General features: G+C 44.7%; 3 protein-coding genes across 6 annotated transcripts; 2 read left to right on the plus strand and 1 right to left on the minus strand.

Annotated features, from left to right (window-relative positions):
- The first annotated feature begins 14,561 nt into the window (after window positions 1-14,561).
- Window positions 14,562-37,292, plus strand: ISYNA1 (inositol-3-phosphate synthase 1). Its single transcript, XM_081959172.1, has 12 exons — window positions 14,562-14,653; window positions 16,233-16,353; window positions 19,338-19,499; window positions 20,583-20,712; window positions 21,575-21,768; window positions 23,994-24,143; window positions 27,360-27,575; window positions 30,211-30,375; window positions 30,532-30,645; window positions 30,898-31,112; window positions 32,659-36,587; window positions 37,026-37,292. Exons 2-11 carry the CDS (start codon window positions 16,240-16,242, stop codon window positions 32,876-32,878), a joined length of 1,680 nt encoding a protein of 559 aa, XP_081815298.1. The 5' UTR covers window positions 14,562-14,653; window positions 16,233-16,239; the 3' UTR covers window positions 32,879-36,587; window positions 37,026-37,292.
- A 475-nt stretch (window positions 37,293-37,767) lies between these two features.
- SSBP4 (single stranded DNA binding protein 4) lies at window positions 37,768-94,801 on the minus strand. Of its 4 annotated transcripts, none has more exons than XM_081959766.1 (18): window positions 94,425-94,801; window positions 77,547-77,619; window positions 72,734-72,795; window positions 62,284-62,368; window positions 55,482-55,571; window positions 53,431-53,514; window positions 50,002-50,061; window positions 48,625-48,691; window positions 48,093-48,160; window positions 46,392-46,459; window positions 46,196-46,241; window positions 44,759-44,794; window positions 44,515-44,560; window positions 42,213-42,280; window positions 41,622-41,700; window positions 39,786-39,814; window positions 38,756-38,863; window positions 37,768-38,524 (listed from the first exon to the last, which is right to left on the minus strand). In XM_081959766.1, exons 1-18 carry the CDS (start codon window positions 94,478-94,480, stop codon window positions 38,495-38,497), a joined length of 1,155 nt encoding a protein of 384 aa, XP_081815892.1. In that variant the 5' UTR covers window positions 94,481-94,801; the 3' UTR covers window positions 37,768-38,494. The 4 variants fall into 4 exon arrangements, with proteins under 4 accessions (XP_081815892.1, XP_081815891.1, XP_081815890.1 ...); XM_081959765.1 differs by having other exon boundaries at window positions 48,093-48,163; window positions 94,425-94,796; XM_081959764.1 differs by lacking the exon at window positions 94,425-94,801 and adding an exon at window positions 84,042-84,171.
- Window positions 94,802-118,171: 23,370 nt separating this feature from the next.
- LRRC25 (leucine rich repeat containing 25) lies at window positions 118,172-137,591 on the plus strand. Its single transcript, XM_081960010.1, has 4 exons — window positions 118,172-118,264; window positions 122,029-122,865; window positions 135,838-137,199; window positions 137,343-137,591. Exons 2-3 carry the CDS (start codon window positions 122,030-122,032, stop codon window positions 135,977-135,979), a joined length of 978 nt encoding a protein of 325 aa, XP_081816136.1. The 5' UTR covers window positions 118,172-118,264; window position 122,029; the 3' UTR covers window positions 135,980-137,199; window positions 137,343-137,591.
- Window positions 137,592-144,179: the final 6,588 nt, after the last annotated feature.

Here is a 144,179-nt window from a genome sequence, read left to right on the forward strand (position 1 = left end):
AACCAGCCTCTCTGCGCCCTGCTCAGAGTCGGAACCCTGTCCAGGGTCCTCCACATCCTCCTGAGCCGACTCAGAGGGACCCTCGCTGTCGGAGTCTGGTGGCAACTCCAACGGCTCCTGCTGGGCCACAACAGCTCCCTATAAAAGGGCTGCTGTCAGACTGAACCTTCGCTGGATTGTACATAGTTGACTTGTGCTAATAAAGAACTGTTTGTTACTCTGAAGCCTGAGTGTACCTTCGTTCACTTGATCTAACACTGGCGACGAAGATGGGATTGGAAGGCAACTAGGCAGACAAAAAGAGCACGACAATCCAGCAAGTCAATCCAGCCTGGAGCACGGCGCGGCATCGAGCAGCCATCTTTGAGCAGCAAATTCAAACGCACTCAGGAACACAAGATGACACCGCATGCCCCACCGACTCCGTACAACCCAGCTACCGAACACTGGGAATCCTACATGATGAGGTTCGATTGCTTCCTCGAAGCCAACAACCTCATGAACCTTTCTGAAGGCCAGAAAAAGAATATGTTCGAGACAGCGAAGGATTTGTCCGAGCCAACACCACTCCAATTGGTCGCTTGGTAGGTTCTACAACAGACACTGAGGACACACTACGCTCCCAGACCATCTAAATACATCTGGAGGCACGAATTCAACATCCGTAACCAAAAAGAAGGGGAATCCATCAACGAATACGTTGCAGCACTCAGAAAGGCCGCAGCGTACTGCAAGTTTAGAGATCTTGATGAACTACTACTTGACCGCATCATATACGGTATTAGGGACATTGGCCCGCACAGGAGGTTATTAGCAAAAACTAATCTTACTCTCCAATTGCCCTAGACGAAGCCAGAGCTCTTCAATTAAATCAACGGAAACCCTGCAGCGCCAAAATAGTCCAAAGAGCGCGTGGAAAAGCGCAGGCATGCACCGGTCTAGGTAAGTATAATATCTTTTAACTTGGACCCCAATATAGCCCCCATCAGGCTAAAATCCAGGAGAGTACCTTTCGCTCTCCGCCCTAAAATTGATTTGGAACTAGACAAATTGATTGGCCAGGGAATCCTAGAGCCGGTAGATCATGCACAATGGGAGACCCTTATAGTGACACCTGTCAAGCCTGATGGGTCTGTCCGCATCTGCATGGATTACAAGTGCACGATAAACAAAGCTTTGCAGAAAAGCACTTATCCTGTACCCATTGTACAGCATTTACTGCACTCATTAGGCCCCAGAAAAGTTTTTGCAAAATTAGATATGGTGCAGGCATACCAGCAGTTGCCTGTAGATGGCACCACAGTGGGGGCTCAACCATCATGACGCACAGGGGTGCATTCAAATGTACCTGCCTTCAATTCGGAGTTAGTATCACCCCTGGACTGTTCCAAAGTGTCATGGAACGGCTTTTGCAGGGGATTCCAGGAGTTTGTCCCCTATTTTGACAACATACTGGTATCGGCTGCAAATAAGGCGCAATTATTTAAAAGATTGGGAACTGTTCTGGCCAGAATCAGAGACAAATGCCTCCGCCTCAAAAAAGAAAAATGCCAAATTAACGTGCCAAGGGTTGAATTCCTAGGGTACCTCATCGACGGCTCTGTGATTCACTTGACCAACAAAAAAATTAAGGCAATCCAGGACGCCCCTACACCTCGCAATCAGACTGAACTGCTGGCATTCCTCAGGCTCCTTAACTTCTACAGTGTTTTTCTTAAGCAGAAAGCCATGGTTGCTGAGCCTTTGCATCTGCTTCTCAGCAAACATGCCAAGTGGTCCTGGGGCAGAGCTGAAGCAGCCGTATTTGCTGCAGTGAAGAAACTGCTGTCAGCGGACACGTTTTTGGTCCAATATAGCCAGACCCTGCCACTTGTCCTAACATGCGACACTTCCCCGTTTAGCGTAGGAACCGTCCTCAGCCACCGCATGTCCAATGGAACCGAGGCGCCCATTGACTACTACTCACTAACATTGTCTGCTGCCAAGCGGAACTACAGCCAACTGAACCGTGAGGCTCTGGCTGCAGTCGCCGCCGTGAAATGATTCCATGAGTACAACTATGGCCATGACTTTGAACTTATCACGGACCACAAACCATTGCTGGGATTGCTGGCTGGGGACCAGCTTCTTTGTCGCTGCGAATGACCAGATGGACAATCTTCCTCGCAGCCTATAGTTATCGGCTCGTCCATCAACCTGGTTCAACCTTGGGGCATGCCGACGCACTGCCTGAACTGCTTGCAGACCCTACCCCTGAGATGCCAGTCCTCCTCATTGACTGTCTTGAGGGTGGTCCTGTCTCATCTTGTGATGTCACCTGCCACTCAGCAAAATACTCTACATTCTGACAGGTTTTGAACTGGGTGTGGAGGGGGTGGCCCAAGGGGCCTGTGGGGTCTGAATTTAAAATGTTTAACGTGATGAACTGTCAGTAATAAATGGTTGTTTACTGTGGGGGGACCAGGTCCTTGTTCCACCCAAACTGTGCATTGCAATATTAGAGGCCTTGCACGTAGGGCATCCTGGAATTGTCAGGATGAAATCTTTGGCCAGGAGTTACGTGTGGTGGCATAACATGGACAGGGAGATAGAAGAATGGGTGGCTACCTGCACACCGTGCCAGGAGTCCAGACCAGCTCCCCCAGAGGTACCCGCTAAGGAGTGGGAGCAACCTCAAGCATGATGGTCTAGGGTGCACATAGATTTTGCTGGCCCTGTTCATGGCCAGACCTTTATGGTAGTTGTGGACGCCTACTCGAAATGCTAGAAGTAGTCCTCATGACCTCTACCAAGGCAGAAGCGGTCATCAAGTCACCACAGAAACTTTTCTCCACTGAAGGCCTGCCCAATGTTTTGGTCTCTGACAATGGGCCCCAATTTATAGCCATACAATTTGAGACCTATTTAGCAGCACAGGGAATCAGACATGCCCTGGTCGCTCCATTCCATCCAGCTTCCAATAGTCAGGCGGAGAGAATGGTGAGATCTGCAAAAGAAGCCCTATCCAGGATGGGCCCGGGAGATTGGCAAACACGGGTTGATCAATTCCTCCTCATACAGCACATCATGCCAAGTGCTACCACTGGTAGAAGCCCTTCTGAGCTTCTAATGGGTCGCCGGCTAAGGTCCCACTTAGACTGGCTACACCCAAACTACTCTGCCGTGTAGCCCCCAGATTCGACCGGCAAAATAAGAAACTTTAGTGTAGGGGATCAAGTTTACGCCCACAACTACGCTGGGGGAATTCATAGATCATGCCCTGAATTCAAATCAACCTAAAGGTAATGGTTCCCTGCACATACACGCTAGTCGTTCCTGACTCTAGGGAGCAGTGTTCATCTCTGTTTCAAAGCTGAAAATCCAGCACTGTCCGAAAATGTCTCCATGGTCATGTGGCTGGCATGACTAAACAGTGAAGGTGCACGGAACGCTGTTACCTTCCCACCAAAGTGGTCCCTATTTTTCTATTTGCATTTTTTATGTGCTTTCAAACTGCTAGGTTGGCAGAAGCTGGGACAAGTACCGGGAGCTCACTCGGTTACGCAGTGCTAGGGATTCGAACCGGCGAACTTTCTGATCGACAAGCTCAGCATCTTAGCCACTGAGCCATCGCTCAGTGATAATGTTTGATAATTTTTGATAATTGATAACTTTATCAATTAGCCTTGTGCTAAACCGATGTGGTGTAATTGGCATCCAACCGCATACAGCTGATAACCAAACGCTTTTCTCCCGCCATTAGACAGTTTGGGAGGCTTTAATCACATCTCTCTTTATTCTCCCCTATAATAAAAGACTGAAACATAGGAAAATGTAACATCCTCGGGACCTGGTTATTATTATTTATTTAATTAATGCATATGGCCTTCCATCTCATATACCAGCATACATATCTGTTGTGGCCCAGCAGGAGCCGTTGGAGCTGCCACCAGACTCCGACAGCGAGGGTCCCTATGAGTCGGCTCTGGAGGATGTGGATGACCCTGGACAGGGTTCTGACTCCGAGCAGGGATCAGAGAGGCTGGTTGGCCACCAGGAGGCGCCTGAGGCATGGAGCAGTGGTGAAAGCCAAAGGGAGGGTGCTCCTGATGTCATGCCTTGGAGCAGTGGGGAGACGACAAGGGACAGTGAGTCAGACATCAGCAGTGAGTTGTTGGATGCTCGTTACCGGCATGCTAATAGGCGTCAGGAGCAATTGCGCAGTTACAAGAGGTAATTGCTCTCAGCTTATGATAATTAGACTCCTCTCCAGACTATAAAAGGACTGCTTGTGCACACGCCCTTTTGCAGAAGTAGTCTTGGGAGTACAGTCTTGTGAGCGTGGCAGGTTGGATGGCTGCTATTGCTTATCAGTGCCGGATTGTTATGAAGGCTTATTTGTGTTGGATTGCTGCCAAGGACATGTCTGTCTGTAAATAAATCTGGCGAAGTATCTTTGGCTCGGAATGTGTGTGTGTTGGCGGGGGAAGAGGGGGGTCAGAACACATATCAGATTGGTCTACTTCAGTGATGGCATCGAGTGCCCAAACTGGAACATGTGTGTGCACCGGAGCACCGAAAACCCAAAGGCCATCTGTCTGGTGTGCATGTCTTCGTGTTCGCTGGAATACCAGAAACCCAAAGACCAGCTGGCTGGAATGCATGCATGCGCCGGAAACCAGAAGAGCAACTGGCGACAATGCGCATGCCCACAGAGAGGGCTCTGTGTACCACCCCTGGCACGCATGCCATAGGTTCGCCATCACGGTTTTAGTAAGTTAAGGATCAGGCTAGAAAGCAGAAGACCATGAATTCAGGTCCTGCCTTGGCCATGAAAGCCAGCTGGGTGATTTGGGGCCAATCATTTTCTCTCAATCCAACCCACCTCTCAGGATTATTGTTGTGAGGCAAAACAGAGGAGGAAAATGTGATGGATATATTCACCACTTTGAGTTATTTATAAAAATAATAAAGACAAGATTCAAACAAAGGAATAAGTCTCTGGCCGACGGATCATCAAAACCAAATCAAAACATCCAACATTTAAAAATCACACCCATAACATAAAAATAGTTGATCAGAACATTCATAACATCCCACGTTCAAATCAGTGTTATGATACATGGACTCCCCCCATGCTGCCAGGGCCCCAGGCTAGATGGCAGTTGAGATTTTAAGGTCCTGTTCCAGGCTCTAAAATATTTTAAAACCTCCTTTTCTGCAATTATTCATGATGGAATCCAGGTCCAATAGGATCTTGAAATCCAATTCCATAACAGAATAACAGAGTTGGAAGGTACCTTGGAGGTCTTCTAGTCCAACCCCCTGCTCGGGCAGGAAACCCTATATTCATTTCAGACAGATTGGTGGTAGTCCAATCTCTTCTTAAAAATCTCCAGTATTGGAGCACTCACAACTTCTGGAGACACATCTTTAAACTTAGAGAAAGATATTGTGATGTGGGTTTTTTTTTTGTTATCAATCCTTTTGCTCACTTTTTGCGGTCACCTATTTCGAAGAAGAGAACGTATAGGTCAGACCCTTACAAAATATTTTTCTTCTGTCTTCTATTAAAGATAATACTAAAGGTAAAGGTTCCCCTCGAGCATGCGTGCTAGTCGTTTCCGACTCTAGGGGGCAGTGCTCATCTCCGTTTCAAAGTCGAAGAGCCAGCACTGTCCAAAGATGTCTCCGTGGTCATGTGGCCGGCATGACTAAATGCCGAAAGCGCACGGAATGCTGTTACCTTCCCACCAAAGGTGGTCCCTATTTTTCTACTTGCATTTTTTAAGTGCTTTCAAACTGCTAGGTTGGCAGAAGCTGCGACAAATAACAGGAGCTCACTCCATTACCCGGCACTAGGGATTCAAACCGCCGAACTGCCGACCTTTCTGATCGACAAGCTAAGCGTCTTAGCCACTGAGCCAACCTTGGGATTAAAACCCAGGTTTCCCTTCTTTGCAGCTGTGTCTACAGAGAAATCTGCTTGACATTGCTTCCAAGCATGATATCACGTAAGCAAAGCTCTACCCTGGCTTTGGCCTGATTATTACTTGCATTATTTGGTATTTTTTTTGGAACTTGGTTTATTTGGGCATAAATGCTATGCAAATAAACATTCACTAGTAAAATAACAATAATGCAGAGTATAATTTGCTTTTTTCTTATTAGCAGCTGCTGCTGCACACGAGATCCATTTCCATCTTTTGCAAAATCAGCTTCCCACTTCACCCCTGCCCCAATCCTGCAGGAATTGCTTCCCTTTTGAACAGCACTTTTTAGAGAGGTTAGATGTCCTTTTCCCAAGATATGATACCTACCAATCAATTTTGCTTGGTTCAGTGGTTAGCACCTGTTAGTGTAAACCACATTAAATAACAAGGCTGTCTCAACATTTCTGGAAGAATCCAAACTGCAGAAACTTCATCGGCATCACATAACAAAAAGAAGCTTTTAAGAAATTGGATCCAAACACTGCTCCATCCAGGGATCTGAATTAAAGCATTCCTGAAATGAATTACTAGAATAGTGTTTCCCCAACATGGTGACTTTAAGATGTGTGGACATCAACTCCCAGAATTCCCCAAGACTCCTTCAGAAGAGATCTGTTTTCAGCTGCTTCTGAAAGGCAGTGAAAGCTAACTAATCTGATTTCTAACAAAAGACTACTTCCCAGAATTCCTCAGAAATCCCCAGGCAGCAAAGAATTCTGGGAGTTGAAGTCCACACATCTTAAAGTTGCCAACTTTGAGAAACCCTGTGCTAGATTCCACTTGGACATATCCAGAGAAGAATTCCTTCCTTCATGAGGTAACTGATTCCATCGTCCACCTATTCTTGAGGTTGGGCCCTTTTTTCCTAACATTCCTTCCCCTTAATTATTCTGCATTCTTCTCCTTTGGATGCCGGAGAACAAGCCTTGATCTTCCTCTTGATGATATCTTTTCATGAACTCTGGAGTTTTAGCATTCCTCTCTCAGGCTTCTTTTTGAAGTCTAAATATCCTCGGAATTCCTTTCTTTCATAATAAGTCAAAGAGCTGAGAACAGGACTTGGAGATATCTCAGTGAGCGTGTTGTGGCCCGCCAGCAGAGCTGGCAGCAGATTCGGACAGTGAGGAGGTTGGGGAGGAAGATGGGCCAGTCCTGGAGCCTAGGGAAGGCTCTGATGAGGGCTCTGTGTCGGAGGCAGAGAGGGGGCCCGAGCCGTATGCCAGTTATCAGCTGCCTTCAGAGTCAGACATCAGTGAGGCAGACGAACAGCTGGAGCCTGTTCCCAGAGTGTGCATGCGCAGAGTTGCCAGACGAAGGGAACAGTTAAAGAACAGGGGTCAACTTGGGAGTAAGGCCACTTGGGAGTAAGGACGATGAATGGCCTCTCCCACAGGAAATAAAAGAGGAGCGAAAGGGGAGTGGAGTTTGCAGGAGACCATTAGTTCGCTTAATTGGTTCGTGACTCTCCGAGACTCCTTGCCAAGTTTTGCAGAGATCGGCCTGTCAGCTCTCCAAGCCAGATAAGGTCTGTGACTATAAATCCTCCCTTGAAAGACTTTGCTGGATGTGAATGAGCAGAATTCACTGTAAATTAATGAAAGAGTTTTTTGACGGAACAAGGAGTTTGCTTCATAGTCTTGGGAAGCTTCGGTCGGAAAAGAGTGTGCCTACAGAACAACACAGAGGGTGCTGTGTTCAGCTCCTACCTACCATACTAGGAGTTTAAAGAGGGGTTTTCCAGCTGTACCATTGGGCAAAGTAAGCATTGGCAAGCTTTCTGGTGGTGGTGGTGGTATTGTGTGTGAAAGGGCCCTTAAAAAAGCAACCCTAACCGGTTCTCACACTTACCACTGTCCTTGTGGTCATGTGATCAAAACAGAGGCGCTTGGCAACTGACATGTACTTAAGACAGTTGAAGCATCCCAGGGTCATGTGATCACCATTGGTGACCTTCCCGGATGGCTTCAAACAAGCAAAGTCCATGGGGGAAGCTTAATGACTGCATCGTTAGCTTAATGACCGTAGCGATTTGCTTAAGAACCGTGGCAAACTACATAACTAGGGTAGACTAGCGAAGATAAGGGAATAAGAAATGATACTAAATTATATTTGGGTTTGCGGAAATACCATCCCAAGGAAACATAAACTGAGTTTTGAAATATACACCAACAATAATAGAAAAAGAAAGGGAGAGAGGAGGAGAGAATAAAAGGAAGACAGGGGAAAGAAGAAAGAGGTAAGGAAAGGAGGATGGAAGGGGGAGAAAGAGAAGGAGAGAGGGTAGGAAGGGGAAGAGGAAGAGCAGGAGTAGGAGAAAGGGAAGGGAAGAAGGGAGGAGAAGGAGAGGAGGAAGGAAGAAAGTAGAGAAGGGAGGGAGGGAGAAAAGAAAGGGAAAACAAGGTGATGTTACAACAGGAGGAAGGGATGGTAAATAAAGCAACCCAAACTGTATATTATAACCTATTAAATGAAATAATAAATGCATAAGAATGATAAATGTAAAGAAGAATAACAATTATGTGAATGTATACTTAAAACGGTATGTATGAGAATAAAAAAATAAAAAATTCTTTGAAAAAAAGAGAAAGAACCGTGGCAAAAAAGATAATAAAATCAACCGTGGAACCCATTTAACTGCCTCGCTTAGCAACATGAATTCTGGTCCTAGCTGTGGATGTATTTTGAGGACTACTTGTAGTTGGAAACAACCTTTGACAGGATTCAGGGGCCAAACTCCCAATTTGCAGAGAGGCTCGTATGAGGTTCTGGGGGCTCAGAATCTTCTCTTGATTGTCATTTGAGGAGTCTCACAGGTGCTCAGCAAGATGGCTCAGTATTTTCCCTTTCACCTTGCACATGCCTGCTAGTTATTCCCGACTCCAGGGGGTGATGCCGTTTCTAAGATGAAGAGCCAGCACTGTCCGATGTCTCCGTGGTCATGTGGCCGGCATGAATAAACACCGAAGGTGCACAGAACGCTGTTACCTTCCCACCAAAGGTGGTTCCTATTTTTCTACTTGCATTTTTACATACTTTCGAACTGCTCGGTTGGCAGAAGCTGGGACAAGTAAAGGAAGCTCACTCCATTACGCGGCACTAGGGATTTGAACCACCGAACTGCCAACCTTTCTGATTGACAAGATCAGCGTCTTAGCCACTGCGTTCCAGATTTTCCCTTAGAGAATGAGAAAGAACATAGTTTGCTAAGGAAAACATTATCACACCTGTGCTGCAAAAATCCAGAGAACCACCAGAGGGCGACAAGGAGGATTTTCCTCACCCCTTGGAGCCATCTGGAAGTTTTGCAGTCCAGTTCAAGTTGCCTTAGCTAAGACTCCATAAGGAAATCATGGCACTTACGAAACCATTAGTTCCAAAGCTGTAGTTTGGCTCTTTCCTATAGTGAGGAAATATACTACATGGATAAAGAGCCCAAAGATCCGACATGGGTATGCTCTTGTTTTTCTACAAATGAATTATTGGTCGAGATGCTGGTTTGGGTGGACTTGGGGCTGACATCCTCTGCCTTCTTCCTCATGACTTCAATTATTTAAAGTTTTGGTCCTTTTTTCCAGAGGAAAAATATGGGATGGCACTTGAAGCCTTTTCAAGAATGACTCAAGACATGGGATCCAGAGAAACGTCTTGTCCCAAGGTTAATTCTGGGTCAACTTTTCTCTTCAAATCAAATGTTAATGTATTCATTTAAGTAAAATATTTATTCAAGGATGTCAGAGTTTGCGGTAGAAATCACATCCAGAAAGCACACTCAGATAACTGATTCAGCAGGATTCATCAACTTCTTTATATACATAATAACACATGAATAAATGTACAAGACCAACAGCAGATTCTTCCAACGTGGTAGAGAGAAGATACTCAGATTTCAGAGCAGACAGACTAGTTTCCAGCACAGAGATTCATACAGACAAGGAGAACCTCCTCTAAACAGGGCAGTTAAGCTAAGCCTAAGCCACACCCAGGCACCTAGCTGCCTCCAGCAAATACTGTTTCAGTTTCTAAACAGCCCTCATTGGCTGACTTAGTTGCTAAGCCTATTCATTGGCTGACCTTGTTGCCATGCCCTATTCCAGTCAGTCCCCAATGGCTGACCTATATCCTTTGCTATATCCTATTCCAGTTCATGAATATTCTGACAAAGGAAGTGTATGGGGTGGGGATTAAAAAATATCAAGACAGTGGCTATCCTTGCACATACAAAGCCTGATTTAAAAAAAAAGGGGGGGGGGCAGGACATTGATAGCACTGGCATAATCTTGACCTTTTTACACCAGCCCCACCCTTTGCAAATACCCCTAGACTTATACACAGTTCCAGGCGATGCTGACTCTGATCAGCTTACATAACCTATTTCTATAAACAGGGTCGGCAAATTAACTAACCTTGTTTACAGAAATAAATACTGCACTGTTTACAGAAGTAATGGCTGCGCTGATAAGACCACATTTGAAATGCTGCATCCGGTACTGGTCACCAAAGTACAAAAAAGAAGATGTTGAGACTCTAGAAAGAGTGCAGAGAAGAGCAACGAAGAAGAAAAGGGTTCTGGAGGATAAACTGTACGATGAACAATTTAGGGAAATTAGGTGTGTCCAGTCTAACGAAGAGGAGTCCTAGGAGTGATATGATAGCAGTGTTCCAGTATTTAAGGGCTGCCCCAAAGAAGAGAGGGTTGATCTATTCTCCAAAGTAGCTGAGGACACGACAAGAAGTAACAGGTGGAAAAGCATTAAAAAGAGATCCAGAATGGAGAAATTTCCTGACGGTGAGAACAATTAATCAATGGAGTAGTTTGCCTCCAAGAGTTGTAGATCCTCCATTGCAGGAGATTTTAAAGAAGAGACTGGAGCACCATTTCTTTGGAATGGTATAGGAACTCTTGACTGAGCAGGGAGTTAGACTCGAAAACCCCCAAGATCCCTTCCAACCCTATTATTCTATGTTCTAAATACTCAAACGCTAGTAACAGGGTAGTATTATAACTTAATGCCAGAGATTGCTAAAAATGTCCATTTCAAACAAAAAGTAAACTTAAAGGTTTCCCCTGTCCAGTTGTATCGCATTCTAGGGGTCACTTTCAATTTCTTAGCCAAGGAAGCCACTGTTGTCCAAAGACATTTCCATGGTCATGTGGCTAGCATGACTATACACTGAGGTGCACAGAATGCTGTTACCTTCCCACTGAAGTGGTACCTATTTATCTACTTACATTTGCATGCTTTGGAATTGCAAGGTGGGCAGGAGCTGGGGCAAGGAACGGGACTCACCTTTGGGTCCCGAACCTGAGCTGTCAGCTTTCCAACTGACAGGTTTAGTGTCTGTCATGGCCCCGTCGGAGCCTGAGTCCGCGGAGGAGGATGAGCCAGACCTAGGGCCGATGGCCATCGAGGCGATGGCTTTGTAGGCTTCAGAGAAACACTGGGAGAAGCAGGATAAGGCAGCCCCGGGTCCCTCAGACTTGGGACAGCTTGCTAGCAGGGAAGAATAGGAGCGGGACAACCAAGAGGAGGGGGAAGAGAGGGCAAGCAGTGGAGATGAGGAGCAATGAAGTTCAGGGGAAGAGCAAGGACCGCCTCCTCTTGATCCCCGAGCAAGGAGAGTGGAGAGGAGGTAGGAACAGCACAGGCCGACCTGATGACTTAGGAGGAGAGCACCCCACCCCTCTTCACAAGGCACAATTGGGGACTGAGACTTAGAGAGACAAACCCCCATTAAAGAGTTCATAGAATTTCTGCCTTGCTTTAAAAAAAAAACCTCAGATTTTAATGGCCGTTCTACAACTCATGAAAGTGCTGGATATATGGATCTTCAGTGGAGAGGCAGATGCTGTTCTATAGGATAGTAGTTATAAAGGCCACCTCTGGGGCCCCCACCAGTAGTGGGTTCCGGATCCTGTCGTAACCGGTACACTGCGATGGGGCAGTCGGGCATGCGCGCATGCACACGCCACCACCCAGCGGCACTCAGCTGCCCGGCAGAGGTCGTGCAGACGCCACATGTTGTGGGCGCATGTGCAATTGGCCCGTTTGCATCAAAAAGCAGTAATGAACACGGGTGGGCAGAAGGGCCAAACGAGCCACCGTTCCGGTACGGTGGCCGCTACTCCCAGCTACCACCAGTACGCCTGTACCGGGCCGTACCGCCTGGAACCCACCACTGCCCCCCACTGATTGTGGGGGTTAAGGGGCCTGGAGAAGACCTCTTCTTCCAACAGCCAATATTGTGTGGTCAAGTGATGATTTCTTGAGGACAGGATGCACCACTATCTCCTTCAAGGCAAAAAGGAACCCTCCACCCCTTGCTGAACGATGCTCTCTCCATTTCCTTGACTCAATTACCTGACACCTGTTTGGAGGTTTTGAGCAATCATGCTGGCTGGGGAATTCTGGGAGTTGAAGTCCACACATCTTTGCTGAAGTTGAAAAACACAAGCCTTAGAGATCGTCTTGCTGAATTTTGGGTTATATGGTTGTCTTCCAAAGCTTTGGATTACAACTGTTGTCCATTTCTAAACTTTTGTAACCTTGTTCTGTAGAATCTGAAAGCTCACAAAATCTTTTTTGTTTTTTCTTTTGTCCGATACACGTATTGGCCAACTATGTTTTTTTGGATGAAAGAAAAGAACAATGGGCAGTATAGTCTCTCTCTGCGGGTCCTTTCAGAACAAAAACAAGGGTAAGTACAAATTGTTATGAATGTAATAGTGATGGGGGAGCGGGTGGATTAGAAGAGGGGACATTCCAGGACTACAGTACTGTGGTTTTGTGCCAGTTCTCCCTAAGGAATGGGGTCAAATGACAGAGGATTTTAAAAGCAGATGACCTTTGCAAATCTTCCCTTTTTTTGAGGAACAGAGAGCTAAAACTAGTTTAATGCAATGGATTTTAAGAGCAGCTAGGGAAGACCAGACCTAGAATGTCTAAGATAATAATAAAAAAACACTGTCTAAAAACCACTTCTTATCTGGGATTAAAGGCCTCCCTTTCAGAAATGTCCACAAACTCCATTACAGTATTAAATTCCGTATTCAGTATTCCAGGACTGCACCTTGGAAGGAAGCTGGAATCAAAAGGAAACTTAGAATAGTTCTAGGTTATGGTTCACACAAACATATATATAACATCTTAATTCTTCTGTGGCCCCAATCTCAGCAAAAACTGTTGTCTAGGGCAGGGAATCAACCCCACCTTCTGTTCTGGTGGGTAAAGCTTTCTCCTAGTTGAGCGCTTTCATAGATGCATGCACAGGAGAAGGGTGTCTATTGCAATAACTCAAAAGAGGCTTGTTTGTTTGTTTATTTATTTGACTTCTATCCTGCCTTTATTGCTTTATATGTAACTAAAGGCTGCAAACATGCCAAATACTCCTCCTTCCTATTTTCCACACAACAACAATCTTGTGAGGCAAGATGGGCTGAGAAAGAATGACTAGTCAAGTCACCTTTCAGGCCAAAAACAGGACTAGAACTCAAGAGTCTCCTGGTGATTGGCCAAAGTCACCCAGCCAGTTTTTCATGCCTAAAGAGGTATTGGGTCTCTTGGACTTCCGGGATAACGTCACGGTGGTGCGGTACAAGAGAACAAGACTCCGTTCTCCCTGTTTGAATGTTTGTGTCTGGAGGCTGGCAATGGCAGAGCTGGTCCTTGGAGGGGACAGCGATAGAAATGGGTAGGCAAGCAACTTTACAACTACACCAAGGGTGTCTAATCTTGGCAACTTTTAAGATTTATGGAGTCTAGAAAGAGTGCAGAGAAGAGCAACAAAGATGATTAGGGGACTGGAGGCTAAAACATATCGAGAACGGTTGCAGGAACTGGCTATGTCTAGTTCAATGAAAAGAAGGACTAGGGGTGACATGATAGCAGTTTTCCAATATCTCAGGGGTTGCCACAAAGAAGAGGGAGTCAAACTATTCTCCAAGGCACCTGAGGGCAGGACAAGAAGCAATGGGTGGAAACTAATCAAGGAGAGAAGCAACCTAGAACTGAGGATAATTTCCTGACAGTTAGAACAATTAATCAATGGAACAGCTTGCCTCCAGAAGTTGTGAATGTTCCAACACTGGAAGTTTTTAAGAAGAGATTTGTCTGAAGTGGTGTAGGGTTTCCTACCTAAGCAGAAGGTTGGGCTAGAAGACCTCCAAGGTCCCTTCCAACGTTGTTATTCTGTTCTATTCTATTCTATTCTATTCTATTCCATTCCATTCCATTCCATTCCCTTTCAGTCCATCCCCAGAATTCCAGTCAGCCTGGTTGGGAAATTCTGGGAGTTGAAGTTGCCAAGGGTTGCCTAGAGTGGATCCCTTTGCACTGTCTTCTTCCAGCATGGCAGCCTAAGTTCCCAACTCAGGATTTTCTAGAGGTCTCCCGTTCGTTTGCTAAGCAAGACTGAGCTGAGCTTGACTTATCCGGAGACACCCCCAATTCAGAAATCCCACCGAGCCTTCGCCAAGAAGGGGCGCGCAACCCCGGAGCCAAAGCGCAAAGGAGCCAAAGCGCACGTGGGCCGGGCGAGAGGGGCGTGATCAGGAAAAAAAAAAGAGAGGCAGTTTTTTTTCCTGAAGAGGCGGAGCCTCAGCGGAGGGGGCGGGTCCTGAGAGTTGATTAAACCCCCGGCGTCCTGGAACTGGCGAGTAGGACAGCCGACCGTTGAAGCTGAAGGTGGGTCGCTGCGGGTCTTCTTGCGCTAAGCTGCAGCCGCTCGGGGTGCCTTGCCTGGGGTGGGGTGGGGAAGGAGGACGGGCACCTGGCCCTTCAGGTAGAGGAGCGGCGCCGGCGCCTCCTTTTCCGCTCAGCCTTTTGTCCTCCTGCTTTAAATGGCCCGAGGCAAGCGGGCAACTGGAGCAGGAGCCCGAAAAAGAGCCGATTCGGGTCGGGAGGAGTCGACAGTGGGCGGGCGGCGTTTCCCCGGCGTCTCCCTCCAGCCTTTGGCGTTACCTGGCCGCTTGAAAGACAGGGAAGGCGGAGTGGGTGGGTGGGGGGCGTCTGGTGACTGTGGGAAGGAGGAAGGACCCGCCAAGGAAAGCGAGGATCTCGGTGCAGGAACCCCGTTGCTGTTCTGCATGTCTCCCTTAGGGACTCCGCCGGCCGCCACCTGCGGGAGACACTCCCCCTTCCCAAAGACGCCCCCTCCCCTCCCCAAGTGTCCCTTGTCATGCCTCCCTTTAACTTTCCCCCACTTTATTCTGGGAATCCAGAAGGGATTTCTCTGAAGAAGAGAGGAGAGAGGGAAGCGGAGGTGAGGAAAAGAGAAGGAGAAGGGGAAGGGGAAGTAGAGAAGAGGAAGGAGAGGAGGGATGAAGAAAGTAGTGAGGAAAAGAAGGAGGTAGGGAGGGGGAGAGGAGGGAGGGTTGTTGCAGAACTAGGTATAATATGGTGTATGGCAGGGGTGTCCAAACTTGGGAACTTTAAGACTTGTGGACTTCAACTCCCAGAATTCCCCAGCCAGCATGGCTGGCTGGGGAATTCTGGGAGTTGAAGTCCACAAGTCTTAAAGTTCCCAAGTTTGGACACCCCTGGTGTATGGAAATCAGAAGAGCAAATGAGAGTGGTGGTTGGTAGATGGTGAGAGGAACTGACATAATATTGGATAATATATAATAGTGTTAAGATGTAATGGTAGACTTGTGGATATTTATAGGAATAAATAAATAAAAAACTCAAAAAAATCAGAAGGGATTTCTCTCACCTGTATAGGCTGCATTTCCTGTCGTTATAGTAAAACTATAGTTTTTCAAACCTAGGATTCCCATAGAGAAGAGTTGCTTGTGGGGTTTCTGTATAGCAGCAGCTCTTAGCCTTATGTACCGCTTCACAGTGCTTTACATCCCTCTCTAAGCGGTTTCCAGAGTCAGCCTATTGCCCCCCCACCAACAATCTAGGTTCTCATTTTACCCACCTAAGAAAGAAGGAAGGCTGAGTCAACTTTCAGCCTGGTGAGATTTGAACTGCCAAATTGCAGGCAGCCGGCAGAAGTAGCCTGCAGTACTCCACTCTGACCACTGCGCCACCGCAGTATAGGTTGCTGGGAAGGCCTTAAGCAGCCTAGTCTGAGATGGACTCCTTGTTTAGCCCTTTAGTCCTTGTCGGCAAAAGAACTGTGCAAGCTGCTTGCCCCCCAGAGAGACATCTTGTCTTTCCAGCTGAACAGAATAGTAACTCAAAATCTGTGTCCAATTTTAACTCAAGGGGAGAGTTAAAACTCTGACTAACTTGATTATTCCCATCCTTCCTGATCCAGCACAAACATGGCAACATCATTTCTAGTGGACAGCCCAGATGTGAAGTACACTCAAGAGTTCATTGAGGCTAAGTACACCTATGACACAGTACAGGTCTTCCAGGAGAATGGTGTTACCAAGGTAAGATGGGGGTGCACTGGCTTTTCTTTGTTGGAAAAAAATCAAGGCAGTTTGTGTTTTAAATAAGAAAATACACAATTAAAGTCAGTTAAAGCAGTCAAATTCAGCTTTGCCGGTGCTGGGTGGGGGATTATGAGAGATCCACTCCTGGAAGGTACTGGTGGGGGGAACTAATAGCCAAATCATTTGATGTTGAGGAAGAGGATGGTAGCAATAAATTCTCTTGAGTTGTTATATATCCAACCAGCACTGTTGTTAGAAGGGAATACTGACAAGCTCTGCTGAACTTCACATTTTGCTGAAATGTGAAAGAATTTTTAGGGGGGAAATCACCAATGTGACATGAGGGGCTAATGAAGATGGAGCAGGTAACTGTAAACCAGTGGTAATATGGCTGGAAAAGTAGAAAGAAGATGGCAGAGAATATTCTGGAAAAAAGAGAGTAGAACAGAATTCTTTATTGGCCAAGTGTGATTGGACACACAAGGAATTTGTCTTCGGTGCATAAGCGCTGAGTGTACATAAAGGTTATAAGTGGTAAATCATGATCATAGTCATCATAAATGCATTCCTCATAAATCATAATATACAACACTTAGTGATAGTCATAGGGTACTAAATAAGCAATCAACATAAATCATAATAGGAAAGTAAATAAATAATATAAATCATAAAGGTACAAGCAACAAAGTTATGGTCATAAGTAGAAAAGGAAATAGGTAATAGGAAAGATGAGAAGAAGAATAGTAATTCAGTCTTAGTAAATTGGTGGCAGATAGGAATTGTGAACAAGAATTCAGATTGCAACAGTCGATTGCCTATCTTAGATGCCTGAATATAAATAAAATATAGAATCAAACAGGAAAATCCCTCCAGGAGCTTTTAAAGCTTTAAAATGGATCTTATGCTATATTAAGACCCAAAGGAATCATAGATACCACCCGTTCTTCATCAATGGGTGAAGAGGAAGACAATATTTTTTTTTCAAGTGGAGTGCCCCTTGTAGACTCCATAAAATTTGTAATGAAAGTCTTAGGGGTGGGTGGAGAGGATTTGCCAGAACCACCAATATTCCGAATAGATTTATGATCCAGCTTGTAGGGAAGAAACTGAAAACAGCCTGGGATGATAGGTTTACAAGATCCCTGGTTCCAAACTTCCCGATAAGAAGGCAAAGCAGGGAAAAGATCTTGAAAACTGGAAAGCAGAGGTAAGGGGAACAGAAAGAAAACATACGCACAAGGAACTGTAAAGACCAGACATCTGGCTGAGAAATAAGAATAAGAGGCTAGTATAAAGGGCAGAGATGAAAGAAGAGGCCTGAATGTCATCCTTCCCTGTTTTCTTTCGCCTACTGGCTTTGGGCCTCTTATGTTGCCCACTGTTTATAAAGGCTAAGCCAAGTCAGAAAGCTTCCAGACATTCCACTTGCTTGGGAAATAAACTCCTGGAATGCTTGTAAGTTGGCTTCTTTGATAAAATAGAGAGGCTGGCGGTCCCTATTTTGTTGAAACTGGAGGGGTGGATGTTATAGTGACCCTGAGGACAGGAGATTGTTTCTTGGAGCAAATACAGAATTAGGGAAGGGATTTCGAAGGTAATTAGGGAACCCTAAAGTCCTTAGCAAAGCAGCAACAAAGGTCATCTGGGAATGCATTCTGCCTTCCTATTGGTGCCTCAGTTAACCTGACTGCAATAAAATCTGCACGTATCATTTCTGAATGGAAGCAGACAGCTTAGTCAGATGAATTAAGCACCTTCTGCACAGTCTCAAGCATTGCTCAAGTGTAGGAGTTTTGTTAGCAAGGAGAAGAGAATGTGGGTGACAGAGGGAATCTACTGTCAAGATTAAATGTGAAGTAATCTATGACCCATTGGAATTTTGAGCTGTTACTCTACCCGTTCACCTAAATTAGTGTTTCTCAACTTGAGCAACCTTAAGTCTGTGGACTTCAATTCCCAGAATCCCTCAGCCAGAATGCCAGTTGGAATTCTGGGAATTGAAGTCCACACACTTTAATGTCACCAAGGTTAAGGATCACTGGTTTAAATAATGGCAAATGGTGTAGGCGTGGAAATAAGAATGATTTTCACCTAACGCCACATACATTCAATCGAATAGATGGTAAATATACAAATATTTGTTGGAGGTGCAAGAAAGAGGTTGGGACATATAGACATATGTGGTGGGATTGTGATAGTGCACAAAAAATATGGGACATGGTGTTTAGAGTAATTAGAGCACTGTTGAATGTAAATCTAGTGATGTCACTGAGGATTGCATTATTGTTGCCGGTGGAAAAATGGGATATAGATGAAACAAAAAAGGAATTGATTGTAAATTTGATGGGGACGAAATTGGGATATTCAAAGAAATGAGTGGTATAATGAAATTTGGAGTATGGCAACAAATGATAAATTAACAACAGAAATTAAACTTAAAAAATGGGATGATTAAAGTAAATAATTATAATGAAATATGGGAGGGATTTTTTAAAAAAATGGTGTTGGTGGAAGGCAAAGGGAATGAACCTACTCAAGAATACATGTTGTTTTGGAGAGTATAAGGCAGGGCTGTCCAAACTTGGGTACTTTAAGACTTGTGGACTTCAACTCCCAGAATTCCCCAGCCAGCCATGCATGGCTGGCTGGGGAATTCTGGGAGTTGAAGTCCACAAGTCTTAAAGTTCCCAAGTTTGGACACCCCTGGTATAAGGGCACAATTGGAATATATTGTATATCTAAGAAATATAAGGGGAAGGAAAAAGAAAAGGTTTCCAGGGTTTTTTTCCCCTTTTTCTTTTGTCTTTCTTTTTTTGTCTTCAGTTGTATATGTACTGTTTGTATTATTTGTGTTTAAAAAAAATACGGTTCAAAAAAAAAGGAATGATTTTCTGTTTTGGAGTTAGCATATCTTGCTAAGTCCTTCCATCGTCCCTGAGCTTCTGATCTCACAAGGTTCCTATGGTGGGTTGTTTCCACAGGTCAAACCAACTTCTACTGATCTCACTTTCCGCACAGGCCTGCGGGTTCCCAAGCTGGGTGTGATGCTTGTTGGCTGGGGAGGAAACAATGGCACCACAGTAACTGCTGCTGTTTTGGCCAATAGGTTGGGTCTCTCTTGGATGACCAAGAGGGGTCAACAGGTAAGTGAGCCACTCGGATTCTTGGTTTCTATGTATCATGTTTTCTGAGAGGGACTTAAATTGTGAGCAGGAAAACTAGTTTATAATCTCCAAAGTCTAATGAATATTTAGCATCATCTTTCTCCTAGTGCAGGGGTGTCCAAACTTGGGAACTTTAAGACTTGTGGACTTCAACTCCCAGAATTCTGGGAGTTGAAGTCCACAAGTCTTAAAATTCCCAAGTTTGGACACCCCTGTCCTAGTGAGAGGTTTCTCCAGACCACACATAAACATTATGGAATATTCTACCAGGTTTCATAAACAGCAATTAATGGGTTCGGCAAAATATCCTACCCTAGCATTTGGGGTGACAATGTTGCTCAATTTTAGTGAGAGATTTTTTTAAAAGAAAATATTTACAGTTTTTATACCCCATAGCCTTGCCAAGAAGGGGTAGTCCAGGCAATCGCCGGGACTCAATGCTGATTTGAAGGCACCCCCAAACGGTGTGTAACCTGGTGGGCTATCTAGGGATGCTTTAATTTGGATTCTGGCTCTCAGGAGCAAGCTGGAGTCAATGGCAGCCCCTTCCAACTCTAGGCTTCCAAAATTTAATATAGAAAGCAAGTGGTCCATGCTGGATAAGGTCACTAGGTGGTTCTATTGAAGGCTTCACCCTCTTTGCCCCATACTGATGTCTGGTCTGTCAGGGGAAAAATGCCCTGGGGAAATCTGAGATCAATGGACCGTGGCTGATTCCCTTCCGCATATCTTTTGAGATATTGAGAAAAATAAAAGTCTTTAAAAGTATTCTAATTAATAAACAAACTTTAATAATAAAATAAAAAGTAAATGAAACAGAAATAACTAATGGTTACATTTTGATAATGAAAGCTACGTCTGCCAAGCTGGCAGCCAAACAAAGAAGAAAGGAATTTTTGGAATGTGTAACGCGTGCGCAATAAATCACTTTCAGATAACATTTTGTTTTATGACCTGCGCAATAAAGCTTTCTTAGTTTAACTCTTGAATGTCAGTTTAGGCAGTTCAGGCCTAGCAAACCTTTTAACATCGTGACATGGTCTCCCCCCTTCTACCCCTCAGCATGCCAACTACTATGGCTCTCTTTTACAAGCATCCACAGTATGTCTCGGGACCGGTCCCTCTGGAGATGTCCATATTCCTTTCCGCGATATGCTTCCCATGGTACATCCCAATGATGTTGTTTTTGACGGTAAGTGCTGGTTTGGAGGAAAAGAAATGTCAAGGGAAGGGGGTCTGCTTGCCTTCTTTTTAAAGTTGCATACCACATTTTTCGGACTATAAGACACACCTTAGTTTTGGGGGAGGAAAATAAGAAAAAGAAAATTCTGCCTCTGCCTACCGGCATCCATAGTATTCATCTGGATAGCGTCCTGTCAGCGTGTGAGAGAGTTGAGGGCTGTTTGGAAGCAAACAGTATTTGCTGTGTGAGCAACAAGGAAGGAGATAGCAAGGAGCCTGGGCGTGGCTTGTTCTGTACTAAAGCTGCAGGCTGTGCTGATATCTGAAACTAAAACTGAAAGTGAAACTTCTCTGTGAACTACTTGGAAAACCTGCTTTTGGTATTGTATGTGTACAATATACACATTATATGTTACATATAAAGAGAAGTTATTGGATCCTGCTGAATCCATAACTTGTGTGTGGTTTCTGAATGTGATCGCTGCTGCAAACTTTGACATGTCCTTGCAGCAAATAGTGAGCCGCCAGGTCAGCTTCAGCACATTAATGCAGCATGATGCAGCATGAGCAATGGATCGGCCTCCCAGAATACCCCCCAATCAGCTGTTCCAGGCTGCAGGGATTGCCACAGACCATCGCCTCCTTTGTGCTTCATGTTTTCGGCTACATTCGGTCTATAAGACGCACCAAAATTTGCACCCTCTTTTAGGGGGGAAAAAGTGCATCTTATACTCTGAAAAATACGGTACTTTGATGGGGAGAACAGTCAAAGGAAGGTAGTCATAATTAAGGTATGGGCCTGACAATTAATGCCCAAAATTACCCTGTGGGTAAGATGGGCATCCAATACATTTTGAATTCCATCCTGCTAGGCTGGGACATTTCCTCCATGAATTTGGCCGATGCCATGCGCAGGGCTGAGGTCTTGGACTGGCCCCTTCAAGAACAGCTGCGGCCTCACATGGTAGGCTTGAAGCCTCGGCCTTCCATCTACATCCCAGAGTTCATCGCTGCCAATCAGGGAGAAAGAGCTGACAATGTTCTGACTGGAAGCAGGGCTGAGCAGGTGAGTAGAAGGCGTAAAGTTGCTCAGGGCCTGGTCCTTGACCCATTTAGCACAATATTCATTTGCGCAGCAGGTAACAGAAGTCTGTTTTAAAAGGAACCCCTCTAACCTAAGAGGCGAGATCCATTTTTTGTTTTTTGTTGCCTTCCCCCTTAGTGCCGCTCTTCAAATAGGTAGGACTAGGCTTAAAGACGACCTCAGTCAAGACTGGATTAGAGTTCAAACTGAATTAAATAGTTAAGAATATTTCTGCAGTAAAAAAATACCATTTGGTTATTTTGAATAGCGATTTTGGGAAGTGTGCTTGGGGCACTTCCTTCAAGGCTTTGGGAGAGTTATTTGTGGTTCAGCTTTTGCATTCCTGTGCAGCCTGCAGGTGCTTCCTATTGAGTCTCAAATCCTGGCAACAGGATGGACAGGTCCAAGCAGGTTTTTGGGGGAGACTTTTTATAGGGTTAAGGGAGTGACCAGGTCAAAGTCACCCTCCTGGCTCCCATGTCCAATGCAGGGATAGAATTTAGATTTCCTTGCTCTGTCTAGTGCCATAACCATTAAAACCAGTGGTAGCGAGCTTTTCGAACCCAGCATGCCCAAAATAAAATAAAAATAAAAAAGCCTAGATGGATTTCACTGGCATGTCACACCTTCCACCCCCTCCCAAACAACAGAAAAGCCATCTCCCTCCCACCTAGGCCACCCTAAGCAACAGCACCTATTAATGCCCAGGCCCCAACTTCAATTCTAGGACCACCTCTGCCATTTTAAAAGGCCGCCTTGCACCATTCCTCAAGGAGCACAAAGCTTGGGGAACGGTGCAGTTGCCCCCCTGGCCCAGAGCTCCCCAGGATTGCCCCATGCACCACTTTCCTTCAGGCAGTGTTTCCTCCTGTTGACAGGCCCGAGGCCCTCGTTCTTGATGTGGTTTTGGAGAATGCTTTCCCGCAGCCTCTGAAAACCATGTGAAAGTGTGCTCCATTCTCGCATGAATTTTAAAGACTTTCGAGATGCACAAGAGCACACTCCATTCTTGTGCAGCCTCCATGTCCTCTGAAAATCATATGAGAATGGATGTGCTTTCATGAATAGTTGTCGTCAGGTGTTGGTGAATGGTGGCATGCCACCTTTGACATACATGTCACAGGTTCGCGACCACTGCAAAGTGACTTCCCAGCCTACATAAGAGATGATTTTTGAAGGGGTGCCTTCAAGTCAATTTTTGACTCATGACAAATGCCTGGATTAATTCCATTTTCTTGGCAAGGTTTTTCGGAAGTAGTTAACGATTGCCTCCTTCCTAGGACAGAGAGAATCTGACTGGCCCAGGGTTACCCAGCTGGCTTTGTGCCTAAGAAAGGACTAGAATTCAGAAACTCCCAGTTTTTAGCCTCAGGCCTTAATTCCTACACCAAAATGGCTCTCCTAGTTATGCACGATTTCAGTGAGCTTGCAAAGCAGATCAAGAACCAAGGGGTCATTTTTCACCTTAAAGATACTTTTATCTAAAGCTTTTGGAGATTAAACTTGGCATATCTGCCACTCTTCACTAATATGTTCTAGGAGTACAACATAGCTGTCTAATCCCCCCCCCCCCCATTAAACTAGGAAGCTGCCTTAGGCCATCTAGCCTAATATCCTCTCCAACAGTTTGCAGGCAGTCTCTGTGGTCCCATTTCAGTAAAAGGCCTTCCCCATCAGTTGCTGCTGGAAATTACTTCCTTGGAAATTGCTGGGATTGTTAGGCATGAACAGAAATTAAAAAAATGAGGATGCAACTGTTACAGTAGTACTGTATAGGACTTAAATTGCCTAGATTAGTTAAATCCCAATTTATTTACTTTTATCCAGGGCTTTCCCCAAGTGGGCAGTATATAGCGCATATTATCTTACTCAGCTTGAATGTTACCTTCTTATTTCAGATGGGGAGAAAGTGGTTTTTTTCTCATATTAGATCCTGCTTATTTGCACCCAAATTTATAGGTAGTTTTATTTATTTCTTCAGCAAATTTATATCGCCACCCTTTCAGTGACTCTAGGTGACTTACAAACAGTAATAGTTGTTTGTGATGCATCCAGGATATTTTTATAAAGGCTGGCTTAAGTATCTTGATTAGGAATCTGGTATGTCTTTCTGGAATGAGTTCTTTGTGAGAAGCAGCAATGCAACTGCTCATTTGTTGTTTATAGAAAAGATCTGACATTTTGCTTTCATATTTTTTCCTCCAAAGATGGCTCGGATTCGCCATGATATCCAGGACTTCAAGAAATCCAGTGGGGTGGAGAAGGTGATTGTCCTCTGGACGGCCAACACTGAACGCGTCTGTGAAATCCATCCTGGAGTGAATGATACAGCTAGCAATTTACTCCAAGCAATTGAGGTGAGATATGGGTGCATTTGTTTCCTTGCTTCTTTTATCCAGTATTGGCTCTTCTTGTTCCTTTAAATCAGGGGTGTCAAACTGGCGGCCCACGGGCCGGATGCCACGCCCACCCTGGCTCCGCAAAGACAAAAAGGTCACGGTACGTCACGTGACACGATTGAGTTTGACACCCCTGCTTTAAATGTATATTTCTTTTCTTTAACTTGAACTTTAGTTTTTAGAGATGTTGCATTGAGATTAGGCACCTAAGTGTTACACATCTAAGCCAGTTTAAAACTTCTTCTTATTGTTGGTTAGCCCTCTCCTCTCCACTCCCATCCCATATGACATATGAGCCAGGCATTTAATGAAAGCATATTTATTTGTATGTTTTCTCAGCTACTTGACTATGCTAGGAAAGTTAATGCTTTGAAAAACCAACTTATAATTGTGGTGTAAAGTATGTCCCAGATATCACCTACTTTACCTTTTTAGCTGTGGCACCATAATTAAGATAAAGACATTTCAGAAAGAACAAGCAATAGCCTAAATTTTAAAGGGACACATTTGTGGCAAAGGCTGAGGGAGAGAAATATTCAGCTTTAATTAACTGTGATTACCTTGTGTAGCCTTGTCCAATCCAGTCCCCCCCCCCCCCCCAATGTACGGGTATTACAATTTCCAGTATCCTCAGACAACCTGAGAATTTGCAATTATATTACAACTTTTTCATTTCATAAAAAAAGAATTGTATTATCCACTTTTCCTTAAACATATTTGTGTTTTGGTTTAAGTGAGATACGTGAACCTAGCCACTGTAATAATACAATAGTAGAGTTGGAAGGGACCTTGGAGGTCTTCTAGTCCAACCCCCTGCCTAGGCAGGAAACCTTATACTGTTTCAGACAAATTGCTATCCAACATCTTCTTAAAGACTTCCAGTGTTGGGGCATTCACAACTTCTGGAGGCAAGCTGTTCCACTGATTAATTGTTCTGTCAGGAAATTTCTCCTTAGTTCTAAGTTGCTTCTCTCCTTGATTAGTTTCCACCCATTGCTTCTTGTTCTACTCTGCCTTGGAGAATAGTTTGACTCCCTCTTCTTTGTGGCAACCCCTGAGATATTGGAACACTGCTATCATGTCTCCCCTAGTCCTTCTTTCTCTTAAGCTAAACATACCCAGTTCCTGCAACCGTTCTTCATATGTTTTAGTCTCCAGTCCCCTAATCATCTTTGTTGCTCTTCTCTGCACTCTTTCTAGAGTCTCCACATCTTTTTTACATCGTGGCGACCAAAACTGAATGCCGTATTCCAAGTGTGGCCTTACCAAGGCATTATAAAGTGGTATTAACACTTCACGTGATCTTGATTCTATCCCTCTGTTGATGCAGCCTAGAACTGGGTTGGCTTTTTTGGCAGCTGCTGCAAACTGCTGGCTCATATTTAAATGGCTGTCCACTAGGACTCCATACAACATAAATCTTTCTTTCTCTCTTAGTCTCTCTCATCAAATTTTAGTTCAGCTCAACCAAGGCTTGATTCAGAGGCAGATGGACATAGAAGCTATTTGGCTACACACACACACGATGAGCTTGCTTTGCTGCCCTAAATGGTTTTACATGAAGCCACGATTTGCTTAATCGCAGTTGCTGAATATATAAATGATTTCAGTTCATCAATCATGTTATGCCACAGAGAGGGATCAACCATAACAATGAGTCGATGTCTACTAATTCAGAAACGGAGAACGTTTTCTGGTATTGAGGTGACAGGCTATGCGTTTCAATGTGTTTTAAGCATGTGTGCTTAAAAGATAAAATGGCCAGAATATTGTGAGGCTTGCTCCAAATCTTGTAAGATTACATACAAAGGCTTTTTTGGTCCTTTCAGACTCAATCTCTAGGGATATAAAAACTTGATCACATGACCATGGGATGCTGCAATGGTCGTTAAGTGTGCAAAATGGTCATAAGTTACATTTTTTCAATGCCAGTGTGAGTTTGAACAGTCACTAAATGAATAAAAAAAAATTATTTGTAACTTTTTGGAACCACTTGAACCTCATATTGATCGTGCAGGAAGGAGATCTGATATGGCTTGGCTATCAGCAAGAACAATCATTCATTAGATTTATACCCCACTGTGTCCAGGAGTTGAAGGCAAGGCATCTATGGATCTGCCTTCCTTGTTATCTTCAAAAACCGATGTAAAACTTCACGTGATCTTGATTCAAACCCTCTGTTTATGCAGCCTAGAACTGTGTTGGCTTTTTTGGCAGCTGCTGCACACTTTAGTTAATAATCGCTCATGGTTGACCTTATGAATGAACCAGCCAGTTCTAGTTGGTATCTTGGCTTAGTACAATGTGTGAACCAACTATTCTGTCATCCAGATTGTATCTCAGTCTTCCATGGCTCAGGCCCTAGTTACCTGCGGGATCGTATTCTGCCCCATACATCCCTACGACCCATCCGTTCGCACAGAGAGGGACTTCTCCAGGTGCCGTCTACCAGACAGTGCCATGGGGCGGCGCCTAGGAGCAGAGCCTTCTCTGTGGCGGGCCCAGCCCTGTGGAATGACCTCCCCCCGGATATTAGGACTACTACTGACCTCCGCTCCTTCCGTGTCAAGCTCAAGACCCACCTTTTCCAAATAGCTGGCCTGGCTCGACCATAACTTAGTAACGCTCCTGATGGGTTTTTTAATTTGGTAATTTTATTAGGGGATTTTAAATTGTATTTTTAACTGTCTTTCACTTAAGTCCATCCTCCTCCATGCACATATGTATATGTCTCTGTTCTTTTGTATATATGTTTGTCTTATGTGTATTTTTTATCTGTTTGATTGTACGCCGCCCCGAGTCCTTCAGGAGAGGGTTGCGGCTAATCAAATAAAATTATTATTATTATTATTTATTATTCCTTCCTCCATTGCCTTGTTCTGTGTTTTCTCTAATTTATAGACATTTCCAACATCTGCGAAGTTCAATAGTTCATTGAAGATGTGGGTCTCTGTGAGCTGAAGGGCAGACGGGAAGGTCTAATCCAGGGGTGTCCAAACTTGAGAACTTTAAGATTTGTGGACTTCAACTCCCAGAATTCCCCAGCCAGCATGGCTGGCTGGGGAATTCTGGGAGTTGAAGTCCACAAGTCTTAAAGTTCCCAAGTTTGCACACCCCTGGTCTAATCTTTCAGGCCTCCTGACCAACTGTTGACCTCTTGATGTTTTTCCCCAGGCTGGCCTGGAGGTTTCTCCTTCTACACTCTTCGCTGTGGCAAGTATCCTGGAAGGTTGTACCTACATCAATGGCTCCCCCCAAAACACCTTTGTGCCAGGAGTTATCGAGCTTGCTGTTCAGCAGGGAGTCTTTATAGCCGGAGACGATTTCAAATCTGGTCAGACAAAGCTCAAGTCAGTTCTGGTGGACTTCCTCATCAGCTCTGGCATTAAGGTGAGTGACAATGGGATAGGGATGTGCTGGTTATTCTGTAAGATTGGATAATACGTGGCCTCCCACAAGTGGTGGAATTCCCGCTTCCAATAACCCCAGACCTCCCAGCTATATGAAGGATTCTGGGAACAGTAGTTTACAAACACAGGGGGGGGTGGCATAGATTTTTCCACCTTTGCTGTAACTTTAATACAGGTAATTTTCGCCCTACAATCACGGCAACTATGGAACAGGTATCTTAATGGCCTTTATAACACCCCTCCAGCTGTCATAAATAGATGCACCCCCCCCCCTTTCCAGTCATGGGTGCATGTCAGATGCTTGGCAACCGAACATTTTTATGACTGGTCATGGCATTCTGCAGTCATGTGGCTGCAATGCTTTTTGATGGTTTCCAGCAAAAGCTGTCATTTGAATCAATGGATTTGCTTAATGGCTGCCACGTTCGTTTTAAGGATTGCTGTGTTTTCTTAAGAACTTGTGGAAAATGTTGGAAAAACACTTCCAGTCATGTGGGTGCCTCAGCTTGTGACCGAAACCACTTATAACTAGATTTCGGATCTCACTTGCAGTCATACCGTGTTTCCCCGAAAATACTACATGGTCTTATTTTCTTTTTACTTACCAAATATGGCCTTGGCCTTATTATAAGGGGAGGGCTTATTGTTTTGGGGTTGCCGGGTGGCTGCTCCCTTTCGAACTGGCTCCCAAAGAGCTGGGCACAGCCTCAGGGGCGAAGCAGCCATGAGGTGACCAAGCTCACGAGCAACCGCCCGGCAAACCCCCTCTCCAGCTGGGCCCAGCTCTCCCTGCAGCCGCCGCGGCGCTCTGAGCATAACGCCTTCTCCGGTTACAAACTCCAAAACCCGGCTGTCGAGTCAGCCAGCCCACAACCATAAGGCACACTCCTAGAGCGGCCACTGCTGGAAGACTCGGCAGCTGAGTTTTGGAGTTTGGAACCGGAGAAGATGTTATGCTCAGAGTGCGGCGGTGGCGGCGGCAGCTGCAGGGAGAACTGGGCCCGGACATGTTGAGGCTAGGAGGCATGCCTGCTGGGGGCGGAACAGGTGCTCGCGCAACCCCCTTCTCCAGCCAGGCAGAGCTCCATGCACTGACCTAGGGGGTATCCCAAATGTGCCAAGCTGGGGAACAGGCAGAGCGTCACATGGCTTGGCGCCTTAGGGATACCCCCTAGGTCAGTGAATGGTGCTCTGCCCGGCTGGAGAGGGCGTTTGCCGGATGGTTGCTCATGAGCTTGGTCACCTCATGGCTGCTTCGCCCCTGAGGCTGTGCCTGGCTCTTCGGGAGCCAGTTCGCAAGGGAGCAGCCGTCCGGCAACTCCCCCCTCCGTCCAGGCAGAACGCCACTCCCCAACCTAGCGGTATCCTGAAGGCACCAAGCAATTTGAGCGCCTTTCTCCCCCCCTCCCGGCTCCTGCGGCTTGGTGCCTTCAGGATACCGTTATGTCGGTGAGCGGTGCTCTGCCTGTCCGGAGCGGGGGGTTGTCCAGGGGGTTTATTTTCAGGGGTGGGCTTATATTTTTGTCCACGTGAAAAATGTGGCAAGGCTTTAGTTTCTGGATAGGTCATATTTTTGGGGAAACACGGTAGATCGAAGACTACCTTACCTGTATGATCTCTACTGGAACCACTTTACACATTTTCATAATCAAGCAACAATTCACTGGCTCTGGATAAAAAAAAATAGAAAGCTCCCATGATCATTAGATGAATATGTTCTTCATAATGCCAATTGCTGCTCCTGTAATATTTTGTAATTGTGTGTGAACTTCAATACCTCCAGAAAGTTCTTAAATTTATACCAATTTCAAATAGAACAAATCCAGAGTGTGGCGGCTTATGAATCTCTGGTTGACCATGAACAGTTTTTTTCCATGCTAATATCTGGGGTGGCATAGTGCAGTAGTAAGAATGAAGAATTGCAGGCTAACTCTGCCAACTGCCAGCAGTTCAGTTCTTACTGGCTCAAGGTTGACTCAACCTTCCATCCTTCCGAGGTGGGTAAAATGAGGACCCAGATTGTTGGGGGCCATAGGCTGACTCTGCAAACCGTTTAGAGAGGGCTGTAAAGTATTGTGAAGCACTATATACTCTAAGTGCTACTGCTACCCTCCTGAGGCATTGGATTACCTACCGTTCCCATCTTCTGCAGTTACATTGCCCTTTGGCTCAATTTGGGGTGAGGGATGTGATAGGCCAACACATATGGAAGGGGTTGTTTCAAGGCGGACGACTTCCCATCTGAGATGGAAACCTTTCCCTTTTAGTAAGTGAAATTCAGGAATGGTAGAAAAGCTGGAGAAGGATTAACAAAAGTCTACAAATGACCACGGGAGATCTCTGGCCTCAGGTATCCCTTCCCTTAAAATCTGTGTGCAAAAGTAAGGGGGCTCTGTAACTTGATCTCAAAGGGGATGCAAATGCCATTCCTCCAAAGATGAACAAAAGGATCTAATCCCCCGCAAACTGAATAAGCATGAAAGTGAGCAGTCATTGCTTTGAAACATGTGCATGGTTGGAGTAGCACCCCTTCCTCTCATTTAGCCCCCCCCCCAAAAAAAAGCTAAGGACTAGAAACCTTGCATTTGCAACAACTGCTCTTTTCTTCCTTACAGCCAGTCTCCATTGTTAGCTACAACCACCTGGGCAACAACGATGGAAGGAACCTGTCCGCACCAGCTCAGTTCCGCGCCAAGGAAATTTCCAAGAGCAGCGTGGTGGACGACATGGTGAAGTCGAACCCCATCCTATACGGACCAGGGGAGCATCCTGATCACTGCGTGAGTGGGAGGCAGTGGTGTGGTTTGGGGCACAACCGTGTGCCAATCCAGTTGTGGTGTGCGCGGTGCGCATATTGGGGGCGTTAAATCTCTTGGCTGCAAGGGATTATTTACTTGTTGCTTGCTCATAGACACCCCTGCACACTCCCCAGACAGGTGGTGATCAAGTACGTTCCCTACGTCGGTGACAGCAAGCGGGCATTAGATGAATATACATCGGAGATCGCTTTGGGGGGGACCAACACCATCATCATTCACAATATGTGCGAGGTGGGTACAAAGCTCTTAGGATTCCACGTGAGGCAAACAGGTTCTTCAGTGGAGAGGAGGTTACGGATTATTTTAACCCTGTTCAGGAGATCGGAAGGGAGGAGCTTGGAAGGAGGTATTCCATTTCTTGCTTAGCTCACAGGCAAGGCTTAGCGGCCAATTCCGAATGTAGGAAATTGGTGCGTCTTCCTACACTTGGGGGGGTGAAGGAATGATTTACTTTCAGGGTTGCATTTCTGATGTGTTCTGCAGGATTCCTTACTGGCTGCTCCCATAATTTTGGACTTGATCATTCTGGCTGAACTCTGCCAACGGATCCAGGTGGGCATAGGAGATGCCAAGCCGGAGCGCCTTCACAGCGTCTTGTCCCTCTTGAGCTTCCTCTGCAAGGCTCCCCTTGTTCCTAACGGAGCTCCCGTGGTCAACGCACTCTTCCGTCAACGGGCTGCCATTGAGAACCTATTCAGGTAACGCCACTACCTTCTTGGATAAGATCCTGCACCTGGATTGTGTGTCACAGTGGAAATCTGTACTTTCTCTGCATACTACTCCCCTTTATTTACCAAATTCAGGTACTCACTACCATCTCACTCTCAGAGTGATTCTGGGTGGTGTACGGCTAAAAAACACAACTGGTTTTAAGCTAGTTGAGAAGAAGTGTGGAAGATGCATCAGGACTCTGGTTACATAGGTTCAGTCCTAACTGCCCTTTGTTACCAAAAGGAGCTTTTTCTTTTCTTTTTTTTATTCACAATTTTGAACCTCCTATCTCCCGCAAAGAGTTGTGAAGGTAACCATAGCAACTCCTGGATTTGTTTGACTGGGCCTGCTGAGAAATGTGTTCACGTCACCATGGTAACCCTGCACATTTCTTCTCTGTAGGTCTCTAGTTTCTCTCTTTTCAGGCCCTCCATTAGCCCCTAAACCCATTAACTTTAACTAAAAATGTAGCACTCTGTTCCCACGTGTTTGTCTCAGACAAACAGCCCTCTTGTTTTCCCCAAGGACCTGATACCTGGAGGTAGCCCCCTCCAGACAGATTTGTGTTTAGTTGTCATGGTTACTAGTTGCTGCTACACCTACTTTTGTGAACTTACCCAATTTGTGTAAAGCCAGAAAGCTCTGTTTTATGGCGGAGTTCCTTAAAGTCTGTGTTACTCCTCAGCCATAGATTTCCCAGCCAAGAGTTTTAATTCATGGTCCTCCCTTGAGTTGTGTATGCAGGGGAAACCCCCCCCCCCCACTTTCTTTCCTGCATAGTATCAGCCTGTCTCCTTGTGACTGAAGATTTAAAACCTGTGTGTCTGTGTGTGTTTGGGGGAGGGGGTAAATGATTGCTTGCAAGGAAGGCAAAAAAAAAAAAAAGCTTGCAAAAAAGCCAACACAGTTATAGGCTGCATCAATAGAGGGATAGAATCAAGATCACGTGAAGTGTTAATACCACTTTATAATGCCTTGGTAAGGCCACACTTGGAATACTGCATTCAGTTTTGATTGCCACGATGTAGAAAAGATATGGAGACTCTAGAAAGAGTGCAGAGAAGAGCAACAAAGAGGATTAGGGGACGAGACTAAAGCATATGAAGAACGGTTGCAGGAACTCTGGGTATGTCTAGTTTAATGAAAAGAAGGACTAGGGGAGACATGATAGCAGTGTTCCAATATCTCAGGGATTGCCAGAAAGAAGAGGGAGTCAAACTATTCTCCAAGGCACCTGACGATAGAACAAGAAGCAATGGGTGGAAACTAATCAAGGAGAGAAGCAACTTAGAACTGAGGAGAAACTTCCTGACAGTTAGAACAATTAATCAGTGGAAGAACTTGCCCCCAGAAGTTGTGAATGCCCCAACATTGGAAGTCTTTAAGAAGAGATTGGATAGCCATTTGTCTGAAATGGTATAGGGTTCCTGCCTAGGCAGGGGGTTGGACTAGAAGACCTGCAAGGTCCCTTCCAACTCTGCTATTGTGTTGTATTGTATTAATCTGATGGCTTTTTTCCCCTTTCTTCCACAGGGCTTGCGTGGGGCTCCCACCTCAAAACCACATGCAGCTGGAATACAAGACCCAGAGACTGTGGGGCTGTGCAAAGCATGGCCCTTCCCCTGTGCCCCCAGCTTGGGTAGCCACTCCTAGAAAGGCAGCCCCCCACATGAATGGTTTTGTGGATCCCATTGAAAGCAATGGCCTCCCAGACTGCAGTGCCCACAGGCGCTTAACTGATCTGCAAAATTAGAAGCCCACAGCATGCTCCGCTACTAGTCAACACTGTATGGTAACCAGACCAGATTTACAACTTGGACTGTCTGCCTCTTTGACACACACACACACACACACACCGCCCCAAAATCCCTCCTTTTTTGTATTTGGTTACTTATATTTTTATGTAGTAGTGACAAAGCTGTATGTTCAGGATAGGTAAAATACCTTCTTTTACTGTGTCCTTACCTGTTGTGAATGAAATTCAATTTGAACGCTTGAATGTCTGAAATAAGATGTAACTATAGTTGTATCTTTCATCTAGCTCAGAAATTTAGATTTATTTGGCTATCCTTTTTTTAATGGTGACATTGGAATAAACACATTGAAAGACGAGAGGACCTGCTTACTTTGTGGTATCAACCTTGAACATTGTCAGCTAAGAAGGCTACCTCAACCCCTTCTGGCCTATACATCTCCCTGGTTTTTACAATCTGTGGAAAAGTAATACATCCTGTAAATGGCAACTAGGAAAAAAAAACATCTGGTGAAGGTTTTTGTTGTTGCTAGGACCTGACAGCAACATGCTAGCACATTTTTAAAAAAGGAATCTTGATGGAACCAAGCTGATTGATCTTAGGATGGCTAAATACAGCTTCAGTATTAAGAAATAGTGGATGATTAGAACAGGAAGGAAGGAAGGGATTCTTGGCTATCCAGGGGGATCTGGCTGGATCTTTGCTGCAGTAGAAAGAGATTGTATTCAATTTATTCTTGCTCTGCCCTACCAGTGCCTCTGTACTCCAACTGAAAACGAGTTGCTAGGATTCAAACAAGAAAAACATGTGATCTTCCTGTAGGAGGCTTGCTGCTGGCATCTGGCCACCAGATGTTGGCTTAGTTGAATCTTGGATTTTATCTTAGCAGTATAAGGGTTTTGTCCCCCGAGGGAAGATAATAGATTGTTCTGGTTGCTGAATGGGGAAAAACAAACCACTTGTAGACATTTTTTTTTCTTAAAAAAATCCAAATTACATTTATTGATGCAAGTTTTCTCATTGGAAACCTTAAAAATTCAATGACTTCCTCCAAAAATGGTATTTTATTTACACAGAATAACAAATGAAAAAAAAGCCCAAGCTGAATGCTGTAATTCCTTTGGATCTGGATTGAGGCAGCAAATTTTGCTTTCTTTCCCGTTCTTTGAATTTGTGCAGAAGCTGACCCCCCAAACCCAGAAAAAAAGGGAGCAGAGTCAAACATTTCTTCTCCCCAATATACTTTTTACAACCGCACAAAAGCTGTGAAACCCCAACACTTCAAAAGTGTTAAGATGTTATGAATATGAATTTGATTCCTCATTTTTCCCGGCCACAAATTAATTTGCTTCTGTTTCTACATGACTCGTAACTTTAAAACTATGACATTTTAGATATAAAATTTTGCCCTAGCTTTTTGCATATTGTTTTTCCTTGCCTACTTTTTTTGTTGCTTTTCCTTTCAGTTTGGGTGGAAAAAAAAGCTATATTACAACATTTTGAGATGCAGAAATATCCCCCCCCCCCCCGCAAACAATTTCGACTTGTTGAGACTTGTGAATTTGATAAGATACCGATTGAGGACATTTATTCCCCAGCCCACAGATCTAGGTTAAGTTGGAAGAGGAAGCTTTGTACCAAACGGGAATATACAATCCAAATCCTCAAATCTTTACATAGAAATCATTTGCTATTAAAAGATCACACACATCCCAGAGTTGTGGGAGTGCTAGGTGTAAACATGGTTTTGGAAGTAACAGAGTGACCAGGCGGAAATGAGAACGTGATGCGAAGAGCCCTCCCCGCTTTCTTGCTAAAATTCCTAGGGAGGAAAGGATAGGATAACAAGAGCCTGTTTTTATATAAATGGGTGGGTGGGGGATAGATTTCTGCCTTTTTGCATTGCTACTATGGAATGTACCTGTTTCTCTTCAGGATGGCAACAGAAATGGCACTGACATGAGTTCTTAAGTTTTTGAAATGATGGTGGTGGGTGGGTGAGTGAGTCAGTATCCTATTCCAGTTACGCTGGAAAGAAGACTGCAAGCTGCATCTAAGGAGAGCTGGGAAGGACGCGATCAGCTAGAAATTGCTCTTACATTTATAGATTGCTTCTTTGTGCCCACCTAAATTCAGCTGCTGGAAACTATAGGCTTGTGGGAAGAGGGGATCTTCCTGAAATAGTAATGGCCTCAGAGAGGTAAACCCATTCTAAATCTAGCTCTCTCATACTTGCATCTCTGTGGCCAGAGCTTTTCTCACATAAATGAAGCGAGCTTAGTGCCTGGGTTTTTTCCTTTTATTATAGTGTATAGCACTAGCCCATGTAAGAGGAACAAGGGCTGATGGGCTATACAAAAAGCAGATGGTGAAGAATGGCATTTGAATGAGCTCATGGAGGGGGGAGGGGGGGAGAATCCAAAACTAGCGTTTTCTTTTCAGAAAATCTAGAACTAGCAGATCTAAAGCAGGGAATGCATAATCGGCAACCACTCAACGCCCCTGTAAAAGCTGTCCCTTCCTTTTAATTTTTAATATGCCTGGAGAGGGTAGTTATCAGGGACATGGAAAGCCTATACATATCGTCTTCAGTTCGTTTGAATCAAAGATAAATTAAGCTGAAATAGCTTTGGTTCCCACTTTTGTATGTGACCTCTTCAAGCATGTCTCTCAGACTTCAAATCTAATTCAAGATTACGCTGATTATTTCAGGGGATAATAACACAGGCATCCATGCCTAATCACAATACCAAAATATATAGGAACATGAAAGACTAAAAGGGTGAAGTTTGGGTCACGAGAGTACTGTACAACTACGTTCTTCATTTTCTCCCTTTGAATGCCTATGAATTGTAATGATCACTCATATCTAACCCAGCAAAACAGAATGACTCAGTTCTCTTTTGGCTGATCTCAAAGCCGAGATCTCAAATCCCAGTATTTTCTGGGAAAGTTAGGCCCTCGGGCATCTCAGCTTGCAGACTTGATGGGGATGATGACAATAATAAAGATGATGTCATTGTTCAGTCTGGTTCTGGATGCCACCTTTTAAGAAACGAACTGGAATGAGTTCAAAGAAAGTAGGGGAAAGGTAGGCCCATTGGGTCAGGAACTGTAGGGACAACGGAGATGATCTTGAAGAAGACACTGAGTAGCCCACAAAACAACCACAAATGCTGAAGCATGCATTAAGCCCAGGCAGGTGGGAAAGTATTAGAAAAAGATTCAGACTGGCTCCTCCTGGTATTGGAAGGATGGAAGGGAAAACATGGGCAGACTTGCAAAATTCTGTTAACTGTAGCCTGATCAATAAAGTATAGTTTTAGTCTTCCTCTTTCTCGATCTTGCCTGCTGCTCAGAGGCTTGATAGGAATTTTAGTCCTATGAGACAGAAGGAGTTGGGTGTGATAAGCCTTGAGGGGGAAAAGCAAAGAAGGAAAGGGAAAATATGATGGCACTCTTAAAGTACCACTAAAAGTCAAGACCTCTGTAGTTTGAATGAATTTAAGACCCAAGAAGACAAACTGGTTACATATTTGAGTAACCGTTCTGCTGGAAGAGTCCTCTGATAATGAAGGAGAAAGTGGGCTCCCCCTTGGCTTGAGCTCAAAAGCTGCCCAGCTATGATGGTGGTTGCCTATATCAAACAAGCAAATCGCCCATGCTTGGGCTGTGATTGGTACAGCTGGTTCTTAGGAAAAAAGGTAAGTAGGTTAGGCCCACTTAGCGCATGGATGTGAGACCTTCAGGACATTCCAGAACTATAGACTAGACTGGGAAGTCAACCCTCCCAGATGGCAAAGGCCAATCACTTTCACATTGTTGCCACCTTCACAATATAAACCTCAAAAGGATAGCCCTGTTCAGTCTTTCTCAAGGGCAAAAAGTCATCTCCATCTATCCCGGAGGATACACAAAGGTGGTGTTCCTTTGATAACAGGTGTAAGAACAGGCCAAACGATCAGATCTCTTCCAAAGTAGTGTATTCACTGACACATCCTTGAGTTGATGACTTTCTTCACAGCTCCCACCACCCAAAGTTGCCGGCTATGGATGGCAGGAATTGTAATAGGAAGTATCTGAAAGCTGACAGGTGGAGGACTGACTTGAAGAAACAGTCAAAGGTGTATTTTTATATTCTTTTAGTGTTGGGAAGAGATGGAGGTGTAGCCTTTTTTTACAAGTCGTTCACAGTATTTCCCCTTTACCTTCTTAGCTGAAAGGGATGGAAGACAGAACAGGGGAAATCTCTAATGTCCACCTCTGCCATAAAGTTCTCTTACAGCCAAGTTTCTTTTTCAGATGCTGCTGGCAGAGGTGACAGAAAAGGCATGCCAGAGGTGTTCAAAACACCCTATGTGAGAGAGAGAAATGAAAAAAGGCTAAAAACATGATGCAGGGAAAAACACTAACTGCTATCCTAAATTTGTGTCTTTGCATAGCAACTAGTAGATCAGCTGGTGGCAGCATCTGGCTGACCTTGCCTAAGTTTGGAAGCTGTGCAGATTTTAGTCTGGTTAATACCAGAATGGGAGACCACTAGGAAATCCCAAGGCTGTAGGAAGCTGAAAATACATCCCAGAAGAATGCAATGGCAAAATACTTCCATGCTATTGCCAAGAAAACAACATGGAAATTTTTGTGAAGTCATCAGGAACCAAGCTCAAATTCACCTTGAGTTCAATATTAGGTATCTCTCCCCCCCCCCCCCCTCCAAATAGCATCTGGTACTACACAGTCTCTGTCAACTGATATGGGCAGAATCAAGAATACTTCCATGGAAGTCTCTGCAATTAGGAAACAATTTTGCCATATATATATATATATATATATATATATATATATATATATATATATATATATATATATATATATATATATATTTCTAGCCCAATGAAGATAGGCAGGAAACCAAAGCTGGCTGCAGACATGAGAGAAGAGAGTCTGCCCATTCCTCAAAAACTTTTGCATTGGCAGTCGAGTCCACACACCTCCAAATTAATTCAATCAGCTCGTGGCGGCCAATTTTCACCCACCACGTCTTCCCCATTTACCTCCCAAGCTCACCAAAAGGGGCTTTGTGTCTTCCTCTAGCCCTCCCGCTGAACTTCAAGACTCCGGAAGAGTCTTAGCCATGTTTCCTGATGCCCATGCTTTCCCCCCCAGCTAATACCACCAGGTTTTAAGAACAGAGACCAAAATGAAGCTTTCCAAACTCTTCCTGCTACAATGCAGAATGTAAAAGTCCAAAGACGCACAGTAGACGATAGTCCCAATGTCCAATGGATCATCAAAAAACCCCTCGGGGTAAGGGATGCTGCAGTCCAGCAGGAGAGGATGCATCTCCCTGCCTTTCGTAACTGTCCGTTTTGTGCAGCATATCAAACCTTCGGCTGTCCCACTTGATTAAGTGACCATTCTCACGTCACTAGAGTTTATTGAGTACCAGTTAAGAGGGCAGGTGATGACCTGGGCGGGGATCAAAAGTCCAGACTGGGGGCAGGGGAGCTGAGACTAGCAATCAAGGGAAGCTGTTATTAAATACAGGGGGATTAAGACCCCTGGGAGGGGGGGGGATCAGTCTGGCTCCTCTGGGACTGGGCATCCGGGCCGGGTCACACGCTCATAGTCATGCTGGGCGAATACTGGGGAGACAGATGGGAGACACCACAGCATTAGAGGAAGGGTCCGTCACGGAGGGGGGGGCACCGGCCCCCTCTTCACACCTCTGACAGCTGCTGCTTCCAGCATGAGATGGCACTGTTAGCTGTTGGTACTGACAGCCCAGTCCGACCCTGCCACACGGTGCCCCGCCCGCCGCGTGCCCCCCGAGATCCCCGCCCCCTCCGCGGCCGCCGCTCCACGCAGGCCCTTACGCTCTCGCTTTGGAAGGGGTTTATGAAGCTGCTGCCCATCTCACTGCTGCTGTCGTCACGCGGGGTGCCCGGTGGGTTAGCTATGCTGGCCATGCTACCCGGGGAATTCTTGGTAAGCAGAAATAAAAGAGAGAGAGAGAGAGAGAGAGAGAGAGAGAAAACCAGGCAATTCACATCTGAGCCATGATTCGAACACATTCTCAGAGCTCTAGATCGCATTGTTCAAAAGGCATGTGGAAAAGGTTGGCCTTTTTTGCTTTTTAAAAAGCCAGTTTAATTACAGGTAGTCCTCAACTTACGAACGTAAGAGAGCCTGCCCAGGATGACTGAATGTCACAATGGTTGCAAAACAGGTTGATCACATGACCAAGCCAATTTTACAACCTTTTGGGGAGGCAGTCAATAAACAAATCCTCGGTGGTTAAGCGGGTCAATGGTTTGCTATGAGAGCAGTTTTGGGTAAAATTAGAAGCGGCAGTCTGGGGTAAAACCGTCATAAAATAGTCATGTGACATTAGGATGCTGCAAATGGCCGTACATACAACCGTTTGCAATATTGCTAAGTGCCCCAAATTAAATCATGTTCAGGGAGATCCAATTACCAGAACTTCCAGAGTCACTCAAAGGATAATGGGTCGTCTCTAAATGTAATCAATAAATAAACTTTGAATTTGGATCCTAAGTCCCCTTTTTTTTGGCTCGGTCATAACTTCAAACAGTCGCTAAGTGACTGGTTGTAAGTCAAGGACTACTTTTGATTCCGATAAGAGTTAGCTCCAGAAAGACCCTGGTTCTCTCCCAAATACCAGTCCTTCAATGTTAGGCAAACGAATTACTGGGTAGGTCAATTGACCCTCTTTCTTCCGAAAGATAAAGATTCTACATCGAGAGAGGTCCAACCGAGTAGATCTCATGCTCCCCTTTAAAGCCATATCATCGTTCCTGATCCCCTTCTAATCCCTTGGCTCCCCAGGGCCTGTGGAAGTCCAGCTCGCTCTCTGGAAGAGGACACCATGATGCAAACCCTTACCTTGGGCATCCCATCTATTTCACCTGGACCTGCAATGAGAATGACAGCAGTTAAACCCTGCCCCTTAGGTGATTTCTACCAGGTTGGAAGACTTTTGTGGAAAGTATAGATTTATTGGCCGCCAAAGTCTTAGGAGCCTCCACTTAATCCACAGAAATTCTTACCAATAAAAATTTTCTACTAATGGACTTTATAGAGCAGTGATGGCTAACCTTTTTGTCATTGCATGCTGAAAGTGTGCATGCCCACACCCACAATGCAATGTGGGCCCCCAGTGGCCCGTTTTGGGCGTAGCAGGCCTCCCTGCAGCATCCTGGGACCAAAAACAGGGCGCGGAGGGATGCACTGTGCCCCCAGTGCCCTACACATGAGTGTATGACCCCCCCCCCCATGCACATGCATCTCCCCCTCATGCTCAGCAGAAACCTGAAAATCAGCTGGCCAGCAGGAGGCATGTGTGCATACGCGGTGGAACTGAGCCAGGGTGACGACTTGCGTGCCCCCAGAGAGGGCTCCACATGCCACAGGTCGCCATAATGGCTATAGGGCAGTGGTGGGTTACAGACGGTACGCTCTGGTACAGGCGTACCAGAGCCAACCCGGAGCACCGGCTACCGTTCCGGTACAGTGCTCTGGAAGGCCGACCCGCCCGCCTGAGCTGCTTACCGGTCTTGCACGTCTTCTGTGCTTCCAAGCCCGCAGCACCTGTGTGACGCTCCACTGAGCAGCTGCAGTGTCGCAGAGGCTCGCAGAGGCGCTAAGGCGCATTCGTGCGCTGTTAACCCACCACTGTTATAGGAGTGTAGAATATCCGCTGTCTTCACTATCAGCTTTTAAGAAATAAAATCTTTCCTCAAGGCCTCCTCTGAATGGGATGTTAATGTTCAGTTCTTGATTCTGGCTATATAGTCCCTTTCACACAATCATTTACTTCCACAAACCCCCAAGAATAACCTGATCCTCTGCAATCATGCCATTTCACAGAGCTTTCACCGAAACGACTAAACTCTGTCAAAAAGTCAGCCTTTCTCGGGATGACTTTGAATCAGGGAAGCTATTACTCCTGAATTCAGATGACGTGTCCAACATACACTGTATTGCCAAAAGTATTCGCTCACCCATCCACATAATCAGATTCAGTTGTGAGCGAATACTTTTGACAATACAGTGTATTTCTAGTCCTATCTAGAGCAGTTAACATTGTTATGTAGGTTTCATCTAAGCAACCAAGCTGTGCACCACTCATTTAGTGGCATTGTTAGCTTTGAATGGTCGTTGAATGGAATGATTGTAAGTGAAGGACATCTGTATGTGATTTCAAGCTCGGGAATCTCATTTGTATAATATCCCTGCTAGGTAACCAACAGATAAGTGGACATATGTGTAGGAACACCAATTCCCCGATACTGCAGCATGGAAGTTGTTCCTCATCATTTTCTGCCAAAATTAAAGCTAGAGGATACTCAAGAGTTAGCGTTCTGGCGTCCCAATGCGCTCCTGCTCCAGTCAGAACCTAGCTGATCTTGGCAGAACTTAAAAAGCTAAGCAAGCTTGGAGCTGGTCAGGACTTGGATAGACCATCAGAAGATTTCACATCTAGAGATTAGACTGGGAAGTTAAAAAACATCTTGGAGGAAACCAATGACAAAACATTTCTGAATAGACGTAAGTAATGTAAGAATTTTATGGATGTGCCTTAAAATCACTGGAAATCACACTCCCCTGGACTTGACCTCTTATAGCATGCAAGGGGACATTGAGAATGTATTGGATTGTATTTATTTATGGATTTTTTTTATTGTCCATGGCCTGCCCTGCAGGAAAGTCCATACTTACCTAAGGATCCATTCATATGATGGGGCTCCATGGCACTCATTCCAGCCATTGGACCTTCTGGACTTGGCCCCATGGAGAACTAAACATTATGCACAGAGAATATGAAAAGAAGAGAAATACAGAAATAATGAGGAAGGGCCGATTCCAGGCGGAGAAGCATGACAGTTTTCTCCTATATGTTTGCACGTATGTATGTATGTATGTATGTATGTATGTATGTATGTGAGGTGGGTTGCTGCCCGTTCGGCCTGGATCGCCCGAACCAGTAGTAGTAGCGGTGGCACATGCGCAGAAGTGTTGCATACGCATGTGGGAGCACGCCCGAACCGGTAGTAAAAAAATTAGCAACCCACCTCTGGTATGCATGCATGTATGTATGTATGTACACTATATTGCCAAAAGTATTCGCTCACCCATCCAACATAATCAGATTCAGTTGTGAGTGAATACTTTTGGCAATACAGTGTATGTATGTATGTATGTATTTATTTAGAAAATGTACGTGGCTGCCCAACTCACTCGTGGTGAAATAAGAACTTTGTCATAGAATATCACCCAGCAACAAGGAGTGAGGAGGAAGAAGGCACTTACCCCAGGCCGGCTTGGTGGAGGGCCAACAGAGTTCATCATGTACATATTTTCACTAGAGTTGGTGGAGTCTGAAAGAAGGAGAGGACATTGCAAGAAAAAGTTACCAAGGTGGTCTTCTTTTCATACAGTGAACATCTAGAAATCTCAAGGAAGTCCCATCAGCAGGACATGAAGTTGGGTGGTATTCGTAGATAAATTGCCTCAAGTACATGGAGGCTTCATCCTTAGGGTTTAATATCTGGCTGATTGAGGTCAAAAGTCTGTCTAGTCCAGAGCTCCATTCCAAAATTTAGCCAGAAATGATGCCTCTTCAATCTACAATAGGCTAAACTATATTATGCATTGGAGGAGGGCCTAAGCTTGATATGTAGGTTAATCTGTAGATTGGTTATAGTCTTTCTTTCTTTCTTTCTTTCTTTCTTTCTTTCTTTCTTTCTTTTTTCTTTCTTTCTTTCCTTTTCCTTCCTTCCTTCCTACCTACCTACCTACCTACCTACCTATAAATAACTCAAGGTGGCAAACATATCTAATACACCTCCTATTTTCCTCACAACAACCTTGTAAGGTGGATTGGACTGAGAGATAGTGACTGGCCTCACAGGGTCTGGATTTCTAGCCTGGTGCTTTAACCACTAGACACCAAGACAGCATAAGCAAAGCAATGGGTGGGCCCTGGAGAGTGTAGGCAGATGGGCTGGTATCCTGGGTAAATAGGGAGAGGCTCAGCCAATCTCATTGTACACATGTTGTACTCTGACAATAAAGGTTTGGATTTGGATTTGAATAGGGGTGAATGCGGGTGAATGCACACTACTGTATGGAATGTGGAGGAGGGGTACCATGGGCCGAGAGGCAGGGGATGCTAGATGGATATCTGGAGTCTCATACTCCACAGGAGAATAAGCTGTGGGACCTACTTATAAAATAGACCTGTGGATTACAACACAATACAATAGCAGAGTTGGAAAGGACCTTGGAGGTCTTCTAGTCCAACCCCCTGCCTAGGCAGGAAACCCTATACCGTTTCAGACAAATGGCTATCCAACATCTTTTTAAAGACTTCCAGTGTTGGGGCATTCACAACTTCTGGAGGCAAGCTGTTGCACTGATTAATTGTTCTAACTGTCAGGAAATTTCTCCTCAGTTCTAAGTTGCTTCTCTCCTTGATTAGTTTCCACCCATTGCTTCTTGTTCTACCCTCAGGTGCCTTGGAGAATAGTTTGACTCCCTCTTCTTTGTGGCAACCCCTGAGATATTGGAACATTGCTATCATGTCTCCCCAGGTCCTTCTTTCTCTTAAGCTGAACATACCCAGTTCCTGCAACCATTCTTCATATGTTTTAGCCTCCAGTCCCCTAATCATCTTTGTTGCTCTTCTCTGCACTCTTTCCAGAGTCTCCACATCTTTTTTACATCATGGTGACCAGAACTGAATGCAGTATTCCAAGTGTGGCCTTACCAAGGCATTATAAAGTGGTATTAACACTTCACGTGATCTTGATTCTATCCCTCTGTTGATGCAGCCTAGAACTGTGTTGGCTTTTTTGGCAGCTGCTGCACACTGCTGGCTCATATTTAAATGGTTCTCCACTAGGACTCCAAGATCCCTCTCACAATTACTGTGAGCAAGCCTGCCAGCTTTCCTCTTGATTTTGCTTGTGGGAAGCCAACAAGGAAGGTTGCAAATGGTGATGATGCGATTGTGGCTCATTACGACATTATAACGATGCCTGGATTGTGAACACATCATTGTGACCATCCTGGGGAAATGATTGTAAGTTCCCCTCATTCACAACCTTTCCAATTTTGAAGAGTCACTGAACGAGTGGTTGTAAATCAAGTACTACCTGTATTGCCTTGTTTCCCCTTTTTTTTGGTTATTCTTTTCTTTTTTTCCTCTCTCTGTTCTCATTCAAATAATAAAGCAAAAAGAAAAAGTTGCCTAGCGACTATACGTGTTGAAACTCAAACATTTGAAAGACACCAGGACAGGGGAAGACTTTTCTGAGGCATTGTGACAGAAAAGTGGGGCATTCAGAAATAAATTCCTTCCAAAGTAGAATCTAGGATACTTACAAGGATCCCAATTCAAGTCAGTCACTGGGATCAAAGGTTTATTCTTCCAAGCTTTCGGGCTCATGCTGGAACTCAACATCACAGAACTTCTTTCTCTGATGATGAACTCCAGCACGCGCCCAAAATCTTGGAAGAATAAACCTTTGGTCTCGCTGACTGACTCAGATTGGATCCTCCAACATTATCCCGGGACGTGTATATTTACCTTCATTCACAGGATACTTACCTCCAGGGCTTGGCATGAGAGGGGTACCAGGAGGGCCTCCACCTCCCTGTGAGGAGAGAGAGAGAGAGACAGAGAGAAATAATGATCCCGGGGTTTGCCTTGTGAAGGAGTCATTCTCATCAACATTATCAACTATGTCTTGCAAACAGATTTATTAGATTCATCTGCCCTGTATCAAAACTGGAGTTCAAAATTTGCTTAGGAAGCCCACGCCACATCTTTTCACACCTCTTCAGCCACTTACCCCATAGCTGCCAGGAGAAGAGGAGGAATAGGATATCTAAAGAGGATAGAAAGGAGAGGGGGGGAAATCACTGGCTGGGGACCAGATTTATTTATTTAGTATACGGCATATCATACAGGGACTAGCAATATAGATTAACATTTCATCTAGATCAGTGGTTCTCAACCTTCCCAATGCCGTGACCCTTTAATACAGTTCCTCATGTTGTGGTGACCCCCCCAACCATAAAATTGGTATCTCGGTTCCTAAGACCATCGAAACTATGTGTTTTCCGATGGTCTTAGGCGACCCCTGTGAAAGGGTCGTTCGACCCCCAAAGGGGATCCTGACCCACAGGTTGAGAACCACTGATCTAGATTAAACGTAAAGGTTCCCCTCGCACATATGTGCTAGTTGTGTCAGGGGAAAAAACACCCTGTTGGAGATCAATGGACCGTGGCTGTTTCCCTTCCGCATATCTTTTGAGATATTGAGAAAAATAAGTCTTTAAAGTATTCTAATTAATAAACAAACTTTAATAATAAAATAATAAAAGTAAATGAAAAACAAAAGTAACTAATTGGTTACATTTTGATAATGAAAGCTACGTTTGCCAAAGTTGGCTGCCGAACAAAGAAGAGAGGAATTTTGGAATGTGTAACGCGTGCGCAATAAATCACTTTCAGATAAGAACCTTTTTTGTTTTATGACCTGCGCAATAAAGCTTTCTTAGTTTAACTCTTGAGTGTCAGTTTAGGCAGTTCAGGCTTAGCAAACTTTTTAACATCGTGACAAGTTGTTCCCGACTCTAGGGGGCGGTGCTCATCTCCGTTTCAAAGCCGTAGAGCCAGCGCTGTCCAAAGACGTCTCCGTGGTCATGTGGCCGGCATGACTAAACGCCGAAGGCACACGGAATGCTGTTATTTTCCCACCAAAGCTGGTTCCTATTTTTCTACTTGCAATTTTACATGCTTTCGAACTGCTAGGTTGGCAGAAGCTGGGACAAGTAACGGAAGCTCACTCCGTTACGCGGCACTAGGGATTCGAACCGCCGAACCGCCGACCTTTCTGATCGACAAGCTCAGTGTCTTAGCCACTGAGCCACCCTTAATCTAGCTTAGTAGAACACAATAAAACATAAATGTTAATCTTATCTGGGAAGCAGAATATATCAGGCATTGGCTGCATTTGGCAGAACTGCTTAACCTGGTTGCCTAATTAACCCATTTGGGGAGACTCTGCATAATTTCCTGAATTACAAAGTAGATAAAACTGGTTGGGTGTGTACCACAAACCGAGACACAAAAACTCTGACCAAACGTAAACGACGTGTTGGGTTAAGTGCAGCCACAAAGTTTTTCGCCTGCTCGGTGAAGTCTGTTGTGTGAATGCAGCCACTGTGACTTTCTGAATTGTAGATACAACTTTTATTTAAATAAAAATTAAAAGCAGACATACCGAGTTTGTGTTTATGTTTGGCCAGGATCCTCGAACACCCGGAGCTCTGCGGAGAAAAATGTACAAGGCTGACCTCTCAAACATTTGGAAGGGTTCCTGGGAAGGGGTGATGATGCTCCTGTTCTGTTGAAAAGACACACTCTCCCTTATTTCCTTTGGCTACCCCTTCCCAAGAGAAACTCATGCAGACACTTACATGTTCATTGTAGGCATACCAGGGCAAACCAGGGACCCTGGAGCAGGTCTTATGCCACCACCGTAATTCTGGACGAAGAAAAAGCAGGAAGGGATTAGGGGAAGGAAGAGAAACCAAGCAAGACTATTTGATTCCCATCCCAGTCATTCTTCTATTTACTACAGAGCTCAGGAACTTTCTATTATTACCATTATGGCTACCAAAGATAAGAAACACCACGTCACTATTAAGGGCAAAGTATTTTGTTCCTCTAGCTCAAACAATAACTAGCTGTCAACTAGATATAAAGGTAGTCCTTGATTTATGACCACAACTGGGACCAGAATTTCCATTACTAAGAAAGATGGGTTGTTAAGCGAGTGGCATCTGAATTTTTTGCTGTGATTCTTTAAGCAAAACACTGCCGTTGTTAAGTGAACCAGGCAGATGTTAAGTGAATCTGGCTTCCCTTATTGACTCTGCTGGTTGGAAGCCAGCTGGGAAGGTTGCAAATGGCGATCGTATGACCCTGGGACAGGCGGGACACTGCAATTGTTGTAAATACGTGCCAACTGCCATGTGAATTTTGATCACGGGGACGTTGCGATGGTTAGCGTGAGGACTGGTTGTTGTAACCTTGAATGGTTGCTAAATGAATGGTTGTAAGTCCTTGTATTTCGGTTACTGTTTCACATGGATTTTTACGAACCCGCTTTCACATTTTCTTCATATTTTATACTACTTAATCCACTGCCTGGAAGTCTGTTCACTTACAGTGAGTCACCATGCAAATTTTCATAGGAAGCGGCATACAGGTTTAATATAAAGAATTGAAAGGGGAAATGGCAGATTAGAAATATTTAACACTAGCTTTATTCTTTATTTACCGTATTTACCATATTTTTCGGAGTATAAGACGCACCGGAGTATAAGACGTGCCAAGATTTTGAAGAAAAAAAGTTTTTGCACTCTGCAAACCTTATGAAAACAGGCCCATTTTTTGTCAAAAAAGCGGATGCATGGCCTTTAGGAGGCTTGTAGAGTGATCCTGGGGACTGCGGGGGGGGGGGGGGGGCAAAAACAAGCAAAAAATGGCCCGTTGGAAGCCTCCTAAAGGCTATGCACGGTTGCAAAGGGGGCGGGGTTTTGGGAGGCCAAAAATGCTGTATTCAGTGTATAACAGGGGTGTCCAAACTTGGGAACTTTAAGACTTGTGGACTTCAACTCCCAGAATTCCCCAGCCAGCCATGCTGGGAGTTGAAGTCCACAAGTCTTAAAGTCTTAAAGTCCACAAGTCTTAAAGTCTTAAAGTTCCCAAGTTTGGACACCCCTGGTGTATAACATGCACCCAGATTTTCACCCTCTATTTTGAGGGGAAAAGGTGTGTCTTATACTCCGAAAAATATGATATATACTTTAAGCAAGCCAGGAGTCCAGGGTTATATAGGGTGCCCACCAGATTCGCCATTGAACCTTTCTTTATTCTAACTGAATGAAAACAAAGTGCATCAGTTTTAAGGAATGTGCAAATTAAACTGTGAGCTTCAAGCAGTTGGAAAACTCCCTGAGCTTCTAGACCACCTTTTGCATTCAGATTGGCATGCATGTGCACACACACACACACACACACACACACACACACACACAAAAACCCATCACAATCTCAAATCAAATAATTCTTCCAAATCCACTAACTTGTTTCAAAATCTATCGGGAGCTCACCTGTGGAGCCATTCCTGTCATACCCCGTGGTGGGGTCATGCGCTGCATCGGGCCCATGTTAGGATGCCCTACTGGTGGCAAAAGGAGTGGGAAAAGAGGGGAGAATTGGGGAGATCAGACATATTTAAGATGCAACTGTAGAATCAAAGTATGTGTCTGAAGCCTCAAAGAAGCAGCAACAATCAAAAAATCTGCACATTCAAGCAGTTAAACGAAGCAAAAAGAACAAGTTCAGAAGTTCATAGCATTTGTATTAGCTTTACCATACTGCGCTGAAAAAAATATAGGCAAAGATGTGGAAAATTCAGAAATATTTCAGAAGTGCTTTGCTTTTTTTAAATGCAAATAATTTCTAAGTCAGATACTTTGACATTTGTTGACTTATTTATGAGATGCATATTTATCTCATTTATTTATGAAATGGATGGATATAGATTCTAAAGAGATCCACCATTAATCTCATTTCCCTGCTTGCACCATAGTCTCATGTCACTCTGACTATCCACTCGTCCCATTTTAACTCACCGCTCACCTTGGGATCGGCTTGCCGGATCCATTGCACTGGGCATCAGAGGTTGGCCAGACACACCCATAGATGGCTGTAGTGGGGGGGGAAAATCCATGTCTTTTTAATCAGGTAAATTATGATGCTTATTCACCAAAGAAAGAAAGGAAAATATATCTAGAGAAGAACTAGACATAGTGAACCAGTACATATACCTTGGCCAATGCATCTCAGTGGAGGGTGATACAATAAAGGAAATTGAATGGTTTGTTAAATGTAGTTGGTAGGCATTTGGCCCGCTAAGCATAATTTTCAAGAACAACCTCCTGCTAAGCCTGAAAAGTTTTTGATCAGTGTGTGCTACTTGTTCTAACACATGCCAGTGAAACATGGACACTAACCTCACAATTGATACAAAAGCTATGAGTGACGCAAAGAGCCATGGGAAAGATACATGCTTGGCATCACAAGACAAGATAGAAAGACCTGCATATGGATTAGGGAACAAACAAAAGTATACGATATCATCAAGAGAGTACAAGAACGGAAATGGAAATGGGCTGGTCACACAGCAAGAAAAACAGATGGCAGGTGGACCAAGGGGTCTAAACCTACTTTTCTAATATCCCCTGTCAAAAATTTAAAATGTGGTCTAATTTTTCATTGGTTATAGTATAGTATACCATTGATTAGGAAGGATTATCCAGAAAACAATTTGCGGAAAACAAAATTCCATTTATTAAGGCTACTTAGGGTTAATTCAGTGATGGCAAACCTTTTTTGGCTCGCATGCCACAAGTGGGGGGAGCGCGTTTTAAGCGTTCCGAAGGCTTCAGGGAAGCCTCCGGACGGTCCCTGAAGCCTCCGGAGGCCCTCTGGGTGGGCAGGGGAGGCTCTTTTCGCCCTCCCCAGGCTCCTATAAAGCCTCTGGAGCCTGGGGAGAGCGAAAAATGGCTTTTAAAAAGGTGAACTCAGCTGGCCAGTGCGCGCATGCGCGCTGGCCCACTGACAGGGCAGAGCCTCGCGTGCCCTGACAAATGGCTCCGTGTGCCACCCGTGGCATGCGTGCCATAGGTTCGCCATCACTGGGTTAATTCATAAGATCCTTTGGCGGCATTGCTATGCCATATCACAGATGGGCAGTCAGAGGAAGTATGAGGTGGAAAGTAGAGGTAATGAATGCTGGATGTTAGGAGGTCCTGTGGAAATTAAATTATTTTTGGAGGAAAGAGGAAATGAAGATAATCTAATGGAAATGGTCAACTTGGCCATTTGCTAACTGCTATCAGTAAGTAATGGAAAAAGTTATACAAATGCTAGAGAATATGACAGGATACCAGATCTGGATTTTTGTAGGTGAAAAGGGAGAGCTGAATTACCAAAATAGTCCACGGAAGAACTTACCTGGCTTGGCATTCGAACGGAAGGACGGAGCCCACCAGGGAAACGCGAAGGCATGAATGGCTGCAGACGAATAAAAGAGGAGTGAATGGCTCCAAAACATAGTAAATTGCGGAGGGACTCACACACTTTTGGGGAAAGGTCAACCCCAAACAATGCAAACTGAATTGGGTATCTTCATGAGAATCAGTAAAATGGCACCAAGCAAGTTAATGAGATACAGCACATCCTAAGCTTCTTATCACTAAATCTAATGACTGGTTAGCTGTCTCCAGGCTTCCAAATGCTTTCCCAGATTACCTGGGAATGCCAAAGTTCTGGACATTTTCAGTAAACAATTAAGTTCTTCTCAATTTCAACTGGATTTTTGTTAGAAAAAATTTCTCGCCCTCCGTATATAGCTGAACCATTTCAGGAATCTCAACCTGTACCATGAGGGATGCTGGGAGTTGTAGTTCAGCAACACTGGGAAGGTCACAGGTTGACCACTGTTTCCTGAAAAGATGTGCACTGAGGACTAAGAGATGGAACTATTAATGGCTGATACCCATTTTAGCTTTCTAATATCATGAACATGGGTTAAACTTGCCTTCAGATGCCTGCAATAATTCCCTCTGTGCACTCATGGGTTATCTACAACTTGGCTTGAATATAATTTATTGCAGTCACAGCGATCTAAATGAGACAAATGGCAGCCTGGCAAAAGACTGGCAGCCACCTTTTTTTCTGGTTTATCTATTACAAGTCCCTCTATAGTTCTGCTTGGTTCCCTGCCATCCCAATTCCTGCCTTGCTAAGTTCAACATGACAAATTCAAAGCAGGGGTGAAATGCTACCAGTTCAGACCGATCGCTCAAACTGGTAGTAAAAATACTACTGGTTCGCCCAAACCAGTAGTAAAAAAAATGAAACCAGTTCGGGCGAACCGTTTTTTCCGACGATCAGCTGTGACGCATGATTTCCTGCTTTCTAGCCAATCTAAATCATGTGACATAGCGGATCCCTCCCCCCAACTGTTCGCTTAGCTTTGCAGGCGCTCGGTACCAGGCTCTGCCTATCCACCTGGACATCATCACGTCCATTTTTGATTCTCTGCACATGTGCAGGAGGCCTTGCGCATGCACAGAGGTGGCACATGAGAGCGAAGCGAGTGCACGTGCACTCACATTGCTACCGAACCGGTAGCAAGGGTAAGTGCATTTCACCCCTGCTTCAAAGATACCCTGAAGCTGTCTCTTTCAGCTGGGATGGTCCCTCTGGTATGTTAGGAGAGTGATGTTGTCTCATCTTACATAACTGCTGTTGGGCAGCAGTTTCTTCCCTTTCCCTTATATACACCCCTCTGTTGTCGTCAATAGCTTTTTAATTTATTTCTTAATTATCATTTCCCCCCTCCTCTACAAGGTGACTCTAAGTTGCTTTTGAGAACCCCCTTGCCGGTCAGAATTGGAAATGCAGCAATTACAAACACCACATATGTACAATACAATCTCCCATCCAAATGGTATCAGAAGGGTCCAAAATTAAGTAAAAATGAATTTGATGTAGGGGCTTCAACAGAGCATCTCTAGAAGAGCTAGTTTGATTAAGGGGTAAGGAACTGCGCTAAAAACTGGGAGACCAGGAGTTCCAGTTCCATCTTGGCACAAAGCCACCTGGGTGACCTTGGGCCAGTCATTCTGTTCAGCCCTAGGAAGAAAGCAATAGCAAATCAATTCCAACATCTTGCCAAGAAAATAATACCAGTAGGAACTAATCCAGGCAGTCACCAGGAGTCAACAATAACTCAAAGGCTCAAATCACTTCAAATCCCAAATGGCCAAAAATAGGGAATTTTTTACCAATCTTGCAAGATTTTGTATTACATGACATTTGTGATATTTAGGGCAATCTCTTCATCCCCCCTCCCCCCTTCAAAAATCTCTTGAGGTTTCAAGCAAGGAATCATGGCAATTATGCAAGATTATTACAATTTCAAAAGTACAATTCTTAACTTATGATGGCAACTTAGCAATGGCAATCCCTGCAGTCCCATTATTGTTCTAAACTGAATTTCCGTGGTTGTTAGGCAAGGCAGCTTCGTGCCGGCTTCCCACTATCAAAATCAGTGGGAAAGTCAGCAGGAACTTGCAAATTCCAGGACAGCAATTAGGTAAATGGCTGCTGCCAGATGTGTGAAGGACCGAGGGGATGCACAAGAGGCACTACACAGGTTGCGGAGGGAGTGCCTCATGAGTTGGCAAGGATCTGCAAGAGGTGCTGCAAAGGTAGCGTGCACAGGGAAGGTACGAGGGGATGCACAAGTGGCATTGCATGGATCAGGGAGGGTGTATGAGGTTGCAAGGGGCTGTAGAAAAAGTGCTATCCAAGTTGGGGAGGGACATGTAGGGGTGTGCAAGTGGCTGGTGAAACATAATACCCTATTTCCCTGAAAATAAGACCGCCCCGGATAATAAGCCCAATTGGGCATGTTTGAGCACATGCGCTAAAATAAGCCCGCCCCCAAAAACAAGCCATCCCCGAAAATATTGCAACACAGCAGCAGCCATGAGATGACCACACTCACCGCCTCCTGCACCTCAAAAATAATAAGACCTCCCCAAAATAAGGCCAAGCGCTTATTTCGGGGGGGGGGGAATAAGACCATGTCTTATTTTCAGGGAAACACGGTAAGTGGAGAGGAATTGGGGAAGACTCAACCCAGAGACTTCTGACATTCCTTGCCAGCTTCCCCACTGACTTTCTGGTGAAGCCAGCAGGAATGGATACAAATGTTGATGACATGATTGTGGGGTGCTTGGCAACCAGTGTGAACAGGTTGCTAAGCACCCAGATCATGATCATATGACCATGTGCGTGGGTGTGCTGGGAGGACCGGAACTCCGAGAACCAGTTGTAACCATCGTCCATTCAGTACTGTCATAATTCAGAACTTGGGGAAGAGGAGATGGAATGGATTACCCCGAGGGAAAGACACCTGGAAACGATATTCCAATGCAAGATGATTCTCATGTAGTTCTAAAAGGTACAATTCTCTATTCATAGATAACTGAAATCCAGGGAAGAGCTCTGTGGCTGGATCTGCACATAAGGCTAAACTACTAGATGAATTTCTACAAACAGATAAGCCATATAACATACAATGCCTGGGTTCAGAGAGCATGCTAATCTAAAACAACAATGCATTTTCTTGAAGGAAATCCCCAACAATTCAGTAGGACTTCCTTGTGTATAGACCGCAGTTGAGTTTCTTGGTATGGAGTAATGGATTACAATCGTTTGTGGTACACCTTCCAAAAATACTTGATGTGCTGGTACCAAAATGTGTAAAACAAAAGGTACAAATGGATCAAGATTTGGGGAAAGGATGAGGTCAGATAGCAGAGCACAGCTGGGCCAATGACAAAAGGCTGCCTCTTTCTCTGGTCTTACCTGATTATGGGGTCCCATCATTGCCGCGTTGGGATTGTGCATGGGCGCTTGAGCATGTAGGGATGGCTGGGAGCCAGGTGGTCCCTTAGGGAAGAAGCAGAAATGCAATTATGGGGAGAGGGATGCTTATTGGATTATAGGCTTATTGTTCAAGATTTCTCCTGTTCCACAGTAATTTTGCACAAATCCAAGCAACGGGGATGCACGCTGAAGCCTGGGGCCACAAGAAAGGGAAAAGTATGAGGGATTGCTCCCTAATGTAGTTTTTCTCAACCTCGGCTTCTTTAAGATGTGTGGACTTCAACTCCCAGAATTCACCAGCTTGCATGACTGGCTGGGGAATTCTGGGAGTTGAAGTCCACATATCTTAAAATCACCAAAGTTGAGAAACACTGCCCTAATGGTATGGGGATCCATTAGCAAATGTGCTTCTGTTACAAGATGCAAGAGGAACTGTATGTTGAAACACAGGTCTAGTCCTTGACGTACGACCACAATTGGGAGCAGAATTTCTAATGCATGGGTGTCAAACTCAATCACGTCACGTGATGTATGGTGATGTAGCGTGACATTTTTTTGCCTTAGTGGAGACAGGATGGGTGTGGCCTAAGCGTGACGCATGTGGCTCGCGGGCCGCCAGTTGGACAGGCCTGTTCTAATGCCAAGCAAGGCAGTTGTTAAGTGATGCCTGCCTGATTTTATGGCCTTTTTTTGCAGTAGTTGTTAAATCAGGGGTGTCCAAACTTGGGAACTTTAAGACTTGTGGACTTCAACTCCCAGAATTCCCCAGCCAGCATGGCTGGCTGGGGAATTCTGGGAGTTGAAGTCCACAAGTCTTAAAGTTCCCAAGTTTGGACACCCCTGTGTTAAATGAATCACTGCTGTTGCTGCACATCTGTTGTAAAATGCATTCAGCTTCCCCCACTAAGTTTGTTTGTCAGAAGCAAATGGTGAACACATGGCCCTGAGATGCTTCAAATGTTGTAAATACATGCCTGTTGTCAAGGGTCCAAATTCTGATCACATGACCAGGGGGGAATGCTGTGACAATCATAAGTGCAAGGTCTGGTTGCAAGTCTTTTTTTTTTTCAGTGCCATTGTAACTGTGGATGGCCACTAAACGAATGGCTGTTAAGTCAAGGATTACTTCTAAGGCAGAAGCTGTGGCCTTCCTGTCTCTTGCATAACAGGAGAACAACTCAAAAAAAAAAAAAGAGCTGCCCAAAGAATTAAGGATATAGACGCACAAAATGATATAGCTATCCTTAGTCAGGTGGGTAACTTGAAATGACTGAGTAAATGCAAACGTACTTTTCAAGTAGACAGCTATTTGAAGTTACAACTGCTAAAATATCGTAGGGAGATATTTACGGCAGCGAGATTCGAAAAGCTTGACACAATGGTTAGATATGGGAGATTCCATTCTATACCCTACAATGAGTGTCTCTCTGCATTTGCGGAGTGGCAGAGGTAGAAGACCTGGCTCACATCCTATTTGATTGTTGTTTCTAGAAGGGGGTGAGAGACAGGTGCCTTGGTCTGTATACCAAACGAATGACCCATTGGGATCCCCATATCGAAACAACTTACCTTATGGGCGGCCAGAACCGCAAAATAACATTTAACCCAGCACCATACTTAAAACAAAATTGGTTTGGTTGAGATCTGCCTATGTGGGACTGATTGGGGTAGATTGCAGGGGTGACACCGAAATATAATTTTATCATATTTGATCTATCTTAAATTATTGTATTCTATTCCAATTTCATTTCAGACTGTACTTTATTCCAATTCCATCTTAAATCATATTTTATTCCAATTCCATTTTAAATTGCTTTTTATCAAATTTTAGTCATCATTTGTTTCTGGAACTTTGCTCTTTGATATGGCCCAAGGGCTCATCAATAAAGACTCAATGTCAATATAAGGCAGACGTTCCCTGCCAAGTTTCTGACAGCTTCAAAGCTAGACTGCCTTCGAGCATGGAGGCTCTATCAAGATGAAGGCAAGTTCTGCAGGGTGCTTCGGCTTCAGCAGTGGCCTATTCCCACCTGAAAAAAGCCCGACAACATAGGCCCGCTGGGGATGGCATCACTGGGCGGCAGGTTGGCCATCACAGGACTGGTCGTAGCTGCAGTGCTCTGTGGAGAGAGGAGAAGAGGTCAGCCTCCCAGGTTTTCTCTGCCCAGCGCATGGTGGGCCAGCACAGCCAGCCTCTCAAGCAGAGAAAAGATCTGCAAATAGTGGGGGCTTGAAGTTGTTTTGTAAGACTTTCTGAGCCACAGCAGCAGGGCTGAGATTTGTGAGCTGCTGCCGAGTGAGCGAATGACCGAGCTGCATTTTCTGATTCAAGGCAGGCATTCATTGGGAGCCAAGTTGGCTCCAGGGGGAGCTGTTAAGACGGCAGGAATTTTCTGCCTTTTTTTTTTTCCAGCCTGGCCCCTCACGCATTGTCTCCACTCCAAGTGGTTTTAATTTAGAGGGGGGGGGGTGCGGGAAGGACTGCAGAACGCCCCCCCCCCCTCCACAGGAGGCCAGCTAGAACACAATATTCAACACGGCTGCTGTTGCTTCGAAAGGCAGGCAGAGAAGACGGCCCCGGGATTTTTTTTGCTCCCCGCTGCCATTTCCAAATAATTTAGTGCTTCCTCCAAGCTGGGGAGGTTGGGATTGGCTTAGAGAACAAGGAAAAACCAAGTCAGAGTTCAAAATAGCAGCTTGGCTGCCTTCCCTGCCCCACAGCTGTACAACCTATCCCTTATATGAGGAAAGGAGAGAAAAAAAGGAAAGGACAGGCAGAATCTTTGGCAGTGAATAGGGACCTAGGCAACCGACAATTGATGTCTGCAACCTGGTGCCCTTCAGACACGTTGGGACTACAAAATCCCTCTTCCACCCCATGCCAGCCAACATGCCCTTGTTAGCTGGAAAAGCCCCAAATAAGCCAAACTGGAGAAGGCAGGCAAACAAGAGAACAATTTTCCCTGGAGGAATTTCGTAAGTGGAGCTCCGCCTCATTGACTTAAGAGTTCTTCTTCTTCCAAAGGTTTAACAGAGTTGGAAGGGATCTTGTAAGTCATCTAGTCCAACCCCATGCCCAAACAGGAGACCCTGGCCTACACCATTTCTGACAGATGGCAGTCCAGTCTCTTCTTGAAAGCTTCCAATGATGAAGCTCCCACAACTTCTGAAGGCAAGCTGTTCCATTAGTTGATTGCTCTCACCGTCAGAAAGTTCCTCGTTATTTCCAGGTTGAATCACTTCTTATTCAGTTTCCATCCATTGTTCCTTGTCTGGCCTTCAGGTGCTTTGGAAAATAGGTTGACCCCCCCCCCTCTCTGTGGCAGCCCCCTATAAACTCCCCTTCATGGACCAAATGACCTCCCAGAATTTCAGGAGTCCACATATCTTAAAATCACCAAAGTTGAGAAACACTGCCCTAATGGTATGGGGATCCATTAGCAAACGAGCTTCTGTTACAAGATGCAAGAGGAACTGTATGTTGAAACACAGGTCTTCCTCTTCTGTTTTTCAACTGACACCTAACCGGAGCTCCCAGTCTTATCACTGCAGTTACCACAGTTCAAATCTGAGCTACAAATATCCTCTTCCATTGGTACTTATATCTGCCTCTATTTAGAAGCACAAGAATCTCCCCTTCATGGACCGAATGACCTCCCAGAATTTCAGGAGTCCCTCATCTTTCCGAGCCTGTAAAGTTCCTCGTAGGCAGCCTCACAAAATGACTGCCTTGAAAGCGGATATTACTAAATCCCCAAAATGCATGCTCGGGGGGGAGGGGGGGAGGCATAAACTCAATCAGAAAATACCCACTTCCCCCAACGACGACTGAGGCTCAAAGGCAAGGAATTCAGGCAATAAATTAAAATCGAAGCAGACATGAGAGAACAGAGTAGAGAAATATCGTATCGCATATTTGTCCCCAGCAAAAAAAAAACAACCCTCCAGATCCATTTCTGAAAGTATAAGCTGTCAGCCAGAGGGTCCACTGGAAAAGAGGTGTTGAAAAGTCAAGATGGCGGCCAAAACTGTGCAAACCAAACCCCACCAGTTTTTTAACTGTGTGTATAAAGAGCAGGGCTTTGAGTGCATGGTTGTGGGTGCCATCTTGACTTTTTTGACCCCTCTCCTCCACAGACATTCATGCCAGCAGTAATCAGATCAGAGGTGGTATTCAGCAGGTTCTAACCAGTTTTGGAGAACTGGTAGCGGAAATTTTGAATAGTTCGGAGAACCGGTAAATACCACCTCTGACTGGCCCATCCCCCATCTATTCTCTGCCTCCCGATGATCGGGAGGGAATGGGGATTCCGCAGTATCCTTCCCCTGGAGTGGGGAGGGAACTGCGATTTTACGGTATCCTTCCACTGCCACGCCCACAGAACTGGTAGTAAAATTTTTTGGAATCCCACCACTGAATCAGATAAATAATCAATCGGGAAGCCCAGCAGAAAAAATACAACATAAATCTTTCTTTCTCTCTTAGTCTCTCTCATCAAATTTTAGTTCAGCTCAACCAAGGCTCGATTCAGAGGCAGATGGACATAGAGGCTATTTGGCTACACACACACACGATGAGCTTGCTTTGCTGCCCTAAATGGTTTTACATGAAGCCACAATTTGCTTAATCGCAGTTGCTGACTATATAAATGATTTCAGTTCATCAATCATGTTATGCCACAGAGAGGTATCAACCATAACAATGAGTCGATGTCTACTAATTCAGAAACGGAGAACGTTTTCTGGTATTGAGGTGACAGGCTATGCGTTTCAATGTGTTTTAAGCATGTGTGCTTAAAACATAAAATGGCCAGAATATTGTGAGGCTTGCTCCAAATCTTGTAAGATTACATACAAAGGCTTTTTTGGTCCTTTCAGACTCAATCTCTAGGGATATAAAAACTTGATCACATGACCATGGGATGCTGCAATGGTCGTTAAGTGTGTAAAATGGTCATAAGTTATATTTTTTCAATGCCAGTGTGAGTTTGAACAGTCACTAAACGAATAAAAAAATTATTTGTAACTTTTTGGAACCACTTGAACCTCATATTGATCGTGCAGGAAGGAGATCTGATATGGCTTGGCTATCAGCAAGAACAATCATTCTTTAGATTTATACCCCACTGTGTCCAGGAGTTGAAAGCAAGGCACCTATGGATCTGCCTTCCTTGTTACCTCCAAAAACCAATGTAGATGGGGCTGTGTGTGCCTGTCCAAAGCCTTCCAATGAACTTCCAAGTCAGAGGGTAGATTTAAAACTTGGCTTTTTCTATTTGTCTATTTGTCATCCAGTAGCATATCCTTTATATCATACTTAATGTATACTGCTACCTTTCCCCCAGATCAATACAGGTAGTCCTCGACCTATGGCCACAACTGAGCCCAGAATTTCTGATGTGGAGGTAGTTGTTAAGTGAGCTTTGCCCCATTGTACCACCTTTTGTGCCACAATTGTTCAGCGAATCACCGCAGTTGTTGAGTTAGTAACAGAGTTGTTAAGTGTAATCTGGCTTCCCCATTGACTTTTGCTTGTCAGAAAGTTGCAAAGAGGGGAGCAATGGCTGACCCCGGGAGACTGCAATAACCGTCATAAATATGAGTCAGTTGCCAAGCAGTTGAATTTTGATCCCCTGACCATGGGATGCTGCAATGGCCGTTAAATGTGAAAAACGATCATAAGTTACTTTTTTTCAATGCCATTGTAAGTTTGAACAGTCGCTAAACGAATCATTGTAAGTCAAGGACTACCTGTGTATGGCCAGGCTGGGCAGATGAACTGGGGAACTCAGCCACCCAGTGTACTCTACGGCCATGCAGGTTGTTGAGGATGGCGGGACTGGGGGGGGTGGGAGGCTGGGGTGGGTGGGAGGGATTTCCATCACTGAACATTAATCATTTCCTATGCAGAGCTCCTGCAGCGCTCCCTGAAATATTGATATAAGTGGCACACGGCCAGTTTGTGGGCAACATCTAGGACAGTTAACCCCTGCTGGCCTGTGGGAGAGGGAGAGGTGGGCAAGGCCAAGGGCTGCTGGCCTCAGCGTGTGTCAGAAGAAAGGTGGTCCAAAAAAGAATGCAGTTCCCATGGAAACAGGCAGGGAGGAGAGCTGGATGTGTGGTACAGCACCGCGTGGCCACCTAGCAAGGAAAACAGCAGAAGCAAACACCGCACGACTCCTCTTAGGCAATTTCTCGCTCACAAAGGATCCAAAGCATATTCTCCAGGGGAGCAATGGGAGGGGGGCACACACACACACAGAGAGAGAGAGAAGAAGGAATAACAGAAGAAGGGTTTGAGTCTAGAAAATTAAAATGTAATTTTTCTTTTACCCTTCCTCTCTCTCCCCCTCCCTCTCTCTCACTCCCTTCCTCTCTCTTCTCTTTCTCTCTCTCCTCCCCCCCCCAATTTTTTTTTATAGACAATTAGACTAGATTTGAATGCAAGGTATATCTGGTGCATTTTTATTTAGACAAAAGCTTTTTCGTTTCTCATTTCCCCTTCACTGAATCAAATTAATGAATCCAATTGTGGATTAAAATAAATAAATAATTGGATCGTGTTCAATTCTTTGGTTTTACTAGTGTCTGTTTATCTTCTAAGTCTTGGGGGCTAAACCTGTGTTTAATAATGTATTTAATAATGCCTGCTTAGCCTAGCTTCTAATTAGAGGCCCTTCGTTCTGTTCTTTTTCTCCCTCAGACTATTGTAGAAGAGCTGAACATCGACAATGAAATAACTGCATTTCACTCTCGATAAGAGAGGGAACAGCTCTCTTAGCAGTCAGTCCTTCCCTTGATTTAAATCTTATCTGTAAAAATAAAATAAAAAATTGACTACAATTTAAAACAGGTGTGTCCAACCCACAGCCCATGGGCCAGCTAGTAATGTAGCCCCACCAGATAAAAACTGAAGGCAGTTTGTTATTTGTGCACATTAGCTGTATTATATATTTTACATGCGACTCAACACAATTCCTTTTCACTCAATATGGCTCAGACTAGCCAAAAGGCTGGACACTCATGATTGGAAAAGCTTTCCAAAAAAGGAGGCAGAAACATTCAAAAACCTCACAGACATGTCATATTTAACTATATACTATTTAGGAACATGGAGGTTCAATTTGATATAATGAATAACAGCCATTCATATACCAGCTGGCCCATGAACAGGGCACAATGGGACAGCCTACCTCTATTAGTTATTTCTTAATAACTGGTATTTAGATGTAGACTTTCTCAGTCCTAGGAAGAAGGCAATGGCAAATCAGTTTTGAAATCTTGCCAAGAAAACTGCAAAGATTTGTCCAGGATGTTGCCAGAAGTCAAGATTGACTCGAGGGCATGTGTGCTCGTGCATGCATGCACGCACAAAAACACATATAGTAGAATACCCTTGAATATGAATTGTTTATTAATTCTAATATTGACTACATTGAATAACTGCTAATCAACCTGCCAAAGTAGAATTACTTCTTTAACTTAAAACAGGGTTTCCCAATTTTGGCAACTTTAAGATACATGGATTTTAACTCTCAGAATTCCCCAGGCAATCATATCTGAGTTGGGAATTCTGGGAATTGAAGTCCATGTGCCTTAGAGGTCTGAAGGTTAGGAAACCCTGACTTAAAGACTTTCAAAAATTGCTTTTACTAAGACCTGCTACAAGTGGCCGAAAAGCCTTGGGGTGATTAATCCAGGAATCTCTATAAAAGATTTATAGGTAGATTTCAGAACAGGTGCCATGCATTTTCTACCTATGTGATACCTCCACATGAGGGAAACAGTGATCTATTGGCTGCTATTTACACAATTATGGATTCTGTATGCTCAGAGGCACTCTTAATTCTTTAAATGCAAGTTGCTAGTGATTATATAAAAGTGCCTGGAGGTTTTCATTTATATTGCTTATGAAATACTAATCAGATGCTATGAGAAAAAGTGCTGGAATGCTACTTCCTCCAGAACCAGAACAGGTTTTGTTTAAATAGTAAGAGAAGCATTTGGGTAACTCTCATTCATTGCCCTGTCCTGATCAGTCACCATCATGATGGGCATTTCTACCCTCAGGTGTGACTCACTATTATTTACTTCAGGTGGATGGTTATTGGGCTGTGGAACAAAAGAATACACATGCAAATCATCTTGAAATATTTAGGGGTCATCAAGAATTGACTGGTGTTTGATGGCACTGTCTTAACAGATTAACAGAGTTGGAAAGGACCTTGTAGGTCATCTGGTCCAACCCCCTGCCCAAACAGGAGACCCTGGCCTACACCATTTCTGACAAATGGCAGCCCAGTCTCTTCTTGAAAGCCTCCAGTGATGAAGCTCCCACAACTTCCGAAGGCAACTTCTGTTTCATTGGTTGATTGCTCTCACCGTCAGAAAATTTCTCCTTATTTCCAGGTTAAATCTCTCCTTATTCAGTTTCCATCTATTATTCCTTGTCTGGCCTTTGGGTGCTTTGGAAAATAGGTTGACCACCCCTCCTCTGTGGCTGCCCCTCAAATATCGGAACACTGCTATCCTGTCTCCCCTGGTCCTTCTCCTACATCATCCACATTGGGATTGACAGGATGTCTGCAGTTTGGTATCACGATAATCGTCCCTTGCGTTCAGAATATGGCTGAAACAGAATTCCTTTATGGGTTGTTTCAGCCGGTCACCTTCAATATTCCAAGTGAATTGCTTTCACCTCTCTTCAAATTGCTTTCATCTCTCTTTCACTATTCACTTTGGTCTCATCCAGGAGGCCCTCCAAAGTCCACATAACACAGCATCTGAACGACCGTACGCACAATTGGCACCAGCCTCATGCATTGTACTCACATAATCATGGAAAGCTTTGGCCTCACTTGAGTGTTCGCAGTTCTCTCGCCGATCAGGTGCTGCACAGTATAGGTCCCAAAATACACTATGGGATAGGAAGGGAACAAGGAGAAAGAGAGGCATCATTAATATGGATTTGGGACCTTTAGGAAGAAGAGGCTAGAATAAAAGGGACTTAAAAGCTCCCCATGATTTCATCGCATCCAAATTTAGCGTCACTTGTGGTTCTCCAAATGTTACCATATTAGACCTTCCAGGTTCTCTGGCTATGGCGGAGATGTTGAAAGTAGAAGTTCTAGAAAAGCATGTGCTAGATATCCATAAGCTAACTGGGAAATCCTAGAAGAAATTTGGCATGTAGATTATTTGCTTTCAAAGATTAGTTCACTGATTTGCCCAGATCTGACCAAGAATGTTGATTCAGGAAGGGCAGCTTCTCCCAGCAGCTTTAACTGAAAGGCCAAGGCCTTGCTTGATGTGGAGCTTCCACATAAAGTATTGGAAACCAACCAAGATTATCAGCTAACCAAGGCACAGAAGCAAATGCTTGGAATTGCAGGCAATGTAAACCAACAGAGATGATCTTTCTCCAGGATCATTTTTGCAATTTAAAAGTTTATACAACTTCCTAAAATCTGAAGGTGTCCGGTAGCACCTTTTCAAACCCATGTATTTTGTTAAAACAAAAGCTGTTCCACTAAAAGGGCGATATCAGTCTCCTAATTTTTGGCTATCCCAGACTAACAGCTCTGTTCCCACAATGGGCAATAGCCTCTCCCTCCCCCCTCTATGTATGTCTGTATCAGGGGTGGGTTCCGGATTCCATTCCAACTGGTACGGTTGGAACAGCCCCGGCGTCACCCACATGCACCCGTGCAGTGCACGCGTGCGTTGTAGCGTCAAATGACACTTCCGCAAGCCTCCGCGACGCTCCAGCTACTCAGCGGAGTGTTGTGCAGGCGGTGCACGCACCGTGTGCGTGTGCGTAAGCGCCGACAGCTTTAAAAAACTGTAAGTAGCGCAGGCGGGTGGGCCCTCCGGAGCACCGTACCAGAACAGTACCAGGTGCTCCAGGCAGGATCCGGTACGCCCGTACCAGGGCGTACCGCCTGCAACCCACCACTGGTATGTATGTAGGTGTATATACATACATCTCTATGTACATATGTGTGTATGTATGTATGTATGTACACGTACATACAAACATACATACATACATGTATTTGTGTTACAACCCCTGGTACTTATCAGCACAAATACAACACACACACACACATACACACACACATACACAGAAACATATACATACATACATACACACACAATTAAAGGTTCCCCTCACATATATGTGCTAGTTGCTCCCTACTCTAAGGGGCAGTGCTCATCTCTGTTTCAAAGTTGAAGAGTCATCACTGTCCGAAGACGTCTCTGTGGTTATGTCCCTGGCATGACTAAATGCCGAAGGCGCACAGAACGCTGTTATCTTCCCACCAAAGGTGGTTCCTATTTTTCTACTTGCATTTTTTACATGCTTTCGAACTGCTAGGTTGGCAGAAGCTGAGACAAGTAACGGGAGCTCACTTCGTTACACAGTACTAGGGATTTGAACTGCCGAATTGCTGATCTTTCTGATCGACAAGCTCAGCATCATGGCCACTGAGCCTCCGCATCCCTTCATACACACACAAACGCACACACACCACTTCCTATATAATCTGTTTTCTGGATTCAGAAAAATACGGAACCAATCTAAGCAAATGGAATGACACACATCATGCTCTGTTACCCCAAAGGTTAAATCTAACCTCAGCTCAATCTGGGATCTGAATGCTAAATGCTTTCGCTGTTCTTAAGAATTTTTTTTAGAATGTAACCAACTAGATTGAGAATTGTGGTTAATTAAAGGTCAGGGGCAATGTAAAAAAGTCAAGATAGCAACTATGATGTTCATAACTTCTGGAACAGCTTGCCTCCAGAAGTTGTGAATGCCCCAACACTGGAAGTCTTTAAGAAGATGTTGGATAGCCATTTGTCTGAAGTGGTGTAGGGTTTCCTGCCTAAGTAAAGCGTTGGACTAGAAGACCTCCAAGGTCCCTTCCAACTTTGCTATTGTATTGTATTGTATTATTGTATTGTATAAAAAAGGAACAGGGTCTCAATTATGAGGGCAGAGCCACCATCTTGGACGTTCTTGACAACTCCTGATCCAGCAAACATAAGGCTTTCTGATAGTCTACCCATGAACTGGTGCTTCCACCCAGGGTGGACAGTAGTTTTGAGGTCAGAACCCCACCAGCTGGTGATTGTGTAACAGAATTTAAATCACAAGTGAGTCACTGGAGCTATGAAGTCACTGAAAGCACTCTAGGGGTGGGGGGAATGAGTGGTCTCTAAGTATCATTAATACATTGAATGAGAGAGATAGAGGTAGGGAGAGAAAGGGAGAGAAATGGAGGGAAGGAAAGAAGAAAGGAAGGAAGGAAGGAAGGAGGGAGGGAGGGAGGGAGGGGAGTAAGTGAGTGAGTTGTTTGCTTGTTTGTTTGTTTGTTTGTTTGTTTGTTTTTATTGGATTTATATGCCGCCCTTCTCCCAAGGACTGAGGGTGGCGTACAACATTAAAAAACACACATCCTGAAAGTTAAAAAGAAATTAAATACATATATAAAAAAAAAAACCAATTTATAGGACAATACATTTAAAAATGAGTTAAAATTAACAAGCCAGGCCGGCTTGTTTAGGGCGCGTCGGAAGGACCGGAGGTCGGGGATTATGCGAAGCTCCGGGGGCAGCTCATTCCAGAGGGGAGGCGCTCCCACAGAGAAGGCTCCCCCCCTGGGGGTCACCAGCCAACACTGTCTGGCCAACGGCACCCTGAGGAGGCCAACTCTGTGGGATTGTACTGGATGGTGGGAGGCTACTGGTGGCAGTAGGTGGTCTCGCAGGTACCCTGGGCCTAAGCCATGGAGCGCTTTAAAGGTCATAATTAATACCTTGAATCGCACCCGGAAAACAACCGGCAACCAGTGCAGGCCGCCTAAAAGGGGTGTAACATGGGAGCACCTAGGTACTCCCATGACAACCCGCGCAGCCGCATTCTGGACCAGCTGAAGCCTCTGGGTGCTCTTCAAGGGCAGCCCCATGTAGAGAGCATTGCAGTTGTGATCCTCAGCATCTTCAGAATGATTATCAAACTAATTTTTAATGCAACAGGAGAATAGAATGGTTAAATAAATGGCTGGAAAGTTATTATTACTTACGTTTAATTTTAAATAGAGTAAAAGATGGTATATATATATTTTTTTCAGAGCAAAGAACTGTCTTGGGCTACCCAAAGGGGACATATAGCCTTTGTTCGGGCCAGAAAAAAAAAAAACTCTCCATCTTACAATCAGAATGCCAGGAAAAGAATCTCTGTGTAGAAACTGCCAGAAGACACTGGCAGCTGCCCCTCAGCTACCAGATGCAAAGCTGGGCAGTCAGCTACTGTCAAGAGAGCGAAATCTAATTTCAGAATGAAATGAAATTTCATCCCTCCCTTTGATGAGACCTACTCTCCTCGATTTCCCCCAACTTCATCTTGCAATCCAACAGGTCAGATGGGTTGACAGAGGACACCAACAAACCATTGGGCTGATATCAAACTTCCTGGCCAGGGTCATGAGCTGTAGATGCAGGCACCACAGGCTCCCACCCAAACGCTAACAAAGCGAGGCTCTGTCTTTGGGTGAGGATCTGTCCCTTTGCAGCTGTGCAGAAGCCCAAGCCACCCAGTGGCCAAATGCCCGCTTCACATGCCTTTGACCTTCTCCCTTTAGCTTCTGAAGGGTTAAGCCCAGCAGCCTGGAATCCTCTCCTTGCTTGTTTCAGCCTCCAATAAATCAGGCTGCTTGTTGGATTTCTGGGAAGCAGTCCCCTGGCCCCATGGGAGAGGAGTCACGTGATCTCCGCTGCTGTTGCGTGGGGCCTCTCCCCTTGTGGTCTTTCTGCAAAGTCTTGGCGGAGGTGGGGGGGGGAGAGGAGAATAACTATCCCCACAGTGTCTGCCAAGAACGCTCAGTTGCCAAGAATGTTTAGAGGGACAAGGAAAATTAGCCACGGACCCGGAATTTCTATCTCGCCATCAAGCCTATGTATCTGTAGATTTATACACGCAGACTTCACCTTGGCCATGATTCTTGCTGTAAATTTAGAAAGCCCAGGAAGATCTGCTCATAAACTACACCCAACGATGGTAAAATGGGGCCGGGCCAATTGTAATTAAATATGAGCAAGCCGTGTGCAGCAGCTGCCAAAAAAGCCAACACAGTTCTAGGCTGCATCAACAGAGGGATAGAATCAAGATCATGTGAAGTGTTAATACCACTTTATAATGCCTTGGTAACACTTGGAATACTGCATTCAGTTCTGGTCGCCACGATGTAAAAAAGATGTGGAGACTCTAGAAAGAGTGCAGAGAAGAGCAACAAAGATCATTAGGGGACTGGGGGCTAAAACATATGAAGAACAGTTGCAGGAACTGGGTATGTTTAGTTTAAGAGAAAGAAGGACTAGGGGAGACATGATAGCAGTGTTCCAATATCTCAGGGGTTGCCACAAAGAAGAGGGAGTCAAACTGTTCTCCAAGGCACCTGAAGGTAGAACAAGAAGCAACGGGTGGAAACTAATCAAGAAGAGAAGCAACTTAGAACTGAGGAGAAGCTTCCTGACAGTTAGAACAATTAATCAGTGGAACAGCTTGCCTGCAGAAGTTGTGAATGCCCCAACACTGGAAGTCTTTAAGAAAATGTTGGATAGCCATCTGTCTGAAACGGTATAGGGTTTCCTGCCTAGCAGGGGGTTGGACTAGAAGACCTCCAAGGTCCCTTCCAACTCTACTATTGTATTGCATTGTAATTGCATCTTGTTGTGGTAAAGCACAGCAACTGTCTTAGTTACGTGGTGTGATCCATGGTGTTGTGTTGAGCCACCATTTTGTTTTCCTGTTTGGGAATTGCATTGGGAAGCACAAAATGTGTTTCGCTAACCTGCACTTAGCTTTAAGGTGTTGTAGGAGCAAGCCATTCTGTTCCCATGGGCAAGTAATTTTGGGGGTACTCCAGAATGAGGCTGATTTTTTTTTTTTAATTCATCAAGTTCATATGCTGCGGAGCTCTCCTAAAAGTAGACTTTGAACTATTCTGAACTATTTCTGAAAAAGAAAGGCAGTCAGGGACCGATGCCCAAGATCAAAACGATGTGCTAGACAACTATTAACAACCTGTCCCAAAAGTGCTTTTTTCAAGAGGCAATTGGGCTTTCTTGCTTGCTTCTCATTCAAGAAGCTTCTTCAGCTCTGCCTGGATGGTGGGGAATGGAAGGATTTATACTTCTTGCAGACAGCTGGTCAAAAAAATAATAATGCAAATGATGTCTCCAAGGAGTATAAATCCTTCCATTCCCCACCATCCAGTCAGAGCTGAAGAAGCTTCTTAGATGAGAAGCGAAACGTCTTCAAAGAAAAACCAAAAAGTTCAGTTGTCTCTTGAAAAAGTACCATCCATGACTTGGATGACTGAGAATCTCCATAGATATTAACATCCTGCTTCTCAGCTGCAAACAAAATCAGTCCCACTTCCAATAGCTCTATTATCCAAATGTTGGGGGTGGTGGTGGGGGGTGGATTGACATATATGATGCCTGGGAAGCCCCATTAAATTTACCCAGGCTTAGTTCCTGGTATACGAGCCCAAGATTATTGCAGCTTTTTGTATGTTACTCTGAGCTGGCCTTCACTGAATTTTGCAGGGCTCGTTTCCTAGAGCCTATCAGCCGCTTTGCTGGGATTTTGCTGAAACAAATACGTACCTGCCTTGAAATAAATGTGTTCATGACCAAAATAACAAACTGGTGTATGCAGTAACTTGTAATTTTATATAGCAAATGAGATTGCTAGAAGGAAGAGACTTCTTTCTTTCCACTTCTCATTGCAGTAACAAGGATCACGACAACCTAAACGATAGGATATCTCAAAAGCTCAGCCCTTGCTTAAAATGACCTGGGGCATTGGGAGGAGAGGAATTTCGGATTTATCACCCAGAAGGCTAATGCTGCCAATGAAGGCGGATCAAATTGCAAGCAGGAAAAAGGGATTTCTGTGCCTGCTTTTATTCCCCGTGTACTTTTTTTTTTTGGGGGGGGGAGGGAGGGAATTGTGATTCATTTTACAATATTTATCACTTGAGCTAGTCCTGATTCTCTGGGCGGGATACAATAAAGACAAAGCAAAAATGCAAATTTAATATAAACAATTTAAAGAATATAATCCCAAAACATCTGCAAATCTTTAATCTAATCTAATCTAATCTAATCTAATCTAATCTAATCTAATCTAACCGTTGAACATCTACTGAAGCTAAATTATTTTGACTTGTTTACAAAATGCCAGCAAGTTCAGAAACTTCTGTACCTCTGAGAGAAAGTATTTCTAATGTGGGGGCCACCACTGAGAAGGCCTGTCACACGGTCAATAAGGCCCATACTTTATAAGAAAAGCATTCCTGCAACAGGTCCTCTCTGGAGGACCACACAAGAGGGCAGTTTTAATTTGTTGCCTAAATACCCTGGTGTTGCTCTACAAAGCATAATACAAAATTTGTCTGAATATATATGTGTGTGCGTGTGTGTGTTGCTATATAGAACAGCATTAAGTGCTCTGAATACACTATCAGAAGAAACATTTCACTCTAGGTGAAAGACTCTCTGTCCGGCAGCCAGCCCACCATAGAGAGCACTCCTAGAGCGGCCGATGCTGAAAGACTCGGCCCCGAGTTTTGAAGTTGCGCGGAGCGGAGCGGGGCGGCGGCGGGCAGCAGCAGCCAGCGGCAGTGGCCTGGGAGAGCCTGGCAAGGGCTTGGTGAAGCTGCGAGCGGAACAGGCGCTCACGCAACCCTCTTCTCCAGCCGGGCAGAGCTCCATGCACTGACCTAGGGGGTATCCCGAATGTGCAAAGCCGCAGGAGCTGGGGAGCGGGCAGAGCGCCACATGGCTTGGCACCTTAGGGATTACCTCCTAGGTCAGTGAATGGCGCTCTTCCTGGATGGAGAGGGGATTTGCCGGGCGGCAGCTCGTGAGCATGGTTACCTCATGGCTGCTTTGCCCCTGAGGCTGTGCCCGGCACTTCGGGAGCCAGTTCACAAGGGAGCAGCCGCCCGGCAGCCCCAAAACAATAAGCCCTCCCTGATAATAAACCCAAGGGCATATTTCGTGGGGCAAAAGAAAATAAGCCCCTGGCGTATTTTCGGGGAAACACAGTATTATATACACAGAGATACATACCTTGGTGTATACATGCATGTGTCTTTGTGTATAGGTAATTGAGTTTACAATGTTTAATCCCTCAAACCAAATACTGTACATACTTTGCCACAAACAATAAATTAGATGTCAGGAGGAAGATAAATACCTTGCAATGCATATGATATCAGGCAGATAAAGGAAAATCTAATCATTTCAACAGTACATCTGTGCATTTCTGACACTTTTAATGAACTGTCTCTTATTATACCATGATGCCGCCAACTCTTATTGCTGTGTTGTCCCTTGATCCAAAACTCTGATTCTCATGAAGGGCAATAGAGAAATATGCCACCAAAAAGAAAGATTCAGAGAGAAACAGAGAGGAAGGGAAAAAAGAAAGCAAGCAACTATGTAAAAAAAAAAAGGGCACGGGGAAGGAGAGGAGAGGGAAAACAAAGAAAAGGAATTTGTGCGTATGCTTTTAAAAAAAAAACGGGAAGGATGCAAGGAGAAAAAAGTGTAGAAAATGTAGCTGCAGCACGATCGCGTACATAATAAAACAAAATCAGATCCTTGAAAAAAAGAGAGGGATGTGGTGGAAGGGAGGGAAGGCAGTTGGAAGAAGGCAGATGCTCTAAACAGGGCCATCCGTCTAAAGCTGAAGAGCTGGCCAAGTTTTGAGACTGGGGCAGGGGGAGTCAGCGTAGTGGGAGAGGGGGGATGTACAGCACTTCATCCATCATGCCCTCCCAGACTCTCTTCCCACTGCACAGGGAACCCTCCCCCTTTATCCCTATGATAAGAGCCAAAGGTTGGGGGAGTGGGGGTGAATGGGGACGGACAGTTATCAAGCCAGATCTCCATTGCCGCCACCCCCAGTTAGGTCCCTGGAATATTCTGCCTCTGGATTCCTCCAAATCACATCCATGTGTAGAAGCTGGAGCCAGACGCCGCAACGGACAGGGGGGTTTCCGGGAAGGAGTGTGCGTTGAGAGGGGGAAAGCTCTTGAATGTGTTCCAGTTGTGCTTGAAGCCAACAACAAGAATTGGGAGGAGGGGGCGACTTTTACGGTTGGGACTGAAAGAGCAAAAACCCAGCAGACACGCGGACCGACTTGCACACGCACACCCTTCCCCAGTCAACGCCTCTTCCAAGGGTATCCAAAATTCCCTACCTTCCGGGAACTTTCTCCACCCTATTTTCTCTGCCAGCAAACTTTCCTGCAGAAGGCAGGAAAAACAAAGATGCGGGTGGTGAGGCCTGCATGCGGTGTATCTGTGTGTATGTACAGAGAGATTGCACGAGCTACCTATGTTATATGAAATTTGGCACCGCGATGCCATTATCTTCTGCCATCATCCTAACTTCTCAGGTTTTTCCACATGCTCTATATTTCAAACTGCATGAAGGACTAGTAAGTTAAAACCTGTTCCATGTTTGTTTTTTTTGAAGGAATGCAGATACTCTCAGGATCCTGATTGATCCTTCCTTCCTTAGAATAGAATAACAGAGTTGGAAGGGATCTTGGAGATCTTCTAGTCCAACCCCCTGCTCAGGCAGGAAACCCTACACCACTTCAGACAAATGGTTGTCCAACACCTTCTTAAAGACTGCACATGCAACATGCAACCCCCCCATGCTTCCCCCGCCCACCACACATGCACGTATGACCCCACCATCACATGCCCCCTGCTCATGACCCCTGCCCTTCTGTATATGCATGCACATCTCCCGCATGTGTCCCACCCACCCTGCTCATGCGCGGCAGAGGCCCAAACACCAGCTGGCTGGCGGGGGGTGCACACGCATGCGCGGTGGAGCTGAGCTGGGGCGACGGCTCGTGTGCCCACAGCCATAGGTTCGCCATAGGTTCGCCATCAAGGTTCTAGGTTGTTCTAGTTCAGAGTGAAGTTTGCCTTTCTCAGACACAACAGAAATGCTGGGAAGATCAAAAACAAATATGTTACAAGTGTTGGAAGAAATATCCATCTGGTTCAGTTCCAAGCCAGGAGAAAGACACTGGAAACACGGAGGCTGATTGGAAAGATGGTTTAATGGTGAAGCAGAACCACCAAGCACATGTGATTCTGGGTAGATGACCTCATGGAGTTGAAAGGGAGGGATATTTATACTTTCTCTTGGGCTTCACACTTGAACTTCCTGTTCCTGGTCAAGAACATGTGTATTCTATTGGCTCTGGCAGGGGTCATAGTTACCCCTATAGGTTGTCCCAGATTTGGTTGAAGTTTGCTGGGTGATGCATTGTCCTTAGGAGATTGAGCAATGTGATGAGCTCTGCTGCTAGTGGGTTAATCCTATTATCTCCTTTGGGGGGGGGATGTCTTAATCGCAATACAATAAAATCCCAATACAATAAAAAAGCTGAGTTGGAAGGGACCTTGGAGGTCTTCTAGTCCAACCCCCTGCCTAGGCAGGAAACCCTATACCGTTTCAGACAAATGGCTATCCAACATCTTCTTAAAGACTTCCAGTGTTGGGGCATTCACAACTTCTGGAGGCAAGCTGTTCCACTGATTAATTGTTCTAACTGTCAGGAAGTTTCTCCTCAGTTCTAAGTTGCTTCTCTCCTTGATTAGTTTCCACCCATTGCTTCTTGTTCTACCCTCAGGTGCCTTGGAGAATAGTTTGACTCCCTCTTCTTTGTGGCAACCCCTGAGATATTGGAACAATGCTATTATGTCTCCCCTAGTCCTTCTTTCTCTCAAGCTAAACATACCCAGTTCCTGCAACCGTTCTTCATATGTTTTAGTCTCCAGTCCCCTAATCATCTTTGTTGCTCTTTTCTGCACTCTTTCTAGAGTCTCCAAATCTTTTTTACATCGTGGTGACCAGAACTGAATGCAGTATTCCAAGTGTGGCCTTACCAAGGCATTATAAAGTGGTATTAACACTTCACGTGATCTTGATTCTATCCCTCTGTTGATGCAGCCTAGAACTGTGTTGGCTTTTTTGGCAGCTGCTGCACACTGCTGGCTCATATTTAAATGGTTGTCCACTAGGACTCCAAGATCCTTTTCACAGTTACTACTACTGAGCAAGGTACCACCTATACTGTACCTGTGCATTCCATTTTTGTTGCCTAAATGTAGAACCTTACTCTTTAGACAATGCATTCCACCCACCGTTCAATTAAGAAGACTGAATGCTACTCACCACCACCAGGAGTGAAGGAAGCCAGGTGGTTCTCCCAGGGTAATGTTCTTTTCCCACCGGATCTGGGGAGAAACAATAAAGTACCAGTTAAAGAGGAAATACCAGCTTTCCCCAATTCAGCACTTCCAAAAATGGCAGAACCACAACACCCAGAGTTCCACTGGACCATAAAAAAAAATGCTCCCCGAACACTTTTGGGAGTATCTCATAGATTTTAGGTGGCTAATCACAAAAGTAATTTGTAAATTAAACTATCAGGTATCACTTTATGGAAATTTTCTGTTTTTACACAATGGCCTTGTACACCCTTTAGTGCCAGCTGGCTATGCTGCACAAATGAAACAAACGCATGAAAACATGGAATTGCTCTTGAAGCGAAACGTCTTCAAAACAAAACAAAACAAAACAAAACAAAACAAAACAAAACAAGGAAGTCCAGTTGCCTTCTGAAAAAGCACCTTTGGGACAACCATGACCTGGATGACTGAGAATCTCTACAGGCTCCCCCATCCAGTACACCCAGGGCAACTGGAAGATCTGTGAGATCTGTAGAATAGTGGGTCTGCTGTTTGGGATGCAGCTCGAATATACCAAATACCTGGACAAGCTCCCAGGCTACTTGATGGACCATGTCATCCCATTGGGATTGGCCTGCCCCACCTATGCCAGCAGAAGAGGCATTCTGTAGGCTCCGTCAGACTGATTGTTCCACCTGGCGGGGTCCAGGAGAAGAGTCATCTCTGCTGTTGCACCTGCCCTCTGGAATATCTATCTATCTATCTATCTATCTATCTATCTATCTATCTATCATCTATCTATCTATCTATCTATCTATCTATCTATCTATCTATCTATCTATCATCATCTATCTATCTATCTATCTATCTATCTATCTATCTATCATCTATCTATCTATCTATCTATCTATCTATCTATCTATCTATCTATCATCTATCTATCATCTATCTATCTATCTATCTATCTATCTATCTATCTATCTATCTATCTATCATCTATCTATCTATCTATCTATCTATCTATCTATCTATCTATCATCTAAATTTGTCAAGAAGTACAAGGAAACAAGTAGGAAAAACACATGAAAAAAATGGCACAAATAAACAGATAAAGATAAGCAAAACATAGCCATAAACACATAAAATGAGTATACATAAGCTGGGGACAGTAGGACAGGGACGGTAGGCACGCTGGTGCGCTTATGCACGCCACCTTAGGGACCTCTTAAGAAATGCGTAAGGTCCACGGTAGACAGCTTAAGGGAAAAGGCATGGGGGTTAGAGGAACAACAGGATGAGGTAGGGGTGTTCCATACACTTACTACTCTATTGCTGAAATCGTTTTTCCTGCAATCAAGGTTAGAATGCATTACATTTAGTTTGTTATCTATTGGTAGCCCTTGTGTTATTGCGGTAGTCGTTAACAGGTAGGACCTTATGGCAGATTATCTTGTGCACTAAGCTCAGGTGAGAACGTAGACGGTGTAGTTCAAGGTTATCCAGGCCTAAAATTTCAAGCCTGGTGATATAAGGAATTTTATTAATCACCTAGAAAGCATTCAAGGATATAGTTGAGAATTTTCTTGGTGACAGAGTGGCAAACTACATTCAGCTAGTTGACAAATTTCTTACAGCATAGAGCTCCACAAGTCACTGAAGATTCATTTCCTACATCCACACTTGAACTCCCCCCCCCCCAAAAAAGTCTAGACTCAATCAGTGTTGAACATGGTGAAAGGTTTCACCATGGAAAAACAGTATCAGGGGAACTAGAATCCATTAATTCTGGCTGACTACTGTTAGATATTGCAATGAGATGTATCGACACCAAGTATAAATAAAAATCAGCAGCAAAACAACTTTTAAAGATAAAGATTTCCCTTGCACACATGTGTTGGTCGTTTCTGACTCTAGGGGGCGGTGCTCATCTTCGTTTCAAAGCCGAAGAGCCAGCACTGTCCATGGTCATGTGCACGGAACGCTGTGACCTTCCCACCAAAGGTGGTTCCTATTTTTCTACTTGCATTTTTTACGTGCTTTCGAACTGCTAGGTTGGCAGAAGCTGGGACTAGTAACGGGAGCTCACTCTGTTACGCAGTGCTAGGGATTCGAACCGGCAAACTTTCTGATCATCGAGGTCAGTATCTTAGCCACTGAGCCACTTCGTCCCAACACTTTGGGCCCCGTTCAAAAGCATTAATTGCAGAAGCCTGGCTAAGACTCTGAGATGAAGGCTACTTGGGAAGTCCCAACAAGTTTAGAATAGTAGCAACAAAAATTAAGTAAGCCTCTTTCGAGTACAGCCCAACTCCTAGCAGCCTTACACACATATTCATGTAGATATTTTGGCATCAACATGGAAGTAATTTGCTCTTGCTTGCCATCTTCTGACTTTGAAAAAAACCCACCCAGATGTAATTTTCAGCCTGGGATTTCCTAGCAGTCTTCCATCCAAATAATCCAGGATACTATCACGTACCTGGCAGTAGGAAGGAATGAAATCTACTACAGGTAGTCCTCCACTTACGACCACAATTGGGACCAGAATTTCTGTAGCTAAGCAAGGTGGTGGTAAAGTGAGTCAAACTCAATTGCACGGCCTTTTCTTCTTTTTTGTCACCGTGGCTAAGTGAATCACTGCCGTTAAGTAAATCACGTAGTTGTTCAATGAATCCAGCTTCCCCTTACTGACTCTGCTTGTTGGAAGGTTCCAAATGGCATTCACCATAACCCTGGGATGCTGCAACTGTTGTAAATACATGCTGCTTGCCGAGCCCCCACATTCTGATTATGTGATTGTGGGAATGGTGCAACAGTCGTACGTTGTGAGGAGTGGTCATAAATCCCCCCTTTTTTTACTATCACTGTGACTTTGAAAGGTCATCAAACGGATGTCCTGTATTCTAAGACAGAGTGATGGATAGTAACTTCGAAGACTGAAGATTAATGAGAAAGACTGAAGATGTGGAGACTCTAGAAAGAGTGCAGAGAAGAGCAACAAAGATGATTAGGGGACCGGAGGCTAAAACATACGATGAACGGTTGCAGGAACTAGGCATGGCTAGTCTAGTGAAGAGAAGGACCAGGGAAGACATGATAGCAGTGTTCCAATAGTTGAGGGGTTGCCACAGAGAGGAGGGGGTCAAGCTATTTTCCAAAGCACCCAAAGGCCAGACAAGCAATAATGGATGGAAACTGATCAAGGAGTGATTCAACCTGGAAATAAGGAGAAATTTTCTGATAGTGAGAACAATCAACCAATGGAACAGAAGTTGCCTTCAGAAGTTGTGGGAGCTTCATCACTGGAAGCTTTCGAGAAGAGACTAGACTGCCATCTGTCAGAAATGATGTAGGGTCCTGTTTGGGCAGGGGGTTGGACTAGATGAGCTACAAGGTCCTTTCCAACTTTGTTAATCTGTTAATATTTTGCATTGAATAAATTAATGGAGGACAGGCTCTTTAATACCTCAATGTTCTCTCCAGGTTCGGAGAAAATATGTCTCCAAACTCCTGCAAAAAGCAACAACAGCGCAGCGTAGGAGCACCGAAGCTTCCTCTAGTTGGCCTCTATGGGAAACATACTGGAGGACTAAAATGGACATTGGCTTGATCCAAGAGAGCTATTCTTCTGTTCTTTGAAATGATAAACTCTGGCATCTGGTTCGTAAGAGAGTGGGTGTGGAGGCACCAGATCAGACTTCTGTCCTTGGGGAATTCTTTCCTTTGAATCTCTAAGGACATTATTATGCTATCACTGCGTTAAGATTCCCAAGTAATATTTTTTCTCTCTCCCAACTTATATGCGAATTTACTCTTTGCTCAAGGGGATTGCTCCTTGGATTGCAAATTCAGTGCTATTAAGATTTTGCAGTAGTAATAGTGTGCGAACTGCGTTTCTGAGAGACTTGAATCAAAAAGATAAAATGGAGCAAACAGAAGAACAATTCATTTTATCCAGCCCTGTCATCTGGTATCTTTCAATTATACATTTCTGTTTTAACATTTTATTCAGATTTGTCTTTCCCCCATCCCCAAGGGAATGCTGTGAAGACACAAAGGAATTCCTTGAATAAAAAAGATGTAACTAGGAGAAAATAAGAAAACAGAAACATGTGTTTAAATTGGCCCACTAATTGGCCACACCTGGCTTAACACCTTGACAATTAATACTTTGGCTTACTTAGTAATGGATGGGAGACCACCAGGCGATATAACGTCGAGAGCTAAATTGGAATATCAAAGCAACATTCCCAAAGAAGGCAGTGCCAAACCATTTCATTAATGCTGCTAAGAAAACTATTCAAGGGAAACTTAAAATTTTAATTCTAATTACTACACATCAAGTTACAGTATGAGGACCTCGGCTCTGTGTTGAAAATATTTTTAAAAAGAGATTGCAAACTTTGCCTGGAAAAAAGCACCTTCAAACTTTGGACTGTTTTGGCGTTTACTATAATCCTCTCTGCAGAACCTCCAGTTTTAAAGAAAATATAGCACTTAGACTTATATACCGCTTCACAGTGCTTTTATAGCCCTCTCTAAGCGGTTTACAGAATCAGCATATTTCCTCCAACAGTCTGGGTCCTCATTTTACCCACCTCGGAAGGATGGAAGGCTGAGTCAACTTAGTGAGAATTGAACTGCCAAATTGCAGCCAGCCAGCAATCAGTCTGAGCACTGCACCACCGAGGTTCTCTCTATAGCCAATCTACAATGATCAAATCTAAATTGAGCTGTGTATCAATGGATATTCCTCCATCTGCTCACCTTCCCCAAGCTTTGGTTCCTATTCTTACCTCTGAGAGGAAGGTCTGTGCAGATTTCTGAGCCCCGACATGAAGGAGATATTCGTACACATACAGTGCCAACCTGGGGGAAAAAGAAGAAATTCCAATACTTTACTTAAGAACATGTTTGCTGCAATAACACTGGCTTAACGTTCTTACTGATTTTTGTACATTTTAATGTATTTTATATGTGTCTGGCCACTTCTATGCAGGTTTTATCTTATTTGTTATGACTGCCAGTCAAAACAATGAACTGACTGTAAATATTTAGTAACTCCACCTCAGCCCAGTGACATATGCCCAGGTTTACCCATGTAACACCTCTGTTGGGAGAGCTGCACAGGTTCCCAGTTTTTTTCTGGGTGCAGTTAAAGGTGTTATTAACTCTAAAGCCCTATATGGTATAGGGCCAGGTAATCTTTTCTGGTGTAGTTTTCCCTAAGGTCATCTAGGTGGAAACTAATCAAGGAGAGAAGCAACTTAGAACTGAGAAGAAACTTCCTGACAGTTAGAACAATTAATCAGTGGAACAGCTTGCCTCCAGAAGTTGTGAATGCCCCAACACTGGAAGTCTTTAAGAAGATGTTGGATAGCCATTTGTCTGAAACGGTATAGGGTTTCCTGCCTAGGCAGGGGGTTGTACTAGAAGACCTCCAAGGTCCCTTCCAACTCTGCTATTGTATTGTATTGTATTGTACCTGTCCTACCAGGTAAGATCCTTGTAAGCCGCCTTGAGCCGCCATGTAATTTCAACCAAACTTGGTACACAGATGAGAACTGGAAAAAAATATTGTGGAGGTAAGACACCCCTAAAACCCCTTGGGCAGGGGTGAAATTCAGCAGGTTCTGGAGAACCGGTAGCAGAAATTTTGAGTAGTTCGGAGAACTGGCAAATACCACCTCTGTCTGGCCCCAGAGTGGGATGGGAATGAAGATTTTGCAATATCCTTCCCCTGCCACACCCACCAAGCCACGCCCACAGAACTGGTAGTAGAAAAAAAATTGAATTTCACCACTGCCTTGGGGTGTATGTTAGCCTGTTGTGCCTTAAAATGGTTTCTACTGTACTGCCGTAAAATGGCTTCTACTGGGCAGCGCAGTGGAGTTGCCATGGTAATGGCTTCACAGTACTCCACAAGGGGGCTCCTTCTTGTAAGGGGGAAAATCCAATATTAGAAATTACGTTTGGTCCGGAGAATTTCCACCTATAAATAAATACCCGGCCAACGCCAGGTTATCGGCTAGTAAATAAATAAAATAAGATAGAAAGAGCACGCTTCCCCTAAATATTTCCATGTGAGAGCCAGGAAATTTGCCTTTTCCATGAAAGCCCTGGCCCTGTGGATTATTCTTCCCAGGCCTCTACTCTCCTAGCCTCCCGAAAAGCATTGAAAAATTGGGTTTCCCCCCAAATGCTGCATAGGGAAAGGTGGGTGAGAGATTTAATGAGGTGACTGTATGAGCGAAGTTTAACTTTGGTGCCAGTTTTTAAATGTTTATGGTTTTAATAGATTTAATATATAAGTTAAGCAACTATGTACATGTTTTAAATAAACGTTTGTAGGAAGTTAAAACCCACCCCTCTCCTAGAAAATGAAGTATTTTAGGAAAGATTAAAAAGGCAGAATATTTCCCTTAAAAAGAGAAGTAGAAACTCAAAAGAGGTAGAAACTTGCCCATCCACCTTTGTTAATGGGCCGTTAAGGCCTGGACCAGTCTATTCTACATAACAAACAACTACTACATAACAAACAACAACTATTCAGTTTAAGAGAAAGAAGGACAAGGGGAGACATGATAGCATTGTTCCAATATCTCAGGGGTTGCCGCAAAGAAGAGGGAGTCAAAATATTCTCCAAGGCTGAGGGTAGAACAAGAAGCAATGGGTGGAAACTAATCAAGGAGAGAAGCAACTTAGAACTGAGGAGAAACTTCCTGACAGTTAGAACAATTAATCAGTGGAACAGCTTGCCTCCAGAAGTTGTGAATGCCCCAACACTGGAAGTCTTTAAGAAGATGTTGGATAGCCATTTGTCTGAAACTGTATAGGGTTTCCTGCCTAGGCAGGGGGTTGGACTAGAAGACCTCCAAGGTCCCTTCCAACTCTACTATTGTATTGTATCTCCTTCAGGCAGAGCATTTCATTGCCTTTCATTGCACCACCCATCAAGTTCCAACCAAACTTAGCACACAGACAACCTACAAAGCTAGCTATGACCTCTGACAGCAACCAATCAGGATACCCTTCCTGTGCCCCAGGAACCTCAAAGCCCAGAGAGGGCATAAAACCAGAAAAAAAATCATTATCTCTTCCCTTTTTGCCCAGGATCTCAAGCCACGTGATCGTGTTCATCAATAAACCTTCTTTCCAAGCAACTTCCATGAATCCAGTGTCTTTTTCCTCACTTGGAACTGAACCCAGATGGACATTTCTTCCAACACATATAAATAAAAATAAATTAAAAGGCCTCCCTCTCAGCAGCGCTGGAGATTAGAAAGGTCCTTGAAGAGGCATTGGTAGCAAAGAATTAACAGCATCGTTTTGGATTATTTTGCAAGATCAGATCAAACTCCATTAATCTTGCAACTAAATTCCAACAAACCACGGCTTTTAGGAAATTTTCAGGAGAGATATAAAGCAATTGGGCTCATCTACATTGCCTAGTGCTGAAATTAAAGGTACATACAGTCTGAGTAAACAGAATGCCAGCTTTAATAGCAAATAACCACAGTAGCTCTGTATTTCAACCTTTCTCACATCATCTTGGCTCAATTACAGTAATCTTCTGAGTTCACACATTGTATTAAAGTACCTTTGACAAACCTGTGGCTCTATGCATTATGTGCATATAGCCCTTGATGGCTTTCTATCTGACCCGCTTCCTGTATTGTATCTGCATTCTGACATCTGCATTTACCCTTAAGCATCTGAATAATTGCATTGGAGCAAATGCTAGTCTGCTACTAACACCTTTCCTACGATTTTCCAGTATTCTTTTTCTTAAGCATGATGATAAATTTGCACACCATAAGCAATAGGAATAAGGAGGATTACATAGAATTAGAGATTTAATTATAGATGGAAACCCTGCAAATTCTAAATATAATTTGCCAAAAAAAATGCCACAAGTACCAACCTGGTTTCAAATGAATCAAACCCAATCAGATCTATTGTAAAGTATCCAGGTGTTTTCAATTAAAAGCCAGATTAGCTTGAAGCATGGTATATATTTACTTCACTTGTATCTCATTAATGTTATATCAAATACTTATATTAAACACAACAGCTTCTCTTGAACATGTAAAAATATTTTGAGGAAAATGCTGGGTTTTGAACTTCCAGAAACTCACCAGAACTCTTTGGGGCATTAATTTAGTTTAAATCTATTTCAGCAATTCATGAAGAATTGACTGAAAGATAATCCATAGGCGGTATTACACTTTGCATAGCATTTTAACATTAATTGTAATATTTCCAGATTGTACGGGTTGGATTGTAAACAAATTGGCACATATTACTATTTTTGGTATCAATATCTAATTAGTTAGTCCTTGTAGTTGAAAGTTTTTGAAAAAATTGGAAAAGTCACCAATCGTTCGTAACGATTCCTGCTGTTCATTTATATATTTTTTCCTAGCATGTATAAATTAATGCAGTATAAGGAACTGATTCAGTTCCTGTGCTAGCTGCTAAGATGATAGTTTAAAACACCAGAAATGTAACATTTCCTTGGATGGGGGTTATATAAAGGTATGGAAAATTATTTTAGGTCAAAAATAAAGAGCTTTGAAATATTCTAAGAATAAATTCATCCAAATCTTGTCATCATTAATTGTCCATAGTAGATTACCTTCATTTGAATTACAGTCATTTTGGCCAGGAAAACTATATATATTTATGTATTTTTTCTATATGATTACATATATGTTTATATGTGCTACTAACTTTTATTTAATCTTTTGTAGCCTCCACCTGACATCAAAATAATTTAGGATACGGGTGTCAAACTCAATGTGTCACATTGCCATCATGTGACATTTTGCTGTTTTTTCCCTTCACAGACTTGGGGCGGGCGTGGCCTGTGCATGATGCATCCAGCCCACGGGCTGCCAGTTTGACACCCCTGATCTAGGACAAGGTTTCCCAATCCTGGCAACTTTAAAAGCCATGGTCCCAGAATTCCTCAGTCAGCCATGCTGGGAATTCTGGGAGTTGAAGTCCACATATCTTACATTTGCCTAGGTTGGGAAAGCCTGATCTAGGACAAATTTCACAGTGAGAGAAACTTGCAACCCGAAAGCTTCAAGAAGTAGAGAGAAATTACAGACACAGTCTATCCATGATGAGAGCAGATATTTTTCTTCCACACGCTTAATGCTAAAACCTGGTGAACTTTTTCCGCATAATACATGCAGTAGCTAAAGGATGAAATTGGCTATTGGAATCTGGTGCTACGGGTGTTCCCAGTGAAGTCAAAGAAGCCATGGTAGTGGCTGTGGCTATGTGGTCAAGAAGAATCCCCAGGGAAAAAAAAATATAGGAAGCTCTAAACTCCACTAAACTCCCTCCCTCCTCTCCTTCCCTGTGGCTCTAGCTTCAAATGAGCCACCCCCATTTATTTTTACACTTTAATTCAGGGATCAGCAACCCATGGCTCTTTCATCTCTCTGCTGCAGCTCCCTGTTGCCAGTCGCCAGCACAATTTTGAGAGGAGATTCCAGTCTGGGACGGGGGGGGGGGGGAGCAGGGCACGCCAGGAGGGGACTCTATGGTAAGGGGTGGGTTTTCTGGTCAGCTCAGCTCTACAATTGATAAGGCTTTCGGTTAGGACAGATAGAGGAAAAAGGACGCCACGCTAGGAGGAGACTCTATGGTGGGGAAACGGGGCTTCCGGTCAGCTTCCGAATTGAACGCGGGGCTTCCAGTTAGGACCTTTGTGGCTCTTTGAGTGTTTAAGGTTGCCAACCCCTGCTTTAACCAAAATGAAACCCAACTAGGAACCTGCTGCCTAACAGACTGAGATGCTGTCCAAGGTTAACACTCTCAATATCTCTGGGAAACCCCTTGGATACTTTACTCATTTTGCAAAGGGTCAGCAGGTGACTTCCCAGGAGTATCTGTGAAGGTGGGGACAAAAATTATGATGGCTGTAATAGTCAAAGTTCTGCCCCTTTTATTGATATATATGAAAGGGGTATGAGTCATGGTGGCACAGTGGTTAGAATGCAGTACTGACGGCTAATTCTGCTCACACACCGGGGGTTCGATCCTGAGTGGCTCAAGGTTGAGTCAGCTTCCATCTTCCCAAGGTTAGTAAAATGAGGTCCCAGATCACTGGAGGCAATAGGCTGACTCTGTAAACTGCTTAGAGTGGGATTGAAAGCATTGTGGAGCGGTATATGTCTAAGTGCTATTGCTCTGGCTACAATCACACAGTCGTCATCACAGTTGTCCCTGTGAGCCACCCTGAGGTCCTGTAACCTGTGTATAGGCACCGTAATGATAACTAATTTTTTTATGTCCCTTGGAGTCAGTCACTAGTGGCAATAGTGGAGAAATCCATGCAGTTTCCTTGCCAATATTTCAAAAGTGGTTTGTCGTTGCTGCCTTTTTGCTAGGATTAAGAGAGGATGATTGACTTCAAGTCACCTGTGTGTAAAGTAGGAGTAGAACTCAAGTCTCCTGGATTGTGGTCTGGCACTTTTAAATACAATGCTACACCAAAGTGGCTTCCAAGCAACGAAGTAGGTGGTGTTATGAAAAAGGGAAACTGGATAAAAGGCTATTAAGGACCACAGGTAGTCTTTTAACTTACAACCATTTGTTTAGCCACTGTTCAAAGTTATAACAGCACTGGAAAAAAAACGGACTTGCAACCAGTCCTCACACTTACAACCGTTACGGCATCCCCATGGTCACAAGATCAAAATTCAGGTGCTTGGCACCCAGCATGTTCTACCATGGTTGCAGCATCCCGTAGTCATGTGATCGCCATTTATGACCTTCCCAGCTAGCTTCTGGCAAGCAACGTCAATGGGGGAAGCCAGATTTACTTCATAACGACATGATTCACATAACAACCACCGGGCAGGGATGAAATGCTATCAATTTGGGCCGGTTTACCCAAATTGGTAGTCAAAAAACACTTAAAGGGGGGGGGGGGACACTTTCCGAAGATCACACGTAGCACAGCTGAGCTTCGGGACTTTTTTAACAAACTTTTAAAGCATTTTTTTTACTACAGGTTCTTCAGAAACACACGGGTAGAGGCGGTGTCTGTTTTTGCTTGAGCCCTGCTAGGCCAAAAACGGGGTGGGGTGGGGGTTCGTTTTTGTTTCCAACAGGATTTCCTGAGGCCTGCTTGGCCAGAAATGGGGGTGGGAGGTGCTGAGAAAGAAAGGAAGGAAGGAAGAAAGGAAGGAAGGAGAAAGTAGGAGAAAGGAAGATAAGAAAGAAAGAGGGAGGGAGGGAGGGAAAAAGGAGAGGAAGAAAGGACTACAAACCTGGCATTAGCTTCGAAAGCAAATCTAGGCCTGGAAAGGACCTGGAGGTCATCTAGTCCAACACTGCACCAGCAGGACATTGTGAGTTTCTGTCTTTTGATCCCCCAGTTGCATGACTATATAGCCACCCCCACCCAGTCACATGACCCTCACCAAGCCACGCCCACCAAGCCACGCCTATAGACCTGGTAGTAAAAAAAAATTAGATTTCACCACTGCCACAGGGTTTCGTTCAACCACGACAACAACATCAGGAATGACTCATTTAACAACCACTTTGGGTAGCAAAAGAAGTTCTGGTCCCAATTGTGGTCAAGGATTACCTGTACTAGTTACGACTAATAGCACTAGAGACAGTTTTGTAGTATTCACACAACACACTAAACAGTTAAAGCCATAGCAGTTGTATCCAAACAACATGCTAAGGATAGCTCATCTAGATTTACCTCTTTCGGAGGCACAGCCAGTTGCCTCACCAAGCTCATTTGGTTTATGGTTCAGTTCTTATGTGACGTCAAGAAATGGATTAAGCACTGGCAGATTGCCTCTATCTGTCCATCTTGTTCTGACCGAGGCTTCCCAAGAGCATGAAGCAAACTTCTCGTCCCGACAAAAAAACCCTTCTATTAATTTGCTGTGAATTCTGCTCATTCACATTCAGCAAAGTCTTTCAAGGGAGGATTTACAGTCACAAGCCTTATCTGGCTTGGAGAGCTGCCAGGCTGATATCTGCAAAACTTGGCAAGGAGTCTGGGAGAGTCACGAGCCAATTAATCAAACTAACAGTGGGAGGAGTTAACATTTTTAACATTTCTCTTTTCTCCCCTTTTCCTTTTTCTGACATTGCTTTCTCTTTCCTGATGACACGAAATATAAAGCGAACCATTTTGAAGTGACTGATCGCTAAAAGCTTTAAATATTACGGCACGAGTCGTAATAATATATCTATGTGTTGCAAAATATACCTATCGTAAATACCTATTGCAAAATGATTGACAACCTAGCTTAGTTACTCTTTGTAGGAATTCTAGTCAATACCTGCACCGTCCATCATATCAAATATCCGTATTGTATGATGCCGTCGATATTCTGCTTCTCACAGTGAGCCACCAGACTGGATAATTTCACAAAGCCCACGTATGTGGCACAACAGGAGCCGCCCATCCCTTGCATTCGGAGATAGAATGCCTCCGAACATGGAGGTTCCACATATCCATCCTAGCCAAAAGCTTCTAAAAAGTTTTCTTCCCCCTCCGTAAATGTATCTACATCTCACATTAAACCCCCTCCAAGTCAGAGGGCCCCCCCCCAATCTTTTGGGGCTGCTGGATACATTTGGAATTCTGGGCACTTGCAGAAAATAGCTGCCAGGATGCGCATAGCAAAGCATGAAATATTCATTTACCTGAAGACAAACTGCCTTGCTCTGTCCTTTTTCTGAGCAGGTAGGCATATTTTTTTTGGGGGGGAGGGGGGAATACACCAGGCTGCAGCCACTCACCAATTTTTATTTTCTGCCTTGGGGATCTATGTGGGGCCTAAAAACATTGATGCAATTTTTGATCAGGCTAGCTTCCAATTCCTTTTAAAAAATTAAAAATAAATAAATAAAGAAGGTAAAGCCAAGTATTTATGATCAAGAAATCTTGATAGGGGAGCATCTGGCCTGGAAAATCTATACCGCAGACTAGGATTAGGATAGTGGCTATTAATACCTGTTGAAACTAATGAATTCTGTAAATTAATTTTCCACTGCACTGCACTGCATTCCTTTAAACTGCCTGAAATGCCTGGCAGTTGCCTATGAAAATCAGTGGAGTCCTTTGGATTCAACCACAAACCGCACTCTGGAGCACGCGGGAGCAGGGACAGGTACCTGCCTGCAATTCCTTAAAACAGCCACACCTATCCCAGGATTGCACAGCAGATGCAGAGCCAAAGATGCAGCTGTTTCAAAGAGCCGCAGACAGGCTCTGTCTTTGGGCTCCTGTGCTGCAGAGCGCTAGCTTACATGTCTCCACCAACTGTCCAAATTCTACTGCTGTGGGAAGAAAAAGCGCTGTTTCTCCCAGGTTCCCAAAACTGTCTAGCTTTGTCCTCATCTCAAACAGGTGAACTCCCCCCCCAACCTTCCTTTAAGTCAGTAGCCCCTCCAGAGCAGAGGTGGCCCCCATGCCATGGGGAAGCACAACCTCCTTTATTTTATTTTATTTCTCAACAGCATCGCTTCTACTCGGAATGGGCTCCTTTCCAGAAATCTATAGCTGCAAATCTAAACCTATGACTTGTTAGATTTATATCCCAGCTTTCCTTCCAGAGCAAAAAGTAATTCGATAGCAGCCTCTTCTCTAATGTTCGTTTCCTCCCTGCCCAGCAATTCTATGAAGGGCACCAAAGTCCTCCTCCTTCTGAATCAATGATATTTAAACATGTGTGAAGGAAGGAAGGAAGGAAGGAAGGAAGGAAGGAAGGAAGGAAGGAAGGAAGGAAGGAAGGAAGGAAGGAAGGAAGAAAGACTGCAGAATTAACGCTGCAGTCAGGAGCCTTGGAGAATCCTTCTGTTAAGGGCTGCTTGACTCATATTCGGTTGCCATGTTTTTAGTTCCTAGCACCTCCATTTATAAAAATGTATTTTTTAAAAACAGGAGGAACGGGGTCTGCAAAAAATACAAGGTGGCAGTTGTGACAATGCAGTCACAGCCCCAGCCTGATTTGATGTGCGATCGTCTTGCCTTTTTTGATTCTCATACAGGCATTCTCAACGCATTTAATATAGCTGTTCAAAATTTTATATGGGTAGTCCTCGAGGTACAACCACCACCGAGTCCAAAATTTCTGTGGCTAAGTGAAACATTTGTCGAGTGAGTTTTGCCCCATTTCATGACTCTTCTTGCCACAGTTGTTAAGGGAATCATTTCCTTTGTTAAGTTAGTAACACGGTTGTTGAGAGAATTTGGATTCCCCAATGACTTTGCTTGTCAGAAGATCTCAAAAGCGGATCACGTGACATTGCAACCGTCGTAAATATGAGCCAATCGCCAAGCATCTGGATTTTGATCATGTGACCATTGGGATGCTACAAGGGTTGTGTGAAAAACAGTCGTAAGTCCAGGGTGGATTTGATTTAAATCAAGATTTAAACCACGATTTATATATCACTAGTAAAAAGTCTTGATTTAAATCAACTCGATTTAAATCATAATTTTTAAAGAGCAACTGTCATCTCTGTCCCACAGCAGCGACTCCTCCTCTGACCCGCTGATGACTCATTGACAGCCCCAATATTGCAGCATATACAGCTTCATGCTAATAACTAAGTTCCATTTCATGCTGAATAAACTAAATTATTAATGTATCTTAAATAGAAAACTACCTTTAAGTAGATTTTTACTCCAGAACATTTTATTAGAAAAGAATTTGATAAAAATTAAAAACATCCTATTTAAATTTTTAAAAACAATCCAATTTAAATTTAAAAATCTGATTATTTTTTATTTATTTTTTAAATCGATTTTTATCCACCTTGCGAAAGTCACTTTTTTTCCAGTGCTGTTGTAACTTTGAACGGTCACTAAATTAACTGTTGTATGTCGAGGACTACCTGTATCAGTAGGATTGAAGTTTGAAGTTACGACAGCACTGAAAAAAATAACTTATGACCAGTTTCTCGCACTTAGAACCATTGCAGTGTCCCTGCAGTCACATGATCAAAAACCAGGCGCTTGGCAACTGGCATATATTTATGACATCTGCTGCCTCCCAGGGTGATGTGATTGCCATTTGCAACCTTCCCAGGAGGCTTCTGACAAGCAAGCCAGTGGGGAAGCCCAAATTCACTTCATGAGCACGGCAAAAATGCCATAATTTTTTTTTTGCACTGCACAATTAACAACTGTATCAGTTAGCGACTGAAGTTCTCGTTCCACTTATGGTTATAAGTTAAGGACTATCTATAAGGAGTTTCCAAAACTTTCACCTTGTCCTTCAGTGCAGTTCTCTGGCAGACAGGGCATGAATGGATTTCTCTTACCTTCACTACCTGTCCAGAACTGGGAGCGTGCGCATGTGCAGAGCGTCCGTGATGATGTCTGGGTGGGCGGGCGGAGCCTGCCACCGCCACTACCGGTTCGGCTGAACCGGGGCGAACCGGCGGAATATCACCTGTGAGACGGGGCATGAATGGATTTCTCTAGACCTAGCTGAACAACACTCTGTGCACAGAAAGGGTGTGTAGGAGATGACCAGGCTGAGCCCAAGGGAGGGGTCAAACACGTCATCAGTCTCGCATTCTAGAGAGCCAAGTCCAGCCAATCTTGAATTCCATTGACTCTTATCTACTGCCAATTTGCTTTGATTGTCAGATTCTTGTAGAGAGATTTAGAAAACAATAAATCTATATATTCATTTCAACTGCCTGGACTCCTGACTGTCTGTGCTTGGTAGGTTTTTTGTATATCTCTCCTTCTTCCCTTGGGAGCCGTGGTGCGCAGTGGTTAGAATGCAGTACTGCAGGCTACTTTTCGCTGACGGCAGTTCAATTCTGACTGGCTCAAGGTTGACTCAGCCTTCCATCCTTCCGAGGTCAATAAAATGAGGACTCAGATTGTTGGGGGCAATATGCCAACACTGTAAACCGCTTAGAGAGGACTGTTAAAGCACCGTGAAGCAGTATATAAGTCCTATTGCTATAGCTATCCTCTGTACAAGAGAATTGTAGCGCAGATGTTGAAGTGATTGACCAGAATAGTGTTTCTTAACCTCGGCAGCTGTGCGGACTTCAACTCCCAGAACTTCCCAGCCAGCGTGATGAATTCTGGGAGTTAAAGTCCACACAACTTCAAGCTGCCAAAGTGGAGAAATACTATGTTCTAATCCACTTTCACCTATGGAAGCTCATAGTGAAACCTTAGGCAGGTCACTTTCTCTCAGCCCAGCCTATCCCACGTTTGTGGTTATAGGAAAATCCCCACATGCATGGTCTTGAGCCCCTAGCAAAAAGGCAGAACATAAATCCAAAGAATAATGCTATTGTAATAAGTCCGTAGTTGTTTTTTTAAAATGCAATATTCACGATACATGACGTGGATGTATCACATACAGTAGTCAACTCACTGCTCCATTTTGCTTACATTTTATCTAAATAATCAGGGACTCTCCTTGAGCTCAGGGTTTTTCCCCAGCCATTGAACTCAAGAACCATTTATATGGAACTGATGGTTCTGAGGTTGGGGCTTTCCGTGCTCAAACAATACTCTGGAAACCTTTGCTAGACCAAATCTCGAATACAGCTTGTCTGTCTGGAATCCGCACTGTATATGGGACATTAACACAACTGAGCGAGTCCAGAGGTATTTCACGAGAAGAGTCCTCCACTCCTCTGCTCACAACAGAATACCTGATGCCACCAGGCTTGAAATTTTGGGCTTAGACAACTTAGAACTACGCCGCCTACAGTCTGACCTAAGTGTAGTACACAAAATTATCTACCGCAATGTTCTACCTACTTCAGCTTCAACTGAATAATACACGAGCACACAATAGATACAAACTCAAGGTAAAACGCTCCAAACTCGATTGCAGAAAAGACGACTTCAGAAACAGAGTGGTCAATGCCTGGAATGCACTACCTGACTCTTTGGTTACATCCACAAACTCCCATAATTTTAGCCTTAAACTGTCTACTGTTGACCTCACCCCATTCGTAAGAGGTCAGTAGGGGCGTGCATAAGCACATTAGAGTGCCTAACGTCCCTGTCCTACTGTCCCCATTTATTTGTACCAATTTCCTGTGTTCTTATCAGGTTCATTCTTATTCCTGTCATCTTGTACATGAGCGACAAACTAAAATAAATAAATAAAATACACTCATACTAGCTGCCTGAAACAGAACGGGGGTTTCCAACCTTGATAACTTTAAGCCTGGCAGACTTCAACTCCAGGCTTAAAGTTGCCAAGGTTGGAGACCCCCCGAGTTAGAGGACACAACATGTCAGAGCCATGTTTTGCCAGCAGCAGCTATCTAAGATATTAGTTCCTGGAGATATCACAGACTGGACCTGGAATTCCTGCAGATAAAAAAAAACATATGTGCTCTAACTACTGAGCAAAACTCCTCTCTGCCAAGAAAATTACTTCAGCTGTGCAAAAAGAGCTATAAAATCTAGATACAGGCAGATGATCTAGCAACCAACTAAACACTACTGTATTAACCCCTGCCTGCACACATGTATTTGTTTGTTTGTTTAACAGATTTATATGGCCATCCATCTTGTAAAACAAAACTCCAGGCTGTTCACAATAATAATGAAGCCAAAAACAAGAAAACCACACACACACACACACCGACCCACCATCTGCGATCCATACAATCCTCAGGTTCCAACTATACCAGTGGTGGGTTTCACATTTTGTTACCACTGGTTCGCCGCACATACACACACCCCCGGCTTGCTTCACACACACATGACCGCTTAACGGGCATACGTGCCCATGCATGTGCCTGGCCTTCCGCTCATGCACCCAGCTTTCCGTGCATGCAGTTTGCTTGGCCCCATGCCTTCCGCGCATGCCCCCAGCCTCAAAAATGTGCCTAAATAGGACGGCATAGAGCTGGGGCGGGCAATTTCCACTACTGGTTTGGGTGAACCGATCCGAACCGGCTGAATACCACCTCTGAACTGTGCCCAACCACAATGCCTAGAAGATCGGGCCCTTTATGGCTTTCCTGAAGCTAAAAGTGTGTTTGTGGGTCTACCAGATTCCAGAGGGAAGGGTATTATCGCAAGACTGGCCACTAAGTTCCCCAACCTGATGCTTGCCGAAAGTGCTAGACGTCTAGTTTGGATTTGGGAATCCAAAAGGCATAAGGTTAGGAAAAAGTGAGGTCTACCATCTGGAATTCTCAGACAGCAATTTTGCACAAGGCATCGTTTAGATGCGCCACTTGTCTCACATTCCCTTCAAGGCAAACTCATAAAGGCACCCAAATATCTGGACATTCACTTCCAAGATAGAATTTAGGTAGTCCTTGGCTTGCAACCATTTACTTGCTTAGCGACTGTTTGAATGGCACTGGAAAAAAAGTGACTTACGACCTGTACTCACACTTACAACCACCGCAGCATCCCCACAGGGTCGTGTGATCAACTTTCAGGTGCTTGTCAACTGGCGTATATTTTACAGGGTTGCAACAAATAGCAGTGTTAACTCTGCTCTCTGCAATCTTCCCAGCCAGCTTCTGACAAGCAAAGTCAATGAGGGAAACCAGATTTTCTTACTGACTGTGTGATTCACTTGCCTGCAGGCATTCGTTTAAACAGACATGGCAAAGCAGGTCGTAAAATTGGGCACGGCTCACTTAACAGCTGCCTCGCTTAACAACAGACATTCTGGTCCTAACCGTGGTTTCATGCTGAGGACGCAGGGTCTTGGGATTCACCAAAGCACGCTCTTGGATTCAGCCTTCCTATCCACATTACATGAACAAAGATGAGCAGCCTGCCTTATAGGAATTTTCTAGAGGGATTTTTTTTTTTGAAACCTCCTGAAAATACTGTATTTCTATCTCCCACATACCCTTATTGATTAGCGTAGCTACTAGAGCTGTGCAGTGGAAATAATTCAGAGAAGATGCTTGATCAGAGCATGCAGGAATACAGGCATAGCACCTATCTATAGCTATTTGAAGCAATCTGATCCTCCCCCCCCCCTCCAAGGATTGTAGCCTCTGCAGCTATTGCATGGTTCAGGAAAAAGACACGGTTGCTTTAAAGAGAAGCAGAGATGGGTTTAATTTTCTGACTCTATGTTTCATTGCATCTTTGCACAACTGGATGTGATGTATTAGTCTTACTAGTGACTATGCAGCCTCTCTCGCCTCATTTTTTATTTTATTTTTGGGCCTCAGAGCACTGGCCCTTTTGCTTTCCTTAAGCGCTCCAGTTCTACCATTATCTGGGATGCAAAAATCCAGATGTCCATTGGACATGAGAAACGAGAAACAGAAAATTCTTCATATCTTGCTATCAAGTGGTCATCCAACTTTCTACAGCCCAGATATGATGGGTTTACCTTATTAGACCCCACATTTGTGATAGGTTTCCAGAGCCCCTGCCCAGCTGCTGCCATCGCAATTGCCAACTTTCTCTCTTGCTGCTGTTTTGGTGGTTTTAAACTGCACCTCAACAAGAAGGAATTAATTAGCTGAAGCTTTTCAAGGCATGGAGAGGAAGCAGTGGGGAAAAAGCATTCCCTAAGCAAATGTCTTCTGGCCAAACAGCTGTTAAACCAAAGGGGAAGGGCCAGGAAAGGGGCATAGAGAGATCCGTAGACCTCCCAGCAAATCATCCAAGGACTTTAATAAACATATTTATGTAGCATTATGTAGTACTATGGCATCTGCCTACCATAAACAGATATCTTCTTCTGTAAAGGTAAAGCTTGCACATATGTGCTTGTTGTTCCCGACTCTAAGGGGAGGTGCTCATCTCCGTTTCAAAGCTGAAGAGCCAGCACTGTCTGACATCTCCGTGGTCATGTGGCCGGCATGACTAAACACCAAAGGCGCATGGAACGCTGTTACATTCCCACCAAAGGTGGTTCCTATTTTTCTACTTGCAGTTTTACATTCTTTTGAACTGCTAGGTTGGCAGAAGCTGGGACAAATAACGGGAGCTCACTACATTACGCGGCACTAGGGATTTGAACCAGCGAACTGCCAACCTTTCTGATCGACAAGTTCAGCGTCTTAGCCATTGAGCCACCCTTCTTCTGTAAAGGTATCATAAAAGAGAATCTTCTCTTGCATAGGTCTTAGAATTTGTGAATGGCCACTGAAGAAAATAAATACCATAGTCCAAAATGGTGAGCTCTCCCATATCCTGAAGCAGCTTGTTCCCAACAGGTATCTCCAGATGTTTTTCGATGTCAATGCTCCTAATTCACAGGTAGCACTGCTCAGATCTGTGAGCCATATATGTGGCCATAATAATAGAAATGGTCTGTGCTTGGAAAGAAACGCTTAACATGCCCTATTTTGACTCCAGTGACTAGACTAGAAGCAGCCTGCTGTATCTGGTGGCCTTGAGTTCCACATCTCCTCTTCACCAGAAGGGGGGAATATTGCAGAGACTTCATTTATGCATGCCTGCCTAGTCCAAAATCAGGGAATAGAAAACCCTCTGTAAGATTTGGAGGGGAGGGGGAAGCTCTGCAATACCAGCCTCTGTCTGGACTGTAGGAACCCCCTCCTCTGTAAATAACTTTGATATGCTCGTTTTAATCCTTCCCCATTGAGGTCTGCTTCAGCACCCGCCCCCCTCTCCCGTATATCCCTCCCGCCCCCCGCCCCCCTGGAGTAGCCCCCACGTATTTCATAACCTCCTCGGCTCCAGCAAGCAAAGCATCAGCGCTGAGGAAAACTGAGGTCACCCCCCCCCCCGCCACCCCGAGGTATTCAGCGTCCTCATTCCAGCGCATACAAGCAGAGACTCGGAGGTTCCATTTCTCGGGGGAGCGGGGGGGGGGGGCTAAACTCCACTTGTCACCGTCGTCCTCCTCCCCCCCCCCCCCGATCGCAGGAAGGTTTGGGGAAGGGGGAGGACATACAGAAGGGGGTCTGTCGAAGACAGGAAGAGACACACCAGCCGCCCACGTGTGCCTGGAGCACAACTGAGCGATGCAGGGAGGAAGCGGGGGGGGGGGCACGACGGACGATGGAGGCGAAGCCGCACTCAGATGCAACCCCATCTGAGTGCAGCTTCGGGGGCGGGTGGGGGGGGGCTGCGCTTGGTCTCCAGGCAAAGGCCGCCCGCCGGGTGCCTTCCATCCCCGCACGTCGGCCGAAAGCTCAATGTGCCCGGGGCTGTCCAACCTCTCTCTCCCTCTCTCTCCCAAGGATGAAGGCTGCGTGTGCGGCGGAAGGAGGACGCCTCCGACCTCCCCCTTCTCCGCCTCTTAACCAGGAGCAACTCTTCCGTTCTCGGGCGACCTCTCCCCCCTCCCCAAATTCCGAAAGACCCTCCCGTAACTTTCCCACCCACTCCTCGACGGGGCTCCCCGGGAGCGCCGAGCCCTCCCTCTACCCCCAGCACGACCCCCCACCCCGGCAGGCTCCCTCGCGCCAAGGGGGAGCCCGCCGGCGCCCAATCCGAGGGAGGGAGGGAGGGAGGGGAGAGGGCGCGCTTTTCAGGGGAGGGGGTCGCGGCTGGAGCGGCGCGCGCGCGCCCAACTCCGGCTTCAAAGTTTAAGCAGGGAAGAGCGGAGAGTTGCCTGCAAGCGGGAGAGGTGGGGTGCCGAGGCGTCCCCGTCTCCCCCGGGGAGGAAGAGCCGGCGGAGGGGAGGTTGAGGGCTGAGGGGGGGTCGTCCGGGGAATGGAGCACTTACTTCTCGCGCGCTTGTCCGTCGGAGGGCACGCTGGAGCCCTTGCCCTTGGCGTACATGGCTCGGGGGGGAAGCCCCCGCCGCGGCACCTGCCGTTAGAGGAGCTGGAGGTGGAGGAGGAAGCGGTCTGGGGATCGGGGTCGCCGCCCGCAGCAGCGCTGGAACCCCATCGCGCCGCCGTCGAGCGCCCCCCGAGCTAGACTGAGCGCGGAGCCTGCGGACGCCACCCCGACTGAGGGAGGCTGGGCGCCGCGCCGATGGCTCCGGGCTGCCTCCAAAGAGCGAAGACGGCTCCGGCGAACCCTCCCCTCCCCGCGATCTCCCCTCCCCTCCTCGGCTTTCCGTGGCTGTTCCAAGAAAGGGGCCTCCTCCCCCTCCCTCCCTCCAATCGCCTGGGCTCTTAAAAGGGCGATGCCGTTTCCATTCCGGAGGAAGGCAAGGAGAAGAAGCGGGGGCCGCTCAAAGCCTTCGCCGCCGCTTCGCGCTTCTTTCTGGGTCTCCCGGGTTGTAGAGCTGGGCTGATTTATGCGAGCAGGCTGGGTTCCCGCTCCACGGTTAGCCAAGTCAGATGGAGACCTGGCGGCTGCGCTTGTAAAACCGACCAGCCCTTGGAGAGTGCTAACTTCGGGGGTTTCGAAGGGAGGGGAGGCTTGGAAAGCTATGTGAACCCTGTCCCGTCGGGTAATTTATGGCTTTAGTATATTGTCAGTATTTGAGTTAACTCTGCGAACAGTTGCGAAAATAGGGGGACCATTTTTGAGCTTGAAACTAAGGTATGATCTTGGATTTTACTGGTCGTCGTCCTGCCTTGCAAGAGTGTTGCAAAACAGAAACAAAAAAGTTATTGGAAAAAGGATAAATGTAACTGTAATAAATGATAATTTAAGGTAAAAGGTAAAGGTTCCCCTCGCATATGTTCTAGTTATTCCTGACTCTGGGGGGCGCTGCTCATCCCCGTTTCAAAGCTAAAGAGCCAGCGCTTTCCGAAGCGGTCTCCGTGGTCATGTGGCCAGCATGACTAAACGTCGAAGGCGCATGGAACACTGTTACCTTCCCACCAAAGGTGGTTCCTATTTTTCTACTTGCATTTTTTGCCTGCTTTCGAACTGCAAAGTTGGCAGAAGCTGGGACATGTAATGGGAGCTCACTCTGTTACGTGGCACTAGGGATTCGAACTGCCGACCTTTCTGATTGACAAGCTCAGCGTCTTAGCCACTGGGCCACCGCATCCCTAAAAATGATAATATAAAAAATGACAAAAATGATAATGTAATCTACTACAATATTGCCTAGGGAGAACCCAAATAAGAATCCATCTACTAGCTTCGATAAATAAATGTAATTACTTAAAAAGGGATCGGAACCCCAAGTTCCTTACTCCTTACAGGTTTTATTGTTTCTAGCTCCACAGGGTTGAAAAAAATGACGTGAAGGGGCTCAGGTCTTTCGCCCGTTTGTCTTTCAGCAGATAACTCTGAAAAAGCAGAAGGAACCCAAGGATGTCCTCACATCGGAGCTTCCATCAGAGGCTGCTGGTTACTAAGGCGGAGTGAAGTCAGGCTAAGGCAGTGATGGCAAACCTTTTTTGGCTCGTGTGCCACAAGTGGGGGGAGCGCAGGGGGGTTGAGTGCGGGCGTGCCGCACCCATAATGCAACGTGCGACCCCCCCAGTGCGAATGCGCGCACAACGCGCGACACCCCCCCCCATTTTTACATGATTTTTTCACCCTCCCCAGGCTCCAGGGGCTTTATAGGAGCCTGGGGAGGGTGAAAAGAGCCTCCCCCGACCCCCCGGAGGCTTTAGGGACCGTCCCTGAAGCCTTCGGAGTGCTTAAAACCACCCTCCGAGCAGACTTCCGGGTTGCTCGGAGGGTGGTTTTAAGCGCTCTGAAGGCATCAGGGAAGCCTCCGGACAGTCCCTGAAGCCTTCGGAACGCTTAAAATGACCCTCCGAGCAAACCGGAAGTCACTTCCGGTTTGCTCGGAGGGTGGTTTTAAGTGTTCCGAAGGCTTCAGGGACGGTTCCTGAAGCCTCCGGGGGGGGGGGGGGGGAGGCTCTTTTCGCCCTCCCCAGGCTACTATAAAGCCTCTGGAGCCTGGGGAAGGCGAAAAACAGCTTTTAACGCATGCACGCTGGCCAGCTGACAGGGCAGCGCCTCCCGTGCCCTGACAAATGGCTGCGCGTGCCACTTGTGGCACGCGTGCCATAGGTTCGCCATCACTGGGCTAAGGTGCTCAAGATGTAACAAGAGTTTTCCATCCTCTGCTCTCCTGCACAGGCACATTCGTTGTCTTCAGAGCTGGAGACCAGCTGTGAAATCAGCACTCCCATTGCATCATTTAATTCATCCATGAGGTGCCGCACCTCTCTGCCCAGTTTTCAACCGTTATGGGAGAGGAGACTGGACATCTCAGTCCTCCTCCTCCTCTTCCTTCCACCTCCTCCACCTTCACCTCGTTCAGGCACAGCAACTTAGTCTTCTGGAAGAAGAGACACAGTTATCACCAGAAGGCTGATATTCCCACTGATGCATAAACCAAAAGGCCCCGTAAGCCGTCCTGCTCCCCAGAGGGCACAAGGGCTGACTTTTCATTTGAGTCCCTTCAATGGAAATCGTCTGATTAAAAAAAAAAAAAAAACTAGCAATGTAGATAAACCCAGCCCACCCAAAAAAGACAAGATTTTCAGCCAATATTGCATGTAAACTCTGCTCACAGTCAGGAGTTTGATCCTGACCGGCTCAAGGTTGACTCAGCCTTCCATCCTTCCAAGGACGGTAAAATGAGGACTCATATTGTTGGGGGTAATAGGCTGACTCTGTAAACTACTTAAAGGTTCCTCTGCACATGCATGCTAGTCGTTCCCGACTCTAGGGGGGCAGTGCTCATCTCTGTTTCTAAGCCGAAGGGTCAGCACTGTCCGAAGATGCTTCCATGGTCATGTGGCTGGCATGACTAAATGCTGAAGGTGCACGGTATGCTGTTACCTTCCCACCAAAGTGGTCCCCATTTTTTCTACTTGCATTTTTACATGATTTCAAACTGCTAGATTGGCAGAAGCTGGGACAAGTAACGGGAGCTGACTCTGTTACGCAGCCCTAGGGATTCGAACCGCTGAACTGCCGACCTGATCGACAAGGTCAGCGTCTTAGCCGCTGAGCCACTGCGTCCCTTTGTAAACCGCTTAGAGAGGGCTATAAAGCACTATGAAGAAGTATATAAGTTTTATTGCTATAATGGTTTTTCTATTGGCATGAGTCTTGAGTCTGAAAAAGCTGGATCCACCCAGGGACTGCAGAGAGAAAAAAAAAATCCTGAAGAACTCTTTCCATGCATCGTTATGGAGAAAAAATTGGGCAATGATTTAGAATGTTGTTGACTGTTCCATTCTAAATCCCTTTCCCTTCTCTTTTGAAGTCATGTGACCCAGAGTAGAATTATCAGCATGGTTTCCTATCTTGTTTTCTTTATATTTTGCCTGTTAGACTGTGAGCCTATAAAACAATCCACATTGTTTTCAATCTAATACAGGTAGTCCCTCGACATACAATCACAACGTTAACTGGATAATTCATTGTTAAGCAACATGGTCATTAAGTGAGTTAATTTTTCCAGATTTTTTGCTGTAGTTATTAAGCGAGACATCATGTGATCATGATTTGTAACCTTTCCTGCTGGCTTCTCCCTTGATTTTCTAGACCAGATTTCCTGTTAAATTTTAATGTATGGATTCTTGCCATTGGGTGAATACTTCTACACCTCCCTACCCTTTTAAATATTATAAGAACACCAAAAGGATTTTTATCTAGCTCATACTTTTCTTGAATTATGTTGATAGGATTACTTGGCCTGACATGGGTTGGGGGTTGGACTAGGACAGGGTGTCAAACTTGATTTCATTGAGGGCAACATCAGGGTTGTGCTTGATCTCAGGGGGCCAGGGTGAGTGTGGCCAGCATGACGTCACGTGTGGCAAGGGTGGGGGATGTGGTGGCCCAAGTGCTCTGACAGTGAAAATGGGCTCCCGAGTTCCGTTTTTGGCTGTGACAGCCTCCTGCAACCCTCTGCCAGCCAAAACAGAGTTCGAGAGGGCCACACGTGCCCCTCTGTTTTCACTGGCAGAGGCACTGCGGGCCGGTCCTTTGCTATTTCCAGGATGGTCCCATGGGCCACATCGAAGCATCCCCTGGGCCGGATCTGGCCCCCCAGGCCTTGAATTTGAGACACCCTGGACTAGAAGATCTCCAAAGTCCCTTTCAATAACAATAGCACTTAGACTGATATACTGCTTCATACTGCTTTACAGCCCTCTCTAAGCGGTTTATAGAGTCAGCATATTGCCCCCAACAATCTGGCTCCTCAATTTACCGACCTCGGAAGGATGGAAGGCTGAGTCAACCTTGAGCCAGTCAGGGTCGAACTGCCGACTGTCAGCAGTCACCACGGGCCCTATGATTTGGATTCTGGTATGGTTGTCCTAAAACAGAATTGTGATTGAGCTATATAAGTAGAAATATGCAGGCCTTCCATCCCAAATGTAAGCTCTTAGTTCTTTTTGGTCTATTAAGTCTACCTAGGATTACATTTTGTACCTACTGAGCGCAACAGGATGCTTTCAGGAAGACCATTATCAACCCACAAATGCAGCTGAGACTTCCGTTCATGTTCCCAAGCAACCGTCTCTCAGTAATAAGAACAGAGAAGGATATTTCTTCTCTGGAGGTGGTGACATACAGCCATCATATCTAGTAGCCATTTAGAGCATTAAACTTCCACGAATTTATTCGATCACTTCTTCAGTTACCCAAGATGGTACCCATCCTGAGCAAATGAACTCCACAATTAATTTATGCGGGTATGAAGAAATAAATATATTTTATCCAAGAGAGCCTTCTTCGTATTATGCAATGAGGTGGGCGTTTCATTTCATTTACTGAGATGCAATCTTTGCCAAATAGGCCTTTTCTAGATCATTTTTTCCATATAGAGCAGTGTTTTTCAACCTTGGCGATTTTAAGTCCTGTGGACTTCAACTCCCAGAGTCCCCCAGCCAGCTTGATCCTAAGCAAGTGGGAAATGTTAAGTACGATTTTCTATAGTGGCTTGCAGTGCCTTTAACATTATTCAGTCATTCTTGGGGGAGTCCTTGACTTACAACCACAATTGGGACCAGTATTTCCATTCCTAAGCAGGCTGAGCTTGCTGATTAGAAATGTTGGCAGTTTGGTGGTTTGAATCCCTGTGCTGCATAACGGATTGAGTTCCCGTTACTTGTCCCAGTTTCTGCCAACCTAGCAGTTCAAAAGCACATAAATGCAAGTAGAAAAATAGGAACCACCTTTGGTGGGAAGGTTCCATGCGCCTTTGGCGTTTAGTCATACCGGCCACATGACCACGGAGATGTCTTCAGACAGCACTGGCTCTTCTGCTTTGAAACGGAGATGAGCACCACCCCCTAGAGTCGGGAACGACTAGTAGATATGTGTGAGTGGAACCTTTATATTTACCTTTTAAGCAGGCGATTGCTAAGTGAGTTATCCCTGTTTCAATTGCCGCTAACCTTCTTCCTTCTCTCTCCAAGATAACAAGTAACAGCTGATTTTTTGAAGCTGCTTTGGGAGGAGGTTGGAATACTTACCACAACGGGGAATATTTGTAGCTCAGGGTTAAACTGCTGGCTTCTGGGTGATTTCCGAGCATACTCCCCTTCTTGCAAACATTTCATTACCAGACTAGGTAACATCATCAGTGTAGGGGAATGAAGGTTCATCCTTTTTGAATGGTGGTTGATCATTTTTATTTGTCTGAGGCTGGTTTCTATTTATCTGGCTAATAATTATGGGATGAGGATGGGTGTGTTTAAATCTGTTTACTGTTGTTTTCTCGCAGACATTTTATTACCCAACTGGATAACATTACCAATGCTATAAAGGACTGGGCTTGGCTATCTGTTTATATGCATGTGGCTTGCCCTGGAAGTGTTGGTAGGAGTATTTTTGGTGGTTCCTTGATTAGGCTGTGGTTTATTGACGTGGTAGTTCCTTGACCTGAGTATCATTTACTACTTGATGTTAATCTCTGCTTATCTGAGTGTTGAGCACTAGTCAGGAGGTGTCGTGATCTTTTAGCTTTGGGGTTAAATTCAAGTGGCTGATTCATATGAAGAACAATTAAATGAAGAACAATTAAATAAAGAACTATACTCCATCTCAGAAGCAATGCAGGAAAAAGCAAATATTCCAATCAAGACTGCTAGGAGAAGCTAGCAGATTTTTTTTTTAAAAAAAAACCCAGCAAAGTCACTCCACCATGCACTGACAATGTTACCTAGCCTGCAGTGGTGGGTTGCAGGCGGTACGCCCCAGTATGGGCGAACCGGTGCCTGCCGGGAACACTAGGTACCGTTCCGGTACAGTGCTCCGGAAGGCCCACCTGCCCTCCTTACCGGTATTTGAGCTCTTCGGCGCTTCCGCACATGCGCACGGAGCGTACGGTGCCTGCTCAACGCTCCGCCAAGTAGCTGGAGCGTCGCAGAGCATCGCAGGAGGTAAGGACGCATGCGTGCGCTGCCCATGTGGTGGATGCCGGGCCCCGTTGCACTGTACCGGTTGCACCGGGATCCGGAGCCCACCACTGCTAGCCTGGTCCCAAAATGCCTGTAGGAAGAGGAGCAAGATTAGAGGAGCAAGCTCAGCACCAACAACACAACTTACAACACTTATTTTCTTTGGGTTTGGCTAACGGTATTTTAAGACCATCTCATGCATGGGCTGGAAACAAGAGGAAAGCGACGATATGGGGCACGAGGGAGGGCGGGTAGGCAGGACTGGATCACATTCAGGTTCCCGTGGGCACCTGGCCTATAGGCCGAATGTTGAGGGAAGTGATCACGTACAAGCAGTCCTCCACTTACAAGAGTTCGTTTGGTGACCGTTCAAAGTTACAACAGCCCTGAAAAAAGTGACATGACCATTTTTCACAGATATATGACCGTTGCAGCATCCCCATGGTCAAAATCCGGACACTTGGCAACTTTCACATGTTTATAACCGTTGCAATGTCTCGGAGTCATGTGATCACCTTTTACAAACTTCTGACAAGCTAAATCAATGGGGGTGTCAGGGTTCCAAGTAACACCCCCAAGGAAAGAAGACTCCGAGGCTTGAAGTTCCTCAAAGTTCCATTTTATTAGAGATGTCACATTGGCACATCTGGGAAAACCTGAATCTGAAAGCTTCCAGGGTTTCCCCACCCAAACGAAAGTTCAAGTCCCTGCCCAGCACCCACATGTCCATCACATGCTCCAATGAGGCCCCATCCAAAACCGGAGATGCCTCCCAGTCACATCATAACAGCTGCAGGGCAAGGTGTCCTTGACTCTCTGACAAAAGAATGCTATTTTGACTATATATCACCCATACTCCATATAATCCCCCTTCCCATTTTTCCACAGAAGAAAATGTGGCAGGCCTGAAGGCCCAATGTAAAAGATGGCTGCCAGGTCTGACGGGGGGAGCCAAAACCACTTAACAACCAAGTTATTAATTGAACGATCGCAGTGGTTCACTTAACAGCTGTGGCAAGAAAGGTTGTAAAATGGGACAAAACACACTTAGCAACTGTCTCACTCAGCAGCAGAAATTTAGGGCTCCATTGTAGTCGTTAGTCGAGGACTCCCTGTAATTCTGGAGTTCTTGATTTTAAAGGAAGAAAAGCTACCTATAATGAGCACATTTTAATAAGAGCAATAAGTAGAATTCCTTGAGAGGGGAAAGCTAATGGAAAAGGAGTTCAGAAAAGGTGGGAATTCCTGAAAGAGAAGATACTAACAGCATATTTGCAATCAGTTCCAATGGAAAAAATAATGAGGACAGAAAAAAAGAGGCCAATGAGGTAACTAAAAAATCTTAGTAAAAATGCGAAAACAGAACAGGGCACAGACCAGAAGTTTTGTTTTGTTTTGTTTTTTTTAAAAAAAGCGGGGGGAGAATTCAGGTGAGGGGAACTAATGATTAAAATAAGCTGAATTTGGTAATGGTTGCTAAGAACAATGAAAAGGAGGTTTTTTTTTAAAATAGGGTTTTAAAAAGAAGGAAAATGAAGACCACAAAATGCAGACAACAAAGAAAAGTCAGAACTAATCAGGTCTTATTTCATCCCAATCTTTTCCAAGCAGAAGACAGCTATAAGGAAGAGAATAATGCTTGAAACGGATACAAATGTGGTCGGGGAATACCAGATTACTCTTAATGAATTCAGGGACGTCTGCAGAATATGGCGAAAAAAAGGAAAAAGAAAATGGCAGCCATGACATCGTGATGTGACGCATATAAGAAACAGATGGAGCTTGGATTGCATCATTGTTCCTGCTCTCTTGACTTTTTCTGATTGGGGTGCAATGTGGACACCCCTGAATGAAATAAAATCTTCAGGGTCCAATGAATTGCAATCTAGGGTACTGATGGAATTTCCTAATCTTTAGGTGAACCTCTTTTTTGATGTAATCCCTTACTTCGGGTGGTGTCAGGGTGACTGTATGGAGCTAAGTGTTTACTGCCAGATGCCCTTCCTGACACCTATGCAGAGTTTGCAGCCGATATTTTCTCTTTGCGCTTTGATAGCAAAACATCTGTTGTTGCATAGGATTGAACTCTCAACCTTCCAAGTGGGGCCACCGTGCCACTCTTATGAACCTCTATGCATTACGTTTGAGAAATTCTGAAGAATGGGTGACGTGGCAGGCAACTGGCGGATAGCAAATGGATTTTATTTTATCATACTTCAGAATTGACCATCTCCCTCCCAGAGATACTCTGGACGGTATACAATAAAATATTAAAATATACATAAAAACAGTATATAAAATTTGAAAAAAAAAACCCATTGTTCTTGTGCTCAAAAAGAGAGGAAAAGGATTCAGGGGACTACAGAGAATTCATCTGACTTCAATATGCAGAAAGACTAAATCATTCAACTTGGAAGCACTGAAATGCAGTAATTCCAGAAATCAGCATAAATAACTCAGGAAGACATTTTGATCAACCATAGTCGTTTTTTGATTGACTACTTTTATTAGTAGACTGTGGGAATGCTAGACATAGCATATCTTGCTTTCAGCAAAACATTTGTCAATACAAACATTCAGATAAGGAAACAAGCATGGACTTGATAACATGTCAATTAAGTGGATTCACAGCTAGCTTAAATACTTATGCTCAAGCATGTTTATCAATGGTTTCATTAAATTGGAGAGAAGTATCAAGTGGGATAGTAGTACCATCCATGGTATTCAGTCCCAGGGCTTGTAATCGTCATTAATTCCTGGCCTGGTTGTTGATTGCATGATGTGGCTGCCAGAAAGACAAATAAAATTTTGTGTTATATCAACGGGAGTTTACTGAACACAAGCAGTAATAATCTCAATTTAGGCTATTCTGATTTATCAAATTCCATTTCAGGTGCTGACCCCACTTTTGGATACGGCACTCGTTGAATAATTCAGACAAATGGGCAGGCTTGAGGTAAGCTAATGAGGAGGGGCAGGAGTCTAAAAACTAAACCCTCTAGGAGATAAAAGGTTTAGGGAAGAGAGGCCTTAGCCTTGAAAAGAGAGAACCGAGAGGGGATAGAACAGTGATGGCTAATCCCTTCCGGACCGAGTGCCCAAAGTGTGCTTAAACCCCCAAAATGCCCCCTCGCGCATGAAACCCCACCCCCAGGCATGTGAATGTGCTCCACATGTGCCCCCACACATACGTGCCCCAGCCCCCTCGCATGCGTGGCAGAGACCTAAAGAAAAGCTGGGTGGCATGTGCACATGCATGGCGGAGCTGAACTCGGGTGACGACTCATATGCCCACAGAGAGGGCGCTGCATCAGGGGTGGGGTCCAGCAGGCACTATTGCCGGTTCGCTATGTACGCAAGCAATTAAAATTGTTCGGCGCATGCACAGAACTGAAAAACCAGATGGTGGCGTCTATGGTGCCGCCCGGGCAACCAGTTTGGGAGCGTGGCAGGACTGGGTCGCTGCCGGTTCCAGCGACACAGGCTGCCAAACCATTACTGGTTCAGCTGAACCGGGCCGAACCGGTAGGAACCCACCACTGCGCTGCGCGCCACCTCTGGTACGCCTGCCATAGGTTTGCCATCATGGGGATAGAATATAGGCAGTCCTTGCCTTATGCTAAATAAATAAATAAATAAATAAATAAATAAATAAATAAATAAACAAACAAACAAACAAACACATACATACATACATACATACATACATACATACATGGTAGTCCTCAAGTTATGACCACAACTGAACCCAACATTTCGGTTCAATTGTTAAGTGTGTATTGTCTCATTTTACAACCCTCCTTGCTACAGCTGTTAAGTGAATCATCGCAGTCGTTAAATTAGCAACATGGTTGTTAAGTGAATCTGGCTTCCCCGTTGACTTTGCCTATCAGAAGGTCGCAAAACGGGATCACGTGACCCCTGGGGACACGGCAACCATCATAAATGTGACTTGGTTGCCAAACGTCTGGATTTTGATCATGTGACCATCAGGACGCTGCAATGAACAGTAAGTGTGAAAAACGGCCGTAGATTACTGTTTTCAACGCCGTTGTATCTTTGGCCACGAAATGAACCGTTGCAAGTTGAGGACTACCTGTAGCAGTTTTCAAATGTTTGAGAGGGTGTTACGGAAGAGGTCAAGCATAGGCATCTATAGGTAGTGGAGGTGGCAGCCACAACCATTAATTTGACATTTTCATTTCACATGCATTGTAAGAGGAAGAGAGGTGGGTGCGGTGATTAGAATGCAGTATTGCAGGCTGACTCTGCCCACAGCCAGGAGTTCGATCCTGACGGGCTCAGGATTGACTCAGCCTTCCATCTTTCCAAGATCAGGTAAAACGAGGACCCAGATTGTTGGGGGCAACATGCTGGCTTTGTATACAGCTCAGAGAGTGCTGTAAAGCACTATGGCGCAGTATGTAAGTCTAACTGCACTTATGGAATGCATGTGAAAATGCTTGGGGGTTTGAGCCCCAATCAAGGCTGCTATCTTACTCTCCTGTGAAGGCTTTTGGAGCCAAGACCTGTTCTCTACCATCCTAAAAAGCAGGGCGTAGAACAATGGCGATAAGGTCCAAGGAGGGAGAAGAAATGTCCGAATTTAAGAGTACCTGAACTGTGGAACCAATTCTCAAGTCTTCCCTATTACTGAATGTCTTCAAGCAAAGCTGGATTTACTCCTGGGGAGGACGCCTGAGCTTGGATTCTTTTGTGATCTGTTATGATTTGAATTCCTTTATGATTGCCAGCACTCGAAGCCTGGATTCTGTACTATTCCTCCTCTCTTTCTGTTCGGCTTCATTCGATGATGCAATTTTTTAAGGAGACAAACTCTCCTATTTTTCCTGCATGCTGCACATTGTATACACTTCTTATTCCTCCTCCTTCTCCATCTTTATCTTAGCTGAGAAGAAGGCATAACTTTTCCTCCTGGGACTGTTGCTCCATCTCATTATTATTATTTTGACTTTTCTGGCACTAAGATACTCAAACCCAGGAACAGAAAACTGCACCCCTCCCCCCCTCCCCCAGGATGGCTATTTTATAGATCTGTATATGCAGGAATAGTCTGGACGTGGTATCACAGCAGCTAAGACGCTGAGCTTGTCGATCAAAAAGATCAGCAGTTCGGTGGTTTGAATCCCTAGTGCCGTGTAACGGCATGAGCTCCTGTTGCTTCTCCCAGCTTCTGCCAACCTAGCAATTCGAAAGTAAAAATGCAAGTAGAAAAATAGGGACCACCTTTGGTGGGAAGATAACAGCGTTCTGTGTGCCTTCGGCATTTAGTCATGCCAGCCAAAAGACCACGGAGAGGTCTTCAGACAGCGCTGGCTCTTCAGCTTAGGAACTGAGATGAGCACCGCCCCCTAGAGTCGGGAATGACTAGTACATATGTGCCAGGGGAACCTTTACCTTATGCAAGAATATTATAATATTGGCAATTTTATCATCTGGAGGCTAGCCACATCTGAAACATTTTTTTAATGGCAGCCCTTTCGTGTTACTAACATAAAAATCATGGATTAACACTGTTTGAGATGAAGGTGAAATTCACTATATACCTCCTTAGCAATTAGGTTTCACCAATGAATGTGTGAACCAAGTAAAAAATCCCTTGTCTTGCATGAAAATACAGGAGGGGGGGGGAGAAGAGGAGAGAGAGAGAGAGAGAGAGCCTCTAGCAATCCTTTCTCCAATTAGCGTACTTCTGCATTAAAAGCAGAGGCAGGGGGTGAATTCTTGCTCCTCTCTTTAAATTATAGAGAAATAAATCTAAAAAAAATCTCTTTCATGTGATTCTAAATATATCCTCACTTTCCTTTAAACTGGAATTAAAAGAAAATTGGCTGCATCTTTCTTTTCTTGCCTCTGTCTAATAAATACTTGGGTTCTACTGGATGGAGAAGCAGAAACATAAAAGCAACCACCTTATCTCACATATTTTCCTCTCCTTTCTTTCTCATCCTTTCTCTCTCACACACATATACCAGTAGAAACATTCCTACACTGCAGGCGACACTACCTAGCCATGGAAAACGAAGGTTACAGATCCTTTTAATCCGTATGTATCCATTTGAATGCGATTTTCTTGTTCTATGTTCTATATTTCATTTATACATATCCTGATATCTCCCACACTCTGCATGGGGAGAGGGGGAATTGTACATTTTACTACGCAGGCCACTATCGTTACCCTCACGGTGCTGTCGACTTCACTTTGCTCTAAAAATTCTCTGCCCATTTTACAGGGCTCTCCTTTTGCTTTCTGGTCGGCACCGAAATAAATTCTCAAAACGTGATCAGGGATGTCACTTTATAGAGCGATCAGTGGCCAGGGATATGGGTCTGAAGGCAGTTGCTATTCAATAAAGGAAGGTCAAGATGCCATGGGCGTACTCACACACTTGTCCAGGGTTAAGTTCTCCTCGAAGACATCTTTTATCATTTTTAGTGATTAAGGAGACATCCTGCTGAGTGGCTTGAGTATTTTGCTGCTTAGGTCTGAGTCCTGGGCACAAATTGAAGCTTGATGGGAAAAGATGCTCTCTATGGAGAACTCCTGAAATATATCCTGAATGTGCATTTAAAAATGGTGATGGCAGTTCACAGAAGTGCTAGCCCTTTGTTTAGCTCTGTCTGTTAAATACACTCCCAAGTCTTGCCGAGTCTGCATGTTGTGTTCATGTGACTCTTTTACCTGTAGTGGACTTAACATAATAACCAAATAACAACATTGGAAAGGACGTTGGAGGTCTTCTAGTCCAACCCCCTGCTCAAGCACTAGACCGTGATGGCGAGCCTATGGCACGCGTGCCTGAAGCGGCACGCAGAGCCATGTCACCTGGTACGTGAGGCATTGCCTGTTCCTCTTCCGGGTTTCTGGTGCATGACGATCAGATGGCCTTTGTGTGTGCAGCAGTGCTGGAAACTGGGAGAGCTGGTGTTCCGTTTTCTGGCGTGAGCATGCATGCTGGCCAGCTGATCGTCACGCGCACATGCGCGCCAGTAACCAGAAGATTAGTTGGCCGGCGTGCATGCACATGCTGGAAACCAGAAGTTCATTTTTCCGGCAAGCACAACCCCCCTGGCAGCTCCTGTTCCGGGTTGCAGCCCTGACAAGCACATGTGCATGCTCCCTTTTCGGCACTCGGTTTGCCCTCACTGCACTAGACCCTACACTATTTCAGACCAATGGTTGCCCAATCTCCTCTTTAAAATCTCCAGCGATGGAGCACCCACAACTTCTGAAGGCAAGCCATTCCACTCGTTCATTGTTTTGTCAGGAAATTTCTCCTTATTTCTAGATTTCCTTGATTAGTTTCCATCTGTTACTTCTTGTCCTGCTTTCAGATAGTTTGGAGAATAGATTGACCCCCTCTTCTTTGTGGCAGTGCGTTAGATATTGGAACGTCTGCCAACCTAGCAGTTTGAAAGCATGTAAAAATGCCAGTAGAAAAATAGGAACCATCTTTGGTGGGAAGGTAACAGTGTTCCATGCACCTTCGGCGTTTAGTCATGCCGGCCACATGACCACGGAGATATCCTCGGGCAGCTCTGGCTCTTCGGCTTTGAAACGGAGATGAGCACCACCCCCTAGATTCAGGAATGACTAGCACATATGTGCGAGGGCAACCTTTACTTTTACCTAATGTAGCTTTGTGCTTTTTACAGTATAGCTTAATGATGATTTTCTAGGGAAGGTCCATAACTAAATATTTTGGCCAGGGCAGGGATTTTCCCCAAATTAGCTGGGCTAGGTGCAGCCAGAATAAAAAAAAATACATTTAATTTACTATGCTTTTCTGTCAAGTAAATTTAAGATCTCTACTTAAAATGTAAGATTAGAAAAGGGGGGGGGGGATCTAATTTGCCTACGTTTCAATGTTCTCAGCAAATCTACGATAATTATCCATTTGGAGGTTAAATAGTTTGTGGGAGGACTTCCTTTTCTTCAGGGGAAATACAGTACTGTAGTAGCATATTATTTATTTATTTATTTCTATCTATCTATCCTGCCTTTATTATTTTTTATAAATAACTCAAGGCAGTGAATATACTTAATACTTCTTCCTCTTCCCGTTTTTCCCAACAATCTTGTGAGGTGGGTTGGGCTGAGCCAACTGGGTTAATCCCCTCTCCTGGGGATTAACCCAGTTGGCTTTCTTCTAGCCTGGTGTGTCTTCACCATTGACCCAACATTTAATTTAAAAAAATGTGGAATGGAATGGAATAGTGTAGGAAGTTAGCACCCATCCCTCTCCTAGGAAAATGAGATATTTTAGGAAATATTAAAAGGGCAGAATATTTCCCCCAAAAGGAAGGCAGAAACTCACACACACCCCTTTGTCAATAGGCCATTAAGGCCTGGGCCAATCTATTGTACATAACAAAAGATTTACCTCCTTCAAGCAGAGCCATAATAGGAATTGCCCAAAGCCCTTTCATTACATCATCACCCAGCAAGGCTCAACCAAACCTGGGACACAGGCAACTTACAAAGTTGCCTCTGCATGGCCCCATGGGAGTCTGACAACCAATCAAAACACAAGCTCAAATTCAAAGCCCAACAGAGGGACTCTCAGCATCTCTTCCTTTTTGCCCAGGACCTCAAACCATGTGATCCTGTCCACTATTAAAACCATCTTTCCAAGCAGCCTCCATGTTTCCAGTGTCTTTCTCCCTACTTGGAACTGAACCCAGAAGGGCATTTCTTCCAACAATAGAAAAGAGGAGAAGAGAAGAGAAGAGAAGAGAAGAGAAGAGAAGAGAAGGGAAGGGAAGAGAAATAATTTGTTGTTGCTCTTGCTTATATTAAAAATAAAAGTGGCAGATTATTAAAGGGGGCTTCTGCACACACTCAAGAGTGCAAGGCACCCAGCTATGCACCACTTTCCCACTTTGACTGGCAGCTACCAGAGAAATCACTTTCATCACACAAAATTTAGTGTTTTGGACTTTGGCTACCATCACTGGGAAGAATCCATAGCTGCCTCAAACAGCAACCTACATAGCCAGGCAAGGGTGTTAGTTTGCACAAGCCAGGTGACAAAATGTGACAGTGTAGGGCAGGGGTGTCCAAACTTGGGAATTTTAAGACTTGTGGACTTCAACTCCCAGAATTCCCCAGCCAGCCATGGCTGGGGAATTCTGGGAGTTGAAGTCCACAAGTCTTAAAGTTCCCAAGTTTGGACACCCCTGGTGTAGGGAGACAGAGGCGGGGGTGTCTGCAGGGAGAGGTCCAACAGCCAAGAGGGTGGCATTGTGATGTAGGCAAAAAAAGGGCAGGGTTTTGAACACCTGGTTGCTGTGGCCACCTTCTTGACTTTTTGGAAATCCCCCTTGCAGAGATCTCTATTAATCAAGAAAGAAGTGGCGGGCAGTTATTATTAACATCTAGCTCCAATGCGAATTTTGCCCCAGAACAAAGAGCAAGCTCCTGTGGAAAAGTAGTAGGCAGCCTGCTTTTTGGATACTTGCCTGCAGGTGGCACCCTGGATCTATTAAAGCCGTGCTTCTTCAACCTTGGGAACTTTAAGATATGTTGACTTCAACTAGAATTCCCCCAGAATTCCCCAGTCAGTGTGGAAGTTGAAATCCACATGGCTCAAAGTTCCCAGGGTTGAGAAATACAGTACTGTATTTAAAGGAGGGGCTGGGAAGCTTTCACAATTCAGTTTTGGTCGCCACGATGTAAAAAAGATGTTGAGACTCTAGAAAGAATGCAGAGAAGAGCAACAAAGATGATTAGGGGACTGGAGGCTAAAACATATGAAGAACAGTTGTAGGAACTGGGTATGTCTAGTTTAATGAAAAGAAGGACTAGGGGAGACATGATAGCAGTGTTCCAATATCTCAGGGGCTGCCACAAAGAAGAGGGAATCAAACTATTCTCCAAAGCACCTGAAGGCAAGAAAAAGAAACAATGGGTGGAAACTAATAAAGGAGAGAAGCAACTTAGAGCTAAGGATACAGTTAGAACAATTAACCAGTGGAACAACTGGCCTCTAGAAGTTGTGAATGCTCCGACACTGGAAGTTTTTAAGAAGATGTTGGATAACCATTTGTCTGAAGTAGTGTAGGTTTTCCTGCCTGAGCAGGGGGTTGGACTAGAAGACCTCCAAGGTCCCCTCCAACTCTGTTATTCTATTCAATTCAATCCCTACATTTTAGCTTGTCCTCGGTACAGTATTTTTAGGAGTATAAGATGCTCTGAAGTATAAGACACACCTAGTTTTGGCAGAGGAAAACATCCTCTGCCTCCCGGGAATTTGCTTCCTTGCAGCAAACAGCAAACAGTACAGACAATATACACTGTTTGTAGTGTATTTCTGTGTATGTGTGCCTGGCCCATAGAAATAGCAAAGAATTAGAGAAATGCACATTATGGCAGTATACTGTATTAATGCCAGAAAGTTTTCTTAAATGTGGTCACACTAATTCCTCCCAATTATTATTGTTATTTAAACAGATCTACTTCAAACATGACTAAGTAAGGGTCTAACTCAGCTGCCTTATCTTAATACTACAACAGGACACTGTTACATTTCAGACTATACTTGTAAGATGCTGTTAAAATTGATGTGGATTTCTGAAAGTATAGGTTATTCTCCGCTATTTAAAAGAAGATACAATAGCACTGGGCTTCTTCAGATCAAGCATTTACTTTAAAAAGCTTCTTCTTTTTGTTAAGTTGTCTAGAACAATAATAAAACAGTCTTTAAAAAAATAAGTCTAATAATTTGAACATTCTATAGACATTTATAGTTATTGATTTATCTCCTTGCAGCAAACAGAAAACAGCCTATTTCAGTTTCAGTTTCAGTTTAGCCTGATTAGCACAAGAAAAAGAATCTGCCTCTGCCTCCCAGCAATTTGCCTTCTTGCAACAAACAGCTTGTTTCAATTTCAGCAGGAGCCTCCTGTTGATCAGCTGTTTCAGGCTGCAGGGATTGCCATAGCCTATTGCTGTCTCCGCAAGCCCCATATTTGGCCTCCGCAAGCCCCATTTCCCACCTGTTCCATGCAGTGGGGATTGGAAAGGGTGCTGAAGCCAAAAATGTGGCGTGCGGAGGTGGCAAGAAGCAATGGCAATCCCTGCAGCCTGAAACAGCTGATGGTTGGGAGGCCGACAGTCAGCTGCTTGTGCTACTCAGGCTGTGCTGAAGCTGAAACTGGCTGTTTGCTGCAAGGAGGCAAATTATTGGGAGGCAGAGGCCAAAGGGTGGGGGCCGGTGGGTGGGTGGGGCTACATTCGGTGTATAAGAGGCACCCAAATTTTCACCCTCTTTTAGGGGGGGGGAGTGTGTCTTACACTCCGAAAAATACAGTAATTCCTGATTGCTCTTAACTCCGCAGGACTGCACTGATAGGTCCTTGTTCCTCTTCCTTTTGAACTCCAGTGGCCTTTGTTTCTTATAATGACGTGTTCCCGCCTTTCTTTCCAACAGCCTTTCAAGATCCCCTTTGCAAGAACTCATTAGCTAGAGAAATCTTTTGGCAGAATTTCAGTCTTGCCATCCACCAGCTGGCGAGTAAGAATCTTAAGTAAAATTCTGCTGAGTTAGGTTAGCCTTTTCCTGCTTCTTCTATCCACAACCAGCTGGTTAGATGCAAGTGGGAAGGCCCACAATAAAAGTTTTAAGGACTATCAGTAGTGAACGGTCATCTTTAGGAGCAACTATAGTCCAAAATTGCAGGCAGAATCAGGTGGGAAAGACTCCCCCAGTCACTGGCTGGGTTTACATAATGTACTAAGCCATGTTTTTTAATCACAGCTCAATTAATAATCATTGTTTAAATTCAAGCACCATATACCCTGGTGTTGTCAGTCCTCCAAAGGTTGTCAGTCCTCCTCTGTTTTCGCTGGCAGAGGACTAGTAAAACAAACGAAAAACAAAACAAAAGGAGGAATGTTTCCCCTTTTGCACTTCAGCATCCAAGAAGGGACAGGAAAGGAGAAAGGGAAAGAGGAAAGACAGAGAAGGAAAGATGGGAAGAGAGCAAGAAAGGAAAAAGAAGGAAAGAGGGGAAGGAAAAGAAAGAATGAAGAGGGAAGGAAAAAGAAGAAAAGGAAGGAAGGAAGGAAGGAAGGAAGGAGATTATAATGAGAGGGAGGGTCTGAGGCAAGTCCTGCCTTAGCACTTGATCATCACAGATGCCTCCAACACAAGTGATGTCAAGCTGGCCACGCCCAGCCCGGCCCCCCAAGGTCAAACACAGTCCTGATGCAGCATTCAATGAAATTGAGTTTGACCCCCTTGCTCTAAGCCATAAACAAGAGAATTGCATTTGGGATTAATGATTGGTGTGGCTACAGCCATTCTTTTATTCCCTTGCTATATCTTGTGGGATTTTTATTTTCCGTTCAATTGTGTCCTAGTTTTGGAGAATGCCTGGATAAGTTCCTGAATTTCTCTTGGCAAAGTTTTTTGGAAGTGGTTTGCCATCGCCTCTTTCCTAGGGATGAGAGAAAGTGACTGGTGCAAGGTCACCCAGCTGGTTTCATGCCAAAGGCAGGACTACAACTGACAGTCTCTCAGTTTCTAGCCTGATCTCTTAACCACTACACATTGTATCTTGTGGTAAGGTAAAAGATAAGGTAAAGGTTCCCCTCGCACATATGTGCTGGTTGTTCCCGACTCCAGGGGGCGGTGCTCATCTCCGTTTCAAAGCTGAAGAGCCAGCGCTATCCAACAACGTCTCCATGGTCGTGTAGCTGGCATGACTAAAAACCGAAGGCGCATGGAAAGCTGTTACCTTCCCACCAAAACTGGTTCCTATTTTTCCACTTGCATTTTTACGTGCTTTCGAACTGCTAGGTTGGCCGAAGCTGGGACAAGTAACGGGAGCTCACTCTGTTACACAGCGCTAGGCATTCAAACTTCCAAACTGGCGATCTTTCTGATCAACAAGCTCAGCGTCTTAGCCACTGAGCCACCACATCCTTTTATCTTGTGGTAGAACTCCCTAAATAATTTGAAGCATCTCTTCTGCCTGCTGTGTAGCTTCCTCAAACTAGAAGTCTGGATAAAAATAGAGCTTAGCAACTCAGCTATGCCAAACTTAAGGGATAAAGTGCTGTCTTGCAGAATAGCTCTACGGGGCCCAGAAAACATTACTAAACATGAATTCTTCCTCTCTCTTGCAATTCTGGAATTATGATGCGCCCCTGTCTTTTCAGTTCAAGTTTGCATCTATTTCCTGTTGATCAACTTTTCCTAATCAGCACAATTATTTGATGGGTACACGAAAGAGCAAACTTGGGCTTTTAAGATTTGGTCTACCTGGATTAAAAGCATTGTAGAAAGTTAGCACCGGGCCCTCTCCTAGAAGAATTAAATCTTTTGAGAAATAGTAGAGTGGCAGACTATTATACAGTATTTCTCTAGATGAGAAATGGAGAAATATGCTCTTGGAAAGCAGCCCACAACTTTCTTAATAGCCCCCAGTAGATATTTTTTGCCCATTAAGAAAGAGTGGGCCGTCCTATCTACAAAACAAAAGACCTTCAACTCCAGATGAACTATTCTCCGAGGCACCTGAGGACAGAACAAAAAGCAATGGGTGGAAACTAATCAAGGAGAGAAGCAACTTAGAACTGAGGAGAAATTTCCTGACAGTTAGAACAATTAATCAGTGGAACAGCTTGCCTCCAGAAGTTATGAATGCCCCAACACTGTAAGTCTTTAAGAAGATGTTGGATAGCTATCTGTCTGAAACGGTATAGGGTTTCCTGCCTAAGCAGGGGGTTGGACTAGAAGACCTCCAAGGTCCCTTCCAACTCTGCTATTTTATTGTATTGGGATTTTATTGTATTAGGATTAAGACACACACCCCCCCCCCCGCCCCAGGAGATAATAGGATTAACCCACTAGCAGCAGAGCTCATTACATTGCTCAATCTCCTAAGGACAATGCATCACCCAACAAACTTCAACCAAATCTGGGACAACCTATAGGGGTAACTATGACCCCTGCCAGAGCCAATAGAATACGCATGTTCTTGACCAGGAACAGGAAGTTCAAGTGTGAAGCCCAAGAGAAGGTATAAATATCCCTCCCTTTCAACTCCATGAGGTCATCTACCCAGAATCACATGTCCTTGGTGGTTCTGCTTCACCATTAAACCATCTTTCCAATCAGCCTCCGTGTTTCCAGTGTCTTTCTCCTGGCTTGGAACTGAACCAGATGGATATTTCTTCCAACACTTGTAACATATTTGTTTTTGATCTTCCCAGCATTTCTGTTGTGTCTGAGAAAGGCAAACTTCACTCTGAACTAGAACAACCTAGAACCTTGATGGTGAACCTATGGCTGTGGGCACGCGAGCCGTCGCCCCAGCTCAGCTCCACCGCGCATGTGTGTGTGCCCCCCACCAGCCAGCTGGTGTTTGGGCCTCTGCCATGCATGAGCGGGGTGGATGGGGCACATGCGGGAGATGTGCATGCATGTACGGAAGGGCAGGGGGCATGAGCAGGGGGCATGTGATGGTGGGGTCATACGTGCATGTGTGGCGGGCGGGAGAAGCATGGGGGGGTTGCGTGTACATGCACATGGGGCCGGGCCCATGCAGGGAGGTCATCTGCGCATGCGTGGGAGGGCAGGCTGCATGGGAGAGGGTTGCGCACACATTGCATTATGGGTGTGTATGCATGCACTTTTAGCACGCAACAAAAAAAAAAGTTAGCCATCACTGACCTAGAACTAAGGAGAAGTTTCCTGACAGTGGAACTGGTTTCCTCCAAACGCTGTGGGTGCTCTTATCACTGGAGGCATTTAAGAAGAGATTTTCTGGAAAATGGGAAGTTACCTAGAAGAAGTGCTCCCTTGCTGCTTAAAAGCTTAGCCCAGGAGCAGGTGCTGAGTACGAAGGAGGAACCATCTCCACATTGTTCAAGTGAAGCTCTGAGGCATGCTAGGAAATAAAAATGGAAGCAACACAACACTTGTACAGCATTTAGAGTTCCCACTTTTGCTTGGTCAGCAACCCCCCCCAAAAAAACAAAACAGGAAGCCATGCTTAAAATAGGTGACAGGTGTGGCGAGAGGTTGTGTATTGCAGCTGCAGAGAGATTCCTGCTTCATGGCAATATTGTACCAGAGGTGGGTTGCTCCCAGTTTAGATCGGATCGGGCGAACCGGTAGTATCAGCGGCAGGAGGCTCTGCCCGGACACTTCTGCACATGCAGTGCAGTGTCGTGAGCGCGCCCGAACCGGTAGTAAAAAAATTGACAAACCACCACTGTACTGTACCATCCTCTCCGTTACAGGTTGCCCTCAGTTAGCAACCCTAATTGGGACTGGAAACTCCTTGGCTAAGTGACACAGTCATAAAACAAAATACTCACATGACCATGTGAATTTGCAGTGGCAAGTCTGGCAGTTCCAGTTCCAGTCTTTAAGTGCATGGGGCACAGTTGTTAAGTGCCAGGCAATGACCGTGACTTGTGATTTCCTGTAGGCTTCCCCACTGACTTTGCTTGTCAGAAGCTGACAGTGAGGTCACAAATGGCAATCACATGGGATGCTGAATCTGTCGTAAATGCGATTTAGCCACCAAGTGCCTAAATGGCAATTACTGTGTAACTATGGGGACACTGAGATGGTCACAACTTTGAGGGCCAACTGTAAGTCTTTTTGTTCAGCACCATCATCACTTCAAATGGTCACAGAAGGAGTGGTAACTACATGTATTAGGCTGATAACATTTTCAAAGATGGTGTCAACTTCAATAGGGATCGGGCCTGTCGCAGACATCTTTCTGTTTCTCAGGTTGCCGCACAGTATAGGAGGGCAGACAGGCTGGAATGCAGACCAGACAAAACAATCTACTATCCCGTGGGAACCAAGGTCATCCCAACAGGTGCTGGCCAGAGACAGGAAGAGGCTGCCAATGAGACAGCAGAACACCAAATTGGACAATGTGACGTGTGACAATGAGGGAGGGAATTATCCATTCTTTAATTATACTGAAAGCACGGGAAATAGTCAGAGCTGGTTTTGTTTTCAATCGTGCCGAAATGAGGCACTCAATAAAACAGTTCTTTGAGAAAGTAAGAAGGCTTAGAGTTGCTGAATTGATGGGTTCATTAGTTGGAACCTTGACAGATGGGTTTAATGCCCTTTTAGAAGAAAGCTAAAACTGTATTTAACAGTAACCACTCCAACAGCTGACTGGCAGGAGGAAATTCCCAGGTACAGTGAGAGGGGGACTTACATGCATCATACAGTTTTCCCCCTACATATTTGGTGTTAGTCTTCCTGTAGATTGGGCCTGACAATGGACTGACCCAAATTTGAGTGCATCTTGGCCCCCACCCCCAGTGTGTCTTGGCTGCATCCTGGCCTCTCATCTCTCAAGGTTCCATTCTTGTTTTTTCCTGGTTTATGATCTGAAGCTGCTGTTCTAACCCAGTCTTCCCACGAGCATGAAGCAACTCCTCGTCCTGAAAAAAAAATCCTTTTATTAATTTACTGTGAATTCTGCTCATTCACATCCAGTAAAGTCTTTCAAGGGCGGATTTACAGTCATAGACCTTATCTGGCTTGGCGAGCTGACAGGCTGATATCTGCAAAACTTGGCAAGGAGTCTCGGAGAATCAAGAACCAATTAAGCGAACTAATTGTCTCCTGCAAACTCCACTCCCCTTTCTCTCCTCTTTTATTTCCTCTGGGAGGGGCCATTCATCATCCACCTGTGGCCTTACTCCCAAATCGACCCCTGTTCTTTAGCTGTTCCCTTCATCTGGCAATTCTGCACATGCGCACACTGGGAACAGGCTCCAGCTGTTCATCTGCCTCACTGATGTCTGACTCTGAAGGCAGCTGATAACAGGCATACAGCTCTGTCCCCCTCTCTGCCTCCAACACAGAGCCCTCCTCAGAGCCTTCCCCAGACTCCAGGACTGGCCCATGTTCCTCCCCAACCTCCTCACTGTCCGAATCTGCTGCTAGCTCTGCTGGCCGCTGGTGGGCCACAACAGCTGCTCACTTCCAAAGGACCAATTCATATTCTAGGGAACTTGTTTGCAAAGATTTGACCAAACCCCAAAATGTTAAGTTCAGCCCCTTGACAATGGCAGACACTTCTCTGTGCTGACTTTTCAGGAGGTTGAGTAACTGGGCTTTTCCCCCCAGCACTTCCGTTTCTTTCCTCCCACCCTTCACAGATTTTTGAAAGAAGGAACTTTTGCTGCTTCCCTTTTTTTTCCCTTCACAAGCAATGCCAACAGCGCAAGACAGCAAAGCTGACAAGACCTCTTGAAGTCTTCAAGGTATGGTGTGAGAAGCGTTGGGGTGGGTGGATAAATAACTCCCATATATCTTGTGGGCCAGTGTCTTGAAAAGCCTTCCTCAGATAGCAGCTGGAATAAACTACTGGGGGCAGAATGGGAGTGCAGTTACTGTACAATAGAAGAGAATGGGAAAGCAAAACACCAGAACCGGTGGGTTGCAGTTTTAAAAGTTACACCGGATTAGATTCAACTCCACTCTCAACCTTTCAAGCTTAATGAAAGGTGACTTAGGGTCGTTCACCATCTCTCAGATCAACCTGCTGTAATTGGTAGGATTGTTATGAAGTTAAAACTACCAGGATCAACTTGAGGTCTTAGAAAAAAAGTAGGATATAAAGTTGATTGCATATGTGTATAAACCATCTCTCAACCATCCAGTCTGCATTGTGAGAGAAGTACCCAGTGAGTTTCAACGGCTGAGGATTATTTGAAGGTGTGTCTTCCTGGTCTGAGTTCAGATATTACGGACATTCCAGGCAGCTTATTTAATTAATTCCTCCCTCCTTTCCCCCTTCCCCCATATTATCCTTCAACAAATTTGTGAGGTAGCATGTCTTACAGAAGTATTAACTGACACTAGTCAACTGTGATAGTTGTAGCTTGGTAGGAACTTGAATCTTTCTGGTATTGGTCTCACGGTTAGACTCCAGAGTGGGACTGTTCGCCTCATACCCTTCGCCGCCCCTTATTTGCCCCCAGGGTTCCACCCCAGGCATTAACTTCTACCATTTCTCCTCCGCTGAAAGGACCCTAGCTGTTCGCCCTGGGCAATGGGACCCAGCCTCTACAGTCCCAGGCCCTTTGTCACGGGCTATTTGGTGAAATATTGCTCACCCCGGCCTTTTGGGCTCAGGAGACAGTTCACCGCCAGCCAATTGGAGGAAGGAAAGGGAGAAAGAGAGAGAGGGAGGGAGAAAGTGTTACGTGTCGAGTTTCCACTCCGGGGGTTGCCAACAAGGGGTGGTGAAGGGTACGAGGTGAACAGTCCTAGACCCTTAAACTCTAACCCCTTGATCAGTAACCCTTTCCATTCTGTTTCTGAAGGCACAAACTCAAAACCCACCTGTTTCAGCTAGCCGACCTGGCCTAATTCCAGCTTTCCCACCTCAGTTTTATTTTTAAAATTTTATGATTGGTTTTATGGTCGAAGTTTTTAATTTTTATAAATTCGTACAGGAGCTATTTAATCTAATTTTAGCTATGTATACTATTGTGTGTATGGTTTTTTAAATTTATACCTGTACACCGCCCCGAGTCCCTTCGGGGAGAGGGGGTGGTCTAGAAATCTAATAAATTAAATTAAATTAATTAAATGCTTCTGTAAACAAAATAAGTTGTTCATTAGTTTTATCAATGTTTTATCAATCGACCTCCTCCTTGTGTATGTTTCAGTGTATGTCTTTGTTATATGTTTGTTTTGTTTACATATTTATTTCGTATGTTTCGTTGTACGCCGCCCCGAGTCCTTCGGGAGAGGGTGCGGCTAAGAAATAAATATATTATTATTATTATTATTATTATTATTATTATTAGTAGTAGTAGTAGTAGTAGTAGTAGTAGTAGTAGTAAAAGTGATGTTAGATGGTTCACAGTGAAGGAGAGGCCAATGTATGTCTTTTGGACATGACTATAGAAGTGAGCAGGGATGGCTTTGTCAGTGGTAAAATTGTTAGTGAAACATGAATGCCCAGGAATGAAGAAAAGTGTGAGAAACACACTCCAGATTGCCTTGCCTTGACTTTCTTTGGTATAAGATGGAGAGGTGACTTTCAAGATTCTACAATTATGATCTAGATTAATCAAGTTTTAGTAAGAGAGTCGGGTGGAGTAGTTCCGGCTAAGATGCAAAGGCAGCTGGCTGACCCTCTCTCTCTCAGCCCCAGGAAGGAGGCAATAGTAAACTACTGCCAAAAACTGCAAGAATATGCCCAGATAATTGCCAGGAATCAAGATTGACTTGAGGGTGCAAACTTCATTTCAAAGTTCTAGTATTTGTTTCCTGACATTAATAGCAAAATGGAGTTTTTGTATTCAACAGCAACTGCCTTTCCCTTTATTTATTGGCCTCCTAAAGACATCTGATTGGTTTTCATTGGAATCTGAGGGTTGGGCTTAATGGCTTGATCTAGATCTTTTTTTCGAGCATGTTAGCTATGTGGATCCACCAATTTTTGGGCTTCAAAAATTGCAGCAACGGGTTCGCTGCTCCGTTGCTGGGTGGGCATGGTCTAGTTGGCCTCCTGCACCACGGGGGCAGGATTCGTCCTTCCCAGGCTACAGAGGCTTTCCTTGAGCCTCTGGGAGAGCAAAAACTGCTTCCCCTGGGCTCCAGAGGCCCTCCGGAGGCGGGAAACAGGCCCATTTCCAGATTTCCAGAACCTCCAGTAGGTCCATTTCCCCCCTCCCTGAGCCTCTGTGTAGGCCCTGCACTTACCTGGCATGATGAATGGGCAGTGTGGAGAGTCCTCAGAGGAGCGGGGTGGGATGGGCGTGGCCAGCCAGGGGTGACATTTGGGGGTTCGCCGAACTGGGCAGAATGCTAGCTAGAGGATCGCCTGAACCCGTGCAAACCCTCAGCAGCCCACCCCTGATCCACCTTATTTCCAGGCAATCTTATCTTTGAATGCCAATCATATGCCAGACCATTTTTGGAAATGCACGAAAATGTGATTAATCGCCCTTTGGTCTCATTCATTTGGACAGTCTTTACTAGCCACTGTGTGGTTCCCCATATTCCATTTTCTTAAATCATGAATTTTTAGCACTCCAAATCTTACAGATGTGATATAAAAATCTAAATTTGTATTTCTGCCAAGAAATGGCCACATAAGGGTGGAATTAAGCCTCTTCCTATTCTGCACATAATAATATCAGGGTTCCAAATAGCATCCAAAAGTAAATCAGAGTCCGAGGCAAAGGATTCCTCAATGTTCCAATTTATTAAGAGAGTCGTGTTGGCACATCTGGGAATCCTTTGCTATTTGGAGCCCTGACAAATAGTGTTACCCACTGCATTTTTCACCACATAGAAATAATGATGATGATAATCCATGGAAAAGCAGCTTCAGCTGGAAAAGGCTTAGAAAAGCTTCCTCATTGCAACCAATTGTGCCATGTGAATACAGTTACAGGATCTCTCGTACAGTTGGCTTAATTGTTGTAAGAGTCCTTACAAACAAATAAAATAATGAAAATTGAGAAGGGCTCCTTGGCTGCCAAATCAAAACCATGATACAGAATGATCTAGCCTTTTTGCCATGTTATCGTTGAGGTTGGAAAGACATTTAGAAGGATTTAGATGCAAATTCATTTTTATTTTTATTTTTTAAAACCAAAGCATGAAGTGACATTCAGATATCATTCAAAATGTGTATACTGTTTTTTTAATAAATATTGCGGCACTCTTTTTTTTTAAAAAAAGAAATTGAGTGAAAATTCATATAGTATAACCCAAAAGAGCATTATATTGGGAAATTATTTTGTGTGGGGAGGGAAATGTGCAAAAATTAGACAAAATTGCAAAACTAACATACATACATTTTGAGATGCTGGGCAAAAAACAACAACATCAGGGTGCTGACTTTTGTAAAAGACCATCAGGTTTAGCAGAATTGCATAAATGAGAAAAAAGAGAGGAAATTAAGACAGCAGATTTGTAAAACATGGGAATTAGGATGGATTAGAATTGACAGATTCATCCATTTGCCACATACATGCCTCCAATTTGCCTTTATGTACTGTAGGATGTGGGGACTTCTCGCCACTCTGCTGTTTTTCCCCCTTGGATGCCTTGTGGATGGTGCATGTCCCAGGACCGTTTTTAACCACTTCAATGAGACACCGTGCCTGAATTTGAGTATCCAGAATCCTTATCCCAAAGTTAATTTCACTATGTGGAAACAAGTGATAGAGTTGGATCTGTCCAAGAACAACATCCCAGAGTTATCAGAATTGGAGTCTTCAAAAAAGTTGGAATCGTTGATTCTTCACAATAATAAACTAAAGAAACTTCCTTCTGACTTCTTTGACAAAACGCCCAAGCTGAAGGTCCTGCGTTTGGAGAAGAATCAACTTAGCTCTCTATCCATTGAAAAGTCCTATCACTGCCTGAAAAAGCTCCGTGTGGACTGTGACTGCAAGGTGGCCTTTGGCATTTTGGATTATTGCCTCAACTGCTCAGACCAAGGGACCCAATGCCAGTGCTCCACTTCGGGAAGACTGGATAATGTAACGGATTACTACAAGAATACCTGCTCTGCTAGCACTGGGTATGGTCTCTATGTTGGCATCATCGTACCAATTTTGATTCTGCTTCTGTTGGCCGTCCTGGTTTTCTTAGTGATCCGGAGGAAGAAAGGGGCCACCAACATCCAAGAAAAACGACCTTCCAGCACATCTGAAGGCACTTCTGGACAATCGAGGTACATCAGCCACTTACCTCAGCCCAGGAATGCATTTCAGGACAGTGAGTTCAACAAAAACTATGAGAACATCCTGAATGAACAATCCAAGGGTAAAGTGGGCAAAATGAAAAGCGGGCACACCAACCACCAGAACCGGAAGCAGATCAAAGCCAAAAGGTGAGCAATCAGGAGGCATCATGTCTTGGGAAAGCACATTACATCAGCATCAAACTAAAAAAAAAAAAAACCTCTTCGCTTTGCATGGTGCTTGCAAAGGGATGCCCTCCAAATAGGTGGGTGGAGGGTCATCACGGCCCATTTGGGGCCAGGTTTTAAGAGTTTTAAAGAGTGAAGTGGGTGCCTTAAGCAGCTTCAATGTATTTACTCTATTCTGGCTTGGGCAGGCTGAATATCTAGAATATTGTGTCCAGGTTTAGCCTTAAATTTTAGAAAGGACGCTGACAAATAAGAGCATGGCAAAGGACAACAAGCTGATAAGGGGAAAAAGCAAATACATGAAAAATGGTTGGAAGAGTTGGATATGTTTACCCTGGAGAAAACAAGATGTAGGGAGGCACAATAGCGCTGGAGGGCATCAAGGGGAATTTGGAGCAGAATAGTTGAGAGCAAGTACGTATGTCCAACTTTTTGGCATGCCTAGGCTGCGTTGGGTAATGAAGAATTCTCTTGAGTGGCATATAAATATAAATAAATAAATAAATAAATAATATATGTATGTATGTATGTATGTATGTATGTATGTATGTATGTGTGTTACAACCCCTGGTATGCCCAAATATGGGAGGGAGCTCACTACTCACCCTTTCTGTCCTTCGGCTCATTACAGAAAACCATCCAGGCAGAAAACCATATTTTTATTTTTAATGTTGCCTTTTTATATTTGTGTTGTATTTGTGCTGATAAATAAATAAAGAGAGACTAGTATAGATCTATTTCAAGCTATTTAGCTCTCATCAGCTAGCCATACCCTTACTGGGATTTGAACCTGGGCTGTATTACATATTAGGCAGGAGTCTTAGCCACTAAGCCACAGGCTCTCCTCCTTATCAGCTGAGCCAGGGAAATAGGTATGTATTTGTGCTACAACCCCTGGTATGCCCAAATATGGGAGGGAGCTCACTACTCCCCCTTTCTGTCCTTCGGCTCATTACAGAAAACCATCCAGGCAGAAAACCATATTTTTATTTTTAATGTTGCCTTTTTATATTTGTGTTGTATTTGTGCTGATAAATAAATAAAGAGAGACTAGTATAGATCTATTTCAAGCTATTTAGCTCTCATCAGCTAGCCATACCCTTACTGGGATTTGAACCTATATATATGTTGTATTTGTGCTGCTAAATAAATAAATAACTAAATACAACACAAATATAAAAGGCAACATTAAAAATAAAAATATGGTTTTCTGCCTGGATGGTTTTCTGTAATGAGCCGAAGGACAGAAAGGGGGAGTAGTGAGCTCCCTCCCATATTTGGGCATACCAGGGGTTGTAACACAAATGCATACCTATTTCCCTGGCTCAGCTGATAAGGAAGAAAGCCTGTGGCTTAGTAGCACTTACATCGGCCTAATATGTTTCCCCCCCCCCCAAAAAAAACCAAAGAAGCTGCCAAATTCTTCACTGTTTGAATATTTTCAGCATCCGTTCTGCACCTATTAGGCTCTCAAACAGGGGCATCAAGCTCAAGACCCGCGGGCCGGATCTGGCCCACGGGGTGCTTAGATCTGACCAGTGGGGCCACCCTGGGAATAGGGAAGGGCTGGAAGGCGTGCCTCCGCCAGTGTAAATGGAGCTCGCGCGGCCTTCCCAGGCTTTGTTTTTGCTGGAAAGAAGGCGCTGTTGCTTTTTGCTGGCAGAGGGTTAGAAACAAAACAGAAGGAGAAATGTTTCCCCTTTTGTATTTGAGCATCCAAGAAGGGACAGGAAGGGAAAGAGGAAAGACAAAGAAAAAGATGGAACGATGGGAAGAGAGGAAGGAAGGAAGGAAGGAAGGAAGGAAGGAAGGAAGGAAGGAAGGAAGGAAGGAAGGAAGATTATAATGAGGGAGAGAGGATCTGAGGGAAGTCCTGCCTTAGCACTTGGCCACCACAGGTGCCCCTGACACGAATGATATCAAGCTGCCCCCCCTCCCCCGAGGTCAAACACAGCCCATACGTGGCTCTCGGTGAAATTGAGTTTGACACCCCTTCTCTAAAACAATAAGTGTTCTTTCAGAAGGGTGAAAATGCATTTCATCTCACAAAGCAATATGTACCCAATTTAAGCAGGACAAATTGCATTTTTAGGAGAAAAATAAGTTAGAGAACTTTAAACCAACGGGTTTTTGTTTTTTTTTAAACTTGGCCATGTTAAGACGTGTGGACTTCAACTCCCAGAATTCCCCAGCTAGCTTAAAGCTGCCAAAATTGAAAAGCTCTGCATTAAACCTATCTATCTTCCCCCTAAACAAACGTAGAGATCCAAAACACCCCTAGTGACCCCTTCTTAAGAGTCAAAAGCACGCAACTTCGTTTTCACAGCTCATTCCAGTTGTATAGAAGAAATAAAAGGGGACTTCTACAGCAGCCTCTTGGTCCAATCAGCTGCTCCCAGAATGTTAAAAAAATTAAAAGAAAAAGAAAAGACTCTGTTAAAAGCAGCATCAGTTCCCTGTCTGTCTGAGAACTGGAATTGAACTTCTCTTTTGTTATGTTCTGAGCAGTGGTGGGCTTTAAAATTTTTTAGAACCTCTTCTGTAGGTTTGGCCTGCTTTGTGGGAGTGGCTTGCCAGCCATGTGACTGGGTGGGTGTGGCTTGGCAATCATGTGACTGGGTGGGCGTGGCCAACTTGTAACATGTGGTGAAACTCACTTAAAACGCTCTTGCTTAGCAACCAACATGTTGGCTCAGGAACTCTGGCATTGAAGCATGCAAGTCTTAAAGCTGTCAAGTTACAAGACCCTTGCACCCCTAACCCTTTAGAAAAAAAACCCAGGGGTGTTCAAACTTGACAGCTTTAAGACTTGCGGACTTCAACTCCCAGAATTCCTCCTCTGGGTCTTCATCTTGATGATGTGCGGACAGGCGGGGGGAGGGAGCTGGAACCGGTTCTAAACGGCACTGTAGATTTGTGGAACCTCTTCTATAGAAGAGGTTAGAACTGGCAGAAACCCACCCCTGGTTCTGAGTGATCCAGAGCGATGCCCTTTTGGTCATATAATCTGCAGCTATCTACGATTCTGGGTCATATACAACTGTTGCTTGATTTGTGCATTGCGACTTCAGCATAAACGAAATCATTCTGGTTTGAAATTTGTAAACAGCATGAAGAATAGATGGGGTTGTGTGGTGGGTGGTTTTGTTTTATTTTAAATTGCTTTTCATCAAGGCACATCTTGAAGTATCTTTTTAACCTGAACTTCCCCCTTTCTGAATTCCTGTTTACATAAGGGAAGTTTGAATTTTCATTTCAGAAATAGATTGTGTACACTATCGTTTGCTCCATTTTTTTCAGTTAATTTGCAATTCTGTTTTTCCTAATATTCCCTATGGGTGCATAGATAAAACACTACAAAAAGGGGGTGGTAATTTGATGATACATATAACTGCATCATCATTTTTTGTGTGTGTTTTGCATCTTATTGATGCACAAATAATGGTCAAGATGCAGTTATAGATAGTCCTCATCTTACGGCCCCCACAATTGGGGCCTTTTATGTTTTGGATTGGAAGAAATATCCATCCGGGGTTCAGTTCCAAGTGGGGGGAAAGACACTGGAAACATGGTGGCTGCTTGGAAAGATGGCTTTAATGGTGGACAGGACCACATGCTTCAAGATCTTGGGCGAAGGAAAAAAGGGAAGAGATGCTGAGAGTGCCTCTGTTTTATGCCCTCTCTGGGATTTTGAATTTGAGCTTGTTATTCTGATTGGTTGTCAGACTCCCATGGGGCCATGCAGGGCCAACTCGGTAGGCTGTCCTGAGTCCCAAGCTTGGTTGACTCTTGCTGGGTGATGATGTAATGAAAGGGCTTTGGGGTTCCTATTATGGCTCTGCCTGAAGGGGGTAGATCTTTGTTATGTAGAATAGACTGGCTCAGGCCCATTGACAAAGGTGGTGGTGGGGGGATGAGTTTCTGCCTCCCTTTTAGAAGAAATATTCTGCCCTTTTAATATTTCCTAAAATATTTCATTTTTCTAGGGGGGGGGCTAACTTCCTACAGGATGTGAATCCTAATCAGATCCAGTTAGTTTGTCCTGTGGCAGTGGGTTGTGGGATTTGTAATCCAAAATATCTGAAGGATATATTAGCTGGTAACCCCATCTAACTGGCTTTCACATAGTCTTCTCTAATACAAAAGCCTCCTTCCTCTTCTGGTTGAGAGATTGGTCAATTTCCCGAAAATTTCCAAATACCCGTAAACATAATCTGAATGAGATTAATTGAGTTAAGAGATACAGCAAGGCAAAAGAGGATGTATAAACACATCTTGTTGTTTTTTTCCTTCTCTGGGTTTGTTTTACTCCAGTGAGGTCAATCAAATTAAAAACCGAAATCAAAATGAAGAGCCCAATAAAAAGTCATAAAAGAACAGACAGTAGAACAACCGGCTTAAGGATGAAGGAACTGAAAGAGAAATTCATCTGTAGCTTCTGCTAGAATAGGAGGGAAGGGGCAAGGACCAGGTTTGGAAACGCATGATCCTCCAGGGCTGGTTTCACACAACACATTACATTCTCAAACTGAATTACTTTAACACCAGACTGCAGGGGGTCTCCAACCTTGTCAATTTTAAACCTGGCGGACTTCAACTCCCAGAATTCCCCAGCCAGCTTTGCTTTGCTGGCTGGGGAATTCTGGGAGTTGAAGTCCGCCAGGCTTAAAGTTGCCAAGGTTGAAGACCCCTGCCATACTGCAACCTTGTGGCATGTTTGCCCAAAGAAGTATGTTATATTATGGCTAAACATGATGGGTTGGTTCATGCTACACCTTAGGATTGCTTGGGCCCTGGCAGATCACCCAGTTTATAGACCCACAACCTACCAAATACCCCATGTTAGTCTAATGTAGGATGTTTTATGAACCCAGGTCCCAATTTACCTCAGTCTTCTTAGGGCTTCTGGGAACTGTAGTTCAGCAACAGCTGGCAGGCCTCTAGTTTTCCTCTCCTACTAAAGAATATAGAAATGCTTCAACTTAACAGCAACAGGAACGAAAGCCCTGTTTTCCTGGGTCTAGACTGCAGGATGAACAAGAGAATGAAATCCCAGAAGAAAGAGGGTGGGTGGGTGGGAATTGCGGATATGGTCTTGGGCTGAGGATAGAGATGGAAAGGATCTGGCTATGCACTCCTTTGCTGCTTCTGCCATTTAGGTCGTTTTGCATAAAACTTTATATCTATCACAATATCAAAGTTATGTATAATATTAGATAAACACACTATTCCTAAGAGAGGGACGCAGTGGCTCAGTGGCTAAGACGCTGAGCTTGTCGATCAGAAAGGTCGGCAGTTTGGCGGTTCGAATCCTTAGCGCCGCGTAACGGAGTGAGCTCCCGTTGCTTGTCTCCAGCTTCTGCTAACCTGGCAGTTCGAAAGCATGTACAGTATAGTCTTTATTGTCATTGTACAAAATAAATACAATGAAATTGGTTAAAATGTAAAAAATGCAAGTAGAAAAAATAGAGACCACCTTTGGTGGGAAGGTAACAGTGTACTGGCCGCCTTCGGTGTTTAGTCATGCCGGCCACATGATCACGAAGATGTCTTCGGACAGCGCTGGCTCTTCAGCTTTGAAACGGAGATGAGCAGCGCCCCCTAGAGTCGGGAACGACAAGCACATATGTGCGAGGGGAACCTTTATCTTTATCTATTCCTAAGAAGGCTGTAGGTACATAGATGGACAGCTCAATAGAGTTATGGGGCATGTGACTTTCTAAGTGATTACAAGCAATTTAGAGGGGAATGCAGTCTTTTATTTTGAAAGGCTGATCAGGATACATAGGCAAAACAACCATTACTTATACAAGTTTGTGATGGGCTGCTGTACAAACGTGAAATCTCTGGGGATGCATAGATTAAAATGTAATTATTGAAGTAAATGTAATAAGCAAAGTTCATTACATCTAATAACCCAAGTTCATTACATCTCAAAGACTCACATAAGAGTGTATTGATTTGTGGACACACCCTAGCTGCAATGAAGTCATTTGTTGTATAAATGGCCGAGTTACACAATTTCATGAATCGTTTTAGAGACTTGTGGTAATGCAATGTTTGAGAATTTCTGGGGAAGTTAAATTAAGATGGCGGTCCCAAAACACATTAAAAAGGACAAGACTTTGGTTGTCCAGATGTGGTCATCATGTAGACGACAGTATTTGACACACACACATACATACATACCGTATTTTTTGGAGTATAAGACGCACCAAGATTTTGAAGAGGCAATTTAAAAAAAAAAGTTTTTGCATTGCAGACCTCCCGTTTTTTGTCAAACAAAGGTCATGCATAGCCTTTAGGAGAATTATAGAGTGCTCCCGGGGGCTGGGGGGGGAAATGGCCTGCTTTTCGCTCATTTTTGCCCTCCCCAGCCCCCAGGAACACTCTGGAAGCCTCCTAAAGCCAATGCACGGCCATTTTTGCAAAGGGGGCGGGGTTTCAGGAGGCCAAAAATGCTATATTCAGTGTATAAGACGCACCCAGATTTTCAGCCTCTGTTTTGAGGGGAAAAGGTACATCTTATATTCCGAAAAATACGGTACATACATATAAGAGTGGGCTTCAAAAATTGCAGCAATGGGTTCGCTGCCCCGTTGCTGGGTGGGCATGGCAATGGTGGGCGTGCCCTAGTCGGCCTCTTGCACTACAGCAGGGGGGAGGGCATTTTTCACCCTCCCCAGGCTCCGGAGGCTTTTTTCGATCCTCCGGGAGGGCGAAAACTTTCCCCGGGCTCCGAAGGCCCTCCGGAGGCCAGAAACAGGCCTTTTTCTGGAATCTCTGGTAGGCCTGTCCCCCCCCCCCCCCGCCAAGCCTCCGTGCGGGCCCTGCGCATACCTAGTATGATGAATGGGCTGCGTGGAAACTCCTGGGAGGGGAGGGGTGGGCGTGGCCAGCCAGGGGTGGCATTTGGGGATTCGCCGAACTGGGCACAATCCTAGCTAGAGGATCGCCCGAACCCATGCAAACCCCCAGCAGCCCACCCCTGCTAAATACGCACAGACATTTGCACAAACATCCTTGGACACATTTGGGTTGTAAGGATCAGTGGAAGTTCTAAGCAGAGCGGCTGTGTGATGCCATTTATTTCTAAAATAAAGAGATCCATCTGGAAGGAGCCCTCTTGAAGTTGTGCTGCATATCTTCCACCCTTTCCCTAGAAGTCCACGTTCTTAGCAGGCTGAAAGAAAATTTATTTTCAACATTTCCTAAGATGGGGGGTAGGGATGGGAGAGGAGAATTTCCTTTAAGATACTCAAGTTTGTAGTATCTTTTTTTTTAAATTGGTCTGTGTGTTTGGCCTCTCTGTTGACTGCAACCTAATTTCTCCAGGGTTTCCATTAAATCTCGAAAAACAACAAGAGGGGGGACCCCCTTCCTTTGAGGCTACTCTAAGTATAAACAGCCAGCGAGCTTTAGAGAGATGGAAATGTCTGTGTGTGAGAGGAAGCTACAACGTCAACAGTAAAGCCTTCCACAACTGCCAACAATCAAGTCAGCTCAAAAATGTGTCTAGACAAAGTTGACAAACTCAAATTAAGTTGCCAGGCTCCCTGAGAAAAAGGTAGCATTTACTGCAGGGGAAGACCACTTGCAAAATTGTACCGCATAATATTACAGGAAGTCCTCGACTTATGACCGCAGATGAGACCTGAAATTTTGTCGCTAAGTTACGTGGTTGTTAAGTGAATTAGCACAGGTCCATGCCCACTTTTATGACCTTCTTTGTCACAGTCATTAAGTGAATCCTGCTTTCCCCACTGACTTTGTTTCGTTGGAAGCTGTCTGGGAAGATTGTGAATTGCAGTGGTATGACCCCGGGTGGCTACGGGAACGCTGCAACCATTGTTAAGTGCAAGGGCTGGTCATAAGTTACAGATAGTCCTCAACTTATGACCACAATTGAGCCACGGATTTCCATTGCTAAGCAAGACAATTATTAAGTGAGGGGTTTTTTGCCCCGTTTTATGACCTTCCTTGCCACCGTTGTTAAGTAAATTATTGCAGTTGCTAAGTGAATTATTTTATCATTAAGCAAATCTGGCTTCTCCTCCTTGATTTTGCTTGTTGGAAGTCAGCTATGAAGGTCACAAATGGCGATCACATGACCTCAGGACTGTCATAAACACATGCCAGTTGCCAAGGGTCTGGATTTTGATCACGTGACCATGGAGATGCTGAAATGGTTATTAGGGTGAAAAGGTCATAAGTTCAATGCCATTGTAATTTTGAACGGTCATTAAACGAATAATTGCAAGTCAAGAACTTTGTAACTTTAAATTAATGGCCGAATGGCTATATGAATGATCGTAAGTTAATCAATCAATCAATCAGAATAAAGCTGGAAGAGACCTTAGAGGTCTTCTAGTCCAACCCACTCCTCAAGCAGGAGACCCTGCCTAGACCAGGGGTCTCCAACCTTGGTAACTTTAAGCCTGGGAGACTTCAACTCCCAGAATTCCTCCTCTCGCTCTTCATCTTGATGATGTGCAGACGGGCGGGGGGGAGGGAGCTGGAACTGGTTCTAAACGGCACTGTAGATTTGTGGAACCTCTTCTATAGAAGAGGTTAGAACTGGCAGGAACCCACCCCTGGCCCCGATGATCAGGTGGGCCCGCAGACCAGATCGCCGTGCCTCAGCTGTGTTACTCCCCAGAAGTAACATGGAAGGTACGTTTTGTTAAAACTGCGCACGTGCATGGAGCTCATGGAGCGCATGGGATCATGCGAAGCACGCGATCACTGAACCGGTTGTTAAAGCAGCAGGATCCCATTACTGTCTGTAACAGTAACAGAGTTGGGAGGGACCTTGGAAGTCATCTAGTCCAATCCCTTGCTCTCACAGGAGACCTATACTGTTTCTGATAAATGACTACCCAGTCTCTTCTTAAAAGCCTCCAATGATGAGGCACCCACAACATCTGGAGGCAAGCTGTCCCACTGGTTTATTGTTCTCACCATTAGGAATGTTCTCCTTAGTTCTGGGCTGCTTCTCTCCTTGGTTAGTTTCCACCCATTGTTTCTTGCCTTGCCTTCTGGTGCTTTGAAGAATAGGCTGTTCCCTTCTTCCCTGGGACAGCCCTTCAAGTATTGGAAGACGGATACCATGTCACCCCTGGTCCTTCTTTTCACTAGTCTAGGCATACCCATTTCCTGCAATCGTGCTTTGTTATTTTTTAGCTTCTAGGCCCCTAATTATTTTTGTTGCCATCCTCTGAACTGTTTCCAGAGTCTCGATTGACCCAAGCCTGACAATTGACTCAAATCTTACAATTGACTTGGCTGCAGCTCTTCCTCCTGTCTCCCAGGGTTCTCCTCACAGCCCATTACAGTTAGAAATGCCCACCGCAAACATTAGCTTTGCAAAGCTTTTTTGAAGAGTCATTGAGCTGTGGCAGCATCCACTGGTCATGTGTTTCTCAGCTTTTTCTCTTAACTAATTTCCGGTTGGGCAAGCTCTCCCCCCCCCCACTTTTCTCTTCCTACCCCACCCCCACCTTTTCTCTCTCTCTGCTTTGAGTAATAGCCAGGAAAAGGAATGGAGAAAGTCCCCAGTGAAACTCTACGCCTTGTTCCCAGCAGCAACTTCCTGGGCAGAAATGTGCTTCTTCAATTGTGCTTAAAATAGTCCACCACAGAGAATTTTCAAGCTGCTATTTTCAACCCTGGATCATTAGGGCCAGCTTCCCCAATCAATATAATGGGTGGCCATTACAGGTTATCCTCAGTTTACGATCAAAATTGAGCCCAATTTTTTTTGTGGCCAAGCAAGATAGCTGTGAAGTGAGCTTTGCCCCCTTTTGCAAATCTTTCCCATCTTTCTTGCCGCTGCCGTTAAGTGAATCACTGCGGCTGTTAAATGAATAGCACAGTTGTTAAATGAATCTGGCTTCCCTGTTCACTTTTCTTATCAGAAGGTCGCAAAAGGGGGTCACGTAACCCCAGGACACTGCAACCGTCGTAAGTATAAAACCAGTTGCCAACAGTCCGAATTTTGATCGTGTGACCATGGGAATGCTCAAATGGTTGTTAAGTGTGATTGTGATGGGAGTAGCCCGCTCCACTTGTTTCAGTGGAAAGAGCCTATTTCGGCCAAATAATTTTGGCTGCATTGGTCCAGGAGAAAACCTTTGGCTGTGCTACTTCACCTGGGACCTCAGCAGAGGACTGCTACGTTGGGGGTAGCCAACCAGGTAGAGAAGATCTCCAGGCTGCTCAACATCTTGGTTTTTAACTTTTCTATTCAATTTTTTTTCTATTTTTTAATTTTTTTAGTATTTGTTTGTTTGTTTGACTTCTTGAGCCACCCATTTCAGCAAAACTACTCTGGGCGGCTCTTAATTCAAAACATGTATTACAACTAAAATCTTACAAACGTCTTAAAGCAATAAAAACAGTAAAAAAACATTTAAAACAGTAAAAACATTAAAACTTGTAATTTGAAATATATACAAAGCGAGGCGTCTGGCCTGTTAATGATATAGCCAGGAGGTGGGGCCCTTAGTGCATGTAGCGCCCCAGATTTGGGTGCATAGCCAAATTTTTTAAAGCTTTATGGAAAAGCTTACATTTTTATTATATTATAAGCCACTGAAAGTCGCTGTGTCGGCGACATTAGAAATTTAATAAATAATAATTGTTGCAAATCCTGAAACACCTATTCAAATACAAGCAGAAACCAAGGAATCCATATACACATAAAGAAATAATTAGATTTCTACCAACACCATAATGCTTTCTGAACATATGTCTCTCTCCATTATTTTTAAATGAGGGTGAAGCACCTTTCCACTTTTTGGGAAGTGTGTGAAACATCTCTCCATGATGAATTGCAGATAGCAAGCCTCAAAATGGGATAAAATTGCATTTCTTGTCGTTAGCAGAGGAAGGAGGATAATTTGGAAAATAATTAGTCCTGCAGGGAGCTTAAAGGTGAGATAAGTTGGAATATACTGTATATCTTCCAAGCTTATGGGGAGAATCCATCGAAAAGACCACTAGCTAATGATAGATGATAGATAGATAGATAGATAGATAGATAGATAGATAGATAGATAGATAGATAGATAGATAGATGATAGATAGATAGATAGATGATAGATATAGATAGAAAAATAGATAGATAGATAAATGGATAGATGATAGATAGATAGATAGATAGAGATAGATAGATAGATAGATAGAGAGAGAGAGAGAGAGAGAGAGATGATAGATAGATAGATAGATAGTAGATGATAGGTAGATAGATAGATGATAGATAGATACTTAGATAGATAGATAGATAGATAGATAGATAGATAGATAGATAGATAGATAGATAGATAGATGATAGATATAGATACAAAAATAGATAGATATAGATAGATAAATGGATAGATGATAGATAGATAGATAGATAGATAGATAGATAGATAGATAGAGATAGATAGTAGATGATAGATAGATAGATAGATAGATAGATAGATAGATAGATAGATAGATAGATAGCAGACTTATATAGCGCTTCACAGTGCTTTACAGCCCCATCTAAACAGTTTACAGAGTCAGCCTATTGCCCCCAACAATCAGAGCAGTGGTGGGTTCCTACCAGTTCGGACTGGTTCGGCTGAACTGGTAGTGGTTTGGCAGCCTGGGTTGCTGGAACCAGCAGCAACCCAGGCCTGCCATGCCCCCGAACCGGCTCTCCAGGCTGCCATCTTGTTTTTTGTTTCTGTGCATGTACAGAACAATTTTTATTGTACTGCGCATGCGTGCGTGCACACCCATGAGCGAACCGGCAGTAGTGCCTGCCAGAACCCACCCCTGAATCAAGGTCTTCATTTTACCCACCTCGGAAGGATGGAAGGCTGAGGCCACCTTGAGCCGCTGAGATTCAAACTGTCAAACTGCAGACAGCGGGCAGTCAACAGAAGTAGCCTGCAGTACTACATTCTAACCACTGCACTGTCACAGCTCTGTGTGTGTGGGTGTGCGTGCGTGCGTGCGTGGGTACTGTACGTTCAAATTTTCTTTAATTTGAAATATTAATGGCTTCACAGAGAGCTTCATTTTCTTGGCTGTTCTGGTGTTTTTAAACATTACTCATTAATTTGAATGTAAAGAAGTTGATTTCTCTATATCATGAGTCATTTGATCTAGGGCCAATGTTTTTCAACGAGCTGGCTGGGGAATTCTAGGAGTTGAAGTCCACACATCTCAAAAGTTCTACACAACTCTAAAGACTCCTTACTTCATAACGTGATTTAACATCTTTGTATTATGTTTGTAATATTAATTGCAGTTTTTATTCTGTCTAGCCTGTGCTTAGTTACAGGTGCATAATGAATAAATTTGCTATTCTAACAGCTCCCTTAAAAGCCCTCAAAATGGTCCCCAAAGGAAAATAAACCATTTAAAAGAATAATACATACTGTATTGGATCAAAAATGATAGGAGGATCAAAATCAGGAGTGGGTTTTTGCCAGTTCTAACCTTCCAGCTCCCTCCCCCCGCCTGTCCGCACATCATCAAGATGAAGAGCGAGAGGAGGAATTCTGGGAGTTGAAGTCCACAAGTCTTAAAGCTGTCAAGTCTGAACACCCCTGGGGTTTTTTCCCCCAAAGGGTTAGGGGTGCAAGGGTCTTCTAACTTGACAGCTTTCAGACTTGCGGGCTTCAAATGCCAGAGTTTCTGAGCCAACATTTTGGTTGCTAAGCAAGAGCGTTGTTAAGTGAGTTTCACCACATTTTACAAGTTGGCCATGCCCACCCAGTCACATGGCCGGCAATCCACCCCCACCCGGTCACATGGCTAGTAAGCCACGCCCACAGAGCAGGCCACACCAACAGAAGAGGTTCTAAAATTTTTTGAAACCCACCACTGATCAAAATGATTCCATAGGGAGGAGGCATGATAATGATCTCTTTTCTTTGGGGGATTTGGGGCCCTCAGGTCTCCATCGGAAGGTGAGAACAGAGGTTCTTCTGAAGACCATCAGCCCGTCTACGCCAATACTCAGGAATTATATTACAACTATAGTGAGAAGCCTGTCCCGGAAGCAGTAGATGATGTCTACATTGTTCCAGACCAGTGATAGCTTGGCTTCATCAACATTGCTATGACCAAGGATGACCCAAAACATCTCCTGGGCCTTTCCTGTTGCAATGCCCGTTCTTCAGAACACCATATCCCAACTCATATGGCCACAACTTGCTGGCATTTTGTAAATCACTGAAGAGCTAGATACGACCTAGAGATTGGGTGAAGACCATCACTGTGGCTTTCTTTAGCATGGTTATGGTGATGTGGTGGAATGGATTGTCTTCAGGCACCATTATGTTATCTTCTCATTGTTGTTTACCTTGATATTCATTAGATTTGTTTTGTTGTTTTGGATTACCATATTTTTCGGAGTATAAGATGCTCTGAAGTATAAGACACACCTAGCTTTTGGGGATGAAAATAAGGGGGGGTGGAAATCTGCCTCTGCCTCCCAGCAATTTGCCTCCTTGCAACAAACAGCAAACAGTACAGACGATATACACTGTGGTGTTACATTTCAGACTATACTTGTACAGATGCTGTTAAAATTGATGTGGCTTTCTGGAAGTATAGTTATTCTCTACTATTTAAAAGAAGATACAATAGCACTGGGCCTCTTCAGATCAAGCATTTATTTTAAAAAGCTCTTCATTTTTTAAGTTGTCTAGGACAATAATAAAGCAGTCTTTAAAAACGTAAGTCTAATAATTTGAACATTCTACAGGCATTGATAGTTATTGACTTCCCTCCTTTCAGCAAACAGCAAACAGCCTGATTAGCACAAGAAAAAAAAATCTGCCTCTGCCTCCCAGCAATTTGCCGCAAACAGTGCAGCAAACAGCAAGTTTCACTTTCAATTTCTGCAGGGGCCTCCCCCTCATCAGCTGTTTCAGGCTGCAGGGATTGCCATAGCCTGTTGCAACCCCTGCAAGCCCTATTTTTCCCGTTTGCTGCAAGGAGGTAAATTGCTGGGAGGTAGAAGCCAAAGGGTGGGGGCTGGTGGGTGGGTGGGGCTACATTCGGTATATAAAACGCACCCAAATTTTCACCCTCTTTTAGGGGGGGGAAAAGGTGCATCTTTTGCTCCAAAAAATACGGTACCTATGTTTGCTACCTATGAGGTAGGAGACCTTCTCTGATGTTGCCCCACACTTTGGGGCATGTTAATCCCCAGAGGCAAGAGGAGCCCCAATACTTCTGGTTTTCCGGATGAGTATTAAGACCTGGCCCTGCCAATGAGGATGGGAGTCTAAGAAGATGATGTAGACCAGTGTTTCTCAAACTTGGCGACTTTAAGTCCTGTGGACTTCAACTCCCAGAATTCCCCAGCCAGCTATGCTGGCTGGGGGATTCTAGGAGTTGAAGTCCACAGGACTTAAAGTCGCCAAGTTTGAGAAACACTGATGTAGACCTAGGGATGGGGTATGGCTGGAGGACACTCCCCCCCCGCCCCCCGTTAACCTTGAATTCTTTAAACTTTGATTTTCTCTTTGAACTTGTAAATTTTAACCTTGTTCTTAATTCGGTTTTTAACCGTGTTTTTAACCATGTGTTTAAATTGTTTTATGATGTCGTGGTAAACTGTTCAGAGTGATTTAGGGTAGATGGGCAGTATAGAACTGTAATAAATGTAAATAAACAAACAAATATAATAAATGAATAAATGGCCATTTTGTGATGGTATTTCATTTCCACGAGGATCCAGTTTGTGGTTTAGTGTCCTGGCCTAGAAACCAGGAGGCTGGAGTTCTAGTTCTGCCTTAGGCATGAAAGCCGGCTGGGTGACTTTGGCCCAATCGCCAGGAGACGGTGAGTTCTAATCCCTTCTTAGGCACGAATGTCGGCTAGATGTGACCTTGGGCCAGTCACTGTCTCTCAGCCTAACCCCACTCACCTAGTTGCTGCTGTGGGGAAAATAGGAGGAGGAACATTAAGTGTGTTCACTGCCTTAAGTTACATAGTGTTTATAAAAGGCAGGATAAAAATCTAACTAGAACAACAGTGGCATATGAAGATCGTGAAACACTCTTCTTATATGGCTCATGACCTCCTTTCTCCTCCCTTTATCAGAATGAAGTATTTACAAGATCAGCTAATCTACTGCCACCCTTTCCTAGAATTAATTTTATCATAATGAATGTTTTTGTTTAAACCATTCCCTGATAATGCATCATATCATTTCCCTCCCAATCCACACCTGTCAGCTCCCCCCCCCCAATTTCTTTCTTCATCTGTAGGGGGCAGTGTTGCTCTCCTTTTAGGGCAGAATCAGGAAGAAAGAATGGCTGCGCTATCTGTATGTGTGTTGTTTTATGTAAAGATAAATCTGTCTGTGGTTAATCGGGCCTACTCTCAGGTAAGTGTATGCTGCAGGGTTCAATATCTCCAAAGCACATGAGAACAGAGTAACAAGTAACAGGTGGGAATTATCAAACTGTCTGATTCAATCTTCTCCAATCTAGAATTAAGGAGAAATTTCCTGGCAGTGAGAACAATTAATCAGTGGAACAGCTTGCCTCCTGAAGTTGTGAGTGCTTCAAACATTGGAGGTTTTTAAGAAGGGACTGGACAGCAATTTGTCTGAAATGGTATAGGGTCTCCTGTTGAGCACGGGGCTGGACTAGAAGACCTCCAAGGTCCATTCCAACTCTGTTATTATATATTCTCTATTTTATTCTCATCCATAAAGGACTGCCTTAATTTCACCAGCCCTAATACTGTACAGCAGGGATGAAATGCTACCGGTTCGGACTGGTTCGCCCGAACCGGTAGTAAAAAATGCTACCTGTTTGGCCAAACTGGTATTTCCGACGATCAGCTGGGTGACGATCAGCTGTGATGCGCGATTTATATTAGCTAGAACCATCTGATTTCCTGATTTCTAGCGAATCTTAATCGTGTAGCACAGCGGATTCCACCCCCTTGCTGTTCTACTTACCTTTGCAGACTTGGAAGGCTTGAAAATGTTCTTTTTTTTTAGTGCTTTGCCTGTGCGCCTCAGGTGCGCATGCTCAGTAGCAGACTCACCAAACCAGTAGCAGACTTCAGATGATTTCATCACTACCAACTTGATTTATAAAAGGAGAGGTAACAAGGTTTTATTTTGGGGGAATGAGCTAGCTCTACACTGGAACAAATAGCTGGCATACCAAAAGTGGTATGAAGACTGCATGGCAAATGTTTTCTCTTGCTTTACCTTTCACCGATGCTATGTCAACAGGAAAGGGTTACCCAAGGGTTACCTCATTTGACTGTAATAGTGTCTGGGCGGCTGAAATTCACAGTTGTTAAATTGCCCAAGAACGTTATGGTTGACACAAATAACTTAAAAATCCCAAAGGAGCAGTTGGCCAGGTGGTCAACAAAGATGGCAAATCACCAAGAAGTAAAGAAAAGGGAGGGCTACTAAAGTCCTATTTGGGTGTTTGCATGTGGTCCACTTGGCCATCGTGAAGAGCAGGAGAGAAGCTTATGGTTCATAAAAGGGGATTACAATACATTTAAGCTTCAAATGAGTTTAATCTCCAAGCCAGATGAATTGTATCGGAGAATACTTAAACGGGCTTGTTGATGGTCTCACTAAATATCCTTGCATTATCTTTGAGAAATCTTGAAGTTACCAGGTAACTGGAAAGCAGAAAATGTCTTCAGAAAAGGAAGGAAAAAGCAGAGAGACACAAACCCAGGGATGGGATTCAGCCGGTTCGGACAGGTGGCGAACTGGTTGCTCCGACAATCAGCTGAGAGCAGACGGGTTCGCTCCAATGATTGGAGAGGGGGGGGCGCTACACTGACCTATATTCCCTTTGTTTGAAGCTCAACTGATAGGCGTGGCAGAGCGGATTGTTGCGCCTCAGCTGTTTTACTCACTGGGGCTGCAGTAGAAGTTAGGTTTTTGAGCTGTTTTCAAACCCACTGTGTGCACAGGGAGTGCGTGCTAGGCATGTGCACGAGCGAAGCGTGTGCGCTCAGTGAGCCGGTTGTTACACTGGCTGAATCCCACCACTGCTGGCAAACCATCAGTTTAACATTGAATACCTGGAAGGATTCTGCAGCAGATCATCAGACGAAGCATTTAATCTGGAGAATAGAAGATAGAAGAAGAAATGGCACGATTTGAGTTTGTGAAGGGATGTCACACAAAAGGATGCCGAATCCGGTTGACTACTCCTTCAATAAGCAAAACACAGAACAAGCTTCTAAAGTACAAGAAGATACATTTAGTTGAATGTTAAGACTGACTCATCTGGATTTGTTTCAGTTGGGATTCAGGTCTGGATGTAGGATGGAAATGGCATTGGTCCCACTTTTGGATGATCTCTGGGGGGGGGGAGCATGATGGTGGTAGGAGAAGCTTCAGCTGGAACAAAATCTTCCAGTGCGGGCAGTTATACGTGCTTCAAGAACGACACACATTACTCCTCTCCTTCACAAGCTGCTTTGGTTACCAGTTATCAGTTGCTTCTAGGTCCAATTAAAGGTGAGGTTTTTGATCTTTAAAGCCCTACATGCTATGGGGCAAAGTTATATTAGGGATCACCTCAATTGTGGTCTAAGTTGAGGTCTACCTGTAATAGACTTGGAGGCTACTCTAAAGAAACCATTTACCAGGGACTGCCGTTCTGAAAACTCTTCATGTCTGGGATACACTTTCTTATCTAGGAACAAATCCTACCTGTGGCAGGTTTAAGGAGGATGCCTAAGTTGGTAGGCAAAGCTATCTACACAGGGGTGGTATTGACTTATCTTCCCTACCAGTTCACAAATGTGAGCTCGCTTTGCTCACACGCGCCACCTCCGCGCATGTGTTAAACCTTCCACACATGTGTGTTTTTTTTGCTTTTAAAAAAAGGGCCTAAATGGGATGCCATAGAGCTGAGGTGTTTGGGCAGGACTACTCATGATTTCTGCTACCAATTCAGTGAATCAGTCCGAACCGGTAGAATATCACCTCTGCATCTACAGGGTCTAATGCTTTCGTCAACATGGCACATAAGCTCTGCTCCTTATATATATATATGTGGGCTGTGTGTACTGATGTGTGTACTAAACGTAAAATGCTTGCATTGCATCAGTGTGATGCTGCTTTCATTATTCCATGCCTCCCTGTGTGTGCAAACATATTCATCATATGTGTCCCATTGTTAACATGGGATAGATTGTAGGTGGCTAAAGGTAAAGGTTTCCTCCTTTCCCTTCGATTCTAGAGGCTGGTGCTCACCTCTCTCTTAGCTGAAGGAACCAGCAGTGACCGAAACATTTCTGTGGTCATGTGGTCAGCATGAGCATACACCAAAGACCTATGGAATGCTGTTACCTTCCCACTGAAGTGGTACCTATTAGTCTACTTGCATTTGCATGCTTTCAAACTGCTAGGTGGGCAGGAGCTGGGGGCAAGGATGGGAACTTACCCCATTGTGTGGTGCTTGGGACTCAAACCCGGGCTGTCAGCTTTCCAGCTGAGCATCTTTAACCGCTGAGCCATTGCCCCCACCTCAGACCCCCACTATAGGTGGTTGTGCAGAGTTTAAAAGGCCCGATCATAATTGACACATGCCTGTCATAATGCTTCCACCCCAAATGAAATGGGCTGAAATGTCAGGGGAACCTCAGACTCTGGGTTTCAAGGCTTCCAGGTTGGCACACTTTATGGCTGGGATGCACTTGGAAGCCGAGGGAGAGAAGTCAGGATGGTGCCATCATCCGAGCTTTGAACTTGAGTCTTTCGCAGCTGTAATGTGTAATGTGGCTGTAGTATTTGATCGTGCCGCTGTTTACCTAGAGAGCACTTCCTGATGATTCAAACAACTTCACCTACTTTCTCCCTACTTAGGAGCAACCAAACCAAGGATTTTTTTCGCCTTTGGGTGTTGACAGATAGTTGACTTCTTTGAAAGATGATTGCCAGCTTTCCTGCTTAATAGTTTTTACAAGAATTTATATGGCCGTTGAACTCATTCATAGTCATTCTGGGCAGCTTATAGAAATAAAACCCCAATACAAATCCAATAAACCCTCATTCCCCCTCTGGCGGCAACAATCAAAGCAACCACTTGATGGACTCCATATCAACCTGGGGTTAGGGGTGGGATTGAAAAATGTTAGCAACCGGTTCTCTGTCCGGTTGCTGGGTGGGCATGGCCGTGGAGGGAATGGCCTACTTGGCTGCCTGCCCCACAGGAGGGCATCTTCACCCTCCCCAGGCTCCGGAGGCTTTCCTTGAGCCTCTGGGAAGGCAAAAACAGCCTCCCCCAGGCTCCAGAGGTCGAAGCGGGCCCGTTTCCAGACTTCTGGGAGATCTGTTTTTCACCTTCCCCAGGCTCTGGAGGCTTTCGTCGAGTCTCCGGGAAAGCAAAAACAACCTCCTCCGGTCTCCAGAGGCTCTCCGGAGGCTGGAAACTGGCCTGTTTCCAGACTTCTGGAACTTCCAGGTGGCCTGTTTTTCACCCTCCCCAGGCTCCGGAGGCTCTTCTAAAGCCTCCGGCAGGGTGAAAACATCCTCCCCCGGGCTCCAGAGGCCCTCTGGAGGCCAGAAATAGGGCCATTTCTGGACCTACAGAACTTCCAGAAGGCCCGTTTTTTGCCCTCCCACAGCCTCTGCATGGTCCCTGCACTTAACTGGTATGTTAAATGGGCCACATGGAGATTCCTGGGAGGGGAGGGTGGGCAGGGCCAGCCAGTTCTTGCAATTACCGATGTTCGCCCAAATCAGTCTGAACCGGCTGAATCCCACCCCTGCCTAGGGTGCCCAAAGGTCTTCCGGACCTTTTGAAAGAGTATCAAGGTGTGGGCCAACCTTCTTGCTGTAAGGATGATGTTTGAAAGGGAGGGAACCACCATGGAAGAGAGGAAACCACCCACCAGATTGGCCTTTTTAAGAGAAGGGATTCATAACATGTCCTACCTCCCTGGTTAAGTAGATACAACTTGGGAAAAGCAGTCCCTCAAATAACCTGGCCCCAGATCATGTAAGGCTTTCTAGACAACCAACACCTAACTGAACTCAGGAGCAAATTGGCAGCCAGTGCAGCTCCCACAAGATAGGTGACACATGCGCAAATGTACACTTGCAAAACCATGTGGGCCACTGCATTTTTAACCCATTGAAGCTTCTGGATACTTTTCAAGGCCAACTCTATGTAGAGTGCAATGCAGTAATCAAGCGACAATTGGTCTGGTTTTACTGGAACATTGTTGATAAAAGTTCAAATTTTGGGCTTCAAGCAGAAGCCCAAAATAGCAGCATCCTCACCAAATATCTAGCTTTAGTCATTCTTTCCAACAACCCTTTGGCCAACAGGGATTTTTAAATTGTTAGCTTTATAATGAAAAGAAGAACTAGAGATAGTGGTGTTCCAATATCTAAGGAGCTGCCACAAAGAAGAGGGAGTCAAACTATTCTCCAAAGCCCCTGAAGGCAGAACAGGAAGCAGTAGATGGAAACTAATCAAGGAGAGAACAGAAAAAGGAGAGATTCAACCTAGAAGTAAGGAGAAATGTCCTGGCAGTGAGAACAATTAATCAGTGGAACAGCTTGCCTCCAGAAATTGTGGGTGCTGCACAGTGGTGGGTTACAAATTTTTTTAGAACCTCTTCTGTAGGTGTGGCCTGCTTTGTGGGAGTGGCTTGCTGGCCATGTGACCGGGTAGGAGTGGCTTGCCAGCCATGTGATCAGGTGGGAGTGGCTTGCTGGCCATGTGACTGGGTGGGAATGGCTTGGTGCTTAGCAACCAAAATGTTGGCTCAGAAACTCTGACATTGAAGTGTGCAAGTCTTAAAGCTGTCAAGTTACAAGACCCTTGCACCCCTAACCCTTTAGAAAAATACCCCCAGGGGTGTTCAAACTCGACAGCTTTAAGACTTGTGGACTTCAACTCCCAGAATTCCTCCTCTGGCTCTTCATCTTGATGATGTGCAGAAGGGCGGGGGGGAGGGAGCTGGAACCGGTTCTAAACGGCACTGTAGATTTGTGGAACCCCTTCTATAGAAGAGGTTAGAACTGGCAGGAACCCACCCCTGGTTCTCCAATACTGGAAGTTTTTAAGAAGAGATTGGACAACCATTTGTCTGAAATGGTATAGGGTTTCCTGTCTGAACAGGGGTGGGGGATAGACTAGAAGACTTACAAGGCAGTGGTGAAATTCAATTTTTTTTACTACCGGTTCTGTGGGTGTGGCTTGGTAGACGTGGCAGGGGAAGGATACTGCAAATTCTCCATTCCCTCCCCACTCTGGGACCAGCCAGAGGTGGTA

Source organism: Natrix helvetica, assembly GCF_964273705.1.
Source record: "Natrix helvetica genome assembly, chromosome: 1".
Classification (NCBI taxonomy): domain Eukaryota; kingdom Metazoa; phylum Chordata; class Lepidosauria; order Squamata; family Natricidae; genus Natrix; species Natrix helvetica.

Excerpts from the sequence above, each read along its gene's own strand:
- ISYNA1 (XM_081959172.1), top strand. The coding sequence starts at position 16,240 with ATGGCAACATCATTTCTAGTGGACAGCCCAGATGTGAAGTACACTCAA. Across the intron at positions 21,769-23,993 it reads CTGGAAGCAGGGCTGAGCAG|ATGGCTCGGATTCGCCATGA; the intron begins GTGAGTAGAAGG and ends TTTCCTCCAAAG. Across the intron at positions 31,113-32,658 it reads GCCATTGAGAACCTATTCAG|GGCTTGCGTGGGGCTCCCAC; the intron begins GTAACGCCACTA and ends TTTCTTCCACAG.
- SSBP4 (XM_081959763.1), bottom strand. The coding sequence starts at position 84,121 with ATGTCCTGCTGGTGCAGTGTTGGACTAGATGACCTCCAGGTCCTTTCC. Across the intron at positions 77,620-84,041 it reads GCTTTCGAAGCTAATGCCAG|GTTGGCACTGTATGTGTACG; the intron begins GTTTGTAGTCCT and ends TTTTTCCCCCAG. Across the intron at positions 42,281-44,514 it reads TCTCATGCCAAGCCCTGGAG|ACTCCACCAACTCTAGTGAA; the intron begins GTAAGTATCCTG and ends TCCTTCTTTCAG.
- LRRC25 (XM_081960010.1), top strand. The coding sequence starts at position 122,030 with ATGTGGGGACTTCTCGCCACTCTGCTGTTTTTCCCCCTTGGATGCCTT. Across the intron at positions 122,866-135,837 it reads AAGCAGATCAAAGCCAAAAG|GTCTCCATCGGAAGGTGAGA; the intron begins GTGAGCAATCAG and ends TGGGGCCCTCAG.